Raw genomic sequence first — 143,824 nt, forward strand, 5'->3', positions numbered from 1 at the left:
AAGGAGTATCGTTTCCTTTTTTAAAATCTAAATGTATTTTCACATAATACACTGAGACACTGCTATGTACTTGTATAGTTATCCATAAGAGTATGTTTAAAGTGAACCAAAGTTTAGTGCAAATTGTGATGATAGGAATAGAAACTCATTAACAATAAATACAGGGTTATTGACAATTAATGTGCATGAGGTAGTTGGCCTTGCGCTAAAATGGACTCTCATAAAAAGCTTTTGCTTACAGGACAATGATTGTACCACCTAAACAGTTAAAATGTCATAAAGACTATCATTCCATTCTGACAAAAACAAACTCATTTTATGGTTAAGCTGAACCCAGTTTAAACACACCCTGCTGTGCAATGCAGAGGCCAAAAGAAAAAAAAGAAATTAAAGGAAATTTGCATTTTAGGTTGAAAGGCCTGTTCAGTTTAAGTAGTTGGTGCCTGACCAGAGCTTTAGAATTAAAAATGAAAACACACCCATCACATTTCCAACATTTGGATCTTACTTTTTATTTTTGATTCAAACGTTTACAGTACTGTAACAAAACCAAAAAAAAAGAAAAATGGGATGCAGAAAACATACTTTTAAATGATCTAATTACAAAAGATGACAGCAGATGTAAAGTAGTTGGGGGGGGGGGGGGGGGGGGCATTTGAAGCACTGATGTGGACTGAGCAGTAGTTATTCATTTACTGATGACTGAAAAACATACAGGAGGGTGGTGAACAGGTCCCACTTTTGAACTGGCCCCGGGTCAGTTGAACAGCTGGTTCAGTACATGTGGGAGAGTTGGATCAAAAGTAGAGCAGTGAGGAAACCATCTATGTGGAGAGGATGAGGTCCCAGCTTACCCTCCCTGTGTCATACCAGTCCAATTAACCAGACCCTATCCATCCATTTTTAATGACTGCTGGAGCTCGGCCACGGACGACATAAGAAGAAAGATAGGCCTGCCTCGCTCGTTTCAGCCATGCAATGAACAACTAATTATAACAACTGCTAAGAGCCATGGAGGGCTTCCCTTAAAAACACGAGGGAAGGCCAGTGAGAACGGGTGCAGTCTAGGTTTCATAGTTGGGGTTCTTGCGGAGGATAACAAAGCCCTCCAGGATGGGAGTGACAGGGAGGTACTCCTCTGTGGCCAGCTCTGCTCTCTCTCCATGAGCCAGCAGCACTGGCGTGGTGTGAGTCTGGAAACCTGTGATGGCTTTTGGCTTACCTGCCTGGCCAACAACATCCACAGCCTGTGAACAGATAATACAACCATTTCATTATATCCGAAGACCAGAATTTATTACTTTTGTTTATAAAATTCTATACATTCTTCTGTATGTAATACACTTGTATTCCTAGACAACACATTTATTTGTTTCTGAAAAGTCCCATGTTTTAAGGTTGTGTTTCCACAGACTGAAACTATTTATACACTATATGTAGCCTTTAAAATTAAAAGGCTTTACCTGTCCAACTCTAACGGACACTGGCAGTGGCCGAAGCTCCTCATCGAATGTGACCAACATGCGTGGCTGCATGGCCGCCACCAAGCCGTAGAGAATGTAGTGAGATTTACCCAGGATTACTGTAATGCACACAATGAAAGGCAGGGGGAGATGACAACATGTCCATTAATATAACTGTCAAATTCCAGACTGGTAATGGATTTGTGTAAGGGAGCATGAGCAAAATGCACTCACTGTTCTTGACGTCGAGGAAGGAAACGAGCACAGTGAGGAGTCCAGCCACGGCGACCTGACTCATCAGCTGCCTGTCGCTATGGTACGGACAGAGTGTGAGTGTGCCTTTGCCCAGGTGAGTCAGCCCCTGCGGAGGCACAAAGAGCAGAAAGTCAACAATCTCCCATGCACACACTTTTCCAAAAGTTAATTTGCGTCTAGTACAGGGTGTCTTTTGTTTTGCCACCCACCTGAGCCAGTCGGACCATGAAGAGATTGTTGGGATCTTTGGCGTGATACTGTGCCAGCTGCCGCAGCATGGCCGCCAGACGGGCGTTATTTGTGCCTGAGGAAATGGAAAAAATGAAGAGCCTGTTAAATGTGTCAAGGAAGTTGACTCTAGAGGCACTGTCAGGAGGCGGCAGTGTGCTTCATTGACAATGACAAATAAGCAACATGAACCTTCAGTGGCTTTCAAGTGGCAAAATTCAGTGGAAACCGTCTTTATATGTGAAATAAGTTAGTTTTTTCAGTATGATTGAGGCATGAGTCATCTAAAAAGTCTCAACTAAAGGGCTTTTAATTGTTCAACAGAGCAAACTTTACATAAAACAACCAAACTATTTACTGTCCATCCTACACACCTTGCATCTTATGTGTTCTCAGAATATAATATTTGAATTAGGGCTGGGACTTTAATGCATTAATTTTGATTTATTAATTACAGAAAAAATGCATTTAAAAAAATGACGCATTGAATTGCAACTTTCTCAGTTTCCCAATTTCTAGCTCACCAGTAGCCCTGATGCACACTCCAGTCCAGTAGGTGGCGCTAATGAAGCTAAAGTCTGTTTTCAGTCGGGAAGAAGATGCACAGGATGCACTGACTGAATCAGCAAGAAAGTTTGGTAAACAGTGAAGAAAGACCAGACTGAAATTAACTTGTTGGGCGGAAAGTTTTCTTTTAAAAAACTTCCCAATGGCAGCTTGGATAAAAGCGTGGTTGTGTGCAAATTGTGTAACAAACAGTTTTCTGATCCGATGGCATCACCTCAATGTAAAACATGTTGCTGTTAGCATCAGAGCTAAAGTTAGCTACGACAGTCTTGGTACCGACTAACGGTGTAGCCATCCCGTGCTTGAATTTACTAAAAGTCTTAAAATGTTGAATATAATCGCTATAATTGCACTTTGAATTTACAGTAATCTGTGAATATAGTAGACAGATGAAAAATGCAGAATAATATTAATGAAACCTGAATATTTTTGTTGCTTAAGTTCATGTATAATGTCTATTTATCCATTCAGTCTTCAACCAAAATTTATTTGAATTGAACAACTTTGCTTATCGTGTCAAATACTGCCATTTGACAAAATACAATGAATTAATTAGCCTCTAATTAATTAAATTAATTCATTTAATCACAGCCCAGCATTAGTTCAATACCCTGTATTTTAACAAAAGGGGTTCAAATATTAACTGAGACCACTAGCTTCAGGTTCACCTTCATTTTTGTCTTCATTTTCATGTGTTTTGCATTTTATCTTTTATAACACATTTTATGTTAAACTCATTTAAAACTGCACAAAATGTATTAGATTAATACTCTGAACTCCAGGCAATGTCTGGGCATGTTTTGCTCCTATATCATTTCTACTCACTGGGGGTTCATTTTTCACTGCATTATAAAGTCCTGTACCTCTACGGTAACGACACAACATCTGACATTTCTCCACTAGTGGGTTTTGGATTTTACATGATTAACAAGTGCATTGGTACAATGATTATATTAAGATGACTGTGTATCTTTAAAAGGAGGCTACTGGACATTACAGCCTTCACCAAAAACATGTATGATAATGACAGCCAATATTAGATTTCCCCTTTCAAATAATGCGTGAAATCAAACTTACCACTGCCCACCATGCCCATGGCAAAGATGGAGTTGTGGGAGACCTCTGGGTCAGCATCGTGGGAAAACTTGCTGAGGGTGTCCAAGATGTTCAGACGAGGGTTGGACACAGAAATGAGAGCCAGGGCGAGGGGCACTGCTCGCCTTAGGGTCGGCTCACCATAACGCAGCTGTGAAAAGGAAACAATGAAAATTAGAGCTTTTATGTGAGCATAAGTCTGAGATCAACAGCTGAACCAAAAGTGTCTGATTATTTTAATTGCCCACTTAAGTTGTTTGACACGGGACAGAAAGAAGATTTTTATGCTGTCAGTGTAACTGACAACAGAACAGACAGGAGTAAAGAGAAAAAAGGTTGACATCATCTAGACAGAAAGTCAGGTCTAATCAGACAAAGAGGGTGCTTCGTTTGAGAAGAGGTTAGATGAGATAAAGTATTAAGTAAGTAAACAAAAAATGAAACGGGAACAGATTAAAAGTCAATACAAAGTGCTACTAACCAGGTGTCCAAATGTCCGCAGTGCCATTTCAGAACCAATCTCCTCCCCCATGGCAATCAGGGCAATACCAAGAACAGCCACACCCTGAAAAGAGGACATAAATTAGATGTCTTTTCTTTTCCCCTCGATATAGAAAAGCATCCATAGTGTATGCAGTTTCAAAAAGAGATGTATGAGGATAACCGTGGTAATTCTACCTGGTGGGAACCCATGTCTGCAGCAGTCTCCTTCTTGTCTTTGTCCTTCTTATCCTTCTTGTCCTTGTCCTCCTCCTTTTCCTTCTCCTTGGCTTCGTAGTGCTCACTGCAGATATGGAGAAGCTGCTGCACCTTTAGCACGTTACCAGAACCTGAGAGGAGGCAGAGGCAAAGCATAGCACAGAGTTTTAGGTTATTTAAGTTTCTAAATAACAATTATACAGTGAAAGGCCTGTACATGGTTAGCTTTTCTGAGGGAGGGCTAAACAATATCCATATTGAAAAAATATAAATGTAATATCGCCAGATTATATTTGCGTGAAGTCACGTTTTCAGTAAAAATAAAAATTTCTCATCCCCTTTTCGTCAAAAAAACAACAAATCAACCAAAAAAAAAAAACATGAAATGAGATTTTTGCTACAGTCCATATCAAACAAACATACTTTCTTCCGTTTGGAGATTATGATTTATAGGCCGGGGCATCTGTGTAGCACCACAATATTTTACTTAAATACGGTTGTCGGGACACATTTTGTCTTTGTCAAAAAAATTGCTGCTCCAGTTTTGATAATATCTCGATTAACTGTTCGGCCCTAATGGAGGACATGAAGAGACAGTACAGTCAGACCGACCTGCATATGCACAGATATCCACTAGCGTGTTGGCAAAGCTGCGGAAAGGTTCAGGAACAACCTGTAGAGCTGCCAGGGTCGTCTCAATTGCTTCTCCTTTACCTAAGAACAGTGAAATGGCACACACGATAATTACAGCAGCTGTTTCAAAAAGAAAAAAAGCAGGATCCAGGGAAAACAGAATTGCCTACTATAACATTTTAACCAGAACAACAGTCAAATATTGTGCAGTGACGTATTTTGTTTCCCTCATTGTGTCCACGCCTACCCAGGTGGTTGAGTCCCAAGCCTAAAGGCAGCCAGCGAGCGTATGTGTCCTTCAACTCCTGTTCGTTCTTCTCCATGATGGTCTGGACGATGGTGGACGTCACGTCACCGTTACAAGACCCGACTGCGATCATACCGCATGCCAGCGCTGTCACTCCAACCACCTGCAGATTTAACACACACATGCTTAATTCCTTCATGTTCCAACTGACTCTTGTGCGACTGGTAAAGAAGTGATCTAGGCACAGCTGTACCTCCATGCTGGACTTTGAGTCTCCCATAACAGGGAGAAGCAGAGAAAGAACATCTTCTCTGTTGGAGCCAGCATAGGCAAGACCCAGTCTGAAACCAAGCAGACAATGATCAGGACAAACAGCTACTACGAGTCATCCTACGACATAAAACAAAATAACACTTTATGAATCTATACAAGAGAGATCTGGGTATTGCATTGACACAAGAAACAGCACAACAAATTACTACGGCCTTAAACCTTTAAGACCAGACATTCTCCTCACCCAAATATAGCTCCTATCCTCATGACGTTGCTGTTGTGGAGGACATAGTCGGACAGTAGAGCGAGGGCTGGGTCACACTCGTTCCTCACACCTGAGTTTACAATCCCACAGGCCAGGAGGGCACCAGACTGCACAGACAGCAAGGATGCAAGTGTGAGAAAAGAAAACAAGGACTTCATGTTCATGCCCTCTCCTCTCTCACCAATAACCTTTCAAACACTTGTGTTGTTCAGAATTCAAAAGTCAGTCAAGGCAGATTTAATTCAATCAACACAGTGAATTCTGTCCTATGGAGGATGACGCATTGTACTGATACAGGCTTCCTTCAGAAATCAGTCAAATTTCATGCTTTTAATGACATTTTAATGCTAGACTGTAAAATTGTAATGCCATGATCGTGAACTTAACAAATAACACGGGTTTGGTTTTTGTAAAAGATGATTTTATATGAAAACTGTCTCTACATTTCACTATTTCTGAATCCGGAAACCACCCCTGACCACCAACAGGCTGCAGTCATTCTCTGAATTCCACGTTTTCGAGCTATTTTTGCTGGAATTTGCATTTCCCCATTTCCTTCACCTTGTCCAGCCTGCCGGTACCCGACGGGCCGGAAAAATTATCGCAGTGGTTTGGCATGGTTATGCAGATGCACATATCTGACAAATCAGTCTATAATTATATATTATTATTATCAAATATTTTTCTTGAAAACTGTGGAAGGAATTTTTAGTGCCACTGAGAATTAAATTTAATGATTTTTTAATACCATTTAAAGCCGTAATTTTCGCAAAATCAATTTAATGACTATTATTGCTTTTTAATGCCCTGCAGAAACTCTGTGATATTCTGAAATGTATGGACCACAGGGTTATTTCATTAAGAAGCTACAATCATATAAACATAGGGCTGCTGAAGAAGAATTACAAATAGAGGCTCAGGTGTTTGTGATGCTGCCAGCATTCTAAAGTAAAATACCTTAATGTAGTCCTCAGAAGAGTAGAGATATTTGTCAATCTGGGTCAGACCACCATCCACGTCCCACAGCAGGATCATACCCAGGGAGGCTGCAGCACTCAACATGCCTGAGGACATACAGACATTACAGCTTAACAGCAGCAAATAAAACCTAATGGAAAACCAAGATGACCACATAAAACCAAAACAATTAAAGATATCTGGATGTCAATACATTAGCTGGGAAAACAGCCATTAAAGAAAAGGGTAAGTGAGCAGTCTGGCCACAAGAGCCCTCCATTTTCATATGTGGATGTGTTTTCTTGTACCGTGATCCTTGTTCTTGTACAGCCACTTGTTGCCGTCATCTGTGAGCAGCTTATCCTGCCCAAAGGCAGCGTTGACGAAGCCGTTCACAAAGGAGGAGGCCAAGTTCATACGGGCCGAATCCACCTGGGAGCCGCTGCCTCCAAACCCTGTCATATACAGCACAGAGATCAAGCAACAGCGCTAAACCGTGCATTTTTACAGCAGAAAAGAATAATTCATTTGTCCAGTAAATAAACAACATCTATCAGACTATCCTTATTCTACTTTCAGTGATGCTTTCATCTTGACTGATTTACAATCAGCGTATCCGTCATTAAACTACTGCTCAACCCTGAATGAACACATGAAATAGTCAGAGACTCACTGTTGTTTTCCAGGTGTGTTTTGTAGATGTCATCTGGAACTTTGGGCTCCATGATGTCCAACTGAGGAAGAAAAAGACGAGCGTGTTATTAATAAAGTGAAATGTGTTGAGTCACACTGAGAGTGACGTTCAGATTAAGAGACAATCCCCCATCTCCGTCTATGAATCATAGACCATTTTTCTTCAAGTGTCAGTGACGGAAATCATTTTAGGCCATTGCCATCCTCTTGTCGCCCCCTCCAAAGGTAATTTATTCTATTTTGGGTTCATATGCACATACACTGCCCTGACTCTCATGTAACCTCATTTTATTCCTCCTACTTTCTGTAGAGTTCCATACAGTGGAGGTATTTATTATTTATTTAATTAGGCACCATGCAATTATCATAGGACACACAGAACCGATGCATTCCATATAGAATCTATAGAATTGAGCTAATTATATTATATTGATTTTAAAATTGTGTAAAAGAACACTGACACTGCGTGGGTTTCAGACATCACACATCAGAGTCAGGGCACCAAATGTTGGAGAGTTACATCTTAGCTGACCATGGTAGCACTTACATTGCCATTTCTACAACATTTGATAAGTCTTTAATTAGTTTGTCAAATAAAATTCCCTCAGATTTCTAAGCAGGTCCTATATTTTTAACCCCATCAGCTTTAAGCTAGTTTCAGGGTAATTTCACAACTTTTAAAGCACTTATCTTCGTCATTACCAATACTAGCTATGTATGTGGGAGTTTTTGTATGTTTTTTGTCACAACAGCTTATGTTACCCATATCTTCCATTTTTTTTATCATATTTCATTAGCCTTTATCTCAATTAAATTTGTATTGTGTGATTTGAAACGAGGCCTTGGAAATGGCATCCCAACAACTAAAATTGATGAAATGCTGTCCAGCTTTTCAAGCGTGCATAAAAATATGATAGCTGATAAACAACTTTCAAATCAAGCATGCTTATTATTCACCATGATTTTGAAATTTACTGCTGGGCTCCTCTCTCTTACCTCTCTGGCCAGGGCTAGGAAGTTGCTGTTGAGCTGCACGTTGGACATGATCTCTGTCAAGTCCTCATAGTCCTCTACGTCCTCATTAAGTTCCAGGAACATGCCATGGCGACCCAGCATGAAGGCCATCTGCTTCTGAATGACTCTGCAAGAGGCAAAGATGAGGGGAGTTTGTTTTTAATGCACACCATTAAATATGACAGGGTGTTCAATTACAAAAACAGGCATTACAAAACAGATGGGCCTTTGCATTACTGGATTTAAATGTGTCTGTGTTCAACACTTTTATTTAAAAGTTCGACACCTGTTGTGAGCTATGTAAGTCATTCAGATACACTGCATTATGGTCCTTACATGTCTTTGCAGGATGTGAAGATGTTTTCTACAAGCTCAACATCATTGAGCATCAGGGCCAGGCGCAGGGCCTCTGGGTAACGGTTGAACTTCCTGAAGATGTTCAAGGCACATCTCAGCAGCGCTGAGTTTTCTGGTTCAGGAACGTAACTCACACAGCTAGAGAAGTGATGCAGAAAGTTATGAGATAATATGTTCATATTTCAGTGACCGATAAGTCAATGCATGCTATTTTAGAATGTCAACGACACGCTAAAAACAAAATTTGTGCGTTCTGAGTAAAATGTAAAACCTGAACTTACCTGTTGAGGTAGAGACAGACTTTGCCGTAGGCGTTCTCATCAATGTAGTCCTCCAGCATATCCAGCCTTTCAATCTCCATCAGCAGGTCACACGCCTCATGTTCGGCATTGTGGGCCATGTTGTAGGGCACAATCTCCTTCACCAGTTTCAGCAGCGTCTCTTGCTGGGTCTTATCATTCTCCTCTACCTCCTGCCACTCTTTAGCCACCTCACCGGCAAGGTGCCTGGAAGACAGGGACAGAAACGTATTTGACATCAAGGTATGAAGCAAACAGAAGATAAAGCAGTTCAAAGACATAATAACGTCCTGCTTTAATAACAGGAAAAATCACGTCATCATTTTGTATACGTTCTCCTTAACATCAGTGATGTAATTTGTGTGTGATGAGTCAAGACTGGTGTCTGAGTTAATATGACTTACCTGACATATTCATGTCCCCAGGAGGCCAGCTCTTCCTGGGAGCCCAGCAGACGGTACTTCAAACACTCCCTCTCACCACTCATGGTCATAGCCAGCACTGACACCACATCGGCACAGAAATGCTGCAAAAACAAAGAGTTTGAACTCAATGCCATTAATGAATCAGCGTTAATGTCGGTGTCCTGAAGTATGACAGGTTAGGGAACATCAGTCAGTAAATTCATAACATCATGAAGTCATTTCTGTGTTTCTACATCTGCAACTGAAGCCCTGTTTTAAACTAATTCTAATCTTGGATTTTAATCGAATGTCACACTAACATCCACATATACCAGCCTGTAAAACCTATATTGTTCGACACTGGCCTGGCATAAACATCACTAAGAATTCACTTGTGCTCCAAGGAAACCTTAAAAAGAAGATAATTTTCCTGCTCTCACATCATATCATATTTTTACAGGGTGACTGCAGAGAAAACTCTTTAAAAAGTGCACATGCCTGAATTTATTACTTTCTGACAGCACAGCAGAGGCTTACCTTGTTCTCTCCTGGGGCCATGCCCTCGTAGATTTCTTTCAGCTTGCCATAGTGTGGGCGCAAGAATTTCAGCGGCTTTGGTACTGATGTCATGGAAGTGGTTGAGGAGCGGATTTGTCTGCGCAGCTCTTCTAGTGCAGGGTGATACAGTGCTGTGTTCTTCTCCTGCAAGTGTGCAGAAAATATGTTTTCTTTCTTGTAAAGACTCTTACATCTCTACGCACACAAGTTTAAAAAGATAAAATACTTACACCCAGTCTCTCTACCATCATCTCCAGGTCTTCTTGTAACTGCTTGTCTTCCTCTGACTGAGAAGCAATGAGAAAATACATTACTACAAAATACGGAGCATTCAGCAACTGCCACTACCGTCAATGGTTTGGCTCAGAAAAGGGATGACCACTGTTGAAAATGATGCTGTTGTGATGCAAGCAACAATACTTATTTTTTGTTGCCTTTTTTGAAATTATGGATCAACATGCACTGCCAAATCTGACAAATGACTGTACAATATGGACTGAAGCTTTGAATAATCTCTGTTAAACTAGCTGCATTAAAGGACAAATGAAAACTAAATTTAACTTGGTGACCAGCTCATCTAATACTTGCAGGTTACCAAGTATTGTTCATTACCTGCTGTAACAATAAAGGTAAAAAAAAACAACAACGATCAGCCATCATTTAAGTATAAATAGGGGTATTACTGTACTGCTATCACAATTAATCAATTTCAAGTAAAATTTTGAAACAGTGCAATTAGCAAATCACAAAGTATCTAATTTATGTTATATGGATATTGAATGAGACCAACACTGACCCTAACAAGTTATACATCACAAATCAATTGCAATATATCAAAAAAATTGTTATTAGAATATTGCCTTCGATTCATTCAGTAACTCGTTTGACTGTGTAATTCACACCTGACCAAGGTGTGTTTTGTAGTTTATCATCATAACCATGTAAAAAAAAAAAAAAAAAAAAAAAAAAAAATCTCAACTAATGTCTGGTGAACCTGTCCAAGAGTGAATGCCTTGCTGGTGCATTTTGAGGTACTGCAACCTATTGTTTATTAACTCAGTATTACACAGAATACACACACACATGCATAAATGGCTTTAAAACTAATTTTTAAAAACAAATGTCAACATTTGGAGCCACGTTATTCAGCTATATTTAAACCCGTCAGTGTATTTTGTGCATCATAATATGTTCACCAATAACAAATGTTTAAATATTTCACATGGCATAAGAAAGATGGCAATAAATGCTCATATTTACACCACATATCCACTAACTACCCTAAACACAATAATCTGACCATTGACACCTATTGTTAGCTACATTATAAAGACAGCTACAAGCTTAACAATACGATTGTAAAAGCACACAGAGTAAACATCCTTGTGCTCTGTGAGTTTCTTTGACTTCATGTTAGCTGCTGTGTCATACACTACGTTGTGCAAAGCTATTACTGACTAGCTGAACATGCTAGCAAAGCTAACAGATATGACAGTAAAGGCAGCGGGCGTAACAACCAGTAAGCTAACGTTAGCCTACCGGTTGAAGCAGGCTAGGCTAATGTTAGCTATTTGTGGGGGTTTATTTGCAGATCTTTATGGGACCATAACACGGCATTATGTCAGAATCGTGATATATTATCTGGAAAATTACCACTGTCAAGTAAATGTAAGCTGATTATTTGTCTATCCTTAGTGTCACTGACTTCGGCCTGCACTACCATGTTGTCAAAGCGGCAGTGACTAAGGCAAAATAACACGTCTGGCTCCTGTAGCGTTAGTTAGCACATCTTTGAATGAGAAAACTGCGCAACTTTACCAATTCTTGCTCCTCTTTTTTCTCCTTATCCTTCCCTGAGGGCTGCTGGCCCTTTTCCTTGTCCTTGTCCTTCTCATCAGTCTTTTCGGGCTGCTTGTTCTCTTTGTTTTTTGCCTCCTCCATAGTTGCGGCTCTATGAGTTGTCGGTTAGCAAACGGAACTGAGGAGTGCTACTAATGGACCGCTGCTTCTTCTGTGCGGAGAAACCTGTGCGGATGTTTCTTTAGCGCCGCTGTAGGAGGGGCGCCGTAATGCAGGTTTGTGGCTCGTTCAAACGTTCAAGTACCATAAAATACATTTTACCATCTATGGTGTCTCCAGAGTGTTTAACACCCAGTCAACATTTTTGGCTAAGATATGCTAATTTTTAGCTAACCGTCACACGTTCGGGAAGCATTTAGCATCTGCTCAGAATCAAGCTTTGCATTTTACACTTTTACATCCAATTATTCGACATAAGTTGCGCTTTTACACAGTTTTCTGAACACGATGAATACACACGTGCTTATAAGAAAATTGGCTTCATTTAAGATATATTTACTTGCATTCTCAGTACATATACACTGTATTTTCAGTAGAAAAGTCATATTTCCTATGTTTTACGAGTCTTTTAACGCAGCACAAGACTTGTCATGTGACCACAGTCAACTAAATAGCAAGCAGCTGACTGTTTCCTCGTTTGTGTCAGTATGGCTTTTCAAACGTTGCTCCTGTGTAAAGTAAGCGTATTTTTGCTGTTGTGTCTCTTTGCCGTTGGACAGGGGCAGTCTAAGTTGTATAAGGGATTCACAAAGTTTAACCAGGTGCAGGATAACAAGCAGGGAGACCTGTTCGAGGAGCAATGGTTCATACAGAAGCTGGATCACTTCAATGGTGCAGACAGCAGAGTGTGGAAGCAAGTAAGTCTACATGCTATGTTGGTCCTTACGAGGATCAAATGTTTGTTTGAATTACAGAAGTGATCTCTTAACTAAAATAATCTAATCAAGTTATACTCCAATGAAGTACAGTGAACTTTTCTAAAACTTTTCTTTGCAAAGTTTCCAGACTTCCTGTCTATATGTTGTATCTCTGAGTATTCTTCCTGTTTTTCCTCTCCCAGAGATACTTTGTGAGTGATGCCTTCTACAAAGCTGGTGGTCCAGTGTTTCTGATGATAGGTGGAGAGGGCCCAGCAGCACCAGCATGGATGCAGTACGGCACCTGGATCACCTATGCTGAGAAACTGGGAGCACTCTGCCTGTTACTGGAGCATCGTTTCTATGGAAAGAGCCACCCGACAGCGTATGTTTGCCACTGATGAATTATATCTTGAATATATTTAATGTGTTTGGTCTCTTCAGATTTGGTTCCTGCAGGGTCAGTGTTACAGTAAAATAAGTACAACAGTTTAACATCAACTTTTCCACATAGGCCTGTACCACAGAAATCATGCTCCACTGAAAATGATATTAAAAATAGTGGTTGAGTGCCAAAAATGTATGCCTTTTAACAGAGAAGCCGATTTAAATTCTTGGACAGCAGTCATGTAACATGGCAAACTGCTCTGGAACAAGCGCAAGAGATAATGCTAAGTTAAAGACTCCCTCCTGTCGTTAATTTAACCTCTAAAAATCTCTATCAAAGTTCTGTATTTGGAGTTTTCTTTTTCCTGAAAATAACCCCTTCTTGCCTTAAGATGATTAAGATGTAACCCTACACTGTTGCTTGCTCTGAAATGTTCAGATCCATGAAGTCCCTGCCTTCGTCTCTACCTAAACATCCACACTCACTGCAGTTCAAGCACACCAGCTCACCTACAGCTCTGTTCAAGCACTTAAAACCACTGTACACTATGTTCATATCAAGTTGGAAGCTGCAGTAATTCAGCTATGCATGTTTGACCTGATACTTATTGTGAAGAAGCATAGTGATTCAGACAGAAACTGCAAGTCGTCAGCTTTTATTCCTTATGTTTGTTACATGTAAAATCCCTACAATCTAAATCTGTGTTTTTGAGACAGTCATCAGTCCACTGCAGTTTCAAGGTGAAAATGCTCAGCCATAAAACACTGACTACTTTTGTCACTCAGAATGTCTTTAGCCCATATATGACACTGCATAGACATGTTAAAAAGGCAATAAAATGTCTTTAAAAATTTTTCCAAAACCATTAGTCAGTACAAATTAGATGTTAATGAAGCCTGCTTGTGTATTCTCCTCATCCAGTCCTTGCAGAGTATGCAGCAGGCTGCAGTTTAGTGCAGGTCTCGTCTCCCATGGGGGTTAATTGCTTATACAGCATTGTCATCGAAAGTCAGATGAAGAAATATTACAGCTTCCCACTGGGAATTGGAGAAGTATCACTTTACAGTATGACTAGTATCAAAGGGCAGTTCTTTATATCACCCTCATCGTGTGTTTACAGCTGGTTAAGGAGTTCCAGTGGAGTCAGAAAAAGGGCATTCAAACCATCAGCTTCATTTTCACTTTGTATCCAGCAGCTGCACCACTAGATGGCAGCTCTGCACTAAGATGAGGTCAATCATGGTCCATGTAGTGTATTGCATGGTCTGAGTAATGGTGCTGTGTACTGCAAATACTACTAAAATACTCTTTTCTCCATGTAGGGACCTCAGCACAGCAAACCTGCATTTCCTCAGCAGTCGTCAGGCGTTGGCTGATCTGGCACATTTCCGCACCGTGATAGCAGAGGCCCGAGGACTGGCCAACAGGAAGTGGGTGGCGTTCGGAGGGTCGTACCCAGGCTCTCTAGCTGCTTGGTTCAGGCTGAAGTACCCTCACCTGGTTCACGCCGCTGTGGCCACCAGTGCCCCTGTTCATGCTAAAGTCAACTTTCCAGGTATGGAGAGACATTGCATGATGTACACAACTGTTCAAAAGTTTGGGGTCACTTGGAAATGTCCTTATTTTTGAAGGAAAGGAAGTTTTGTTCAATAAGGATAATATTAAAAGAATCAGAAATCCAGTCTAGACATAGTTAATGTGGTAAATGACTATTCTAGCTGGAAACAGCTGATTTTTAATGGAATATCTCCATAGGGGTACAGAGGAACATTTGCAGCAACCATCACTCCTGTGTTCTAATGCTACATTGTGTTAGCTAATGGTGTTGAAAGGCTCATTGATGATTAGAAAACCCTTGTGCAGCTATGTTAGCACATGAGTGTGGGTTTTCATGGAAAACATGAAATTGTGTGGATGACCCCAAACTTCTAAACAGTGGTGTATGCTGTCTAGTTATGTCAGGGCTCACAGCTCAGACTACACACAATAGAAAAAGAGACTATCTCTGTAGTAGAGAGTAGTTTTTTTTTTTTTGTTAAAACTGAACACAGTGTGTTCTCTGGATGTGGATTTTCCAGGACAAAAACAGTGCTGTTTCTGAAAAGACTTGTTGTAAATAATTGTTTTAATGTTATTGCTGACTAAATTCTCTTCACTTTCACTCCTTTGGTAGAGTTTCAGAATCAAATGTATTAAATTAGATCTTAAAATCTAAATAGCCAGATTGTAATTAGGAGAAGCACATTTTTTAAAAATCATTTTTGTGTGCTTTCTGTTCCTTTTGGCAGTTTGGGTGAAACAACATGTTAAAGATTTAGAAGGAATAAAGTTCACGGTATTACTGTGAAATAGCAAAGAACAACAATACAACACCCAAGTTATGAAGACTTGCAAAGAATACACAGCAGTAGCAGAACATTTTCATTGACATTTGCATTTACATTAAAAAGGACATATTTCTGTAGTGACCCAACTAAGCGATCAACAGCAACTTATTGGCCGAGTACAAAAAACTGTCTTTGAGAATCCACTTCATTCGCCCTGACAAAATAGTCTAGAAAACATTTGTAGCTGAAAATAAAAATGTAAGGACAATTCTGATATTGCTGGATTTGACCTGAGTTCGACCTGATGGTTTCACTGTACAAACTGTGAATCTTGTGGAAAACCATTTAGATTTTTAAGGGTGCATAAGATAAGAAAATGAAATAATTAAATAAGTCACCTTGTGTGCATAACTTGTCTGCACAGTCTCTTTTAGTTTGTGGACTGTGTTGATTCTGCTGATGTGTGATGCTTCAGCTGTTTAATAAAGTCAAAGAAAACACAAGCAAGCAGATTTCAGGAGTTATTTTAGTATGAGAGGTGGTGATGCTGTGGCACTGAAGGAGATGGAGCCATGACTTGCATATCAGGAGGTAAATCTGAGCTCTGGCCATCCAATTTACCCCTGGATATAACCACATACACATACAATTAATTTAGCATAGCACTTATCTATGCCATTTAATTTTGGGTCATCAGATTTACATTTTGTGTCAAACTCTATTAAAATAGATTTGCTATCAGGAAACAAAATGTAGATGGTATACAGAAGTAGCAACCTGCTCTGAAAAGTGAGACAAATGCGGATGTGCCTTGAAGTGCAATACCACCAAGCACCATCAGGTGCTAGTTCCAGAAAGTTCTGGCTCCCATAGACTCCCATTCAAAAGTCACAATAAAATGCTAAATCATTAAATGTTTTTCAAAAGTTATTATGATGGGTTTTTTAAATTAAATTTGCCCTTTTCCGATCAGTGTTCCAGGACACCAAAATAAATAAACATAAATGAATGAAATAAGGCTGTAAAATGTGTGATGCTTGGGGGTGTGGCTAACTTCATTGACATCATGAGATCAAATGGTTCACACAGCAGAGCAGGACTCAGGCCTGTTTAAGTGGGCAGACTAATAACGTAATTTCTTGCAACCTCCAAGCTTTGAAATGGTAGTCCATAAACCAGCGGGTGTTGACACAGTAGCTGTGTTTGTCTTTAAGGTAGAGTCTCTGTAAATACCTGACATCTAAATAATACGTATCAGCTTTACACAATGCATCAAGCAGCACTTATTTTGAAAAAACATCCTCTTTACTTTGACTGGAATCTTTACAGCGTGCTCCAATATCAACATCCTCATCGAACGCATCAAGCGTTAAATTGAACTCCATAACAGTTTTGCAGTTTTGCTCAGCGTCTTGGAAGAAAGAGTCCCAGACAGATCAAAGATGAGGGTTCATTCTCTATCTGTGTCTGTGTTGTGCTTGGCTGGGCCCGTTGTTTTCCTCAGGAAGACTGAAAGCTGGAATCAAGGTCAGAGGAGCTTTGAACCTTTGCTGTTCCACCCACACACTCGAGCTATCTTGAGGATACTATCGCACACATTCGGCCCACAGTCCCTTTGACTTTAGGAAAACACCAGAGACAAAACACCCAGAGAATAGGGTACACAGTGTACCGACATCAGGTGTCTTTTCCTCCTCCAGTAGCTACATAGTTGTTTTTTCCCTAACAACACTGAGGTTAGTCAGCATAATGACCAATAAGAGGCTGCCTTTCACTTAAGTGGGAAATATTCCAAGATTTTGTAATGTGGAGTTTCTCCTCCGAGGGCATGCTTTTAGAGTTTCATAAACTGTGAAATTCACTCTTCATTTCACTTTCAACCTCATTGAAACCCTTCTCCAAACAGAAACTCTCTCAAGCATTCACACGCTGTTTTGACGATGACTTGGTGCTTTTGCAGAGCCTCAAAAATAGTCCTGTGTGTTTAACTGGGCCGTTTTTGTGTATTATTGTGGTCTTTTTATAGCAGCCCAGGTTTAAGTGTCCACCCCTCCCTCTGTGTCTGTGTTTTGCCAGAGTACTTGGAGGTTGTGTGGCGTTCTCTGGCCTCAGAGAACGCAGAGTGCCCAGTGCTGGTGAAAAAGGCCTCAGACATCCTCGTGGAACGCCTGAAAGACCCCAGAACCTACGACAACATCACCAAAGACTTCAAGTACAGTTCATTTACTCTCTGGGTCCATTCCTTCTCTGTGCTGTTATTTACTGTAACATTTGAATTTAGCAAGGCCCTGGATGATTGATGTCAGACATGAGACTGTATTTAAGTCCAAAAATGGAATCTCACTCGTACTATTTATTTTTACTGCACTATGAAGAACTCTTAAATGTCTTATTCACTTTCAATTTTATATAAGCCTTCTGCACAGTCGCTTGCTGCTGCGGTTTTTAGCCTGAGGCTTTACTTCATTCCTTATTTGAATAAATTAGTTGCTCTTTTAATTTCTCATGTTCAGATCCATACTTTGCATACTAAGAACTTCCTCTTCCTTTGTGTGAACGTGTGCAGGCCGAGAGGGTTTTGTATTTCCATCTCTCTCCTGTTAGCTTTTGTTGCAGCTCTTCTCCTTCGGGGCAGGACAAATTAGACTTCTATTAATCTCATTAGTTAATGAAATTTGGTGACCGGAGAAAACTTCCAGCATGGCTTCATTCACTCTCAAACTGAGCTCAAGTCTAATCAGACAGAGCGGTGAAAACAAGCTGTGTGCGTGTGCTGGGCTTTTGTTCTGTTACTCAGTAGATAATTGGACTTTTCAAAGTGAAGAAACTGACATAATTGGTTGGGATTGGTTCATTCAATTAGAATATTGGATTAGATGATTAGTATACGTGTCCAAACACACTGTTCCAAATTGGTCTCTAGCTTGATTGAGGTTACAGGATTGATAAAAGGTGCTACTTTTAAAATGCCACGTTAATTTGCCTGAGGATGGTTATTGCAGTTTTGGGACAATCATGAGATTATTTGCCTCATTGGGTTATTGCAGCTGTTTGGGAAACTTGACACCCCCCTCATACCTGCTCATTAGAGAGCCCATATTTACTTTTTGGGTGTTTCCTTTTCCTTTAATGTGCTGTGTAGCTGCTTTTTGTGCATGTTAAAGGTGTGCAAAACTGCAAAGCCCGTTGAAAACAATACTTCTCACCTGTCTGAAATGACTCATTCAAAGTCCTTTTCTTCTGTTATTTGCTACTTCACCATGTAATACTTTTGCATAATGCCTGTCCAGCTGTTACGGTAGCCCTCAAACAAGAGTAGGCAGCTTTTTGTAGTCCAACATTGTATCCTCATCACAACTGCCTCTGCTGTCTTACTTTCTGGTCCACTTTCTATACATGTACTGCAGATTCAGTCTGCATATTCTGTGCTGCGTTACAATGCCGAGCAATGGACTGACTTCCCTTGTGGTGTCGTCGCTATTTTTGCAAAACATTTTGATGCTAAATTGATGTTGACTTTTTCTATGTAAAATGTCATCACTTCATCATAACTCTGCCTTAGTACAAGGCAGAGTTATGTGATGATCGGCGTATGTTTGTCTGTCTGTCTGTTAGCAACATTACTCTAAACCGACTAATGGATTTGGATGAAATTTTTCAGGGAAAGTCAGAAATGACACAAGGACCAACTGATTGGATTTTGGCAGTGATATGACTTATAGTCTGGATCGACAAATTTGTTAGACATTTCTGTATCATGATGAGATAGCGGCACAGCGGCACTGTAACTATGGCAACAAGTGAACACTACATCAGCTGCCTGCTGACGATCACATGATTGTGATCTGACTACAAATAAACCGCTGTGGACTTATCTGGACTTATCCGTCAGATATCCTACAAGAAACAGTTGATTAAATTGTCGGGGTGTTTCCGAGTCCCATCAATTCCCATAGCCCACTACATATTTAGGTCACATGATTAAATTTCCGTGCATAACGTACACATACATAACACATGCCTGTGCTCAGCACAAGGTCATTTTGTTTGTGGATCTGTCTATAGTAAATGGCCACATTCTATGGTGCTGTGGTTCCTGACCATCAAATAACTAATAAACAAATGCTGCATTTCTAAAAAGAGAAGTGCTGCATTTCTATGGGGGAATGAACAGCCTTGGTTGGAGTACTGCGCGCTGAGTGCATTTCTTGTTTTATCCTGTTGGACGTTTAATAGTGTTGACAGTGGACAGGGATCTTTAACCACCAAAATCCAAATGGACATCGGGGCCAAATTTGAAGAAATTACCTTCAGGCATTCAGGAGTTATCTGGTTCAAGAGTCTTTGATGGATGGATATCCTGAAAACACAATGCTTCCAGCCTCGTCTATGGAGTTATTCTTCTCTAAATGTGCTCTTTTTCGGACAGTGACTGTAAAGTGACACTGTTACACGCGAGCAGGTGATATCTAGAGGCATGTGAGAGGGTTGAAGAGCAGCTAGGGTTGTCTTGGTTTGAGTCAGGTCCCTTTACAGCTTCATGAGCATCGCCTCGAGCCTTTTTGGACTTAGCCTGGGCCTCTGGAATGTCAGACCTGCTCCAGAGAGGGTCTAATGTAGTCTTGTGTCTCTGTAATACAGTGGCCACGTAACAGTATGATCCCATGTTGTAGAGATGTTTGGTTCATTTACATCAGTTTTTCCATTAAAGTTTGAACTATTTCTGCAGTAGACAATTAGGTCAATGTATGGTTTTGGTGTTACATAATATAATGCTGTTTTAAAGTTGGGATATTGCTTAAGCTGTTATTTTATTGCTTCGTTTTCTCAGCCTCTGTTGCATGTTTTTTCTTTTCATTCTCTTCCATTGTTTTTAGTTACAAGCATGAAGTCATTCTTAACATGCTTGCATCATGTCTGCAGTCCTCCTGTCTTTCTCTGATGTTATTTTATATGTGCTTACTTTGTCATAGTGGCTTTAAGGTCAGTCACCATAATGAATAAGCAGACTTAAATGGCTACTATAATGGTGTGGTTTGTCTCACAGAGCTAATACTGTCACAGAGACATGAAAACTGCCACGACCTCACTGGGCATCTTTGATTTCAGCTTCTTGTAGACGGAGCAGACTGGAGATGCAGACATGTCCTCATGCAGGCACAAAGGTCACATAGGTGGTTTGGAGGTTTGTCCAGGCTCCAGACCACAGAGAACACAGCACATGCGTCACAATTTCATCATGAAGGAAGTGTCATTTACTGCACACACGGAAGAGTTATTTCCAAAAGGCAGTGTCACGTCATTTGCAACTTACCTAAATTTACCAGCATACAGGTCTTACAGAAACCCAAAGAAGCTCTAACTTTACTACCTGGAATGCTTTCACAGACATGCTTGCACATATATCTACATACATAGACACCCACACCTCAGGGAAGAATAACAAACCACTGTGGCTCATTAGTGTCAACTTGACAGATGACCCTAATCAGTGCAAGTATATTGACTTTGAACAAATGAGTCGCTATTTAATTAAAAAGTGAAATTAGCTATTCAAGCCTCATGCCAGTCAGACAGCCTAGCAACCTCTAAACGCATGTTGTGGCAAATTGTGGTGTTTTCACTAAAAACAGCTTGATTTTGTTTACTAAAAAGAGAAAATGTGGCACAGTTGATAACTGCCCTTTTCCCCTCCACCTCTTCCTTCTTCTTCTCTATTTTTTTACTTCCTCTCTTCCTCTTTTCTCCTCTCCTGCTCCAGCTTGTGTTCCAAACTGCAGAACCTGACAGAGATGGACTCGGCCTACTTCCTGGAAACGCTGGCTGGCAACTTCATGGAAGTGGTCCAGTACAATGAAGACAACAGGGGGTTTGAGGTAAGGGAGAGTGGGGGCAGGCCAAACAGCATTAGTCAAACACAAACGGCAATAAATGTTCAATTCAGAGGCTGGTGTTAATCTTTTCAGGATTGAGGAAATCAATAACTGACATTTTGGACTGAAATTTGTAATTTTTGGACCATTTGTCACAGTTTAGAGAATCACAAGTTGCTAAAAAAAACTGCAAGTCATACAGATGGAAATCATTTGCCTAAATTTGACATTTTTTGCAGGGTTTTCCACACTTATCCTGTTCCACTCCTTGACTATGAACTAATATTTTTCATTTTTCAGGCTGATCATTGTAGCTCCATAGATTTGGTTATGTTTTTTAAAAAAAAATAGATATATTTTTGGCTGCTTTTTTGGACAGTTATAATGAGAGGAAGACAGGAAACTGGGGAGAAGAATGGAGGAATGACCTGCAGCAAAGGGCCATGGGCACGAGTCAAACCCATGACTGCTGCATAGTGACTATAGCACCAGTTTATTGGTCGCCCACTCAACCTGTTGAGCTATCCAGGTGCCCAGATTTGGTCAATTTTGGACTCGTGTTCCCTGGGAAGAGCCACTGCATTTCCACTTGTGTATTTAACCCCTAAAAACTGATGTGTGTGCATTACAGTTAAATATTTAGAAGTTTTTTTTTCCAAGAAATTAAGCTCCTCCTGCCCCCACTCACTGTAGCTGGAGCACATCAGCTCACCTGTGAAACTTTTCAAACACTATAAAAAATACTCTACAGAATGAAAAAAGAGTTATGTATGAAAATTATCTTTGAATCTGAAAACACCATATGGACATGTAATCAAGATGAAAAGCTTAATTCCTACCAGAAAGAGTCTTCATGGATTAAAGTCAGGAAACAAAAGTCAGTCAGTATTTCTAAGGTGAGGATGCTTCCTTGGTAGGAAGGTCCTTTCAAGTCGCATCCTTCACAGACAAAGCAATATTCCTTCCTGTCATTTGCTGGAACAATCTCATGAATACAGACGTGCATCTTTGAAAAGGTCCTAACTTTAATTTCAAGCATAATATAGTGGTACTAACCTTGCCAGCAAGTTGATTTCTCGCGATATTTGTGAGTTCACAAATCTCTCAAGATATTGTGGAGTACTATCAAGTACTACTCAATTATTAATCTGGCTATTGCCAGGTTATAGTGGTACCTTTGAGAACACAGAGTACTATATGTACCGACATCCTTGAAAATTCACTGAACGAAGGACTCCTCGGACATCCCTTACTGGGATTCAGTCTAATGGTGTGCTAGGAATGCAGCTGTTCAGGATTTGTTCTTGGAGAAGCAGTCTCTGTGTGCAGCAAAGACCAGATATTACTTTAAATAGAGACTGACACTAACAGCCTCCATCTACAAGAAGTACTGATGCATATCTGCAGCTGCTGGGTTAGATATGTGGTAATACCCCTGTGCTGATGTAACAGTCAACTCTTATTGAAGCAATATATTAAATATGATGTGATTTATTCACGTTGATCCATGATGCAAGAAACTGTAAGTTTGTGGAGAGTTTTTGCAGGCCAGTGGTTGTCCTTACTATCTGAGAAGACAGCTATAAGGTGTATCAGGGTTACAGACAGCCCAAGCAGTATTCGGCAACATAATAGACCTTGTATTCTCTAACAGCAAGAGGCCCTGAGATATTGCCTTGTAAGAGCGTTTCCAGGGTTGTTTCTGAGGCCTGTTGCTTGCTTACTTTGTCTGCATGAGAAGTGGAGCGTGTTTTGTAACCTACCTTAACTATAGGTGGCTTGTGACTCCGCAAAAAGGGAGGCCAGCTCAGGAGATAAAGTTAGAAGATAGGAGGTAGGTTTCGAAAGAATGGCATCAATCGAGTTTGATTAAAACAGCCTGATGCTTAATACTTCTCTCCCTTTTTGGTTGAAAAGTTCTTGATGGTAAAATCTCCCATTAAAGCCCAACTAACTTCAGAGATGAGGAGCTGACTACAGAGATCCATTAAGATCGCCTCCTTATAATTCCTTTTAACTTTAAAATTATCTACTTGCTGCCTTCAGCCAATGCTGACTCAACTCCATCACTTGAGTTCATTTTCTGACTTTCCACAGCTCCTCCTGGGGTTGCATATCTCTACTCTGTCATATGGAGTAGTACTCCCCAGCATCTGTAAACAGACTTTTATGTGTAAAATCTGTGAATTTTTTATTTGAAGCTTACTTCTACTGGGCCACCTGTGGGATTGTTGATACTACTGTGCTTTTAGCTGTGTAATAGGTGTCTTTGTGACATATGTGGTGTCTGTGCAGCAGTTCCTTTAATATAAGAGTATTTTCTATTTCAGGAGACAAAAATGCTGCTTTGTATCATGATACGCATTGAAAAAAATGCTGTAAAATGGTAAATGGTCTGTATTTATATAGCGCTTTACTATACCTGCAAGGTACCCAAAGTGCTTTACATGATACGTCACATTCACCCATTCACACACACATTCACACACTGATGGCGGAAGCTGCCATGCAAGGCGCTAACCACGACCCATCAGGAGCAATTAGGCACCTCAGGGACACCTCGACATGAGCACAACGGGCCGAGGATCGAACCGGCAATCCTCCGATTGCAAGACGGCCACTCTACCCACTGAGCCATACCGCCTCTGTAATGCAATTATGTACATAGACAGTAAAATATAAGTATTGATTTATTGTCCTGCCATAGTCCCACACTTGTACAGCAGATTTAAACAAGCTTCCATTATGCTGAGATGAGCGCATGGTGTTTATCTCCAACATTATCTCTTACTGTACATCTGATTCCTTTTTCCCTTTTTGCTGTCCTTTTTTTTTTTTTTTTTTTTTACACCAGTTGCCCCTCTTCTTTCCTCCCTTTTTTTCATCCCATCCCCTCTCTGTCCCCCTGGTGCCTTGAGGAGACGTGAGTCAGGTTACCAATAAGCTGATGTGAAAAAGTAACAAAAGACTCTTTGGTCTCTCTGGTTTCCTGTCGCCCCAAGCTAAAGAGATGCTTATAAAAGAGCTGAGAGGAGCGGTGGGCCACAGAATCCACAGCACTAGCAGACAAGCAGAGCCAACAGCTGCCTCTCTGACACAAAGGGCTGGGTACAGAGCAAACTAGCAGGTTTTAGGTACCACGGAGGAATTTGGGTAAGAACTAGGAGTGAGGTGTAACTCAATCAGAAGAGTCAGAGCGGTGGCTTCTCAGTCGAAGGGTTATCAATGGGGTGCTTTATAAAATACGGAAGGACATTATGTAAGGCTACAGCTTGTAGAACAAGTACTAACAGTTCCTCTTTTTACACAGAGGATGCAGGAACATGCAGAGGAGATTGTGGTCATGGTCATTTATATTTAGCAAGATTTTAATTGTGCACGTAATCATGGCTATAATGACAGCCAACTGTTTACCACTTAAACCTTCGTTCCAGTAAGTAACGCACTTTGCTTTAGGCAAAGGGCATACATGGAATGGGAACCCTGCAGTGCCAATCAGTGTGTTTTTGACTGGTACTACAGGCATACAGAGAGCTCCCATTATCCAGATGTTGAGATGAATGAATTTCCCTGATTTGGATTTGTCTTCTCCTCTAAGTAATAATCAATTCATCTCAAGTCATTTTTTCACCAAGGAAAGTGGTTGAGTTATGTGATGATCGGTGTTGGTTTTTCTGTCCGTCCGTCTGTTAGCAACATTACTTAAAAGCGGTCTAACGGATTTGGATGAAATTTTCAGGGAAGGTCAGAAATGACACAAGGACCAAGTGATCAGATTTTGGCAGTGATGCAGCTTATAGTCTGGATCCACTGATTTGTTAAAGATTCAAGTATCATTGCAAGATGGCAGCACGATGTCACTGTAACCACGACAACAAGTGAACACTGCATCAGCTAGCTGCTGACGATCACATGATTGCGATCCTGCTACAAATCCACCACTGCGGGCCATGAATTTTTTAAAGGTTTCATCTGTCAGAAATGATATGACTGAACAGCCTTGGTGGAGTACTGCGCTTTCTGAATTGTTTTCTTGTTTTGATATGTAACGGTTGAACACCAAGGTTATCATACATTGTAAGCCACATGTGATGCATTCACATGTACAGTGAAACCTGTGGAAGATAGCCATTCTGGACATCGGTGGAAACAAACAAATTGTACACTTTCTCCAGCTAATAGCAAGCGAGACTTTCATTAAGCTTTTGTTTGTAATCTTGTGGGAAAAGCACTCAGAAATTAGGAATTACAGATAGTATAATAAAGATGTTCTCCTCCACAGACGGGTAAAAACTAATCTTTTTCAGTTTTTGTGCATATTACTGCAGAAACACCAGATGAATTTCACCCTCACTTTCAAAATATTAAATTTTATCTCATGATCGACCTGTCCCTTTTGTCGCACGACGAGTCAGTGTCCCATAACCTGGAATCTTAGAATGCCTTGTGAGGCTACTCTTGCATGTCCGGTAGGAAATGACTGATGCCAATCTTGTCATTGCTTCCCACCTCTTTCAAAAGGGTCAGCAACAATGATCTTGATATATTCTTGTTCATTCGGAGAGCTGATTCAGAGGATAGATTTCTTTCCAGTGTGCTTGGATTCAGTTCATCTTGGGGGCACCATCATTTCTTCTACACAGTGTTCAAAATAATTAAAACAAAATTGCCTACTCTGAAGTAAAAGCACTCTATCTCACATTAAAACTGCACTCACTTTTATGTGGCATTGTTAAAGAGTTAATTGCATAAAATCTCAAAAAACAATCTCATAACGAGGCTCATTCATTCAACAGCTGTTTTGGACTTTCTTCCCATACGAGAGTGCTGGAAGCACTAATAAATGGAGCTTTAGATCAGATTGTTTACCCAAAAGCTTGATCTCTGACTTTATTTCTTGTGACATCTAGCCATGCAGATAGTTTCACTTCACAATAGCACTTTGTATTGTGGCTACGGTATACTGCCAGCCTAGCAGCCAGGCCAACAATCACATCTGCTTCTCAAGCTGAGCTCTAGTAGTGTGCCATTGACATAACTCTATACAATGCATGGGCTGAGCTCCAGTACGTGGGTGATCAGTAGTTAAATATTTAAACGGAACATGGCTCCAGTGACAAAATTTTGGTAGGATGGCAACAGTTTATTAAGGGCTGTATCTAATGTACAATTGCTGCTTTTATTAAAATGATAAAAGCACTCAGAAAGCGCAGTACTCTGCCAAGGCTGCTCAGTCATTGTATGATTTCCAACAGATGAAATCTTGAAAAAATTTGTGGCAGAAACCACAGCACCATAGAATGTGGCCATTTAATATAAATGTACCCACAAACAAAATGACCTTGAGCTGAGCACAGGCATGTGTAAATTATGTACAGATACCGAATCACGTGACCTAAAGATGTAGCGGGAATTGATAGGACTCAGAAACACCCTCACAATTGAATCAATTGTTCCTTGTAACATTTTCAGTGGATAAGTCCTGATAAATCTGCAATGGTGGATTTGTAATAGGATCACAATCATGTGATCGTCAGCAGGCAGCTGATGTAGTGTTCACTTGTTGTCATGGTTACAGTGATGCCATGCTGCTATCTCACACGGAAGCCGAAATCTTTAACAAACCTGTGGATCCAGACTTTAAGCCACATCACTGTCAAAATGTATTGAGGTGGTCCTTGTGTCATTTCTGGCCTTCTCTGTAAATGTCATCCAAATCCATTGGTCCGTTTTTGAGTAATGTTGCTAACAGACAGACAAACGTACGCCGATCATCACATAACTCTGCTGTTCCTTGGCTGAGTAAAAAAGTTGTTTGTTTTAAGCAAATCATTGTCTACACTCAGCAGATCATAACATTTAGAAATCTCACTTATCACTCAGTCTATCTTTTAATTAGATTTTTATATTATGACTATCATTTCACCACAGTGCAGTGAATGTTGTGGACATATTTTCACCCATGACAACTATTCATAAAGAGCTGTTAAGAAAAGTCATCTTTACTAATCTGCTTCTTTCCTTCTCTTTTTTTCTGTCGGTGTCGATAAAGGGTGCGATTGGCAACAACATCACAATCAAGGTGCTGTGTAGCGTGATGAGTGACGTTTCACTGGGAGATCCTTATGCCCGATATGCCGCTGTGGCCCGCCTCATGATGGACACCTTCTCTATTAAATGCCTGAACATCAGCTTCAGTACCTATGTTAGAGAAATGACTAACACATCCTGGGATGGTCCAGCTGCAGGGGGAGGTAGGTGTGGACGGTTTGTACTGGGAAGTGGTATTTTGTTTGTGCAAATAAGGTTATTTTAGTTGGTTAGTACATGACTGCTGCAAAACAGCTATTTTTAGGTACCTTGTATTTTGGGGTGGCTTTTGTTGTTCGGTTGTCAGGTAGTGCGTTTGTCTTCAGATGATGGAGAAAATCTGTAATGTCTCATTGAAACTTTCCGCTGTCCCCCTAAGTATAACAGAGGAGCAATCAAGTGCAGCAGCCTCAGGACACACAATATAATGCGACCACAAGACAGGCTGTGTGTTTGGATGTGGTTACAATCATAAGCTCGCAAACCAATCTTTGGGTGTTGGTGAAAGGCTTTTTATGGAAAGGTAGGTTATAACTAACAAAAATAAAAGACGGTTAGACAGGGACACCAAAAGTGTAGTTATCCCAAATACAGTGACTATGAATAATATTCACCCCTTTAGAAATGTTCTGTATTTATTGTTTTTCAACATTGAATCATAGTCTTGTACAAGAATTTGCAAAAACAACTCTTTCATGTCAAAGTAAACACTGATTTTTATTAAGTAATATCAATTAATTTAAATAGACGAGGCCAGAATCGCAGCACTGAGCCTGTGTGGATGTGTCTCCACCTTGCACTTCTGGACACTGCAGTTTGACCACATTCTTCTTTGAAAAACTGCTCAAGCTCCGAGTAGAACTCCAGAGTATTCACCTTGTTGTCTTTAAACAATTTCCATGCGGCTTTGAACATATGATTCGGGTCACTGTCTTGCTGGAAAAAATCTCCTAAGTCCAGTTTTCTTGCAGAGTGCATCAGGTTGTCCTTCAGGATTTCCCTGTACTTTGCCGCATTCATTTTACGCTCTACGTATACAAGCCTTTCAGAGCCTGCTGTTGAAAAGCAATCCCACACAATGATGCTGCCACTGCCATGCATAACAGTGGGAATGGTGTGTTTGTGATGGTGCGTTGTTTGGTGTTGGCCAAACACAGCACCTAGTCTGATGACCAAAAAGCAAATTAACAGACAACAATTCATTATTAAAATAGGAGCTGAATACTTTTTCTATACTAGTGTATTATTAATATTTCATATATGCAGTATGTGCACGTATATACTGTATAATAATAACATTATTCTTGCAACAAGTTTGCATGGTTGTAATGGATTCTTTGTGTTCCATCTGGTATCATTGCTCTGGGTTGGTGGTTCTTGTTCCCAGCTCCAGCTTCATGAGTGGGAGGGCTGAGGGGATCACTGAAACAGGATGTGGTCTCTTGAAAAGCCACTGAGATGCCTGTATAAACTAATCCAGCCACCCCCTTGTGTTGTGGCTTCAGTTGCACTCTTTCCTCTGTTAATTAGGGCTGTATAACTGAATGTGAATACTTCTTTTGAGGCCATTTTTAACTAATTGTTAGCCCAGTGTTATTAGTGCCTTCATTTCAAACAACCAAACGAACACTGTGACCATGGGTGACTTTCTGTGCTTATTGTCAGGGAGACAGTGGGTCTACCAGACCTGCAGTGAATTTGGATTTTACCAGAGCACTGATTCGCCCAACCAACCATTCACCGGCTTCCCTCTTGCGTGAGTACACCGGATTAATAAACTCATAATCGTGTTGTTTTAAACACCCCTGCATCTGCTCCGGCTTCACCTGCACACACTTCCACATCATGTCGCAGTGTTAACCTGTTGTTATTTTCATCCAGGTATCAGGTGAAACAGTGTGCACTCTTCTACAATATCAGTGCAGAGCAGCTGGCAGAGGCTGTGGCACAGACTAATGAGTATTACGGCGGCTATGACATCCGCTCCAGCAGGATAGTTTTCCCCAACGGCTCCATTGACCCCTGGCACGCCTTGGGGATCACCCAGGACATCTCTCCTGACCTGCCTGCTGTTTTCATCAAAGGTGAGAACAAATAATGCATGATGGATGTTGCCACTGAAATTCACCCATTTGCTCCTAATGCATATTCATTTGGTGATTTGCTTTTTAAAATCCCTCCAGACATTAAGGTGAGAACTGGACTGAGTTTGAATGAATGTAAGGTTTTTAGAACTCAAGCTTACATTTAGCTACATAATTATCAAAGCAAATGTTGTAGCTGTGTGTTGAAATAGAATCAGATTTGACTTGACAAACTTAACACTTAATAAAGAGGTAATTTGACAAAGCTTTCTGTACATTTTTGAGTAAACTCCATATACAATGAGTCTTTTGTGTCATGTATGTTGTAGCCTAAGACTGGGAAGCCAAGCAACTGTTTCAGAGTAGAACAATGCCTTACTTGTTCAACTCTAATTTTAATAGGTGGATAATTGTTTTTGGAACTCTCTGTTTCCCTCAGTTTTTTGCTGCTGTATCCCTTATGTTTATATTTTTCTCTGATCCAGGAACAGCTCACTGTGCCAACATGTACCCAGCCAGGGGAGAAGATCTCCCACAGCTGTCTCTGGCCCGTGACCACATCTACGTACTCCTCCAGCAGTGGATGAAGCAGTAACTATTAAGGAAGTCAATCAGTGACTTTGCAAATCAAACGTATAATTCTGGATCACTGATGCTGGAACATGATTATTTTGCTGCCAAATTTATCGCTTCTTGAAATGACATTTTGCACAAGCATCTGTAGGTACAAAATTCAGGTATTTTAAAGGGAATGTATTGTGCTTTTCCTTATTTCCTGCCATGTATATAAGGTTAGAAAGTCAGATGTTGATATTAAATGTGGTCAAAGGTTTCTAACTTTTTTTTTTTTTTTTAACTTTTGTTTTCCAATTTGGCTGGCATTTGTGCGTCACAGAGGTCTTATACAGTGTTCTGTTCAAAGCACAGCACTGCCATGATGTCAAACTACTGTCTACTTTCTAAATGTATGTGAATGATCTAGCAAAAGAATATACAAATAACCAAAGTTGCAGGGAAATATTATACAGCTGTTTGCTGACAGCACAATAGCATTGTTGTTCTTGCTGCGTTACTGTTATTCATTTTGGCTTATTTTTGCAGCAGCAGATGCTTTTCATACCAGTTGGCATACCCATCTACAGGCCTATATATAGAAAATGTTTCTATATCACTGTCCATGAAAGACTGAATGTACCATTATGTCACACCATAAACCGCTAACAAGCACATATTTGCCAAACAGATGTTCTGCTATAATATTTGTTGCTGTAGGTGTTCGTATCGTGCACTCCTCATATTCTAGATCAAATTTATACTCTATAAATTAAGACGTTGTCATTTTCAATCAAGAATGAAAACTTACGCCACTTAGCAGGTTTACAGTTTGCTTTCAGAACTTGCACCATGGCAAGCACTGGGGTGCTGACTTTAGGCAGGCTTCCAGAGGCCGTCCAATCAGAAGAAAGTGGGCGTTTTGAGAGGGGGCCCTTACAGTAACACAAGACTCAAGTGCTACTAAAATAACAGGATTGAATTAAAGATTTTTTTTAAACTGTGAATTGTGCAAAGCTACTATATGAAGTCCCAGAATGTAAATACAGAATTGGAAATTGGCGTCTTATGTCTCCTTTAAATGAATGACACACTTTTGAGCTGATGAATAAAGATACGTTTATGATTTTCTGCATTTTCAGTTTCATTCTGAGTTCTGTCGCAAAGGTGAACAATAATTAGACTCATGGAGTGGTTACTAGGACAGGTGGAACATTAAATGTGAATTGGTCATTGGTTTATTTAGTCCTAACCTTATGAACTGCATGAATACTTTTTTGTGTTCTGGTTAGCATGGTGAAAGTTTTTAGTCATTGCTTGCCCACTGTTGATGTGTAGTAATTCAGGAAAGCCCACACAATCATTTCAATAACTTCTTCTGAGCAGATTTTTCAGAGGAAAGGGCAAGTATAACAGTATGCATCATCACTGTCTTTTGTTATGTGATATTGACCAATCCTTTCTGCAAACACAACACACAGTGAATCCACCTCTTGACAAAATGCGTTTCATATGGAGAAACTTCAGTGGTTTTCAAACTCAAGGTTATCAGTGAGTTTATCAAAATCAGAACTGCAGACTCACCCTTTCACTGAAGCATCTGAGCAACCCTGAGACTCCTGTTTAAACAGGCCGCAGTGATACAGAAGACAAAACTTTGCAGCTGAGAATTATCCCAGAAATGACTCCACTTCATGCACATGGGATATGCAAACATACAATACACCCATCTGTTCTTCTTCACCGCAAGTTTAGTCTTGTTTGATAAGAGTGTGACTAAAACTTTCTCTTGGTGGCTCAACAAGAACTTGATCTTATCTCCACCTGGACTCCGAGACGGTGTTTCAAAAACATCAAGAACTGGAAATTACATGATTGCGATGTTTTCATCTTTTGCTTTGACGAAGAAGGATTTAGTTTAAAAGCAGCATCCGCAATTGAGAAATGGAAGCGGCCTTGGATGGCATGATGATAGCACACAGCTGCACGTTGACTGCCTACCTTCTGAAAACTCTCCAAACACAGACACGATGACCCCGCTTCGCTTAACAGTGTTTATTTTCACAACAAGTCCCATCTCTGCGTCCCAGCTGGACAGGCAAGACCCCCACTCAAAGCACACAGGCACAACCACAATCCTGCCCTGAATCCAGACCCACTGTGGGTGTCCATCGCTGCAGCAGTGGATTCTTTAAAGCCTCCACCTAGGCGTTCTGTCAGGTCCTGTGGCTGTGAAACTAATCTGTTAAAGTGGAGGTTCAAGCCACAAAAATACACATGTGAACTATATATTATTATGACAGACCACAAGCCAGTCTTTGTTAAAGTAAGCATTTACGATGACTTTAGTCGTAATTGCCCATACACTCTCATTTAATCCCCTGTAATTCAAACCTCCAAGTACCTATTCGTAATCCTTTCTGGCAGCAGCAGCAGGATGTAACTGAGACTCCGGCTCTTTTCAGGTGTTTTTGTGTGTTTACCACCGGACTGCATCACCTCATCAGAAAAGCATGAGGTGGTCCTTTATCAGTGAGGATCAGCTGTGTGTTATTCCAAATTTTCCCTGTGTGCTTTTCTATCACTTAGAGGTTTCATAAATACAAAACCACATCAAAACTGAATGAGACCAAACACCTTTAAAACGGTATGAAAAGATGGTGGAAAATTATATTTCAGGAAAAGAGGAGAGCTCAGGCAAATCAGGGGAAAAGACAGCCTCCTTAGCAACATCTTTTGTTTTCTTTTAAAAATATATATATATATTCAAAATCAATACAATTTGTATGAACTTGTACACTATCAGTCAAAAGTTTGGACACACCTCATTCAGTGGTTTTTATTTAACTATTTTGTACATTGTAAATAATACTAAAGACATCAAAACTATAAAAGAATACATATGGAATTATGTTGTAAACAGTCTTCAGTATTAATCTACAATGTAGGAAAAAACACAAATAAATAGAAAGCACTGAATGAGAAGGTGTGTCCAAACTTTTGACTGGTAGTGTATGCATAAGTGCATAAATCCAGAGGGTATATAAATCATAACAGACTACATGGCATTGTTATTATAAAATTAAATCTTAGATCTTTAAAAGTGGGAATTTTATGGTTCACCTTGACCCATACTAACTTGCTAGCTATGCAAATACTTAACTATGCTTTTAGCTTTGGATGTTGTTCTTACTTTAACTTAAACTAAATGTTACACAACACATACAGAAATTATTTAACTTTTATATTTCACCAGTTTGATTGTTGAAAATGTATATATGTGCCTGGAACAAAAGTTATAACTTTATTATTCTTGATATTTCAATTTGTGATTACTGGGGATAATTACGCAACACTAGCAAAGACTTCAAACTAGCTGGCAAGTGCTACTGTAAGCTAACATAGCATAGTGCCATTAGCCTAACATAAAGTCAGCTAGTTAGCTAGTAAAGCTAGTTATCCTAAACAGATAATATATATTTTACTGCTGGTTAGTTATCTTGTGACTATGCTAACAGTAGCAATGCTAAGATACTAAAAATCATGAATTCCCTCTGAAGTCTTACTCTCACACTTTCATTGATTTTTTCCCTTTTTTTTCATTTAAATTACTGAATAACGCTCCTTTGGACTCTGTGTTAGAAAACCACGTCTTTTGATTTCTATAACCAAACAAAATTATTTCCGTGTTATATTATTAAAGATTAGAAAGGCTGCTATCATCCAAAACAATGACCTAAAATAAAAGTTGACAGTGTTTAATGATCAGGAAAGGGGATTATGGGATTCTTACTTTGGTTTACTCTGTACTTCACACAAACATTTAGTCGTGTTCAAAGTTATAAAGGTGAATTAAAGGCCCTGGGTAATTTTCCACTTCACATGACACAACATAATTGGGTTGAATGTTTTTGTGTTGTGTTGAAACATTTCCCAACATCCGGCCCTAAACAACGTGTAACTTCTCAGTTATGTCAAGTTAACCAGACTTAGCCCAGACACGACCGGAAGTAGTAGCATGAATCTCAACATCAAACTAATTTCTACTTTTTTGTTTGTTTGAAAACTTTAAGGGGTAGCTTAGCAAAATACATAAATAAAATAGCATCAGGAAATAATATTATATTATGGCCGTTGTAGTCATACAGTAAATGGTAGTATTTTTATTCTGCGAGTTTTGTGATTTGTGTTGATTTGTCTGTTATCAACATTACTCAAAAATGAACTAACAGATTTGGATGAAAATTTCAGGGAAGGTCAGAAATGACACAAGGACCAAGTGATTACATTTTGGCAGTGATGCAGCTTATAGTCTGGATCCACGGATTTGTTAAAGGTTTCAGTTTCACTACAAGACAGCAACACAGTGTCACTGTAACCATGACAACAAGTGAACACTACATCAGCTGCCTGCTGATGATCTCATGATTGTGATCCTACTCCAAATCCACCACTGAGGACTTATCAGGAATTATCCATCGGAAATGATACAAGGAATAATTGATGAAGTTGTGGGGGTGTTTCTGAGTCCCATCAAAGGTCATTTTGTTTGTGGCTACATCTATATTAAATGGCCACGTTCTATGTCGCTGTGATTTCTGATCATCAATAACTAATAAACAAATGCAGCATTTTTTCTTAAATGCTACATTTCTGACAATTCCATATGGGGGAATGGACAGCCTTGGTGGAGAACTGTGCTCTCAGTGCTTTTCTTGTTGAATCTGTGGACAACCGTGGTGATTTTTGGGCTTTTATTTTGAAAGTGAAGCGCATGCTCTGTTGTGTGCCGCTTGACGGCAAACATTTGATGAGACGCTCTCTTCGCTCTCGGTTGTTTGGTTGGAAGGCGGAGTTCAGGCCAATAAATTCCTCATTGAAGCAACGGTGAAGTCAGTAGTAGCTCTCACTTTGACTGGAATAAAGAGTGTTTTCATTAAGGTTTCGCTCCAACACTACCTTGTCGTTTGGACGGCGGTGAGCAGCGGACTGGTAAGGTTATAATTTCACCTGTGGGACCACTCGAAGTAACGTCACCTCGGGATAGGTAAGGACTGGCGTTTAAACCAAAATTTTTGTACAAATATGGCTTTTTAAAAAACGGATTCAGACGCTATTTTTAGCTTGGCAACACTAAGCGACACCTTGCTTTCTGCATTCAGGCGCAACAAGTTCCTCACGGCCATTTAAATAACATTTTTAAGCAACTAAAACTACCTAATGCGCAACATATGCGTCAGGCGGGTTTAGTCAGACACCTTAAATTAGTTCTCTATTGGTAATTAACGTCAGCTAACCACAGAAAAGACTGCATTTGTCTAAGTTTAAGTTACGTTAACGTGACTTGCATTACAACTGTTGAAACAAGAAGTGCGCCTCACACCCTGCTTGTTTGCTTGGACTCCTGCTGGTGGTCATTTTAATGTATGAGGAGCTCAGGAATGTCTGTGGCAAAGGCTGCAGGAATGGATATTTAACAGAAATCTTCTGCTTTTTGGCAACCTACTCAAGAGTCCTGAGTTTTAATGCATATGCATCCACTTTTTTTCATATATGTGTAAACAACAAATTTGCTCAGGTTTCCTGTTACGGTACTTTTACATCAAAGGAGGGCTTGTAAACTGTAGAATATTGCAGCTTAAATGTTAGATTTTTTGTAATGAATGCTGTGAGATCAGTCATAGTATGTTAAACTTGTTGGAGCACTGTCGGTATTCATACATAGAGGTCAAAATGCCACACATTTCTGTAGTTGTTCCCCATCTCTTCTAAAGTTTGTGAGAACAATATTCAGTATTTAACAGCAAATCTACCTACAGCAGCTCCAAGCTAAAGTTAAACAGTTCATACTATAACTGTGGACAAACATGCATGTTTACTGTTAAGCCTGTGTAAAATAAATCACCAGCCGGCATTCAGTTGCTCTTCTGGCTACATCTATTCTGCCTCAGGGAGTGGAGCAGGCTGAATCATATTCTTAAAATGGCTCGAAAGATTTAATTTGGTCTAAAATGAAAACAAAAGCAGAGAGCAGTTTCGGTGTTCTGGTTAAAGTTAGATTGTGATATTTATACTGTGTGAGTAAGCGTCAGACTGAGCAGCACAGGATGAAAGGGCTTCTTTGCTTTAAGGACAAGCAAAGGCAACTACAAGAATGTCCAGATTATTTTTTTGATAAATTTGTAGCTGCTCAGAAATCATGATTCTCAGCTGTACGGGCTCCTAGTAATCAGTGGGTCTAAACTGGGGGCAGATTAACAGATGAGATGGTCGTGTTTCATACAAACTGCCCCTGCTTTTCTGTTCTTTGTCTCTTACTAGGTGCCAAAGGGATCAAAATGAAGCACATCTCGTTACTTTGCTTGTGTGCACTGGTGGCCTTCTTTGGCCATAAGGGTGTGCTGTCCCAAGCCCCATCTTACGGTGAACGGGGCTCTGATCTCGGCATACAGGTGTTTCAGCAAGTCGTCCGCAACAAGCCTCTGGAAAATGTGGTGCTTTCACCCCATGGCGTGGCTTCCATCCTGGGCATGCTGCTACCTGGAGCACACGGGGAAACACGGAAGCAAATCCTGAACGCTCTCCGTTACAAGAAGAATGGTAAGGGCAGTCCTGGGGCGTGTTTTGCTATTTAACTTTATATATATATACTGGGCTTTGCAAAAGTTCTGTTACACTCGGTTTCATGATCTTTAGAGACGTTTACATGTCGGAGTGAAAAATTCCATTGAATAAACTGAAAGTTCTACCTTATAGGCAGGTGTCCTTAATACAATTTTTTTTTTTTCTCCGGTGAAGTTGTATCAAGATGGAAGTCAAAAGAGTTGAGATATCTGCTCTCCTTTGTGCTGAACATCAGCTGGATGACCGTCCACAGAGTTGCGGAGAGGCTAAAGAATGGTGAAGATCTTTCAGGTCTTCACCATTCTTGAAAGATCATCTGAAAGATCTTCACCATTCTTGAGCCTCTCCGCGACTCTGTGGACGGTCATCCGGCTGATGTTCAGCTGCTTGGCTCTGTCAGACTTGTTGTGGCCAGCATGAAGGAGAGCAGATATCTCAACTCTTTTGACTTCCATCTTGATACAACTTCACCAGAAAAAAAATTGTATTAAGGACACCTGCCTATAAGGTAGAACTTTCAGTTTATTTAATGGAATTTTTCACTCCGACATGTAAACGTCTCTAAAGATCATGAAACCGTGTAACAGAACTTTTGCAAAGCCCGGTATGAGCTCTGTTGCATTAGAATGTGGTAGATTAGCTCCACAGGATCTCAAGTAGCTGTCGCCAGAGAAGCATTATGTTTAAACTCTTTGCATTTTTTTGAGTAATAATTCAAAGTGTCGTTGGTATGCACAGGCCCTTACAGAATGTTGAAAAAGCTGCACAAGACCTTGACAGCCAAGTCCAACCAGGACGTTGTGCTAATCGCTAACGCCATGTTCAGCCAGTTGGGTTTCCCTATGGAGGAGACCTTTGTGGAAACCAACAAAGCTAATTTTCAGTGCGACAGAAGGAGCCTGGACTTCAGCAACCCCAATGCAGCAGCAGACGAAATCAACGCATGGGTCAACAATAAGACCAAAGGTAGGAATGATGGGTTGAATACAGCAACTGTATATTCAACAGGAAATATTGTTAAATGGCCGTTGAACAGGCAGGTGAGAGCATATTTTTAGAAACAGATGTGAATTCCATCATAAAAATCCTCCATTTTCATTTTTTAAAGTTCAGTTAAGTATCAAGGTATATACATTTGTTGTGTTTTGAGAAGAAAAGCCTGAATTTTAGTCACCTGTGGCTTGACACCGATGTAACAGTTCTCAGTTATCTTAGCCCTATTCAGGTTGGACGTCTGTATAATTGGATAAAAATGTAGTTTTCATTGTGTTCCAACCATAAAGAGAGAGACATTTAAACCACCACTGGTTTTGTGTGTTTTTCACAGATCACAGTATGAATCCTTGACTTCATAATGCGTACCATTTTGTGCTGTGTTGAATAGTGTGTCCTTGTACGGCGCTGCATTATTACTTCCTCATCTGTCCTGAAGTGAATGCCAAAGATAAGGTGGGTTTTTATTGAGCCTGGCTGACTGAGTAATGCTCCTGTGCTGCGTATTTATCCAGGTCACATCCCCAGCTTGATCACAGCAGACATGCTGGATCCGGCTATGACCCGTCTAGTGGCTGTCAACTCCATCTTCTTCAAAGGCTTGTGGAAGTCCCGCTTCCAGCCCGAGAACACCAAGATGAGACCCTTCAATGGAGGGGATGGAAACGTATACAAAGTCCCAATGATGTCCCAACTCTCTGTCTTCAATATAGGTGAGTGTTGTTGAGTGAGAGGTTGTCAGTGATGGTCCTCTGTGTGAGAGTAACCAGCAGTTATTTAATGTACTCATGCTAGATTAGTAAGTACATTATTGACATCTGTTTAGTGAAATGGTATTACAGCTTTGCAACATTTTAGATTAGTGGCATTTCCATATAATAGTCAGAGACGGAACAGATGGAAATAGTGATCATGACATCATCCATTGGTTTGTGGACTGCTGTTTTGAGGCCTTGAGGCTTTTTTTTAAGATTTTGGCATTTGTGTTGGGTGTTTTTAAAAACGACAAGTCAAACGAGGCATGGATTTGACTGAAAACTCAACAACATAGTGACTTGGTAGCTACCTGTCAATCATAGGTAGCCCTGCCCTAAAGCATACCCTGCTGTATAATCTATTTTACTGAAAATCACTCTATTATTGACAAAATGACCATCATGCTGCATTCAGAAAGTTTGAATACTAGCATTTGAGACCAACAACTCATTAGGAAAATGTAACAGATGAAGGGAGAAGTAGGGTCATTTTCTCGTAGACTTTTATACCGTCAAACTTCTTTTGCAACCAAAGGAGTCGCCCCCTGCTGTCTGCCAAAAAGAATGCAGTTGTAAGTGATAGCTTCACTTTTCAGAGGTGCAGGTTGTGTCCGTCTTTTATAAACGGCCTATGATGGTAGCGTAAAATGAGTGAAAGTGGCAACAGAAAAGTTCTAGGTGGAAAGTACATATAAAGAAAATGTTTACCGTTTTACACCAAAATGCGTTGTGTATATCTGTTAGGTCTCATGTGTTGAGTGTGTCCTCTTTCTTACTGAACCTGTGCAAAGTCAAGTCCTTAAACATGCCTCACCCTGTACTGCTTAAACCTGCAGTGTGTAACTTTCATTTCCCTCCTCTGGCAGCGACAGTAATTGCATAAATACTGTTGACACTTGTGGGTGTTTGCTCCGAGTTGCTGTCGACCCTTCCCAATATGTAACAGTCTACCCTGTCTTAGTCACTATGGTCATTCCACTTTCAGCTCTGGTAAACCAGTCAATGCTGAGTGACTCACACCACATTGCTACCGGCATGCTGGGGTGGAAATGTCACCACAGGAACAGATTTTAAAACCTCAGTATAAACAGTGAGATACAGAGATATTTCCCTGGCGTCAGTGGGCTTAATCAGCATGATGTGAACTGGTTTGGGAAGTGTTTGAATGTGACAAACATACTTAATATATATGTAAAAGTCCCACACATTTTAAAGCCATGTTTTTTGCTGCTTGTAGCTGATCAAAAACTCTACAGGGTGATTTTTATTTTTTTACTCTGTAATAGATTGGTAGACATTTGTTTGAGTAGCCAATGCATGTCTGAATGGTCTTAAATATTCAGGCCTTATAGTAGCTGCTATTCTACTCAGTTCTGACACATTGCTGTACTTCACATTTAATGATGGCATGGTTTTAATGTAGTTTGGCTTCTGTGGTGCAGTTTCAATCTTGCCAGTTTACGATGCAGAAACTAGCTTGGTTGAGCTCTAAAGAAATGCAGGCTTCGACACGGCACATATTATTTAGTTCTGTGTGAAATGAAATGATATACCAGTCAGTGGCCTATATTTAGATGAGTTGTCAGAGTTGTGCTAGTATGGTGAGTGCTGTGGATAGATTCTCATGCTGTCCTGGTGTTTGTCTGGGACTTGTTGCTTGGTTTATTCTCCCCAAATTACCACACTTTAGTGTTAAAGAAACCTAAGTTTGTCATGGTATTGAATCACTTGCTGCTCTCTCTTGATACAGTAATGTTTTATGACTATTGTGGGATTTACACATACATGGCTTTATAATATAATGTGGTGTAATTTAGTTTAACAGCCAAATAAAGCACTGCGAAGGGACTGTTGAATGGACACTTGTGGCATGAGGCTTTCTTTGGCCAAAAGTAACTTTCACATAACTAGGAATTTGTTCAACACTCAAAACAAGAAAGACAAATCTTTCTTGTTTGTTCAGTGTTGAATGTCTTGATGGAAAGGTGTTCTTTAACAGGGTAAAAGGTTGTCAGTACAACCTTCAAGCAATATTAACTTATTCAAACGAAGTAAAAAGCTCCCTGAAAGCTGAAAGTCTGATTTGTTAATATTAGTCTTTATCTACTCATCTTTACCACCTGGTATGACTGGCTGATCTGTTTTGCATTTTCTGTTCTAAATTTCTGCAGTGTGGTAGGTCTTTTCTGTGGGAGAATATGTTTGCCCTCAGGAAATGATGCATTTTCCGCTTCTAGTTTGTTTAGACTAAATAGAAATACTGAGCAGTGATAACCATCATGGCTAAACAGACAAAGAAATAGTTTCACCCACAGATGTGCAGAGTTCAAGAGAAAAGCCTGACAAGATGTGTAGGAGGGTAGAATTTAAAAACACTCAGTGATACAGTGCGTGAATTATGCAGGAAAAATAAGGATTAAAATATTTGTATTGGAAAACTAGTAATTTCATTCTACACTTAGACAAGAGGCAACTTTTTAATGCATTTTCCCTTGTTTTGAAATGGACAACTTTTAAAGAAAGAAGGAAAATTTCTAAAGAATTGCTTTTTCAGGTGTATCAAAATATGTTATTGCTACTATAACGACAGAAGTAAATGCAAATGGACTGCATGACAATGTATTTAACCTCTCCTAGCCCTCTGTGGTTTTGTTTGTATCTCATACTTTGGTAAATAGAGATCAGTTTCAGTCGTCACCGTGGTGGAACTCTGGCCCACCCTTTGTTTTTGTATGGCTGCTTTAGTGCAGCTGCACTGGAGTTACTGAGCATGAACTGCACTTTTCACTTCCCTCCACAGCATCTCAATAGGCTTCAGGTCCAGACCTGGACTGTGCCACTTTAATGTTATTTCTTTTGAGCCATTCAGAGATGGACTTGTGTCTGGGATCGTAGTGTTGCTGCATAACTCATCTCACAGACAGATGATGTCTCATTCTCCTTCAGGATTTTCTGTCAGAGAGCAGAAATAATGTTTCTGTCACTGATGCCTCCAGTTGGTTTAATATTCTTTTTGTGTAATTCTGTGTTTGGTTTATTAAATTCAAATTCACCTTTTGGCTCATCGGTCCATAGAACATTCTCCCACAAGGTTTCAGGCAATGGACTCACAAACACTGGTCTTTACTGAGGTGAAAAAGGCCTGCCGTTATTTGGAACTTTTTGTAACTTCCTCAGTAAGTTGTTGTTATGCTCCTGGAGGACTTTTGTCAGCCACCTCTGCATGGTCACTGCATGGTTCCTGGCTTTCTCAATTTGCACATAATGTCTCTCTGTGGAGTCTCAGAACCTTTGAAACCACTTTGTAACCCTTCCCATTTTATAGTTGCCCTTTTCCTCCTGTTTTCTGGAATTTCATGAGGTTTTGGCGGTGTTACTGGTGAAAATGGTCTACTTAACTAATGATCTGATTGAACAAGGCTGGTAGTAATCAGGCCTGAGTGTGTCTAGTCCAGCTGCAACCAGTTATAAATGCAGTTGGGTAGTTTTTAAGATTTAGTAAATGAAGGGACAAATACTTGTTTACACAGACTCAGTAGATATTAGATCATCTTGATGCAATAATTACAATATCATTTAAAATGTTTTTGTTGAAAGTAAAACTTAGTTTGAAAATCGGACTGAGTTTATATGAGACACTCAAAAGAATAAAAGAAATCAGCACGGGCTTGAAAACATGTTCAGAGCTGTAGCTTAGTTGCCAATCAGACATGCATGCCTTTCCAAAAGATTTAGAAGATACAGTAAATCTATAGGTGTAAAACTGATGAGTCATATCCATCACACTGCAGTTCAAAAGTTTGGGATCCTTATTTTTGAAAGAAAAGCAGTTTTTTTTAAAAAGAAGATAACATTAAATGGATCAGAAATCCAGTCTAGACATTGTTAATGTTGTAAATGACTATTGATTTTTAATGGAATATCTCCATAGGGGTACAGAGGAACATTTCCAGCAACCATCACTCCTGTGTTCTAATGCTACATTGTGTTAGCTAATGGTGTTGAAAGGCTCATTGATGATTAGAAAACCCTTGTGCAGTTATGTTAGCACATGGATAAAAGTGTGAGTTTTCATGGAAAACATGAACTTATCTGGATGACCCCAAACCTTTGAATGCTAGTGTATGCTTCATTCATCCAAACCACTAACTCATGACTCTCTTATTCTGTCAGGCATGGCCACCACGCCTCAGGACCTCAAATACAGGGTAATTGAGCTGCCTTATCACGGCAACACCATCAGCATGCTAATTGTCCTGCCCTCTGATGAGGACACACCGCTGTCCCGTGTGATCCCACACATCAGCACCGCCACAGTGCAGAGCTGGACCAAGCTGATGCACATGAGGAAAATCCGCCTGCTCATTCCCAAGTAAGACCCACACTAAGGCACACACACATACAGCAGTTTGGAATATGATAAGCATTGTGTCCATGCTTGTGTTTGTAGATTCACTGCTGATATGGAGGTAGATTTGGAGGCCCCACTCTCTGCACTGGGAATATCAGACATGTTCAGTGAGGACAAAGCTGACTTCAGACACATCAGTAAGTAAAAGTACAGTCCCTGCTAACCCGACGGTGACGCAAACCCTCAGGCACCATCCAAGTATTTACAATGGTTTATTTGGATGCAAGCAAAGCTTGAAACTATGAAAGGATTGTTGGCTGTTTACTGCTGAGAGTCAGTTATCAAGTATGAATCGTGTCTGGCTGGTCGGTGTGAAAAACTACATCACCAATGTTCTCTTGTTCTTCATCTTGCTGAGTGATGGAATGAAGAGGGCTGTGAATGAAGAGCTCTAGTGCCATCATGTGGTGAAATGAGCTAAAGAGTTTGTAGGATTACATCATGAAAAATCCCCTCAGGTCTGTCTGACAGATGGGGCTTTGCTTTAGTGCCATCATGTGGTGTGATGTGCATTTAACAGGGACAGACTTCCAGTTACTGTCAAATGTTATTGCACTAAAAATGTACACAAAGTTCCTTCGTCATGTTTGTTGTGTAAAACTTCAGTTAATTAATATGAGAAGGGCAAAGATGGTGTGGTATATGCATAAGAATTAACTGTTGTTGTTTTTTTTAGGTTCTGAGCCTGTGCATGTATCCAAGGCGCTCCAGAAAGCCAAAATTATTGTGAATGAAGACGGAACGAAAGCAGCAGCCGCCACGAGTGAGTATTCTTTAGTGAGACTTCACTTTGATTTTATGTTAAGTAGGACTGCGCCCTATAGTTTAAGGAATTATCCAAAAAAAATGTTTAATTTAAGTCAACATTAGTGATCACTTTCTGTTTTTAATAAGCAAAAAAAATTCTTTTATATATTTTTGCAATTAATTTTCAAGTCACAAAGATAATTTTAATGTTAATATTGCCTTGAAAACACACACAAATAAATTGTTGGTCCAATTTTGTGTCAAGCACAAAGTTGTATGTTCACAACTGTACAATAAAAATGTATATAAGGACACTGTAATTTCGCAGAAACTTTTCTGTTAACATTTATATTTTTGGTAGAAGGAGAAAGTGATTATATCTGTGCATTGTGTGCTGCTCTTTGTCTTGCACTTCTTCTTGTACTCGCTACTGTAAAATCATAAATTTCCCCGCTGCAGGATCAATAAAGTTGTCTGTCTGATCGAATTATTCATGCAGTTGTATTTAGGTATTAGTACACTGATAACTGAAATCCAGCTGGTGGTTTCTGCTACGTATTTACGATGTGCTGCTTCTTTGTTTAGCTGCTATTCTGCTGGCACGGTCCTCTCCACCTTGGGTTACCGTGGACAGACCTTTCCTCTTCCTCATCAGACATAACCCAACAGGTACAAAATATCTTCTGTCTTAAATGGACAGATGCTGAAAACGTTGTCTCACATTTAATCTGCCTTGCTCATTATAAAACATAACGAGAACCTCACCTTGATTCAAGACTTCTGTCTGCGTCTGTCCTCAGGTACCATCCTCTTTATGGGCCAGATCAACCAGCCCTGAGGCCTGCCTTCACTGATCAGCCCCCGGCAGCATCATTCGCCAGCACAGGAAATGCTTACACACTGCCACGCATGAAAACACACACAAACACACACACACTTTGCTGTAGACTTATGTACAATGTGGACATATGATGTTATTTGTTTTAAATGTTGCTTTTTATGTTCCCCATTTTCTGTAACGCATAACATGCTGTATAAAATGTTTTGCAGACTAAATTTTCCAGCCGTTTTAATTTTTTTGTATACTTTTTTGAATTTATTACGTTTTTAAAAGACTTTGAATGTCAAGTGTGTATTTTCTCAACTCTGGAGTAGGATAATCAGTTTATTTATCTTGTCACCGTTTCAGTTTAAAAGTTCTCCCTCTCAAATCATGTAACTCCAGTCTGTGTTAAGTTTCACTCCTAAGTTATGCCAATGTACATCCCATCTTGAAAATGTTTCATTCAGCTACTTTATAGTGATTGTTTCCCTGACTGAGGAGATCTTCTGTTATCATACTTGCTTCACCTTCGAAAAGAATAAATACACATATTTATAACATCAGTGATTTTGCCTCACTTATTTGTTGTAATGAGATTTCTGACAGGAGAAGCCTTCATGTGACATTTGTTGTATTTTTTTTCAGCTTTAACATGTTCAGCTCAATTTTTTTAAGTTATTGGATTCTCAATTATTGAATTGAAACCTGCAGATACATTCTAAATGTACACAGAAAGACACAAATGCATGTAGAGCAGAACTGTGCAGATACCTGCTGTTGATTGACATTCGAAAGAGAGCACTCATATATTTCAGTCACTGTAATCACTGCTCTCCAAACCCAAGAGCCGAGCCCAGGAAAGAGTTTCCTACGTCAGCTGGTTCTGATATAAAAAGCCTCCTCTCAGACACACTCTGAGCAGTCTCACGAACAGCACTGCTTTCCAAACAACCATCAGAGGAAACCAAATTATACTGCAGTGTAAAGAAACCTCATTAGAACACTGGGAAGAAGAAACTGAATGCCAAAGTAGATTAGGATGCGATCTGGGCCTGAAATGATGATATGAATTAGCAAAAAGTCTCTCTGCTGTTTGTGATGGAAAGCAGAGACGGATCTTAAATGAGTCAAGACGCAGTCACCACAAACATCATGGCAACCAAAAGACAAAAAAACAGAATATGTGGTTAGACAGGTGAAGTTTAGACAGTCTCCTGAAATGTAAAACATTCAAAGAAATAAGGAACATTTGAGGAGTTCCAGTGTGTAATTTCAGATTTTAAATGACTTATTGAGCTTTTGAAATGGAAATCTATCTTTTGAAATGAAGAAAGGACATATTCTGCTGCCCAGTATGTCTCAGTATGCCACATGACAGGCAGTGAAGGACCTTGACGAACATATGCATATAACATAATGAGGAAACATTATAGCTCAGCTTTAATGTATTTACTTTCCTACTACCTGATATAATTTTGTTCATCGTAAATTGTTACATTTCATGCAATTTCCGCATGATTCAATCAAGTTCAACATGGAAACGTGAAATTATCATGTACAAAACATATGTTTCACTTGAGTAAAATGAACAGCCACTCAGATTCACTTTTTTGTATATTTACATATATGTAAACAGACAAAGACACTTGTCCATTTTAGTCTTGTATAAGGCTGTTTATTGAATAGAATAGAAACATTTTATTAATCCCCAATGGGAAATGTGGTTGCTACAGAAGAAAGAGTGCAGTTCCCACCATAAAAAAGACAAGCAAACATTAGCAAAAACATGCAGCAAATAAAAATAAATGATAAAAATATATATAATGCAAAATGTCCAATGCATAGAAATACTTTTCCTTTGTCATGTATGGTTCTAAGTGTTGAACAAAAAAGGTAGCAATGTTGTGAAACTGTTAGTTAAATGTTGGCTTCTAGTTGGTAGAAAATGCATGAAATTTTACAAAAACAAAAATTTCTAGTACTATGAGATAGAATTTTAATTTGCCAAACTTGTCAGTTTTATTCCCTCTGTATTCTTAAGTTGTCCTTTTTTTTACTGAGGAGTTTCTTTATATATAAATAACAGCCTGATTTATGGAACATTGGAACGTTTTCATTCCTAAAGACGTGTTTGTGGAGTTTGGGGGAAAGATGTCATGATGTGACCACCAGAAGGCCGGCGGTTTTTCCCCTCCTGCTCCTCCTTGGTCCTCCAAGCCAAACAGGTGGGATCAACTCATCTTCCCTGATGTTCCTGTGTGCCTCTCTCCCGTCTGAAACAGTGGGACTCATATCATGCTGAGCCCAAGCACATCTGCATCTAAGTGTCTTCTAGTCTTCTCAGCAGGCCGTGGTTTTTAAAATACTACATTTCTGAGGATGAATGATGGTTAAAAATCAAAGAAATGAATGTTGACGCGGCGCCACATAGACGTTAATGAGAGATGAGATTCAATCAGTGCAAAATGTTGACACAAGTGATCCTTTAGCGACATCTACTGGTTTTATTATGCTTGTCCTCATGTGTGACATGTTCAGACTCATGACTTCAGTGTTTTCTCCTTTGCTGAACTTTAACTCTGATATGTTTTTCCATTTTATTTCCCAAAATGTACACGCAGTGATCATGCATTTACATTTAAAACACAAAAGCTGTCATACATGTAGCGTTTGAATGTGTCTTTTTTTGCAAAAATGTATGTAACAATAGCCCTTGGCTTTGCTTTATTGGGTATTTTACACTTTTTAGTTATGCTTTTGCCATAATGTTATATCTTTCATACCTATATATAGCTACACTGTAAAAGATAATGTTGGGGACAAAAATAAATTCCATGCAATAGTTTTTGATCAGTCATAGGTATATTTTCTTTGTAAAATTAACTAGATTTGAGCCCTGCTTGATCTTTCACAAAACAAACGGATTATTTAGTGCATAGTAATACGTTAATATTACGCTCAATAAAAAAAAGCTTACCTTAATTCAGGAACATTGACAGACTGCAAGGCAAGTATTCATAGGCTGTCTCCCTGAACACGTGTCTGCTGTGAATGTTAGTACTTTGTACAACCCCCTTTTGCTAACAAAACATCACCTAATCTTCTCCTATAATACATTTTTCTACAATTGTCAGTGCGAGAGTATGTTTCTACAATAAAAATTGAATTTATTTTAAGCCTTTCAATACATCTTAATCAGGGTGTGTGTTAATGCTACTAATTTTTCTCTAGATCCGCCCCTGGTTAACTTGCAGTTCAGTAGTGAGAGGTTGGAAATCTAGACATTTGTTTCTTTGTTATTTAAATTTTAATCCTGTCTTCATCAATGTAAGTTTTCAGATACACATGCTTTGAAAAAGATAAGTTTTACTCCTAATTTAAAGATGGCATTGTACAACCCATCTTAAAAACTTTACATAGAGCTACTTTAAAATCATTGTTTGCTTGACTGAGAAGGTGTTTTGTTATCAGACTTCAAAGTTTTATCTTATAGCTTTAGAATGCTAATCTACAGTTCTGGAAATGTCAGTACCAAACCTTACAAGCTGAACCATAAATTCTGATGCCTTTATTTTGAAATTTATGGTCTCAACTTGGAATTTTTGTTCTAGAATAATAAAATACATATGTACATTTTGTACATTGTACATTTGTGCATGTCAGTGTTCAGTTCTGCATGCTTTTAAAAAGACAATAAAAGCTAAAATTACCATTAGTGTCGTGCACTGTTAATCCGTCTGGTTTTATTTTATTTTATTATTCTTTTTTTTATCAAGGCCGAACAGCCTTTTGAGGATCTAGGACGACTGACCTCATCTCATAGGTAATACGGTATCTGCATTTGTCTTTGCGCACTGTAGCAGCCGTTACGGTAATCCTGACAGCGGCTCCGGGTGTCAGCTGATCCTCCTTCACTGGCGAGTGGGGAGGAAAATCAGCTGAAGGAAAACACTGCTGGCTACTTCCAACCATGGCTGCGGAGATTCATTCAAGGCCCCAGACGGCCAGACCGGTCCTTCTCAACAAGATCGAGGGCCACTCAGACGCGGTCAATGCGGCCGTTTTAATACCCAAAGAGGATGGAGTCATCACTGTTAGCGAGGACAGGTGAGTCTGCCAGACAGGCGAACGATAGCATAACAGTAGCTAGCGGGCTCGGTCTATTTGCTGGCCAGCTCCTGGATAATAGCTGGCGCACGGGCTTAAGGAGAACGAAACGAGAGAAAAGAAGCAACATGTTTGTTTGGAGGGCAGTTGATGGTTTTCTGTCCCATATGGAGTCCAGAGGAGCAGAGGAGGGTGTGAGGAGAGAAATTCGCTATAAAGAAACATGAGTCGTTTTCGTTAAATATTCGCGAGTAAACAACAAATCGTGGTAACAGACGAGATGATAGCATTTATTATTTCTCTGTGCCGTTAATTTTACGACACTTAGCGGCATTGTGTTGACTTAGCTAGTTCGCTACAGCTCACAGTAAACATCACTCTGGTAAACTAAACTCTTGCTGCCTTCAGGTGCAGTTCGGTTTTTATTTTAGTAAGCAAGCAAAGGCTCTTCATGAAACACTTTAGCTAGACTTTGGAGTAGAAGTATCATTTTCTGGTGACCGTTTGATTAGGTGAACAAACTAACTGTACGTTTAAGTCGGTTTAGTGTCATTTTTACGTGTTTCTTTCATTGTGTTGCTTCTAAATCACGCACTTGTTGCAGTGACTGGTCTCTGCGCCCTGAACATCACACCTACACACGCTGAGGATCATAGGAAATCCTTTTGTTGTGGCCTTCTGGAGTGATTAGCCACACAAAAATCCTGGAGGCAGCAGTAGCATTATTACTTAGCAGTCTCACTTTGGCATGAGTTAAATAACAGCAGCTGTGAACTGTTGTTACTGGGGTAGAAGTGTTGTAAGGACTGTCAGGCTCAGTACGTAGAAGGAACTTAGTCCCTGTGAAGAAATGTGATGCAGTTTCCATCACACGTCTAATCTACTTGATGTGTAAAAAAAAAAAAAAAAAAGGAGAAGTTGTGGGGTGATGGTGCAGCCGATTCTTTGATGAAACAGGGCTGGACAGCAGCTGCTTTCGATATTGTTGAGGCTGCTGTGAAGTACTTCACAGACCTTTTTATTGGAATAAAAATTAAACTAAAAGCTGAATTCCTTAAAGATGGTTCGGGAAATTTTATTTGAAATTAACTTAAGCTGAAAACACTACAAAACTAACAAAAGTCTGAGATCAACCAAACAGTTTTTCCATTAAAAGTCACACTTTTATTCATGTGCTAACATAACTGCACAAGGGTTTTCTAATCATCATTGAGCCTTTCAACACCATTAGCTAACACAATGTAGCATTAGAACACAGGAGTGATGGTTGGTGAAAATGTTCCTCTGTACCCCTATGGAGATGTTCCATTAAAAATCAGCTAGAATAGTCATTTACTACATTAACAATGTCTAGACTGGATTTATCATTCGTTTGTTATCTTCACTGATAAAAACAAATTTTCTTTAAATAACAAGGACATTTCTCAGTGACTCCAAACTTTTGAATGGTAGTGTATTTGATTTTTGCTCAATTTTCTTGTTTTCGGATGTCATTTTTAGGGTTTGGGAGTTAAAACGCGTACCATACAGTGTTACAGAGCATTAACTTGTTGTTATAACGATCAAATTAGTATCAGAAGTGTTGTGCTGTTCTGAGGAAGTGCCAGAAGTTTAGAGGTTCAAAGTACAGTTTCAGACGTGATGTAGCGTTGAATCACCACTTCTGAAATGTGTTTTTATCTGTGATGTGTACAAAGCTTGTGTACGGAGTCCAGTTTAATGAGTCAAGTAAGAACACAATTTTAGGGCTGGTCTTCCCAAGAGGATTTGGTTTTAGTCCAAGCTGAAGACTTTATTAAATGCATGTTTTCATTTACTGTTTCCATTATGCAAAATTGAATTAGTATTTCAATACAATAAAATAAATGGTCCACAGAATGGCCCTTGACTGTCTTTTGTGAGCGGACATTAATAAGTGATTTGAATGAGATGCTTGTGATGCTTTCCTTCAGAACCATCCGGGTGTGGCTGAAGAGAGACAGCGGTCAATACTGGCCGAGCATCTACCACACAGTGTCCTGTAAGTAAGACTGCATATTATTTCTGGGAAGAGGGATAATAAATATGAGGTGACTCATATTTTGCTTGTTTGTGGTAATAAAAAGCAGACAGTCTCTGTACATAGTGATCTCCCCACTCATATGTACCTCCTCTTCTCTCCTTCAGCTCCATGTTCTTGCATGTCGTACCACCACGACAGCAGACGCATCTTCATAGGACAGGACAATGGAGCTGTTGTGGTGAGTTCAGCTAATCAAAGAAAAGGTTTCATATTGTCGCTTCAGGCTCACTAGTTTGGTTGTTCAAACAGTTTAGTTGGGGGAAAAAAACAACCTACATAGCCAGTTTAAATTTCCATATTTGGTTTTCTTCAAACAGCTGTGGGGTTTGTGTAGTTATTTGATTTGAAACTATTTTTTTGTATGTCTGTCTGCTTACCTTGTAGGAGTTTCTCATCTCTGAAGATTTCAACAAGATGAACCACGTCAAAACATATCCAGGTGAGATTATGATATGAGGACAAATTCAAGACATCTAGTATGTTTGCAAAAATGTGTGTGAGACTCAGTAATGAGTAAAGAAAATGCCGTTTGCTTTCAGTGAATACGCACGCACTCTATGGACCTCCTTCATGGATCAGTTATTTAGTTGAATTCACAGGTCTTATACTGTAGTTTTGTTTGATCTGTGCATGTGTGTTTCCATGGAGGGTTTATAGTATCAGAGAGGTGGCTCCACCCAACCACAGGAGACTCTGTGAAAGTTGTAAATCTTGAACTGTAATGAGCAATCAGACCAAGCTGAATTGTTGGGGAAGTGGAAACATTACTAGTTTAATTTTCCTTGAAACAGTAAAGTGGAAACTCTTGATAACACAGTGTTATTCCCCTTTATAATGATTAATTGCAAGTTTTAGGAGCAGCAGGCAGCTGAAGTTTTTGCCTCTCATGTCGTGACATGCGTAAGTTAGTTGACTAGAAGTGTGTTGAAGCTTGTCAATAGACCATTAGATTTTATGTGCTCTCATGTTTATCTTTATTGTGGCTCTGGATATCTTTCTTCAAGGTGCTCTGTGGACCTTTCCTGTTAACAAGTTAAAGTTCCGTCACCTTTTCTGTCCATTTCTCACCAAACAGACAAATGCATTTCCTTCCCCATAAAATACATCATCTGAAAATAGATATCTAAATTTGTGCTTTAAAAAAAAAAAAAAAAACTTTTCTATTTGTCTGCTGACATGTTTCGTCTTTGTTGCTATTGCTGGCACATGGAGTTGTTTCTTTGCACCAGTTGTTTATCAGTGGAATAGATGGCGACAGGTGTCAGAGCTACACACGTGGACAAAATTGTTGGTACCCCTCAGTTAAAGAAGGAAAAACCCACAATTCTCACTGAAATCACTTGAAACTCACAAAAGTAACAATAAATAAAAATTTATTGAAAATTAAATAATCAAAAACAGCCATTACTTTTGAATTGTTGATTAACATAATTATTTAAAAAAACAAACTAATGAAACAGGCCTGGACAAAAATGATGGTACCTCTATAAAAGATTGAAAACTATTTGACCAGAGTGACATGATTAACTCAGGTGTGTCATTTAATTGACATCACAGGTGTTTCCAAACTCATAATCAGTCAGTCTGCCTATTTAAAGGGAGACAAGTAGTCACCCTGCTGTTTGGTGAAAAGGTGTGTACCACACTGAACATGGACAACAGAAAGCGAAGGAGAGAATTGTCCCAGGACATCCGAAAAAAATTATAGACAAACATCTTAAAGGTAAAGGCTATAAGACCATCTCTAAACAGCTTGAAGTTCCTGTGACAACAGTGGCTCATATTATTCAGAAGTTCAAGACCCACGGGACAGTAGCCAACCTCCCTGGACGTGGCCGCAAGAGGAAAATTGATGACAAATTGAAGAGACGGATCGTTCGAATTGTATCCAAAGAGCCCAGAGCAACCTCCAAAGAAATTAAAGGTGAACTCCAAGGCCAAGGTACATCAGTGTCAGATCGCCCCATTCGTCGTTGTTTGAGCCAAAGTGGACTTCATGGGAGACGACCAAGGAGGACACCACTGCTGAAAAAAACTCATAAAAAAGCCAGACTGGAATTTGCAAAAATGCATGTTGACAAGCCACAAAGCTTCTGGGAGAATGTCCTTTGGACAGATGAGACCAAACTGGAGCTTTTTGGTAAGGCACATCAACTCTATGTTCATAGACTCAAAAACCAAGCATACGAAGAAAAGAACACTGTCCCTACGGTGAAACATGGAGGAGGCTCAGTAATGTTTTGGGGCTGCTTTGCTGCATCTGGCACAGGGTGTCTTGAAAGTGTGCAAGGTACGATGAAATCTGAAGACTATCAAGGCATTCTGGAGAGAAATGTGCTGCCTAGTGTCAGAAAGCTTGGTCTCAGTCGCAGGTCATGGGTCTTCCAACAGGACAACGATCCAAAACACACAGCCAAAAACACCCAAGAATGGCTGAGAGAAAAGCGTTGGACTATTCTAAAGTGGCCTTCTATGAGCCCAGATCTGAATCCCATTGAACATATGTGGAAGGAGCTGAAACATGCCATTTGGAGAAGACACCCATCAAACCTGAGACAACTGGAGCTGTTTGCTCATGAGGAGTGGGCCAAAATACCTGTTGACAGCTGCAGAACGCTCATTGACAAATACAGAAATCGTTTAATTGCAGTGATTGCCTCAAAAGGTTGTGCAACAAAATATTAAGTTATGGGTACCATCATTTTTGTCCAGCCCTATTTCATTAGTTTGTTTTTTTAAATAATTATGTTAATCAACAATTCAAAAGTGATGGCTGATTTTGATTATTTAATTTTCAATAAATTTTTATTTATTGTTACTTTTGTGAGTTTCAAGTGATTTCAGTGAGAATTGTGGGTTTTTCCTTCTTTAACTGAGGGGTACCAACAATTTTGTCCACGTGTGTACATAGGTACACTACGTTCAAAAGTGTAGAGTCACCCACACAATTTCATGTTTCCATGAAAACTCACACTTTTATTCATGTGCCAACATAACTGCACAAGGGTTTTCTAATCATCAATGAGCCTTTCAACACCATTAGCTAACACAATGTAGCATTAGAACACAGGAGTGATGGTTGCTGGAAATGTTCCTCTCTACCCCTATGGAGATATTCTATTAAAAACCAGCTGTTTCCAGCTAGAATAGTCATTTATCACATTAACAATGTCTACACTGGATTTTTGATTTGTTTAATGTTATCTTCATTGAAAAAAAATTCTTTCTTTTTTTTTTTTTTTTTTTTTTTTAAATCAGGGCATTTCTAAGTGGCCCCAACAGTTGTGTACATGTAGATACATCATCTGGCCATGATGGGGAAATTAGAGACTTTGGTGCAGCTTTTTGCTGTTCTTATGTTCAAAATCCAAAATATGAAGCATTATTTCATATAGGTGAGAATTGATTTTAATGTTTTACTCTATTTAATCCCTCTCTTACGCTCACCTAAATAAACAACAGCAACTGTTGATACCATGTTAAATTATGCCGACTGTAAGCCGTTTTCTCTGCAGCAGCTTGCAGGCCATTTTAGGGCATCCCAAACCTCCCTTTTAAAACCTCTTTCAAGTCTGTTTGCAGTGTAGCTGCTTGTGAGTGGCTCTGAAAAGCCCCTGTGTGGTGCTTGACTTTGGTTAAAATCTAAAAAGACAATAAATGCCCGTTTCCTGTATTTTTGTGTCCTTTCAATTAAAGAGACCTTTATTTACTTCCAAAATTTAGAAACAAAACCATTTTACAGTGCAGTAAAAAGAGAATACACTTACAAATTACTTACACAGGGTACGCACCTCTCATGTATTTCAGTGTGAAAACCCACATTATCAGCTCGGCAATTGTCCTTTAGCACTGAACATATCGGCTATTTGTAACAAACCAAACAACCAGAAAATCGGTTGAAAATCCAGCCAGTTGCGATTGTTTTGGTTATGGATCAATAGCACTACCAGATGGTCAAATGCCACAGCACCTTTTAGACTGTGCTGATGGGTTAAAGCATAATACTTTCAGGAGATGTGAACCTTTTGCTCATTGATAAAAACACGGAGACCGAACTGGCATCTTCATACAGCCATTACATCTTGATTTCATCTCCTGCCAGATTGCTTGGTCATAAGCAGCAGACCTGTGTTCCTGTGACTGTATCAGCAGCTATTTAGCCTCCTCAGTGGAAAGTCAAGTTTCAGGGGCAAATAGCCAGCCTGCTGCTGGAGAGGACAAAACACCACATGTCACCACTGTAATACTCCCATCTGCTTTCTGCAACTTGTAGCAGAATCAAGCCCGCAGAGCAAAAGCATGGCTCGCAGTCAGATCAAATGGGCATTAAAGGGAGTCTGTGTACTTCAAAGACATACAGAGTTTAACATTCATTTGCGTTCTAGTATTTTTTTTTTCCCTCAGAATAACAGACAAGAGGTTGTTGGGGTTTTTTACATCTCATTTGCCAGTGATCAGAAACAGTTTGCTTATGTTGAGTTTGGTTATAAATTGTTACGGCAGAATGATGGGGACAATCCTAAAGCTCTCCTCTCTGGATTTCAGATGATTCCTATGCAAGATTTGTGCCGTGTTATTATGTGGGCATGTTCATTGTGATGTAATGAAGACTAGCAATGTTGTTTCTTCACTCTGAAAAAGTAACAGTCAGACATCAAAGACGGCAACAAGCTACTGCCTTAAGAAAGTCTAGAAGGATTTAGGGGACAAAAATGTTGCTTTTGTTCATGTGTTCACTACTTTTTTGATTTTAAAAGAAGTCTAGAAATATGATGCACTGCAGGGAGAAGGAGAGACGATATCAAAAGTGCCGGCCTCAGTGAACTGATCCATGACCAATGGTTTAGTCATGGTGGTAAAATACAAGAGTGCAGTCAGGAAATATTTTTTTACACTTGAGACAGAGATGACTTCCTCATGAGTTATGCTTATTAGTTGTGCTTTAAATTGCTCTTGGCCATAAGACTTCATTTATCAAATGGAGAGCTTCTCACTGAAGTGCAATACAGTCATAGGACCAGTGCACTTTGCTTGTAATGTTATTTGTTTCAGTGCAGCAATATTTTTTTGCTGATTTTGCCTTTAAATTCTCACTTTTAAATAGGTTAAGTTGGACACTGATGTTTTTGGTGTGTGTGAACAAAGCTGCAACAGCTCCTTTCATGGCATTGATTTGGACTTAAAAGGTTTTAATCCAAAGCAGCTATGATCAATATTTTTGTATTATTGATGACAGATGTAGTAAGGAAAGCACTCCGAGCGCATTACTCCACCAAGGCTGCTCAGACGTTATATGATTTCTGACGGATGAAGTCTGTTAAAAAATCGTGGTCCGCAGCAGTGGATTTGTAGTAGGATCGCAATCATGCGATCATCAGCAGGCAGCTGACGTAGTGTTCACTTGTTGTCATGGTTACAGTGACACTGTGCCATTATCTCGCAATGATACAGAAATCTGTAACAAATTCGTGGATCTAGACTATAAGCTGCATCACTGCCAAAATTTAATGAGCTGGCCCTTGTTACAGACAGATGCTAGTGGTCACATAACTACCGTATATGAAATGCAGAGGAATTTGCTCAGAATGATAAACCAACAGAGAATTATCCCTTAAGTCGTCACTTCCTCTATGCTTTGCATGACATTTTGGCAACTTTACCATTGTTGGTTCACTTCCTGCTCATCTTCAAGACGTTTCTGTTACCAGGAAGTTATTGACTACCTGCCTGGCACCGGGCATCAATCAGACAAAGTTCACGACAAGTTTGTGAACTTGGGGGAGCATGCACTGGAGAAAAACTTGGGCTGGTGGAGAACAAAATGTAGCTTAAATGTCAGACTTAATGAATGATAATGATTTTATATCAGTCCTCTACATGATAAGAAGCCACAGTTTGCAGATGGTGCTGTGTTGTTACACTTCCAGTATGGCCATAATATCAACCGATGCAGCTGTAAACATAGTGCATCAAAAATAACACAGCTGCTCGTATTGTGTGTTATTGTACTGTGTATTATTAGCAGTGGTTCACTCTTTGAATTTATTTGGCCAGACTTCAAAACAGTGCAGTGCTGTTAAAGGAGTTCAGCCTGTGCCCTGGCTTAAAACTACAGACACTGACTGTAGAAATTTGAAAACAAAAGCGTGCACTGAGAGGTGATCGGAAGATGGACCATTAAGACTGAGGGGAATACAAATCCTCTGAAGGGATCCGCCTGTCTCAGTCTGGATTACAAGGACACTAAGCAGAGCCTCTGATGGGATCAGCATACGGAAAGGGCAAATTCAACTTAGATGTCCATGACAGAATAGATGTGATCTTCTTTGATCTTTATCCAGTATGCCTTGTGCCTATTGAACACTTATTATGTCTGTGTTTTGCAGCACACCAGAACCGGGTGTCAGATATGGTGTTCTCCCTGGAGAGTGAGTGGGTGGTGAGTACTGGCCATGACAAGAGTGTGAGCTGGATGTGCACCCAGAGTGGCAGCATGCTGGGGAGACATTACTTCACTGCCTGGGCCTCCTGCCTGCAGTATCCTTCATTCACCATCTGTGTGCGGCGTATAGAAGGTAGTAACACGTAAAGCCCTTTCAAGCCTTGACTCTTCGCTCAGATACGATCACGAGACGCAGCATGCCTTTGTTGGCGATTACTCCGGACAGATCACCCTGCTGAAACTGGAGAAGCAGACGTACTCCACCATCACTACACTGAAGGGTCACGAAGGTAACGGCACACAAGCTGCAAGCATACACACCTGCATGTAGGTGAGTCACAGGGCAATAATTGCGCATTTCCACATGAAAACAGCCCTCTGATGCTTGAGCCTGACACTCAAAACAGCAGATGATATCAGATGACCCAGTTTCTTCCACATGACTTAATTATGTAGGAACATAAAAAACTATTGAATCTAATATGACGACAAACGCCCTGCCATTTCCCTGAAAGCCTTCAGATGTTTGTCGACTTTCAGAAATGCATTTTGCTTAATCAGAGAATTCCTGGTTGGTGTTACTGAGTCAGGGTTAAAGAATTATATCAGCCTGAGTGCTTTTAAGTTACATTACTGACCAGCTTTTCCAATTCATCATTGTTTTGTTGCAGTTGTTACATGCACATTTCTTTCTGCCTTGCACGGCCCCTTCGGGTTCAGTTCATATTAATTTGCATTCACGTGTTCAAATGAAAGTGCCACTAAAGCCATTCAGCTGCCACATCACGCTGCATTAATATAAACTAGAATGTTTGAAGACTCATCAAAGAACACCAATAGTTATTAAATATCAATTTCACGCTGAGTTCAGAGTCACATGGTTGTAAGTTGTTCCTCCTTTGTTCTCAGCAACCGTGTCCACATGAAAGCACAAAAACACAGTCAAAGCACTGTACGGAGCCAAAGCAACAGCTGGTGGCATAACCCTAAAGCCATGTTGGTTAATGAGAAGCCTGAAAAAAAGCTATTACTGGTTGCAGTAGACTACCAGCAGCAGTGCATCGAGAAAGGAGGGAATCCTGTAAGTTAAATTATTCTAAGGCGTCTGTTCCACAATATAGTGGAAAAGTAACTGTATATTTATTTACATAAGCATGGACACCATTCAATTCCAATTTTATTTACATAGCGCCAATTGCAGGTCAAATTGTGTCAAGATGCTTTACAGAACCCATATGCCTGAACCCCCAGAGCAGCCCTAAGGCGACAGTGGCAAGAAAAAACACCCTTTTAACAGGGAAGAAACCTTGAGCAGAACCCGGCTCTATATAGGGGGGACCCTTCTGCTGCTGGACAGCGAGTTGGAAGGGACAGAAGAGGGGGAGAGGGAGAGGGGGAGCAAGAGGGATGGGAGAAGAGGGGTGTGCGGAACAAGGAACATATAACACACAGTTGGAGATAATATAGATGATACATACAAAGTAGAAGCTAACATTGAAACTGATACATAGTTTACTGTTATGGTGTATGACTCTGGCATTAAATATACTAAAGATATAGCTGGTGGTAAAATTCAAACAGTGTGTAGATGAGCATATCAAGTATAATGAGGACGATGCAGAGTCGACTGGTGGAAATGAGTGGGTTGGAGGAAGGTCAGCAGCAGCATCCTGTCAGTAAGGTTTGCACCAGCTCTGTTTTGGTCATGTCTGCTATGACACAAATTCACCTCATGTAAACAAAGGAGATAGTGACTCACTCTCTAATATCAGAAGGTTGTCCATGTCTACACATCAACACTGGAGTTTTCCAAAAACTCCCTCTTCGGTGAGCTATGTCTGTGTGTGTGCGTGGATAAAATAATACCTATGTACACTAGCAGTCAAAGGTTTGGACACACCTTCTCATTTAATGTTTTTTTCTTTATTTTCATGGCTATGCACATTGTAAATTCTCAATGAAGGCATCAAAACTATGAATGAACACATGGAATTATGTAGTAAACAAAAAAGGGTGAAATAAGTCAAAATAGCCACTCTGTGCTTTGATTACTCCTTTGCACACTCTTGGCATTCCCTCATTGAAAAACCATTAAATGAGAAGGTGTGTCCAAACATTTGACTGGTAGTCTATGTGTGAACAGGGTGCCGGATTGAACACTAATTTTAGCTCAACAACAGCACATAACTGCACCCTCCTGGAACACTGACCTCCAATGTGCACTGTCATTTGGCTGATCAGAACTTGAGGCCTGACCCACTAGTTCATTAACAAAAAGTAGCTTGTAAAGAACGAACTTCACACAGTAGTCGTTTTTCCACAAGAAAATGACGAACGGCAGATGTAATGACGACGAGCTTGACGATTACACACTCTGCAGAACTTGTCGTTGTACTGCATCAGTGTTAGTCAGAGTTTACAGAGCAGGAAGTGGTGCTGAGGCAAGCAGAGACATTGGAACGGGACACTGCCAGCGCATCATCAGATCAGCCTGCTGCTTGTTTGTTCCAGACTCTTGAAGGAACATACAGCAGCTGGTGGTGGAGCTGCAGTGTTTTTGCTGTGTTGAGTTCTGATCTGCTGTTGGAGGGTTAATGAGACGGCAGTGCGGAAGATGTGCCACCTTTTGTGACGCAACATCCTGTCCAGTCGTATAGGTAGGGAATCCTTCAACAATCTAATAGGCATCTACACAGAAGGAAAGCCTAGCATGCTTTGAGAAATAACTGACATGAACGGGCAATATTAACAGACAGTAGGTAATTTGGCCTGACAACCGTGCAAAGCTGTTGGTGTTTTCCTAACGAGACAAAGAGTCTGCATACAGTATTTCAAATATGGGACTTTGCTGAAAAAGCCTAATGGGCCTGACATTTACTCTCTATCTGGGAAGCAGTTTTTTTCCAATTCCATTTTGGATGATGATAATGGAAAATGCCATCCCACTTGCTGCTCTAGAAATTCCCATCACTGCTTGTTTTGGATGAGATCTGGCAGCCGTGCTGTTTTCATGCTCGTCAAAGCATTCAGTGGCCATTTGAGCCCTTCAGTGGGGAATGTGGTCATTGTGGAAAACCCTCTCCCGTCATGATAGAAATGCATAATCAGAGGATAAATACATGAGTCAGAGGAGATTTATTCAGAGGTTCAGTGTCCTAGCAGCTGTGCCAAGAAAATGGATAGCAGAAAAAAAAAAACTGAGCCCCCAGGACACTTTAGTGTGTGAAACAAACACTTTGCTGTGTTCTTCTGTGGGCATTTATCACACATGAGCTCATGAGCTTGTTGAGAACAAGGCAGGGGATGACTCATCTGACCAGATGACAATCTCCGCTAGTCAAAAGGCCTGTTTTTACCACGGTCATGTTGCCTGCAGGTCAGCCAGATGGAACAGACGTGTTAGGGCACCCTTCCCAATTACAAAATTCTGGAAAATGTAAAAAAAAAATACAAACCCTTACATTGATGCAGTTTTTAACTTCCTGCCTCTCCCTTTGATCTGCAGATGTGCTGTGGTGCTTCTGTGAATGCATATTAATTGGACAGATGGTAATACATATTAATGGGTGTGATGCTGGGCTCAAGCTGTGCACAAGGAAACCACCAAATATTTAATGGAAATTATGATCAATCAAAATTGGAAAACGGAACAAAAAGGTCAGACTTCATGTCTGTATCACCTCAAAGGTTTTCTTTTTGTTGCAAGAATAGTTGGACAATTCAGGAAACATGAACATTCTCTTTCTTGGCTCGATGAGAAGATTGATATGATTGTGTCAGTACTGCGTGGAATATAAGACGCTGTAGCTAGCAGCCACTTTTCTTTCATAAAGAAGGAAAGCGCTAATCTGGCTGTATCCAAAAGTGACAGAGCTGTCCTGTCAGCACTTTAAAGCACTGTACTTTACATGTTATGTTTTGACTGTTTGTCTAAAGCCGACAGAGCCAGGCTAGCTTCCCCTGTTCCCCCTATATCCAGCACTTTTCACAATGCTAAGCTAAGTGGCCGCTAGCTGTAGCTTTATAGTTACAGATTTTGTAAAATATCCAAACCACTCCTTCAACCATGGCTCAAATTTGGACATAAACAACTAAACCCTTCACCGAAAGGTTAGACTGTAGTTGTTTTAGACATGATATATATACGCCAATTTTATTCACAATACATGTGAGGTGAAGTCCAGACATTTAAAAGCAGACTTGTTGGGTAGCACTCTGTACATGTGGCTGCTCTGTGACTCATGTAGCTACAGTTCCTGCCTGCCTGGTCATTCCACCACCTCCACCTTCAGCATGACTGCAGCTTGCCTTTAAGAGCCTTTAATATTCCTCATTTAAATCCTGAAGCTTTGAAAAGTTATGGCAAGTTATCTTTGTTGAAAATCTTTATATTAGACATGCAATTCAAGTCTTTTCAGCAGGTATTGTGACAAAACTACATGCTTATTTAAACAATGCAAGCGAGTAAAGTCAAGTGTTTGCATTTCTAAGTGTAGGTTTTAGGTTGTTGAAACCGAATGTACAAATACCCCAAAATTATATTGACTGAACTTTTTTTATTTGCTTGCTGCCTATAACCGAGGCAGATAGTATTTTAGGGGATTATCTAAAGAGACGTTACAATCAAGAGGCTCACCCTTTAAAGAATCCTCAATGGAAAACTATTTTTTCTCACACGTCCCAACCTTCTCCCCAAACAAATGCTCTTTAAATCACATGTGGGGACAAAGTCACCAAATCTCTTATTCAGATTTTTTTTTTTTTCCACTGACTATTGAAATTGCAGTTATGGACTCTGTGTTCATTTGGATAGCAGCTTATAGGAACTTAAATATCCTTTAACTTTACAGACAGTGTCAGAATAAGTAACTAATTCAAATAAGCGAGTACGCTAACTGGCAACAAGCTGAGAAACTGTTTTTTCAATCAGAACCAACTTCTTGCTTGTTTTGCAGGCTACCTTCTTGTAGCTACTATTAATTGACATTGTATAAAGAAATGTTTTCACCAATTTATGTGGAGTCAGTTTAAAAATACATGTTTTTATTGTATTTAGTTGGTAACACAGTGAAAAGTCTTTTCTCTTATTCTAAACCAAAAGGATCTGCTTAGTTAATGACATACTTTAAGCTCATAATGTTGTGACCTGGGCGAGCATGGCATTAAAGAAATTATGATTTTTGAAAAAGAGACGTCAGGGCTCATTCAAAACTGCTCAGATTTCTGCTTTAAGAAGAGAGGAAGAGATAGTATTCCAGCTGTAATTGCAGTCAGCTTCAGGTTTAAGGCGTTCGATTGGAGCTGCCTGCAGTTCTCCCAGCTGTCACTGGGTGGAGCCAACAGGTCATAACACTCAGCAAGCTCTCTCACATCATAACGTGTAATGGCTTAGGGTTTTTTTTTTCTATGCAGGTAGTATAGGAACCCTGTGGTGGGACCCTGTCCAGAGGCTGCTCTTCTCAGGGGCCTCTGACCACAGTGTCATCATGTGGGACATCGGGGGCCGCAAAGGACGAACGCTACTGTTGCAGGGACATCAGTAAGTGTTGCCTGCATACATGCACAGATGTAGAATTTTCTTTTATATTGTGTCAGTAAACCAGTAAGAGGATATGTAGTTGTACTGAAGTTTCCTTAGAAAAAAAATCCTTTCGCGTGCCTGTTTTTGTCATTTCCTTTCACAGCAGCGTCTATCTACTGTATTTGTCTGTGACGCTCCTCTCCACTCTCTCTTGTCAAAGCCAGGTCTCAGTGGTGTCAGTAACAGCTGTCCCCAGGCACTGACTGACACTGTTTTTATTTCCTCTCCTCTGTCTTCATACATATTTCAGTCCTCCTCCTCCCTCAGTTACAGGAGTTATCAGCAAAGCCCATGTATGCTGATGCGTGTCAGAGCATAGATCCTGTTGCACCTCAGCAGGATTTACAGACACGTGTCTCTCAGACAACCATAAAAAAACAAAACCACAAAAAACAGTTATAACGCTGCTGTAGTTCTGACATGTCCTAAATCTCTTCTGGTCTCTTTTTAAGCATTGCTCCTGCCTGCTCTTTTTCTTCTCCTCTCCTCCATTTGACTAATATGTTAAAATACAGACTCACTTTATGTAGTCAAATGTGTGGGGGAATCAGTGAAAATATTAAATGCTATAGAAAGCATTTCATACATCAACAATGTGGGCGTTAGCTTAATAATAATAAAAACTATACAAATGCTGGAATGTCCTTTTGATCCATTGGTATTTGACAATGTGTTTTGAAATTCAGTGAGTTTAATGGTGTCGTTGCACTGCTTATTTTAGCCTTTAGTGCTTTATATTCTGTATGAAGTCAGCATTAATTCAGTTTTGGTCGCTTGCACTTCATCAAAACAAGCTGACAGCCACAATAATCACTGTACAGCTTCTGTAGATAACATGTTTGTCTATGCATCAACAGACCCCTGGTTAGAAATGATCTGGAGTTGTGTTTCTGTCCTGATGGATGCAAGGCTAATAAGCATCACCTTTAAGCTCCGTTTTGATCTCTGCCATGCAACCAGAAAAATTCCAGCCTTTTTAGCCTCTTACCAGCTAGTTGCTATTTTGTACTCCTGCTATTTAGCGTTGGGCAGGTCTCATACTGTAGGATATTACAACTTTACCTGCTTGTCTTATTACAGCAATAAATGTACAAATCAATATCAAAAACTACTACTGACAGCATATTAAGTCATCTGGCTATTTTATACCTAAATTATAACAATCGACTTGTAGGAAACCAGTGTGCATTCATTTTGATGCTTGTGAAAATACAACTACATAGACTGGTGGTCTGAGTACAAGAACCATTGATTAATACAGCACAGATAAGTTAGCCTACTGTGATGACGTGCCATGTTCGATGTTGAGCTGCTGTTTGTAAAGTTTACGATCGACTTTTTGGCCATCAGTCTGAACCAAATACAGCCACGCCCCAGTTATTTTGGAGCGGATGGCAAGTAAATATTCAGTTAATGTCACCTAAATGGTAAATAAGTTAGACCCAGCAGTCTCTGTTTGGTTAGGTGGGTTCAAAGTTGTGAAAATGTGAGGGTGTTCACAGGAAGTCTTTTCTTTCCATCACCAAAAATAGCAGATTATTCCTGGAAGGTGGTTGATGTAATCCTTTTCACCTTGAGAATTTGGTTAGAAAAGAGCAAATCAACCAACCAGGAGACTTGGAGACTACAGTGCTACATTACACATACAGCACTGTTCAAAAGTTTGGGTCACTCAGACAATGGAAATCATCCTTGATGCTTTGGAAATATTGTTAAACTGATATTCATGCCAGTAAAGCATTCCATGAAAACTCCCACTTTTATTCATGTGCTAACATAACTGGACAATGGTTTTCTAATCATCAATGAGCCTTTCAACACCATTAGCTAACACAATGTAGCATTAGAACACAGAAGTGATGGTTGCTGGAAATGTTCTTCTGTACCCCTATGGAGACATTCCATTAAAAATCAGCCGTTTCCCGCTAGAATAGTCATTTACCACATGAGCAATGTCTAGACTGGATTTCTGATTAATATAACGTTAACTTCATTGAAAAAAAAATGCTTTTCTTTCAAAAATCAGGACATTTCTAAGTGACTCCAAACTTTTGAACGGTTGTGTATGTATGTCAGCCATTGCAAAAACAGAAGTATTGATTATAAGACCTTCTAAATGAACAATTCATATGCAAAAAAGCCTGTTCTGATCTTCACCAGTTTGTTTCCACAGCTCCACTCTGTGTATCAGATTGTTGCTAACTGTGTGTGCTGTGTGGTTCTGAACAGGCAGTGGACAGTCTGTGTGTATCAGGGTCTTGGTTTTTATTGCTGGAGATGGTTGTCTATGATCTTTGATTGAACCACACAAGAAATGAAACTCAAAAAGCCTAACAGACTGTCTCCTCCCTGCACTCTTTACTCCCTCAGTGAGCGTGTTCAGTCCATACGTTACCTCCAGCTGACGAGGCAGCTGGTTTCGTGCTCAGCCGATGGAGGCATCGCAGTATGGAACATGGACACACAGAGAGAAGAGGTTTGAATCATTATTACACAGCAGTAACATCCACATAAATTAAGTCAGGTTGTTTTTCAAACATTTTTTTTTCTATGTGGAGTGTTTTATTGTCAGAGGTTGCTGTAACTGTTGAAGAATTTCGTTTTTTTCCTCTGTATTTATCGCCTTCATGAAGACGATTTTGAACTGTTTGTGTCTCTACAGGCGCCTCAATGGTTAGACAGCGACTCTTGTCAGAAGTGTGAGCAGCCTTTCTTCTGGAATATCAAGCAGATGTGGGATACTAAGACTCTGGGGCTCAGACAGGTATGACCGGTGTGCTTTAGTAGTTGTGAGTTCCTTGTTATTCGTCATGGTCATACGGGTGTGTTTCCTGTGTGCAGCACCACTGCAGGAAGTGTGGCAAAGCCGTGTGTGGAAAATGTAGCTCTAAACGCTCCACGTTCCCAATCATGGGCTTCGAGTTCCCTGTGCGGGTGTGTGACGCCTGCTTCGACACCATCAAGGAAGAAGAGTGAGTAAAGAGCTTTGCTACGTTTTGCAATCCTTGGCTGTGTTATACCCTGTTTTTAGAGTACTGAGGGTAACTCTGATGAAATGCTCTCTTTGTGTTTGTGTGTGGTGCAGTCGAACACCGTTGGCCACTTTCCATGAGGGGAAACACAACATCGCCCACATGGACATGGACCCATCCAGAGGCCTCATGGTCACTTGTGGAAGCGACCGCATTGTTAAGGTCAACAACAACCGTTCTTTGATACCAGATAATTCATGCATGTGATCAGGCTACGTCAAACACAGAGCCTTTGAGGCAAAGCTCTAACCAAAACTAATTCAATTAGTGTTACTTATTTCAAGCTGCTTGCATTCATGTTTCTTCAGAGGAAATCAGAGTTTAGTACAAGCAGTCGTACAAAACGTTAAAGCTGTTGTTTAGCTGAGGGCAAAAGCTTCCTGCTCTAAAAACAGGAAGAGGTTTGCTGTAGTTGTTTGACTTGATAATTTGGCCCATTTTCTAATTTAGTTAACCGATGACATAGTACTTGTAGAAATTAATTTGTACTCTTTCTTAAAGTCTCATCTCAGTCAGTCTGACATAATGCCCTCTTCGATTTTCTCAGTATTTGTGTTGTGTAAAACAGAAAGGTTTGATGTTAAGTGTTTAGGCGCTGATGCCACTGTTCCAACTCCGTTCTCAGAAGATTGAATTGAAAGTCAGAATTTACACCAAATAATGCAATGAGTAACCAACTAACCGCAGTTTCTAGAGTAGGATTTCTACAGAAAGTAGTAGGGGAGTAAAAAAAAAAAATGACTTAAAGTTCACAAGTCTTAAAAAACAGGCCAAATTTGTTGTAAAATGAATCTTAAACATTACTAATCGTTACTAATTTGATAAATTAATAATTGTTTAACCATAACACCAAACAGTTTCAGGGTGTATTTTTGCTCCTGTTATAGTTTTAGTCACTGTGGACTCATTGTTTACTGCGAGATAAAGTCCTGCACTTTTAGGGAAATGGCACAACCATGACCAGAAGTAACAAGAACTCAAACATGTCTTTGTGCAGTGTGTAAAAAAGCGTTAATGCCGTAAATCATAAAGAAAATAATCCAGTAGAATTTCTTTGATTATTTATTTGACAAAATAAATAAAAAGTTTTGTCGACGTGTGCAAAAAATGGTGGCTCTACACTGGAGATATTTTACCACTTCGGTTTTTACAGCCTCTTCAAACTCGTCATTTTTCGTGCTGCTCTGCACATCAGCTGTAGTAAGATGTTTCACCTTGCTGAATGTGTCTTGCAGACAACTTGCTCTCTCCTTGTTTTTGCTTTCATGCTGCATTTCTTTAACTGATCAGTTGTCTTTCATTTTGTGCTCAGTCTCTCTCATTTGTTTCCATTCTTCTGTCCTATCTGCTCCATCCAAACACAGCCTGCAGTTTAGCCGAAAGTTCCTACAGTTACATGACTGTTAGGCGCAACTGATGATGTTAAATTTTTAGTTTTTTTTACCAAATCTGGTGCGATAATACTGCTTTTGAATTTTCAAATGAGGCGTACAGCAATTCTGATGAAATGTCCACTGTTTTAAGCTTAGATTTGGTTTATTTTCTGGACAGAAGCACATGTCAGACATGATTTGGATTGTTGAAATTGAAAACCCAAAGATTCTTTCTGCTTTTACAGTTTTTTGGCTGAAAACTACTTGCATGATCTTTCAAAGTAATTTTCAAGCAGAAACATCAAACACTGCCTTGTTCTGACTTCTAAATAGTGAGTTTTAATGTGTTTATTGTATAACAAGCCATGTGAATCCATGAAATGATGCTGAAGACATGTCAGACCTGGAGTAGAGATCTTAAAAATCATGTTGCTGCTCTAATAATACTCGTATTACTAATAATTCCCTTTTTTCATTCACATTTATTTCATAATTTGCTGTAAGTGATCGGTGTAATGTCTCAGAGACCTGTAAAGCATTGCAAAGACAACCAGAAACTGCTCCAACTAGCTGATGGCTTCTAACAATAGTGATGCAGAAGCTCTTTTGTCATTGTTATTGGCTGTTTGTCTCCACAGATCTGGGATATGACACAGGTGGTTGGCAGTAGCTTAGCAACAGGCTTCTCCCCGCGCTGATTGGCCCGGTGCCCCCTCTCGCCCCAAGCTCCGCCCACTCTTCCAGTGTCATGGAAACCCCTCTGTACAGTGCATCTCCCCACCACGCCTGGGATCTTCAGCTGCAACCAGGCCGCTCTCGGTGAATGTGTGTGTGTGTGTGTGTGTGTGAGAGAGTGTGTGTGTCAGTAGTACAACCCTCCACATTCCTTTTGCTTCTCATGACAAACTTCTCTTTGATTTCACTAATGGTCAGTCTTACATTGAAGTGTGTTGGACTGATTTTGACTCTTTGCTCTGATCTGAAACAGAACCCTAAGCACAATGGTGTGTGTGGTGTGTGTACACATGTGTGCATGTATTGTAATGGTTTCTCCTATAGGAGGAATGGTATTGATATTAGTGTTTATATTCCGTATAACTAATGCTTCTTTTGACAGTAGTCATTTTTTATTGCCCTTGCACTGTAAAGTTCGCCTTCACTATATCGCTGACCTGCCATTCCTGTAAAAACAAACTCTTCTCTTGCTCATTATTGTGGCCCACTAACTGCATACTACTCCATCACTGTAAACCCCCCCCATCATGTGTACATACCCCTGCATCATGTGTATAGTAGATGCTTGAAATGACTCACTGATCAAAGTGATCTTTTTCCTCTCTCTCTCTTTCTATCTTTCTGATTTCTTTGTCTCTTTCACTAGTTGGCCTTAAATCACTCTCAGGAGGTTTTACATCGGTAGGGTATCACTAGGTGGGGTTCCGATGATGTCAGTCGTACCCATTAGTAATGTGTAGTCACTGAAGCGTGGTGAGAGAATCAGTAAAACGGCCTCTTTGATAGACCGAGGAATTCTCTTGATGCACCCACAGTCTCTGCCGTAGAGATTGGACGCGGCTGTCAGATGTTTGCATGACAGCGGCGACCCAGCGTCCACCTCACGATCACAGGTGAGGCATGGGAAACTGAAATGTGTTGCCATGGGAACAAGCGCTGAGAGGGGCAACATCCTGTGGCAGCCGTTCAGGGGTGTACCTAGAGGAAACGCGATTATTGGGACTTGTGATCATTTTGGTGTTGTGGATTGGATTTTACGCTGGTAGAAGAAAGTTAAAAAAACTAAAATAAAATCCGCACAGCACCACCGCTTCCTAGAATTGTATGACTCTCTTCAGAAAATTCAGATAAGTATTACAAGTGTTTGTGGTGCAGAATTGGATTTCGTGCTCCTTGAAAGGCCCTCAGGTACTGGACCGGTACTCTGAACTAAATGTAGCAGTAAATGTTGGCGTGTTGAATCGTCTCCAGCTAAATGTGAGGTCAGATCAGGGCTGCCTGTGCTCCTTCAAAAGCCTTAAAGAGAGAAGACGCACTCAGAGCCTTCTTAGTGGTTTGTCAGCGCTTACGACTGTTCACTCATGTTCATTCACACTCAAGCACTCTGGATGTCTCGTTTTCCTTTCATCCTGTTTTTTTTCTTCATTTCTTTTCACTTTCTGTCCTCATTCGTCCTATCTAACCCACACACACACACACACACATCTGTGCATCAAGGATGTCTCATAACGCTCTCAGCACTGCACTGAATTGCACAACTTGGGATCTCTGTCTTTTGAATCGGAACGTTTTTGTACGTTCAGACGTGAGAGAGATAATAGCTGGATTCGATGTAGCGTCCTTGTAAATAGCGACTAATATCTAACATTACACTAACGCTTGCCTTATTGTAAGTGGGGGAAAATGAGCATTATAATGTTCCTGGTTTCAAAATGTAGTCACATTCCAGTTTTTTGATCATGTAGTGTATATTTATATTTGTAGTAAAGTATTTATCTATCACTGTAAATGGTGGTTTACTTTTCTTTGTGCCCATTCGGTAGTCCTCCCCCCCCCTTAAACAAACTGGAACATATTAAACACTCTTTTTATGAAGCACATGCAGACTCAGAAATGTTGAGGTGAGCTGCAGCGTCAGATCATCTGGTGTTCTATACGCTAATAATGGTGGAGACTGATTGGTTAGCAGAGTGACATATAGCTGCGATTGCTTTCATCATCAGGAACTTAATATGTAGATACTTGGGGTTAGACTGAAAGCTGACACTGAATAAGAATAGCTGTTTTTTTTTTTTTTTTTTACATCTGTCTCTAAAAATAGAGTTTTGTCAGGGTGTAAAAGCCTCTGAAATAGGGCTTTTTTCCATCATGGATACTAAGCTCTTGAATAAAATATGCCTTAAATTTATATACTCAATGATATTAAAAATAAATGGAAAAGTATGTTATGAAAGCTGCATTAACTGATTTTGTTTTGACAGCTCCGTGCAGCTAGTCTAGCTGAAAACATAACAGTGACATCACTTCATAGAGCTGCTGGGGTGAATGTGTAATCAAGAAGTTGCCTATTCATGTTACAGACAGTTATGGCATCTTTTGTTAAAGTAAAAAAAACACAAAAAAACAGATTGGTGCAGGTTTAATTATCTAAAATATCTACAAACGGTAAACTTGTTCAAGAAGTAAAGCTACATTGGCTCTTTTTGTTGCTGTTGTATTTTTTTACTTTTTGCCATTTGCTCACACCAGAATTAGACTAAACAGCACTGACACAAAATCATTGTGACAAATATGCACAAAAACAGTTAAAAACTCTGTGAAATATGTTATCTATCACGTTATGCAAGGCAGGTGGAGCGCAGTGGGTTTATCAGAGCTTTTTATTGAAGACAGCTGGCTGGAACTGTCATTTATAAAAGCAGGAAGACTGAACAGAAATAGTAAAATAGCGTAATGTAAAACTAAAACAATGATCTTTATGGCATAAATTATCTGACGGAGCTGAGAAACTTCAGCGTAAGATAATAATTCCTCCAGGGCTCGCCATTACAAGTGACCCCTTTCAAATTATACATGGTCACTTGATTAATTACTAATGTGATAAAACTTATTAGTGCAGCTTTAAAGTATATACTTCCAAGACTTAAATGGTATCTGAACTTCTGCCATATTAGATAAGCAGTCAACCCTGATATGTCAGTCTAACCCCAAGTATTCTAAACCCTCATGTCACGTGGTGTCATCAGGGATCTACAGGGTTTATGGCGATGCTACCGTACAATCAGGAGTCCCAGCTCTCCTTTCCTGTTTGAGTTAACTGGACATGGAAGCTTCTTCCAGTCATTTCTTCTTATCGTGTGTCTGAACCAGGCGCAGCAGATAGACGAGATGTTAAAGGTATGATAGATGGCAGGATTGGCTGTTTGCAGGAATAGCTCATGTATTAGATCTTCAGCTTGCCTGCCAGTCGCAGGAAGGAAGCGATGGATTTTGTCTTGTTGTAAATGGTTTATGTCCATTTCTTTCACCAGATGGTGCAGTTATAGGAGGCATTTAGTTTTTGTCATCTTTAGTTGGACACACTGGGATGGGTGGTGGCCACATCGACATTAAAACGTGACTCATTTTCCACGACACCATGGCCTGTAATCTCAAACTCTGCAAATTGATTTCTGTTTGAATTTTTCTCCTCAAAACTGCTTGTAAAAAAAAACACTTGCTGTTCCAACAGGATGTTGTTAATGTATATCTCCAAATAACTGTATTTTTAAAGACTTTTGTTGATGATACAGTACTGACTTTAGTCTCACTGTGGCCTCAAACCAGAGCACAGAGAGAAAAATGATGCTTAATAAAGATATTTGATATGTTTATTTGGCTCTTTGTGTGTGTTTCCTGTAGAATCGGAGCTGCAGAGAAAGACACAAAACAATCAGTAGTTTTCTTTTATTCAAGCGTGCATTTACATGATCAACTCAAGCCAAAGTCACAGTCAGTAAAAGGCCTTTTTAAAGGTGCTGGGCAGATATCACCATGTCATAAATGAATATGTTATATTGCACATGTCAAGTGATGCTGCCGTGTTGTGTTTAAGGCCCACGGCTCAGAGAGAGAACGTTGTGTCTCCAGTCTGGGTTCAACCTGTACACCACAGTCGCTACAACACAGTAAAGCAAACAGACAGGTTACCTACAGAGCTAGTAAATGCACGCCACTGGGCACATTTGTAAGTCATTAAAACACAAGCATGACATTGAACCCAGAGCTGGTCTGTGAGTGACTCTGGTCACATCAGATTCCCATCTGATTGACAACGGTAATGAAGTCACCGTAACAGACGTGGTTGTTTGTGGTTCATGAGCGTTCTCTCCATCAGCGATATATCTTTACGGCAGCATCGCTATCAAACACTCATACAATGTAGTGTTTAGTCTTTATAAAGTTAGGCTCATAAATAACAAATGTTATCATATATATTGCTACAAAGTATTACAAGCGTCATTAATCCCTCAGTTTAATCTGCCATCGTAAGGCTGGGTTTCAAAACATCTTAGCACTCACAGTTCTTATTTGTTCCACTTCAACCACTGATCACAGACTGTTACCACTCCAAATACTTGTCATTAAACAGACCCAGATCTGTTGCCCTCCCTGTGCTGGGGCAGATTTCCAGCAGGGTGAGGAAACGCTGAGCCCAGCCTCGGTCAGTAGGAACTGATGGCGTTAGTGTCGGTGGTGTACCTGTACCCAGTCTGCTGCAGACTCAGTGTGGCTGAAACGTCTTGGCCAAGTCCTCCAGCAGTGACATTAACTTCTGCTCCTCCAGAGAGGAGCTGTGGGTCCAGGCCAGCGGCAGGTGGGTGGACACCATCTTTCGATCTGCACACAAACACACACGCTGAGATTTAACGAAAATACACCACCGTTTAAAGGTTTGGGGGCATCCAGACAATTTCATGTTTCCATGAAAACTCACACTTTTATTAATTACAGCACAAGGGTTTTCTAATCATCAATGAGCCTTTCAACAGCATTAGCTAACACAATGTAGCATTAGAACACAGGAGTGATGGTTGCTGGAAATGTTCCTCTGTACCCCTATGGAGATATTCCATTAAAAATCAGCCGTTTCCATCTAGAATAGTCATTTACCACATTAACAATGTCTACACTGGATTTCTCGTCAATTTAATATTCATTGAAAAAAAAATGGCTTTCTTTCAAAATAAGAACATTTCTATGCGACCCCAAACTTTTGAACGGTGGTGTATGTAATTATAAGAATATTCTATTGAATGCTGTGTGTTGTCTGAACCCTGCCTGGCTTAAATACAGCGACCATAAAAAGCATTTTTATCTTTCTCTTTGCCACTCTCACATCAGGCTTTGACTGGTAAAGAAAAGACAACAGTTTCTGCACGCAAAGTCTCATCTAAATTTCTGAAGCTTGTAGAGGAATCACAGATGTAATTTTAAATTCCACCACCTGGACTTGGAGAAGCGACAGAATAAAAATGGATTGATTGACCAATGTAAAATAATTTGTTCATTCAATTATTTATATAATGATATAATAATAATAACATTTTTGCACTTTCTGACTTGATGAGCTTCTAAGTTGCTGTGGCGACAGCAGTGGCTTTGCTCTGTGTCTGAACAGAACTCCTGCAGCACAATGCATTATTCCAAAAATCCCTATTGAAGCAGGTGGAATGATGTGTGCAAATATCGTACCCATACCCAGTGTGTGAACTACTTCATGGCTTCAAGGCATGCTCACTTTTTTTCACTTTTTCATGGTTGGCAGAATGGCCCTTACATCATTTATAAAGGACTTGAAAGTGCTTTAACTGCTCATCATTCATATTAATTAAGGATAAAATAAGAACACCAAATTAAAGGAGCTGCTGCCGCCAGCTGTTGTTTGTTTTAGATAGATAGATACTTTATTAATCTCCAAAGAGAAATTCACACGTTACAAGAAAGAAAGAGAGGGAGAGAGGCATAGAGCTGTGTGTATATATTCAGTTTTACAAAGGCAAAGAGGAAATAAAATGATTCATCTGATGTTTCAAAGCTGAAAAATGAAAAAAATCCTTATGCATGAATCACACATCATTAATGTTTTATATGTGTGTTTTATTAGTGTGTTTTATATGCATTGTTTTAAATAAGGAATGTTTGTTTTTTTATGGACCAAGGACTACAGATGGAAATTAGCATGATGCTAAATCTGGTGCAGCCATATTTTTAATGTAACTGCACACTGTCCTTTTTCAAATAAACTTGAAAGAAAGAAAGAAATTTGAAAGAACACATCATTAATGTTCTAGTTGTACATTTGATTCATGATGATGGAGATGCAGAGAGGTGCACGGCAAAAATAAAATACTGTCAATATTTTAGAGACGCCACAAAATTTAAGCTTTCAGGGGAGTCCGTCCAACCTTCCTCCCTACAGTTTCCCATTCCATGACAGAGCCACTATTTCTTTACCTCTGACTGTAATCTCACAAATCTCAGTTTGCAAAAGCGAATATCTGTTCAGATTTTTCACCTCTTTTAGTTAAAGCTGTAGAGCTTTAACTAAAATCTGAGAAATAAGTGAATAAAATACAGAAACACTAAGTCGGTGCTCATCATGACTACTTGTCAACAATCTGTTACCTATGTGTCAATCAATCAATAAATAAATAGTTTGATCTATAAAATGTTGAAAAATGTTTACCAATGTTATTAGATATTCAGACTTTTATGACAAAAGAAACCAGAAAACATTTACATTTAGGAAGTTAGAATGAGAGTACATGGACTTTTTCTCTTTAAGAAAAACTCTAATTATTGTTGACAAATGTACCAGTGAAGTCATTTATCGCTGCAGCAGGTTGTGTTCATACCGTACGAACTCGAACCAAAGCAAAGAGCTAAAAGATTTTCTGGTTCCACAGTGCGGGAATGGACAAGCTGTTGAGCTGCACAGAAAAACTGTAATCAAAATCAGAGTGTGCGGCGCCGCACTGTTAGGAAATATTCCACCGCTGACAGCTGCTATGGTTCTGGCAACTCCAGCAGGTTTGGCCAAGTTGGTGTGGAGATGAGACAAAGCAGTGGAGAAAAGCCAAACAGACAGCTTGACTGGTCCTCTGCATGAGACCTCAAATATGCTACAATATGAGGGCTTTTCTCAAACAAAAAAACAACAACAACAAAAACAAAACAGCTCAGTAAGCTGACATGAATTCTGTTACATGAGAGAAACATGAAAAGCAGCATTTCTGTGTGTCTGTGATTCTGCTGCTAGAGTACAACCTCCCTCTCCAAGGCCACCGAGGACATTGTGTGTGTGTGTGTGTGTGTGTGTGTTTGCTCATAGAGGCACTGTACTCTCTGGCAGTATCTGGCACCAAAAGCAGCCCACTCCAGCTGCAATGGACGCAAGCCAAACCCTCACACACACACACACACACACACACACACACACCCATCCCACAACTGACAAACACTTAATTCAAGCATTCTTCGATTCAAGCACAGTTTTTTCCCCTCTTTTTGGGACTTAAATTTCCATAAAGCCTTTCCAATACACCAATCTCTAACTGATAAGCAGGTAGATGAGTGTTTCTTTCTAATCACGACGTACCCTGATAGAAGCGTCCGCTGGGGTTCGTGGTAGCAGCCTCAGAGACGGCCAGCCACACCACGGTGTCAGCCCCCTGCTCCGGGGTCCGCAGGCTCTCTTTCATAGACTGATGGAAGTCCGGCATGGCGTTGGCCACCGCTGGGACGGACAGACACATAACACACAGAGGAATCTCATCCTTTGAGCCCAAAATATTCTGGAAGTATTCTTGATGTGTGTATGCAGGGTTTCTGCAGAAATCAGCCAGTCAGATTTAATGCTTTTTAATGACATTTTAATGCTATACTGTAAAACCGTTGATGCCATGACTGTGAACTCAACAAATTACACAGGTTTGTTTTTTTTGTAAAAGATGATTTTTTTCACTATTTCTGAATCCGGAAACCACCCCTGACCACCCACGGGCTGTAGTCATTCTCTGAATTCCACGTATTCGAACCATTTTTGCTGGAATTTGCATTTCCCCATTTCCCATCTCTCCTCCACCTGGTCCAGCCTGCCAGTACCCGACCGGCCGGGGCAATTATCGCAGTGCTTCGGCATGTTTACACAGATGCACATATCTGATGAATCGCAGGCTATAACTATATATTATTATTGTCCAATATTTTTCTTGAAAACTGCAGAAAGAATTTTTGATGCCACTGAGAATCAAATTTGATGATTTTTTAATGCCATGTCAGGCCTTAGTTTTCATCAAATCAGTGTAATGACTATTAAAGCTTTTTAATGCCCTACAGAAACCCTGGTGTGTGTGTGTGCGTGGGTATTACCTGGAGTGTCCACCCAGCCTGGATGCATGACGGAGAAGTGGATGTTAGCGTGAGTCTTTGCCAGCTGCTCTGTCATCACCACCTGCTGCCTCTAGAACACACACACATGCGGGAACATGTTTTAGAAGAAGAGGAGGTAGTGCAGTTGAGATATCTGAGCACAACTCCAACATTGTCCTAACAGTGGTGGAAAAAGAATTCAGACCCTTATATGAAACGACCAATACAGCGATTTTAACACACACCATTACAAGGAAAGGTTCTGCATGAAAGTACTTACACAGAATTACATATTAGAGTGAAAATACTGGTTTGGTGCCTCTGACTGGTTAATTATTACTTCATCAAGGAATGCGAAGGAGTTATGTGACAATTAGCGATGTTTGTCTGTCTGTCTGTCTGTTTGCCTGTTAGCAACATTACTCTGAAACGGATTAACGGATTTGGATGAAATTTTCAGGGAAGGTGAGAAATGACACAAAGACCAAGTGATTAGATTTTGGCAGTGATGCAGCTTATAGTCTGGATCCACTGATTTGTTAAAGATTTCTGTATCATTGTGAGATAGTGGCATGGCGTCACTGTAACCATGACAACAAGTGAACAGTACATCAGCTGCTTACTGACGATCACACGATTGTGATGCTACTATAAATCCACCACTGAAACAAGGAGCAAATAATTAAATTGTGGGGGTGTTTCTCAGTCACATCAATTCCCGCCGCCTGTTACATATTTAGGTCACATGATTCATTATCCGTACATAACGTACACATGCATAACACACGCCTGTGCTCAGTGCAAGGTCATATTGTTTGTGGGTACGTCTATGATAAATGACCACATTCTATGTTGCCGTGATTTCTGATCATCAATAACTAATAAACAAATGCTGCATGTCTGGCAATGCCATGTGGGGGAATGAACAGCCTTGAAGGAGTACTGCGCTCTCTGAGTGTTTTTCTCATTATATCTGCCTTCATTAGATTATTAACAGTGTAGTATCAGTGTGTCAGCAGCGTGTTACTGTTGGAGCTGCTGCAGGTTTTAACCACTTTATATACAGTTTTAAAAGCAAGGGCAGAAGATAAATATGAAAGCTTCAAACATGATTTACAGGAGAGGACAGCTTCAGTTTTTGGACTTTTTTTGTTTCTGCTTCGTCACTGGATCATTTGAACATTTATTCAAATTTAACCATGTGAGAAGTTTAAAAGGAAACGTAAATATTTGGTGACCTAATGTGAGCTAAGTGCACATGGCTCAGAAATTACTGGGTTAATCTCAAACTGTGTGCTGCTTTTTAAAAGCTTGGTATACCATCTATTGTGTAAAATCTTCCAGTGAGTTTAAAGCCCTTTGTTTTTGTTCACAATGAGCTAATTAGTTGTAGTTTTTAAATCATTTGCTTCAATGTTTCCAATGTGCTGAGTCATTTCATTATCAATACATGTAAAGAAAATATAGTCTTTAATATTCTATTGATTATTCAGAGGAGAAAATGTCACAAAATAATATAAAAACAACATTAAAATATTCAAATTGTTGTTTTTGAAGATGGCCAACAATCATAAAGTAATTAATCCAGCCATGCCAATGAAAACATCCCAAGCACTGATATCTCTGCCCTGCCAGAGAGGTCAAACTACTATTTAAATTTAAATTCCTCCACAGACACACTTCTCATTATTGAGTATAATTATCATGTGAAATCCTATTATCAGAAAATAACAATAATATTCAAACTAATTGGACCATATCAGTCACATGTATACTGAGAATCCCTAAGAAAACTAATTACTTTGCTTCGTCATGTATTTAATTAATAATACAAGCTCACACTGTCAATTGAAGCATTCTAATACAAATATATACATCACATTTCTTTCCTTTTTCTTTCTTTTTGAGTAGGTTCCTGACAAAATGAAGGACTTTAAAGCCTGACAGTCCCTGACTTGTGATGATGTGTGATGAGGGGGTTGGAGGTCAGGTCTTACTTTGTGCTGGGCGTAGACCATGGTGCCGTCGTAGCGACCTCTCTCAGACTGCAGGTTTCCTGTCCTGAGCTTCTGCACCAGCATCCCCCCTGATGACACGGTGATCTGAACAGGAGGAGTGAAGGTATGGGAGGAAAAGCTGGGGTGATGCCACCACAATTCAGATCAGAGGTGTTGTTTTAATTCACGATTAATCTGTGGCTTATTTTACCAGTTATTCAGTGAATAATTTGGTTTGCAAAATGCAAGAAAATGCTGAAAATGCCCATCTACATTTCCTGAAGCCCAAGGCAACATTTTTAAGTGCTTTGGCCAACCAGAAGACACATATATTCAGTCTTTATCATAAAAGGTTAAATAAACCAGAAAAAATCACATTTGAGAAGCTAAAATAAAAAACAGTTCTTCTTTAAAAGAACTTAATCAACACAATTAACTGATGATCAAAATCATACAAATTTGAAATCTTCACTGGCTACTGCAATATTTACATGTGTGAAGACATCATTTGTTAACTTCTTTGATGCTATTTGAATTGGGAGTCTTTCTCTGGCCCTGTGCTTCTCTGCATAAATCCCCCATGTGCCCAAAATTGGCCTTCCTTTAACATTTAGTAGGTTTTCTGTGAGAATATGACCCACAATAAACCATCAAACAGTCTAAACCCTAACGCATTATCCGGGTGCTAAAATGATGGATTACGTTGGCAAATGCTACGAAGTCTACAGTCTATTTTTTGAGGGCAATAAAGGAGCATATAACTTCTGTGAGGCGAGTCAAACGTACGGCAGAGCAGCAGATTCTGACAGGCTGAATCTGTGAGACTCACCACTCTGGGATCTGGGCTCTTCTCCAGCAGTGGAATGAGGCTCTTGGTTAGAATGTAAACCCCTAAGCAACGCAAAAACAGTTCAAGTTTTCCGCCCTTCTCCATCTTTCTCTCATATCGACATTTTGTTCACACCTCAGTCTCGACCTCTGACTCACCCAGGACGTTGACGGCGAAGCTCTTCTCCAGGCCCTCGGCGTTCACATCCCTCTGACTCATGATGGAGCCTGCGTTATTGATCTGGACACATTCACAGACATCAGATCATCACTGTCTGCAGTCAACAGTGAGACTCGGAATTAAAAGGGGTTTTCTACTGGCTGTATGGCATATGTTGTTACCGAAACTGCATCAAAACATACCATAAAAGATGAGAGAAGAGACACAAAGCAGGTGCCAGCAGAAGGCAAAAAGTCAGACTACCTACCAGTACATTGAGGGTCTTGTACTTCCTCTTGAAGGACTCAGCAAACTCCCAGACCTTCTTGGTCTCAGACAGGTCCAGGATGTGGACGTAGACCTCCTGTAATGACACCAGCCATTTATAGCAATGAATAATGTCACTTCAATGGGGAACCAGACTCCATTTGAAGGCCGTCTGTGCTGCTTTTTCAGTTCAGTTAGTGATCGAGTGAGTCACACTTTACTTTGTTTCCCGTCTCCTTGACAATATCAGCCCTCGCCTCCTCGGCCTTGTCCTTGTTCCTGCACACCATGTGGATCGTTCCACCTGTGACACAGATCAAATGATTATAGCAGCTGTGAAAAATACTATCTGGGCACAACTGCAAGGAAAAGGAAGAGCTAAGGATTAACCCTCATGTTGTCCTACGGGTCAAAATTGACCCGTTTTGAAGTCTAAAAATGTGGGAAAAATATATGTTTTCACAGTGAAACTTCTGATGTCCACATTTTCAACATTTTTGGGAAATCTTTGAACATTTTTTGGTGGAATACAAGAAATGTTAAAAATGTTTCTTTAAGAACATTCACATAAAAATCAACCAAAATCCAGCGAATTTCGCGGGATTTTGGTTGATTTTTATGTGAATGTTCTTAGAGAAATTATTAGAAGTTTTACTGATATATATGTAATCACTTTAGATATTTTTAGGATTTTTGTGGAAGATTTTTGCTATTTTTTTGTAACTATTTACAAGATTTTCTTGGCAAATTTGGAGGATTTTTTAAAATAAAACTTTTAAGGGAAACTTTTACAGAATTATTGGAATTTTCTTCCTGAAGGTTTTGCAAATTTTCAGAAATTTGGGGATTTTTTTGCTGATTTTTTGAATTTTTTTCAGACAAGGAAACTATATTTTTTGGTGTCCATAAATGAGGACAACAGGAGGGTTAATGAGGAATAACTGGACTAATGCTGCCTAAAAGGTTTTTAAATGCAGCTACAGACTCTTTTTCAGAGCACCACCATGTCGAGTGAACATTTTCTCTACAACTGTTTGCTTTTTTTTTACAAACTACACGTAGAACATTACTGTAATAAACATGGAATATTTTGTAGCTTTGATTTACGCATCACTCCTACACAGTTGGGATTATTTTTACTATTATATTCATGAAGCCACCTGCTATCTGAGCAAGTGACAGTTTGTAAAACATGTTTAGGAATTTTTACATTTTGTAAAATTATTTAGATTTTTATTATTGATGTGTGCGGCTACAGTCGCCTTTACGCTGGTAGACAGATGAGGTGCAGCCGTGTGGAAATGAACGCACACAAGAATAACTACTGTTCATATTCCTGAGAGAATATCTCCCGTGCTGCTAGTAGTAGTTCAACAATATACCAAAGCATCAAGGACAGCGTCATTTGAAAAAAAATTACAAAGTTAAAAGTTAAAAAATAAAACATTTTTAAAAGTTAATTAGTTTAATAGAAACATGTGTGTATGTGCGTGTGTGTGTCACATGTATAATAGACTATGTCAAGATAATAGTCATACTCAGTGATGTTTTAATTATGCGTCCCTCAGCTTGTGACATGTCCTTACATATTGTTCAGCTCAGCGCTGTGTCTCTTCTAATAGAATCGGCTGCTTTTTGTGATCAGCTAGTTCTAAGAAGTTTGGGATTAATGAGTCAAACTTTTTGAATTATTCCTGTTTTCTATTATAGTATTTGTCACGTTTTAATAGAAATGTCACCTCCATCTCTACCTCGCCTCTCATGCAGTGACCGCAGATTCTTTCTCGTGTCGTCCTTCGTCTACGGCTCGACTGTGTTCACGGTGTTTGAATCTGTCTCTGCTTGGTAACTCTGACAGTGAGGAGATATTTTATTCCATATCTATTCAATTGTTCAGATCCAGATAGCAGTGAAGTTTGTTTAATTATTTAGTTGTTTTTGTGTCTGTGTAGGTATGTGTACATACATACATGTGCATATATGTATGCTAACATTTTTGTTCATCTGATGATGCATAATGGCAAGATAGCAGATCAGTTTGCATGTGTCTCAGTCCATGAATTATATGAATTATTAAGTCTATTCCACCTCTTCCAAGGTTTATTGTTCAGATTCTTTTTTTGTATATAATTATGGTAAAAATATATAGGTTTAGTAAGTCGTTTCTGCACAGTGTCTCGGTGGTTAGCACTGTTCCCTTGCAGCTAGAAGATCCCCAGTTTGTGTCCCAGTCTGGGATCTTTCTGCGTGGAGCTTACATGTTCGCCCTGTGCATGTGTGGGTTTTCTCCGGGTTCTCCAGCTTCCTCCCACAGTCCAAAAACATGCTGAGGTTAATTGGTGACTCTAAATTGTCTGTAGGTGTGAATGTGAGTGTGATTGTTTGTCTCTGTGTATGTAGTCCTGTGATAGACTGGTGACCTGTCCAGAGTGTCTCCTGTCTTCACTCTAAGCCAGCTGGGACACTCCAGGATTCAGCGGTGTATAGATAATGAATGGACAGATGTTGTTTCTTTTTCAATTTTTTCAGATTTTGTTTGCTTGTTTTGTTTGTTATTGTGGCTGCTAAATGAAATCAAACTGTGGTCTCTACCAACCCTTTGTAAAAATACTAGACTTTGAACACATCAATCTCATCACATGTTGCTGTGCTGTCTTCATATCTGTCCTGATTTGCTGACCTCTCTTAGCGATGGCCATGGCTGTGGCTTTCCCGATGCCACTGTTGGATCCTGTTATCATGAAGGAGCGTCCAGCCAGGGACACCTCCAGGTCCTTCTCCACAAACCGTTTGGAAGCTGCCAAGAAGGCCTTCCTGCAAGACACCACACTTTAGTGCATCGTATCTGTGACAGCTGACTGCTGAGCTGCACATCCGGCTCCATGCATGTCCATCTGCGCTCAGTTCACTGCTGTGTGTGCTGAGGTCAGTAAGGGTCAGTGTTTGAGGCCAGCCTGTTCACTGTACGTCTCCTCACAGCTTTACTGTACCGACACAATGAAGGAGAGAGTGTGCCTGGCATCGCGTCTGATGAGAAGACGTTTGGGGTGAGACTACCGGCGGTGACAACAGCACCGGTTTATGTGCGAGCACCACAGAGAGCATGTGTGGCACCGAGGACCTCAATTACCCCCATTGTCCTTGATGCCATTGTTGAGGGCGGCTGAAGGGGAGGGGGATTTAGGGGAAGGCAGGGGGGTTAAATGCCCGCTCTGTTCGATGGTGTCATGCAGAGAGCTATTAGTGCAGGGTCAGAGCGGGTTGCCGGGCAGCTCCCTGGGAGTAAAGATAACACAGAACAAAGGAGAGAAGGGAAACAATCACAAAAGCACCTCTTCAGAGCACTTGGCTTGCTGTATGCTGATGAGGAAAAGGCGCCTCAGGGCTGCAACAGATCAGATAGGACTGATAAAGTATTAACAGTCCTGTTGTGCTTCAACAAATGACTTATGGTCTTACAGGCCTCCTGCTGAGTCACTGTAAACTGTGCTTTGATTCATAAACCTGTGATTTTCAAGAGTTCCATTATGTTCAGCCAGTCAAAGGCTGGTAAACTAAAACCTCCAGTCTGATAATAAACCGCCAGAGAAACAAAAATCTGCATGAACACTCTCAATAGGCCAGAACAGATCTTATCACTTTCAAATATCCAGTCCTAATATGAACTCTAATCTAACTTAACCTCATACAAAATAACTGCATCTCATACAAACTCACTTCTTATTATCTTACAGCTACATTCTGCCAATTATTTTCTCAGCTTGTTTGCTCTTTTAAATGTCAGACAGGAATAAATGATGGCCATCTCAGTGCCATGGAACCCTTGTGACATCTTTAAATGTCTTGTTTTGTCTGATCAACCGTCCAAAAGTTTACAATTTATAATTATATAACAGAGACAAGCAGTAAATCCTCTTATTTTAGAAGCTGGAATCAGCAAATGTTTGTTGTTTCTTCTTGAAAATGTATTAAATGATTGATAAATTGTCAGAATAGTAAACATTTTTTGGGGGGATTGATTAGTCAGTCTCAGTTCGGCTCCACGTATCATGACAAAAAATATGTACATTTTTAAAAAAGAAAGTCTCACTTAAAATGCATTAGAACTGTTTAGTTGGGCGTCTGTATTTCCATTCTGTCATTCTATTCTTGACAACATTACATCTATTCTTAACATTAATTATTCTGTTACGCAAGAGTGTAAAGCCATTATAAATCTTCTATTTACACACAACCATGACATACATTTTAAAATTACAGCATTCAAAACTATTTTTAAAAATGACACACAGACATTCAATTTTAACAAGAACCAAATAGTGTTATGGTCTATAAAGTTAAGCAGTTAGAATATAAAGGTATGAAAGCTGTAATATAGGATTTGACGTCACCGGATTCTGTAAAGGGAAACATTTTAACACTTTACTTATAGTGTGATGTCTACTCCCAACACACTCAGAAATACAATTAAATTACAATAGAACCATGAAAATGACATTTAGTTTAACATTTGACCACATTATTAGCAGTCACAACAGAAGATCCTCACATTTCACATTTCTTCCATTGTTAGTTTCTTTAACTGTGTCTTAACTTCCCATCACCTCCAGTAAACTTGTGACTGTGTGCTGATGAGGAGCAGCTCTAACTAATGGATAAGGATCCTCCACAGCAGTGAGGATGCTCTGAGGACTGCGGCTCCTGAACAGCACACAGTGATGCCTCAGAGTCTCCCAGCAGGACGGAGGTCTTACCTGGTGAACTCGGTCACTCCCTTCAGGAACCAGGCGGAGTTGCGGTACAGAGACATGGTGCTGCTCTGGAAGCCTCTCACTGTTCGGGGCTCTCTGCTTCGGTTTTACTCCGGACCTCAACCACGTGGAGCCGCGTTCACTGACCGTCGGAGGGAGGCAGCAGCAGCAGCAGCAGCAGCGACCCCCGGCGGCAGCAGGAGGACATGCTGGAAATCAGAGGACAGCAGGGTCACAGACAGAGCCAGCAGTGGTGGTTAACTCAAGACTGAATTCACATTAAGCTTCATTTAAGTTTCCCTGCTTTTGCTTTTATCTATACATTTATTTTATTATTTTGTATACTATTTTATTATTTCACTATTTTAGTATTTATTTTACTATCTATTTTATCATTTATTTTACTATTTATTTACTATTTTACTATTCTTTATCTTTTAGTAGCTATTTTATTCTTCAATTTTTAGTTTTACATGCTATTTTTAACACATCTATTTTAGATCTCAGTGTTTCCTCGGTGGGGAGCCGTCTGTGTGTGTGTGTGCATGCCTGTGTGACTGTCTGTGTGTGTATGTCTGTGTGTTCTTAGGAGGGATGTGGGCCATTGTCTTTTTATTGTTTTTTATTGTTTGTTTTTAACTTGTTAAGCACTTTGTGCTACTTTTGTATGAAAAGTGCTATAGAAATAAACTCTGATTGATTGACTCTGAAGTTATATCACATTTTACCCTTTAATGCATGACATCTACTACAGTGTACAGTTATTAAAAACTATAAGGCGCTTTTGCAATAATTACTCCGATTCAGCAGGACATTTTTGTTACGCGGTGGAGTTATGTGATGATCTGTGTACGTGAATCTGACAACATAACATGACTCAAAAACAAGGACCACTTCATTAAATTTTGGCAGTGATGCGGCTTCGAGTCTGGATCCATGGAATTGTTAAATATTTTCCATTGTGAGATAGCGACTCCGCGTCACTGTAACCATGACAACAAGTGAACACTACATCAGCTGCCTGCTGACGATCACATGATTGTGATCCTACTACAAATCCACCACTGAGGACTTATCGGGACTTATCCAACAGAAATGATACAAGGAACAATTGATTAAATTGTGGGGGTGTTTCTGAGTCACATCAATTCGCCTGCTACATATTTAGGTCATGCGATTCGGTATCCGTACATAACGTACACGTGCATAACACACGTCTGTGCTCAGTGCAAGGTAATTTTGTATGAGGGTACATCTACACACGTGGACAAAATTGTTGGTACCCCTCAGTTAAAGAAGGAAAAACCCACAATTCTCACTGAAATCACTTGAAACTCACAAAAGTAACAATAAATAAAAATTTATTGAAAATTAAATAATCAAAATCAGCCATCACTTTTGAATTGTTGATTAACATAATTATTTAAAAAAACAAACTAATGAAATAGGGCTGGACAAAAATGATGGTACCCATAACTTAATATTTTGTTGCACAACCTTTTGAGGCAATCACTGCAATTAAACGATTTCTGTATTTGTCAGTGAGCGTTCTGCAGCTGTCAACAGGTATTTTGGCCCACTTCTCATGAGCAAACAGCTCCAGTTGTCTCAGGTTTGATGGGTGTCTTCTCCAAATGGCATGTTTCAGCTCCTTCCACATATGTTCAATGGGATTCAGATCTGGGCTCATAGAAGGCCACTTTAGAATAGTCCAACGCTTTTCTCTCAGCCATTCTTGGGTGTTTTTGGCTGTGTGTTTTGGATCGTTGTCCTGTTGGAAGACCCATGACCTGCGACTGAGACCAAGCTTTCTGACACGAGGCAGCACATTTCTCTCCAGAATGCCTTGATAGTCTTCAGATTTCATCGTACCTTGCACACTTTCAAGACACCCTGTGCCAGATGCAGCAAAGCAGCCCCAAAACATTACTGAGCCTCCTCCATGTTTCACCGTAGGGACAGTGTTCTTTTCTTTGTATGCTTGGTTTTTGAGTCTATGAACATAGAGTTGATGTGCCTTACCAAAAAGCTCCAGTTTGGTCTCATCTGTCCAAAGGACATTCTCCCAGAAGCTTTGTGGCTTGTCAACATGCATTTTTGCAAATTCCAGTCTGGCTTTTTTATGAGTTTTTTTCAGCAGTGGTGTCCTCCTTGGTCGTCTCCCATGAAGTCCACTTTGGCTCAAACAACGACGAATGGTGCGATCTGACACTGATGTACCTTGGCCTTGGAGTTCACCTTTAATTTCTTTGGAGGTTGCTCTGGGCTCTTTGGATACAATTCGAACGATCCGTCTCTTCAATTTGTCATCAATTTTCCTCTTGCGGCCACGTCCAGGGAGGTTGGCTACTGTCCCGTGGGTCTTGAACTTCTGAATAATATGAGCCACTGTTGTCACAGGAACTTCAAGCTGTTTAGAGATGGTCTTATAGCCTTTACCTTTAAGATGTTTGTCTATAATTTTTTTTCGGATGTCCTGGGACAATTCTCTCCTTCGCTTTCTGTTGTCCATGTTCAGTGTGGTACACACCTTTTCACCAAACAGCAGGGTGACTACTTGTCTCCCTTTAAATAGGCAGACTGACTGATTATGAGTTTGGAAACACCTGTGATGTCAATTAAATGACACACCTGAGTTAATCATGTCACTCTGGTCAAATAGTTTTCAATCTTTTGTAGAGGTACCATCATTTTTGTCCAGGCCTGTTTCATTAGTTTGTTTTTTTAAATAATTATGTTAACCAACAATTCAAAAGTAATGGCTGTTTTTGATTATTTAATTTTCAATAAATTTTTATTTATTGTTACTTTTGTGAGTTTCAAGTGATTTCAGTGAGAATTGTGGGTTTTTCCTTCTTTAACTGAGGGGTACCAACAATTTTGTCCACGTGTGTATATTAAATGGACACATTCTATGTTGCTGTGATTTCTGATCATCAATAACTAATAAAAAAATGGCGCCTTCCTACAAAAATATGCAGCATTTCTGACAATGTCATATGAAGGAATGAACAACCTTGATGGAGTACTGCACTTTTGTACTTAAGCTATACGGTCATTGTTCTTATTAGTAATATTTGTTGTCCTGAAAAACCATGACATAAATTAAAAACAGTGAATGCTAGCAAAAAAAATCTGCTGTTAAAACTTTCCAGTTTGTTTATATTTATAATCTGAAGTTTTTGTTTGTTTGTATATTTGTTTCTGGCAGAAGCCAAATTTATCAAACCCTTTTAAATTCTAAAACATAGTGATGTTTATTGCTTTTTGGCTGTTGACAGTATTTTCAGATTGTGATTAAAAAAAATATATATATAATCTCTCTTTTGATGGTAACATGCCAACAAAATTAAATAAAGATTTTGAACCTAACTTTATCCAATGTTCAGATTTCTGTTTTGTAAAATAATGCATATTTTCACGAAATTTAATGACATTATATTTAATTTGTTTATTAAAATATTTAAATGTCAATAAAAAACTTGTAATACAGTAAATTATTGTGTTATTGACAGTAATCAACTGGAGAAGTTACATAGCAAAATACTAAAGTGACACAAATTTGGCTAACTTTCATTTGGCTAATAACAAAATGGACAAGCTAACTAGCTAGCTAAGCTTACTTTACTGAAACTTTAAGCTAAAATGAACTTTAATAAGTACCAAAATATTAAAATGGATAAATGGATATATTAGACAGACTAAAATGTTGTAGAAAATATAAAATACTCAAAAATTATGTGATAAGACAGCCAAATGAATGATAGCATCATTAGCCTACAGTACAGAAACAGCTTAAAATGTTAGCTGCGTTAACTATAGTATGTTCAAAGTTGAATTGTGTTAGAATTTTAACTTTTATCTAAAAAATAATTGTCTCTAAAAATGTGTTTTTTACTTGGACTATTCACTTTAAAGTTTGCCAAAACAGATATTTTAATTTACAATGCTACTGAAGTCGATACATTACAAATTATGTTAGTGTATACAGTCAATGGGACTTAAATGCATCAGTAGTGGCACATAGAATAATGTGTGTGGGTGACTTCTGTCCTATTCTAACTTTCATCTTGTCATTTTGGTTCACTAACAAGAAAATCTGACTTTTTGCTTCTTCGATGTGATTTCAAAATTGGCAAGAATACAGGAAAGTGGACAATCCACATTATCAACAAAGTGTCTGACTTCAACATCAGTTTACCATTTTTATGCATTAGGCAGTATAACAGTATATATGTGAATGTTAAAACAGCTCCACCTCACTACAAACCCCCTCCGTTAGTCTGACTGAATCTTCTGTCTCACCTGTGCAGCGGTCAGAGCTCCTCAGCAGCCAATCAGAAGGCGGAGCGCAGCAGGGCGCGGCTCTGACTGGAGAAGGTGTGAGCGCAATGATTTCTGGGAAGATCGACAATGTCGCTGCATCTCAACATGCACAAGACACAGCGGGACAGGAGCTAAGGTACAGGGATTGGTTTCTTCTAAGGATTTCGGGTTCTTTCCTCTATTTGCCGCTACAGGATGGTGAGTATCAGAGCCGACTGGATGCGTCTCCTCACCTGTAGGAAATGAAACGGATCTTACTGAGTAACCAGCTCTTTATTCCTCTGCTGTAGCTGTTAAATTCAGAAAGTGAAATGTCTGCTAGTGAACGGAGGTTAATTGTAGTTTTTATGTTTTGACTGCAGATGAATTTCTGGGAAGTACTTCCTCGATCTAAGGTCATGTATTTGACTCTGGTGTATGATTCAGCTTTGTGATCTGTTTCCTTTTATTAAGATAACCAAGCTTTGGGTGAAAAACTGGCAGTGTAGCAACAATGATGTGTGTGAGAAGCAAATAGATGCCAGTCTGTTGTGATGGATTAGCTCCTTTGATATTTCTTTACACAAACACATATCAATGCAGTGGAATCCCAGAAAACCGCTGCATCTTGGTAAAATGAAGCGTATGATAGAGAGATATTGTTGCTCTCTTTACTGCACATGCCCTGTTTTATCTTGTTGCAGGGAGGCTCAGGGCTGCTTCCAGCTGCGCCTCAGGGCAAAGAGCTCTCATTAATTGCTGTTGCACAACACAAACATTGTATTTACTGCCTTATTGCACTCAAAGGTGGTTTAGATGTGTTGTATCTCCCTGGTGAGCCTCACTCACATTTGTGAAACCTAACTGCAGCTTGTTGCAACTCAGCCTGTAGAAGAGGCGAGGATTACCGTGTGTGTGTTTGGACATGCATGTGTCTCAGTGAGAATGCATGTGGTTGCTTAATTGTTGTTCATGTAACTCTGACAGGCTACACATTAACCAGCTGTGTGCGTCTAGCCGTCATAATGCAAGATGCGCCTCCTGTTTGCTTAGTGTACCCCCTGCAGTTATTATGCATCTGATGCAAGACAAAAAAGTCCTTAAGTGTTTTTTTTTCTGTCCTCTTCAGATCCGCTTCTTGCTGCTGTTCAGTCGGCAGGGGAAGGTACGTCTGCAGAAATGGTTCACACCGCTGACAGACCGGGAGAAGAAGAAGGTGATCCGGGACATGATTATGCTAGTTTTGCCTCGCCCGCCGCGTTCCAGCAACTTTCTGCAGTGGAGGGACCTCAAGATCGTTTACAAGAGGTGGCTGGAAAAGACACAGTTTAATGTTTAACTTGCGTGTTGTCTTTGGTCCTGCTTCAGAACACACAGAGGTCACAAACACACCCATTCTCTGCAGCGAGTTAATGAGACCTTGGGAGATTAAAGGTGTAGATAAACACAGAGCATGACCTAGATCAGTGACTGAGGCTTTATGGTGATGATGCAGCGCACATTTGTGCTCCTTCCATCTTCTTTTGTCGTAGTAACAAGCTTGTAATTAAGCTAGAGGTCCTGGATCTGAATGAAATGACCAGAGATATTTTAAAGCAACCCAACCCAGTCACAAACTGCAGTACAATAAATACAACAGATGGTACCTTTTATGCAGATTTTAGTATATTTCACACATGCTGGGAAGTCCACAGTGAATTTATTCAGTAATTGAAAAGATGAGTGCACTCAATGAGTTCTTATAATTATATATAAACTTGTATTTGCTTGATCCTCAGCGCAGCACTTTACCAACATGTTTATTCACTTTGAAATAAGTTTATCCCAAGATTTGGGGATTTTTAAAAAAGAACCAATCTCCTCTGAATGGTTGTAATGATTCCAGGTTTCTTGACAACATTATGGCATCCATTTCTGAAACGTGTCACCTTTCTCCTCTTCAACTGCAGGTATGCCAGCTTGTATTTCTGTGCTGGTCTGGAGCAACGCGATAACGAGCTGCTGGCCCTGGAAGTGCTGCACAGATACGTTGAATTGCTGGATAAATACTTCGGCAATGTAAGTAGAGCCGGATGTCATAATTCACAGCTTGTTAACAGATTGTTTTTAATCGCCATCTGGAGTTTTGAGCTGCGCCCACACACAGGTGTTCTCAGTTATTCTGGCTAATTGGACCTGTGCTCAGGTCCACGTCTGTTGTTGCAGCGATGATTGGAGTTTTGTAAGTCACCAAACTTTTTGTGCGCCATAACAATGTAAGTCATTTTATGAGCATCATTTTACAAATTCAGTAAAGTAGATCATTTGTAAATGCATCCCATTAACATTTAGACCAGTGTTAACTTAAGGGTTGTCTATGGTGTCGATCATGGGCTCATACCCTCTAGATGTAAGCTAAGGGTTAATGGAAATGGAATGAGTCTTCATGTTTTTTGACCTTTACAGTTAAGAAACAACAACTGAGAACAAATAAATAAATAAAATTACTGACAGATTTAGAAGCTGGAAGAGTTTACTGAGAAGAAACTCTGGAGTTGTAAACCGGCCTACAGGTCACATGGCAGTGTATAAACACTGGTTTGGGAATGATTTAATATAGTATGTGATAGTTGTAGGCAGATAGAGCGGACATTTTAAAAGAGTTTCTTGCCTACAGTATGAAGTTACAGCTGGGTTCTACTATGCTGTCATCATTTTACAGCCTCACAGGAGGAGTTATGTTACTTCACATTATACAGGATGCCCCTAAAGTCTGGACACATGGGAAATCTCATTAACTATATGTATTTTTCTAATATCTTTCCATATGTCCATCCTTCACGTCCACTGAGAAGAACCAGTTCAATTATTTTGTCTTTCAAAAACATTATAGTTAATAAGATTTCCTCCCTGTCCAGACTTTAGGGACACCCTGTAGTGTGTTATAAACCACTTAATGCTTATTTACTGCTTATTCTAAATAGGGTGTACACTTGGAGTGTATAAAGTGTACAGCAGCCTCAGGCAAACTTAATACTTTATTAGATTTAGCTTACTACTGCAAATGAACATATGTTTTGGCATTAACATTTGACAGTTGATACATGGTATAGATGCTGTTATTGATTAATGAATCTAAGGCAGTTGTAAAAGAGACCCTTCAGACAGAAGCAGTGATTAGAAATAGAAGTATTGCATACGGATGTGGAAACGTTACACCTGCACTGATTGTTTAACATCTCAGTCCAGAATCAGATGCAGCCTGAAAGCGTGTGTTCTGCAGTTCATCACAGTGGTGGTTGATGGGGTTGAAGCTCAGGACTCTGTGCAGCCACTTCAAGTTCAGTTCAGTTTGCTAAGACCTCAAGTACACAAAAGTATGTTTCATATCATTTGTGACAGCATACCTACAGTATTATAGTGTTAGCAAAACACTGTTCTACTGACTTTGTTACCTAATAGTTTTATAATCATTAAGAAAATACAGCTGCAGTGACTCCGACTTTACATTATCATTGAGGAAGTAAAAGTGTCCTGACTGTGCATAAACATGTGAGACTCCCTCTGGTGTCCATGAGGTGCCCCTGCTGAAAAAAAACAACAAAAAAACAAAAGCCTTAATACGCTCCTGGCTTCATTTACAAGACAGCCACACCTCCTTATTTACAAGAAGTCAAACGATTAGAATGAGAGAGTGTTGTTTGTTGTATATGTTGCAAAGCCTGTGGAGGCAAATCAGTCGTGTAGGGCTGTACAAATAGACTTGACAGCAACTGGGAGACTAAAAATGTAAGCGAAATAGAGCCTCCACTGAAGTGCTGTATGCTTCTAGCTTTATTTAAGAGCTCTCAAATGTTTTTTAATGTTTATTTCTTTCATCAACTGGCAATTTCAGGGTCTGATCATGAGTGGCAGGAGAGCAAAGATTCATGGGTGAATCCGTTACCTCTGTTCTAATAGATGGTATATCGCTGTGTTTCAGGTGTGTGAGCTGGACATCATTTTCAACTTTGAGAAGGCCTACTTCATCCTAGATGAGTTCCTGATGGGAGGAGAAGTCTTAGAAACTTCTAAATTTGCTGTGGGTGCGACTATGGAGGAGGCTGACACACTGCAAGAGGTATAGTAAGCTTCAACAATCCTCCAATAAGTGCAGGTTTTTTGTTCTGACTCATGTATGAAATGTGTTCACACACCTCTTCTGTCGCCACAGACGATGGAAGAATATATGAGCAAACCTGCCTACTGAACTGGGAGAAGACGAGGATGGTTCACATTTCAAGACTTGAAGCAAAAGGTTCATTACTCAGAAATATTTTTACAAACAAATGTGACTAATAATGACTCATTTGGCACAAAGATGTGGTCATACAGTAACCACAATCCTGGTTAAGTTTGAAGAATTGCAACTGTGTTTGCATCTGTGAGTGCCTTTTAAGTCTATTTATTAACCTCAGAGCTGCATGATGGTGGTGCGACTGTAAAGAGCCCTTTTCTAATGTTATCAAAGCGCATTTTTAGCATATTTTTGTAACCCCAGTGCATTGTGAGACTTGGCTTGTGCATTGTGTGATGATGAGTAAATTGAGAAACACTACACAGTAAGGAAAAAATAAAGTCAATGCTTTATTTATCTCAGGTATGTCACATATGGCCACATTTAAGAAAGAATTACCAAAAAACACAAGTGAATCTAAGGGATCCAACACTGATTTGGATTGTGTGTGTGTACGCGTTGAAATGTACAGCTGGTGAGACACTGGGTGTAAAGTGTTTTTGAGCAATCAACTCATATATAAAAAACACAAATAACATCAAATGAATGCCCCAACACTCTTTTCTGCTAATAAACTTTTGTAAACCTACAGAATAACTAAAGTTGACTGCATGTTTTTTTTTCTTCAAAATACTTTATTTCCACCCTCTTCCCTCCACCGGAACAATATATATATTTATGTATATGTATCTACAGCCTTATTTATATTCCTTGTGCAGCTTTGGCATCACTTTCCTCAGTTTCTGGGTTCAGGTAGCTCAGTAATTTCATCACTGCTTCATTCTCAAAGCCCTGCATTTGCGTGTCATCGCCCCTCTCATCATGCTCAGACTGTCTCTTTTCATTCGGGCTTTTATCTGAGTCCATTTGATCAAAATATTCCTCTATTGCCTTTTCAAAAGAGCCCGTCGTGTTCTGTCCGACTTCATCGCGTTTTTGGCTCGCCTTTTTGTTGCTGTATGCCGGTTTGGGATACTGTGAGAGCATCTGAGCTGCGAGATATGCTGCCAGTTCATCTTCGTTGACAGTGTCGTCATAGTCGTCTCTGAAAGTGCTGGGAAGGCGCCGTTGCGTGGGAGCGGATTCCCCCAAAAGCCCTGCAGGCAGAGCGTGAAGTCGTGACAGCGAGCTTCTGTGCAGCTTCTGCTTCCTGACAGGAGGTGAATCCTCTGCGCCTCCCAACCCCAGGATTTTGAGGATTTCTTCTGTCCTCTGCTCTTCTGCCGTCTTTTTTCCATAAGGCAGGCGTCTGTTGTAGTATTTAGCCTCGGGGAACTTGTGTGTCTTCTTTGAGGAAAGCTGAGAGAGCTGGCTTTCTGCTCTGGCTAATTCGTTGCTTTTTCGCAGCTTGTCTTGATACGTCTTTTCACCGGTTCTGAGCATGTCTATCAGGTCCTCAGGTGGGATCTGGTATTTCTGGGAGATCTGTATGAGCTGGTAGATGACTCTTGGATCTATGTTTTCTCTATACTGAGTCTGAGCCACTCTCCTCTCAGCCCTCTCTTTCTCCTCTTCCTCCTCGATCTCTCGTTTTTGTTCTTCCTCTTCTGTTTTCTCCAGCACTTTCAGGAGATAGTAGTCCACCAGATTAGCTACATCGTCTGGATCTTTTGACCTTTTTACTGGGTAGCTTTCACCATCTTCCTCCTCATCATCCTCATCAGGGTCTTCATCGTTGTCATCGATATAATCAAGCCCTCTGTCAGCTTCGTGTTTGTTGTCCATGTCCTCCTCCTCCTCCTCTTCCATTGGACCCCAGTCTGTGAGATCCCCTCCTATGTCATCATACGCTGCATTCCTCACATTAAACATATCGCCATCTTCTTCCCCGTCGTCCTCCTCCATGTCGTCCTCCTCGTCTTCCCGCTTGCGGAGGGTCTTTGTGCTGGTCAGCTTGTCCAGTTCGTCGAACACAGACTGCAGTGTTGCCAGGTTCTGAGGTGTGTACTTCTCCTCCACGTTCTCATTGGTGCGTTTGAAGGGGCTCTCATGCTCGGGCCTATCCTCATCCTCTTCCTCATCCCCCTCACCTTCTTCCTCATCCTCAAACATTAAGGGCAGCTTCTTGTGAGGCATGATGCGTTGTTGCTTCTGCTGCACCCTGGGATACATGCCGACCTTCACGCCTGTTCCCTCTGCACTGGGGCGAAGCAGAGCCGGCTTGTAGGCCTTCTCCGTCTGCTGGAGCGTGCTGAGCACAGCCTGCAGCAGCTCTTCACTCTTATCCTCCCTTCCCTCATCCTCCTCCTTTTCCTCCTCCTCATCTTTGCTCTGCGTAGGGTTAGCAGCCAGTCTCAGCATGGCACGCAGCTTCTCAGCATCATCTGTGTCACTGCCATCAGTCCCTGTGGTGACAGGGGCGTGCTGCTGGGAGTCCATGCCGGTTCTTTGATGAAGACTCTCAATGTACTCCAAGGCTTTCAGCATGTCGGAGTTAGGTGCCGGGCGGACATTTCCTCTCTGGAAGTCGGATTCACTTCCCCTCAGTCTGTGCTCTCTGAGCGACGCCCCGTGAACGCCAGAGGAGCTGACGAATAAAAGTATCAAGAGCAGGTTGGCAAAACAGATGAGGAAAGATCTTCCTGTTGTGTAGCTCTCAGGTAGTGACGGCATGGTGACGCCTGCCGAGGAAAGACAAAGCAGCACATGTCAGCTCTGACCTTTACACATTAAACTAACAGGTTCACAATGGTTTCTGCTCTGGCATTTCTGAAATGCCTTTTACTCTTGTTGTCACTTTAAATGTCTGGTCTGATTGGAAGACTGCAAACTGCTGAAACAGATTTAGTTTTTCATGCGAGACAAAGGTCTTGACAGATTACTTTTACTCTGATGGGAACTAGCTCAAACACCTCAGTTCTTTCTCACATTCATGATTCATGTAACATTCAGTTAAATGCACCTTTGTTAAAATGTTTTTTGTTGTACATTTGCTTTTATGTGATATTAATTCTTGCCTTTATATTACTGATGTGATATTTTCACTCATATCATTTTTGAAGATGCCCTAAAATTGTATGGAAAAGCAACAGACTATTTGCATAATAATAATAATGCTAATAATTTTAATAATCTGTAGTTGCTTTTCAGCTCTGACAGTAATTATAACAGACTGCATGCCCCAGATTGTTTCATTCCTTCTCCAATTCCCTGCCTGTTGCTGGTATTTGAGGATCATACAGGAATCGTGCCGCCTGTTTGCCAGCAGCAGTAATAGCAGCGGCATTCAGCTCCCGTGCAAATCTCATTAGTCGTCAAATTGCTGCTCTCCGTGAGTCACAGCCCCGTTGTCAAGGTAACCCGGTAAGGCTGATGTTCACGCAACCTCTGCTTTAATCTGAAAACACCAATTATCGCCGTTTTCCCAGCTTTAAGTCCAGTTTAACAGGGTTGCTCTGGGACAAATTGTTCTCCAGTGGGATAAAGTATTTGAAGTGCAAAATGCGCTGAAATTGTTTTTTTTTTTTTTTTTTTTTTAAATGTGAACGCTTACAAAATAAGATTGGTGGAAACAACAATGCAGAAGCGACGGCGCTGTGGCGTTTGCCGTGTTTACTTTTTTTCTTCTTGTTTTTTCAAGCTGAATTGAAATGACCAAACTTCGAGTGGGCTTGTTTAGCGTGCGACAGTAAACTAATGAGAAGCTACAAAACGTTACAAATTGAGAAATGAAGCGAAATTAGAACAAAAGGCTCACTGCGGGCGACAACCTCTTCGCCTCAACATCTGTGGCGGTGCATCAGGTTGGCAAAGCGAGTGAAACACGAGCGAACTGAAGCAATTAAGAAAATTAAACTCTGTATTCACATGAAAAGCGACAGAAACCATGTTTAAATGAGCGCATCCTGTGTTTTTGTGTTATTGGTGAGTCTTACCTCTGCAGTTAGTCTCTGTGGAGGGTCGTGGGGGAGCTGAGCATCTCTCTGCTTTCAGTGTGGATTCAGCACCGCGGACAGATCCTCGCGCTATTAGAGCGACCACCTGACTCGTGCGTCACAGCGCGAGGAGATACGCAACACACGCACGCGCATCACAACACACACATGCATATATACATGTGTGTACACGACGCGCACGCGAGCAGTTTATTCGAGTCAGCCAAACAAAAAAAGTGCGTGTGTGTGAATATGAACTAAAACTAGTCTGCACTCCGCAGACATATCAGCGGTGCTTTCATCGCTGCTCATATATTAATAAAGACACAGGCTATATTTAGTAGCACTGACTGACTTAAATAGTCCCACTTTATAAGTCTGTTTAACAGAAGACGCCTTGTTGTTGTAAAATCTTCAGATATGTGTGTTAGCTGCTTACTCTCACCTAATTATCTTCCCACCTTTTATTCTGTGCTAAAATGCTAAGAAAGTGTTTTGAAATTGCTAGTAAGGGTTCAATAAACGGTGTTTATGTGATGAATTCTGTTTCTTGCGTGCTCGGCGTCATAGTATTTGTAGCAGAGGCTGTTGTCATTGACTGCTGCTGTGTCTCTGCTGCAGCACTGAGGGACAGAGACGGTTAAAGTCCAACGATGACTCACATACGGACTCCGCCAAAGACGGGCGGGGTGACAGAGGGACTGCGGAGGTGTGTGTGTGTGTGTGTGTGTGTGCGCTGAGAGAGAGAGAGACAGCACTTTTGCCGTCAGCCAACGCGCACTGTGGTCTCTATTTTTGGCAGCCTGTCAAATCTTGTCTAGTATGGATCAGTGTGTGTGTGTGTACTTACACTTTCATTCATAAATCCTCTCCGTTGCTGCTTTTGATCCGCTCTCCTACACTGCCCTGTGTGTCTGATACTCAGTGGAGCATTTCTTGTTTCGGCTTTGTCACAGTTGCAGTGTATATATTCTGGATATATACACACATATATGTCCTTGTGTGCAGATAAAAGAGCTTTCATGTGCAGCATTGCAGTTCCTCCCAGGAGACTCACAAACATTTTCACTGTCAAAATACAATGTTATCAACTAAATCTGAATAAACAGGCAGGTGTTTTTGTAACATTTCTGTCAAAATTTCTGGTTTGGAGCTTTAAAAACAATATAGAACCTGAAGAATCACTTGCTGCTGCTTTAAAAGCCACTGGAGGGGAAAAAGGAGACTGATGAGTCATACGCTAACATCCTTTCAGACTCATTAAGGAACTTTAAAAGCTCACTCCTGCCACATTCACTGCTTCTATATATGAATTCATTGAGTCGTGTAACATATTTTGTATTGATCTTTTTTTAAGAACTTGTTTTTGAAGGAGTGCAGTGACAATAACCATCATTAGAATTAAGTCTACCTTCTCAATGTTGTCACACTGGATGATTCAGGACCAAGAGGCCAAAAGAAACGAGGACAAAAGAGCTGATTTTAATCTCATGTCTCCCTCAGCCTAATTACACCCTCCCTCATGACTAACACACGCACACGCACGCACGCACGCACACACACACACACACACACACACACACACACTGTGCCAGTTTTGCACTGATAAAGGATGAGCTGTCTGGCTAATTGCTTGTGGTTTTGTCAGTGGCAGGATTACTGGTAAACAGAAACCAATTACAGCTCAGTTCCACCTCCATTTCTGCCGCCTGTTCGCTAAAAAATATGAAGGGCTTTCTCAGGTCAAATGACAAGTTTCGTACAGGCAATTAACAGTTTCTCCCTTCTCATACAGCAGTGCTATGTGACTGTCCGCGGTCACACTTTTTTGTAAGATAGTGAATTTGAAACTTTTACCATCTTTGAAAGTGCTACATAGACCATTACTTCAGGTTGAAGTCTCATTATACAATATGTAAAAGGCTTGGTGTTGCTCTTTTCTTGGCTCCAGACCTCTTGTTAAGCTGAGTTTATCCTGCAACAGAAACCAGTACAAACTGAAGAAAACTTAGATGATACATACTTTTTGTAACCTTGAATAGCCATCTCTGGCAGATATAACAGCTGAACACATTTGTGGCATTCTTTCTACAATGGAAATCAAATATTCTTCAGGAAATTTTTCCTTATCTGTAGCAGAAGTTCCCATAAATGTGTGGTTCTTGTAGGTTCTTTGCTTTCATGCTTCTGTCCAGTTCATCCCAAACCAGCTCCATGGGGTTAAAGTCAGGAGACTGTGCTGCCACTCCGTGTTTTCAAGTTCACTACCTGGTTATTTTTTCTAAGGTAGTTCTGGCAGAGCTTGGACTGATGTTTTGAGTCATTATCTTTCTGTAGGATGAACCCCTGACCAACTATTCTCATACCAGAGGGTACTGCATGGTGCTGCAGAATGCTGGGGTAGATGTTTTGGTTCAGGGTTCTTCTCACGCTGTACAAGTTACCGACCCTGGATCCAGTAAAACAGCCCCAGACCATCACTTTCCTCCTCCATGTTTGACAGTTAATGTCACACACTGAGGAACCATCCTTTCTACAAAAATCCTGCATGATGTACCAAAGATTTCAAATTTTGATCCATCTGTGAGCTCCTATCACTGAGCTGTTGACTCTCAGAAACTTGTCTTCTGATTCTGTTGTGACTTTGGGTCTTCCAGATCTCTTCCTGTCAGAGTTTCCTCCAGTTTCTGAGCCTTTGGTGGTGAAGAAAACTGGATTCACTGACATCTTGATTTTCTTCAGAGTTTATCTGTAGGAAAGACCTACATTTTAAGTGTTATGATGGTCTGTCTCTCTTCTACAGTTAATTGCCTTTTCCTCTCCATTTTTATATCAACACACTACTTTCTGCAGTACAATATTGCTCAAATAATGCTCTGGAGGGTTTGGAGCCACAGTATGTTCCAACACTACTTTAATGAAGACAGCAGAGGTTGTAAGTAATGAAGAAAAGTTGGGACACCTGTAGGATTCGGTAGCACCAACTTTCAAGGCTTGATCAACCTCCATTGTTGCAGAACAGCTTTAAGATGTTAATCCATTTCTGTTCCACGAAAAAGGCCTTTTTGTATAATTAACCTCTGGCAGTTCTACACTTACCTTTGTATCATTTCAAATTATTCATTGGAATTGAATTGCTTGAATTTCAATATAAAACTGGAAGGATTGGAGCGTTCTAAAACTTTTGACTGGTGGCATGTATTAACAGTGTAGTTGAAAGGTTCAGGATAAGCCACTATGCATCATTTAATGCTTAGTTCTTAGGCCTACACAGATGACAAATTCCTAAAGTTACAAGCTTGCATTTGAATAGATTGAGCTGACATTATTATCTGCTGATGAAGACCTTTTGATATAGTTGAAATCTCTGGAAGACTGAACCATGAGTAGGGATTGTTGTTTTAAAAAAGTTTTTCTTTTAACTGTTCAGTTTGAGTATTTGTAATGATGTGCAGGTATAAATCCCTAATGAGTGCATGGGGTAGTGAACATCCTGTATTAAAAATAGCACACTGACCCAAAGCCATTATAATCAACAATATGGTTTAATAATACCATCAGCGATTATGATTTGTAGGCTGAAGCAATTTCCAAACATGTGGGCATGATTCTACCATAGCAGGTCAGGTATAAAAGTGCACTGTTTGTCTATTAAAGCAAAACCCTGGGGAACTTCAAATACACTCTCCAGTGAAAACTAAGGTTTCTACCTTCTTAACATATTCACATGGTGTGTTTTTGTATTTGGTGGAAGTAAGAAAAAAAAAAGCATTCAGTACCATGACTGAGCATTTTGAAGCTGTAATGCACCGACAGCAGTCTCAAAGTCAGTCGGGGTTTCTTGCATAACAAACCTATGAAAGGAACACATCCTGTTAACCTTCCAGCTTACCATATCTTTTTCTCTTTCAGAGTGCATTTGTGGTTGCTACACATGATGCTAAAATATCTATGTGTGACAATCTCGAGAGCTTTCTGAAATCTGACAAAAGCAAAACACCAGGTGGCACCAGCGTTAGTACATAAAAGATCAGCATTAATTAAATTTAGGGAAAAACACAGCAAATGCGGCTTTGCTTGAGTGGGAGTGGGTGTGATTAATTAGATTTAATAGACAGTAAACAAGCTACCAAACACCTCTCACCAGATTTAAACATTGCTAAATCCTGACTGGTGCACTGAAGTGGGTGACATCACCCTTTGTAAGCTGAACCACTCAGCAGAATGCCATTTCCCAGACTAAGCAGGCGATTAAGAAAACATGTTTTAAAGATACAAAAGGAAGGAGGTGTTTCATGTGATGTGAATTTATGTTTGTGGGATCTCAGGCTCATCATCAGAATCTGTAACTTCATACACAAATGCTCACCCCCCATGGCTGAGGGCAGCTCTGTTCTACTTTACCTTTTCTCTGTGTGTGTTTGTCCCCTGGCGACTTACCGACTGCTCCCATTCATTACGACTGGGCCTGACAGCCAATAATTCTGCTCCTTAACTCAGGTTGTCAGAAGCTTGGCAAGCACAATGTGGAGACAGAGTGACAGAGAGAGGTGGAGGGAGTGGTTGTGAATGGGAGGTTTGACGTCAGCCTCGTTTCTCCGGTCGATTAGATGTGTATGTATGTGTGTGTGTGTGTCTGGAAATAGGAGTGATGCATCCATTTTTGCTCTTTTGTGAAATGCGAGATGTGGCACCGGACTGTGCCAGAGTCTCTCAAAGGCATTCATAACCCACTCGGTCAGATATACAAAATGTTCAATTGCTCACCTTTCACTGAAACGATGAAAACAAAGAGTGCTCCACTTCTGAAAACAGCATGTTTTAAACCCTTACATGTCTCTTGTGGGCTCCCGCATGACTACAGGAGGCTGAGTGAATGCTACTGAGAGCAAGAAAAGGGATCAAAAGAGAAAAACACAAAGCCCCTGAATTATGAAATCTTGTTTTAAAGACTCAAGGTCCTAATTCTGGAGTGTTTCACCCAGAAATCACAATTTTCTTGACTGTGCTCAAATCCATACTTGTGTTACGTTTGTTGTTCGGACAAAAAAATGAGACCCACTGCAGATGAAAATGATTTGTGTGTCCACAGAAGCATGAGTCATTCGTTTACTGACGCTTTGTGAGCAGAATACAGAGGAAACAATCAAACCACTTTGGCTATTTTTGAAAATCTAAATGAAATTGGTAGGACCATCTGCACGTATGGAGAAGTAACAGCAGGAGGGGCATGAAACAGGAGGGGCTCTGAACAGTTGTTCAGAGGTAAAACTGAGATCAGTAGCATGACAAAGACGATACTAGTGTTTAAAGGTGCAATACATCAGCAAAATTCACATTAAATTAAATTTACTAATTACCAACAAGTTTCCCAAGTCTTGTATGGAATCCTAAAGTGGACAAAATTAAATAAATGAATCAAAAATAAATTGAATAATAATAATTTATCAAATCAATGAATCACCATCCCATTATTAATGAAAATCTATTTCAATATTCTTGTTTTCATATTCACATTTATCAATAATATAATATATAGAATAATTCTGCTCCTTTTTTCAGAAATACATTTTTTATTTCGCTGTGGGTTTTTTTTTCTCAATGACACTTTCATTTTCACTTTTCATTTATAATGTCACCTTTCATAATGTCACTTTTTACAACACTGGTGCTTTAAAGCTCGTGTCCGGAGTTTCCGTTTGTTTTCAATTTATGTATCATTGTTGAACAAAGCTTGAATGTGTTAGTCTAGTACGATACTATAATATAATGTTAGTATGAAGCGATATGAAAATTTATTCATGAGCTCCGCCTTCCTCTCATAGACCCCCATGTTATTCCAAAAAGCGCCGGTCACTGCCGACCAATCAAGTTCGAGCTTCAGCTTTGTCATGCTGTCAATCAACGGTTACGCGCACAGCAAGCAAGCCCATGCAGAGGTGGGCGAGCTACACACTACGCAACCGCGCGCACATTTGTTTTGCTTATGGAGGAGAGAGCATCAGGGCTCAGCAACTTCCAGAAAAGTTACCAATCCCACGGCTTGTCAGGCCAAGAGACTGAAGGACGTTTTTTGGCTCGGGGTGCTCGCGACGCTCCCCGACCACGGCCTCCATAGCCCGCCTTCGTTTAGATGCCCGACCTCTGGAGGAAGATGTTGGGGCGTCTGGGACATACTCTTCGTCAGAGGAGTCATGCAATTCTGAACTCTAGATAGAAATAAATAAACAATCTAACACATATACACGCGTAAATGCACTAAGTTTGATAAACAACGTCATCGAGAGGGATACACGAGTGTAATCACATATTGAAACTTTACTCGTTCGTCCTAGCAGATTCATGTTATTTTGGTATTAGGACAAGTTAGACTCAATACAGAATTCTAACGTAATTCCTTTATTATTGACTAAATGTACTAAATGTAGAGGAGTGGAAAACAGCAAAACAGGCAATTAGCTGCAGCACTCCGGGCATTCCTCTCAGGTACTGCGCGCGTGTACAAATAAAGGGGCGAAATCAGAGGGAGGGACCAACAGTGTTTTGGGAGACGCTATGATTCAAACTCCGGACACGAGCTTTAACCTGTCGTAACCCCTCACAGGCTCAGCGAGGTGCTGTCAGGTAAAACTTTCCTGCTTCCCAACCTTTTTCAGCTTGTCGCCTCTTCAAACAACATCTGCACACAAACCACTGCCATTGACTTCATTTATCAAGCGCTTGTGTAGAGTTCAACTGAATCCTGCAGACGTAGAAGTGTGTGGGTTTTTTTTTTTGCTTTCGTCTTCGGTGAATCATTTCATGATTGTGACTTCTTGCTGGGGTCATACACTCCAGGAATGATAGGAATTTCTGAACTTGAAAAACAACAACATCAAAGTAACTGTGAAATAACCACATTACTAAATTATTTTTCTGTATAACGAGGCAGCTAACGGCACCCACCAGATACCAAACTAGTGCAGTAAGCTTGGATTTTTACTCTACATCTGAGCCGGTGCTGCAGTTTTTGCTCGCCACCTGTTGGTTCCAGCAGCTACAGACAACGACGACGAACCTTTATTCCATACAGAGTAGACCAGGTTGGGGCTCACGTGGAAGTCCTGACGACAGGACAGTGCAGTATGATCAATTAGTAAATTACATAGACTGTAGACTGCACTGCCTCTGTTCATTTTCTTGTCTTCTGTTTATGTTGACTGATTTTATTGAAATGTGGTGTAATCTAACATCTGTACAAGTTCTCCAAACTTTGACCTGTTGTACTGTCAGATAAAGTCATGAACCTGAAAAATTAAAACAATTCGGAAATTCTCTTGCACATGGTTTCTACACATATAGGCCAGATTTTTTTTCTTTAATTTAACCTTTATTTATGGAAGTAATCTCATTCAGACATGATGTCTCATTCTCAAGAGAGACCTGTCCTCAGATAACATCACAAAACAGCACTGAGTCACTGACAGACGATCTAAGGGACCTGTATTAGACAATATAACAATATAACACTGAGTTACAGATAGACAGGGTCATGACAAAACACAACATAGACATCAAAATGAATGTGCAAAAGTGCCAAGCAATAAAGTTCAAATGTAAAAACACTACGAACAAGAACAAGCCCTAAGAGATGATATTTCCATAGTATTTAAAATACATAAGGACATTTAATTGTTTAAGCTCTAGTAGGCTCAGTAGGCACATTGGGATCAATTTGGATCATTGATGAGCATAAAGTGATAACAGAGGAAACCTCTTGTAGTTGTGTGAACAAGTTTCCGTAAAAAGTCTGGGGGAATCGTAACCCTGGAAATGTACAAAATAGAGCTTTCTGACAGCGAGTGGTAATGCAAGTATCAATGAGATTTAAGTAATAAAACAAAAAAACACATAATATTATATTATTGGTTCAAGACAGAACTTGAGCTCAAGCTTCCTGGCAGAGAGTCTGCTGACTTACGGCACCATCACTCCCTCAACCATCCTTTTGCTCCTCTTTGTAAGTGCAAAATGAAGGCTCCACCTTCATTAAATGGGATGAGAGCGGCCCACAGAGCCTTCTAAACGGTGGAGGAGCTCTCTGCTGGCCCTAATGTGTGGGAATGATGTGCAACGATAACATTTACTGAATAATAACAGCTGGGAGAGGAGCAGAGCCTGGTAGCAACAAACAAATATAATCTGCGAAACTAAAATTTGTCTTTAAAGTAACTATATCATATATCAAAAGGCTATGGCTATATCAATTTACTAATAATACACCATTTAACCATATTACCAAAGAATGATGATGGATGACTGGCCAGTGATGTGCAACAACATATCAAAGCGTAATGAAGTAATATAATACAGTCCTATAATAAAACAGCTTTGAGTCTGACTTAAACACTCAAACATTGTTCTTATTTAACGATAAAATGGAGGAAGAAAAAAAACTTCCAATAAATATTGACTGTAGTTGGGATCAGAAAAACTATTTCGCTGTGGTCATAATGTTCCATAAAAACACCGGTACAGACCATTCAGTGTTTTTCACCTTCACAAACTTGTGCGCTGACCTCTTAGAACATGTTTATTTTGGCAGCTGCTGATGATACAGTAGCTAGCTGTGACTGCTAACACTCTTTACCTGTTGTTGCTAATGCTATTTAATGTAAAGACAACTTCTCCAGTTAGCCCGGCATGATGGAAAAACATCATTCACATTACACTAGTTTTGAGTTCTTTTGTTTAAATAAAGATTAGATAGATGTTGAATACCTTGCTTGACAGTTTCGACGAGCACTCTCACATTCCTCTGAACAAAAGAACTCAAAACTAGTGTACTAACAAGAAAACATAATGAACATTTTTGAGATCGTTCACATTAGAACTGCGGTTCATATCTTCTGGATTCCCCCCAAAAATTAAACTTTATGTAATAAGGTTAAGCTACAGGGATTTTCATGAAAAAATCTCATCTAACCATGCCTTCTTACCATGTTCTTTTTAACCACACCTGACGTACGTCAGCAGGGTTACTGCATTCGCTTCGGTATGTGGCTGGCTGGCTGGGTAAGTATGTGTGTATGTGGGTGGGTATGTCCGGTCAGATATCTCTGCAAGTGCTGAAGTCAGTGCCAATTCAAACTTGGCACTGAAGATTAGTCTAAGGTCCCCTGCTCAGTTGTGGAGTTAGAGGTCAGCAGATCAAGTAGGAAGGGATATATGTAGGATGATCAAAATTGAAAGCTACATGTGTGACGGTAGGGGCTGCACAGTGGCAGCCAGTAGATGGCGTGGTTCTGCCATCTACTGAGGGCTTGTCTAGTTTTGTTTGTTTTTACTTTGTTTGTGACACTGGCCTCCTCAGCAGCCTGAGCAACCTAGAGACCCAACAGAGCATTAAACTGACACAGAATTTCTATTGGTAACACATTGACTTATTGAGACATTTTCATGTCGTAAGGCTTATTTTTCCTTAGCCCTTACTAGCATTTCCAGTTTTGAGTAACCTGACATCCATCCATCCATCCGTCCATCCATCCATCCTCTATACACCGCTTTATCCTCACTAGGGTCGCCGGGGGGGTGCTGGAGCCTATCCCAGCTGACTCAGGCAAAGGCAGGGGACACACTGGACAGGTCGCCAGTCTGTAGCAGGGCTACATATACAGACAGACAATCACACCTACGGACAATTTAGACTAACCAATTAACCTCAGCATGTTTTTGGACTTTGGGAGGAAGCCGGAGTACCCGGAGAAAACCCACGCATGCACAAAGAGAACATGCAAACTCCATGCAGAAAGATACCAGGCCCAGGCTGGGATTTGAACCGGGGATCTTCTTGCTGCAAGGCAAAAGTGCTAACCACTACGCCACTGTGCAGCCCCAGTAACCTGACAACAACACACAATTTTAAAGGAAAATGAATGTGCTAGCCGTTAAATCACATTTACAACGCAGCTACCATGCACTAAACACTGAAGTCCAGCCGAACTAAACCAAATCCCTGCGTCTTTCTTCACGTACACCTTCCCTCTCACGGCAGCTGGAGCACACCAGCTCACCTACAACTCTGCTCAAACACTGTAAAACAACTTTATGCTACACACAGTGGCAACTTGTAGTGTTGTGCTAAGTCAGTCATACACATTTGAACTGGAAAGTGATTCTAAAGAAGAATAACGATACAAAAAGCTCCACGAGGATTGGTTTGTCAACTAGCAGGATTGGCCCTACCTGCTCAGTTTACTCATGTAGTGTCTTCTAGCATACTGAAACACCACATAGACATGATGACTGGGTAGGTAATAATGTGAAATTGACAGCAGGAAAACAGGTACCGAGCAGCATCTGAATGACGCATACTAGCATTATCTGAGAGTTCAATTCAAAGAAAGAAACCACTGTTTTTATGTTTAATTTTGTCATTCTTAACTTAGTAAGAAAAATAATCAGTATTAAATGAAATTGTGAGTTCCCAAAGGTTCCCACAACAGTTTGTGTGCTTTACTTGGTTGATAGAGAACTAGTTTGACGGTGTTGTTGTTCTAGATAACAGGAGCTAACTGGCTAAATGTAGTAGCAGCTGTTGAGCATGCATATTGAAATGGGATGTAAATGGAAACAAATGAAATGTTTTAGAAAAGCCGTTGTAATATAAAAGAGTCGCTGAATATCGTATGTTGACATCAATGATGGCGCTACATTGGAGTAATTGGATAATATAATTACAATATGGTTGTATAAAATAACAACTTGAATAATTCCTTAAATGTTTTCACAATTTATTGAATAATTAAAATACTTTACTCGATTTATCTATGTGGTTTTCCAATGATTACATTTTGGTAGACATGATGTAGCGTTTCATTTTCAGATAAGATGTTTTTTTATATACGTGCTGTTAAAAGAGATCACTTACAATGAAGTAAAATTTTCTAAGCAACCAAATGTCTCGTGGTTCCTATAAGACAATGTTCTCTATTCTTCACCACCTACTCACTTGTGTCTATTCTTGGCCACACTTTATTAGTCTTGTCACAACACATCATACAGCTACATGGCTTTACCACAGTAATGGTACAATGGTGCATGAGCTTCCTTTTTTGATGTATTAAGCATCACTGTTTTCTCTCTGCTTTTCTTGCCTAAGGCAGCTGATGAAACAGAGGAAAAGAAGGAAGATTACAAAACAGATAAAGAGAAGTTGTCTGAAGGGATTATAAAGAAGGAAGCACATTTTCTTTCTTTGCTGAGTTTGTAGTCTGCTGCATCTTTAAGTATTAGCATCTTTCTCAAATTATTGCTGCCAAGTTACACTATTAGGTTGACTGGATTTTGTTTGAGGACCGTAAAAGGCATCCCGACTTTGCTTATGAAATACAGTACGGTGCAGTGGCGTGTTGCCTTTTCATGGTCGTGGGCTTTGATGTTGCTGCTTTAGAATAAGGCCTCTGCCCCATTCCTCCGTCTTAAAGCCGCAGAGCAGATGTTGTGTTGTCGGCATGTGAGGGAATATTTGTTGTTTACCTCCTGCTGAAAGACAAAAATAAACCCTCCCCTCCCTCCTCTGCTGCCCCAGTGGCATCTCTGAGAAACAGCCCTCTTTCTGTGGCGGCGACACATCAGAAGACAGCAGGGATTCTTGTAAAGGAGCAGGGGGCTAAATGGAGTTTTTGGAGGTAAACCTTATGGCATCATGTGACATTTATGGGGACAAAAGAAAATGCTGAGTCTTCCCTGTGTATCTGCAGGGATAATGCCAAAGCCTCAGTCTGAGCTGACAGGCTTCATAGTGTGCTTGCAGGGAATTCACCCTCTGCCCCAAAGCCAAAGAGAATAGACTCCAGGGAAAACTGGAATGTAAGCTGTGTAGTTAGGCGGATAAGTCAAATGATAGTTCAGTTTTTCAGGAAAGCACCAAATTTGGTACAGACATAGTATATGACCATACAATTAATTTAAGAGGAGTACCCCAAAAATCTAAGCCCCCTGGTGGCTGTTATATATAACACTGTTATAAATGGCTTTATTGAATCCGCAGACCCTTAAATAATGGGGGAAGATCTTGAAAGTAACTTTGTATCTGCCGTATTAAGGGAGATATTACATAAATAGGTTTAGCAAGGCGGCCATATTTGAATTCAAGATGACGGCCACCAGGGGGCTTAGATTTTTGGGTTACTCCTCTTAAATCAATTGTATGGTCTTATACTATGTCTGTACCAAATTTGGTGCTTTCCTGAAAAAGTGAACTATCGACCCCAAATTTCGGTCTTATCCGCCTAACTAGTACCACTGAAAAAAAAAACATCTATGAAACTGCGATATACAGCACCCTCCATAATTATTGGCACCTCTGGTTAAGATGTGTTCTTTAGCTTCTAATAAATTATTTTTTTTTCTAAATAATATATGACCACAATGAAAAACAAGAGGAAAATCCAACCTTTAATTCAAGTGCATTTATTCAGTGGGGGAAAAGTCATACATTAAGAAATAATTCTTTTACATCATTACAATTATTAGCACCCCTGATGTTAATATTTTGTACAACCCCCTTTTGACAACAAAACAGCACCTAATCTTCTCCTATAATACATTTTACAACAATTTTCAGTGTGGGAATATGAAATTGAATTTATTTAAGGCTTTCAACACATCTTAACCAGGGGTGCCAATAATTATGGAGGGCGCTGTAAATTGTAAAATGTAAAACAGATAGAATCTCTGCCTCAGAAGCTGCAAAGCATGTACAGATTGTAATGCTGCAGCTCCTTGTATTCCAGTCCAGGGTTAGCAATCATGAAGGACTACAATTCAGATTAATGTGTAACCAGTAGTGTTTCACCAACTGAGTGCCGGGAGCTTTTAAGGTTTATGAGAATTAAAGAAAGTGCATTTCTTCTTTTTACTAAATAGATTTATCTTCAAATAGAGTTTTTAACCGCTCTTCCCGTAAGTCTCAAGGGATGACATAAGTTCTGTCAGCTGGTCAGTCACTTTGGTCCAGATTATAGACTGTGTGTGTGAAGGATAGATGTAGCCACCATGATGTCACCCACTGGTTTGTGGACTACTGTTCTGAAGCATTAAGTTTGGAATTTCATGGTCGCCATATCATTTTTATAAAATCAGACGTCTTGAGTTGGCGGTGGATCTGAGTGAGAAGTCAAGGACACAATGCAATGGTAGGGACTGGTGGAACGCACCACAGTTTATGTTTTATTTAACTCTACGTGAGACTATAATTTGCAAAATGAACATCATGTTGTATTTGTTGGAGAAATGTCACTCTTAGTCCTTAAGTTTGCTGTAGTGGGGTGTTTATTGGTATTCTGACATGTGGTGGGCTTACTAACACAAAGCATGAGTCTGAGTAGGTTAGCCGACTCAGAGGACACAATTTCTTGGGATGGCCAGAGAGTAGGGAGGGAGCCATATCTAAATACAAGAGTGAAAAGTGGGTAATTTGAGTATGCGTGCTAATCAGTGACAGAGGGTAATACAACAAAGAACAAAAAGTAACTGAATCAAGAGGTCTGGCAGACAATAACAAATAACAAAGATGAAAGAATTGCAGATGACCGTGGGAAATGGAATGAAAGAGTGATACGCGACACTAGAAGGTATCTGTAGCAAAATGTGTGCTATTTTCTTCGTCATATTGAAAAAACTACAGATTGAAACCTTTATCTCATTGGATGAAGGCTTACTGAGGTAACAGATCAAGTGAGAAGTATGCATCAAAAGAATCTAAATGCAGAAATGTAATTTTGTATTCACAACTGTGATTTCACTAGTATATAATCACCTGAAAATAAGAGTTCCTAGTCAGAATCCTGGAAAGCAGGAAGGCTTTTGCAACACGTCATTCCTCTGGTTGCTTTCTTTCCCTTTCACCACTCTCCTGGGCAGAAAACAGCTCAATCCAGTAGCGCTGGTGGTCAAACAGTTGCAGGACAGACTGGTGGAAAATCTGCACAGTTATCCTCATATTTATATGATTACTGCGTCTCCCCTGCAATCAGCATTTTACCCCACCTTTGAGAGCCAGCAGAAATGGCAGAAAAAGGCCTTTCACATAATCATGTAATGCATGTATGCCTGTGTGCATGTGATTGTTCAACGCAGCACCTGATGACGCTGCCGTAAATTGTAGCATGCAGACATGGGCTAACGATGTCGTCAGCAGGCGTACCAACCCACACACTATAGCAGACATCACAACACTGTGATATTACAAGAAACGAAAGACAAAAAGGACCTCTTTTAATTTAAATGTCAGGGGTTGTGTCTGAGTGCTTTTATGTCAGTGAGGTGATCGTAGGGGGCCCATCCATTAAGCCGAGTGTTAGGCTCAGGTCATTCACAGACAATCATTCCTGTGTGTTCTCTCCCCACTGAAAAGAGTTTCCACCACAGTGCTGATCTCCTTCCATTTCACACCAGTAGAGCTGCCACAATGAGCTAGCAGGCTTCAAACATTATATCAGTATCGACAAATTTTACATTTCTTTTTCTAGATCATGTGTTTAAACATGATTTTTCCATTTTACTCTTTTTGTTCCACCTTACTTTTTGCTCTATATTTTACAGTAAACAATTTTATAAAGGAAATACCACTTTTCCATTTAGATTCTTCATATTTTCATTTTACTCCAGTATAGGGAACTGAGAGCAACATTTTCTGACTAGGCAAATGTTAAGTTTTACCAAGTCTGTGTCCAAAAAAAAGATGAACTTGAGAGTCTATGATGTGAATTTGAACACATCTTTTGTAATACCGACTTTAGCATAAACCAGCTAAACAGCAGCACTGACGGCAGAAAATGTACAAAAAAGTAGAAACGGAAGATACAAGCAAACCTCAGTGATATTTCAGCATTTTTAAAAAATTTGTAACCTTCACATTTCAGTCTATTTGCACCTCTTCTCCTATAGCCTTCCCTTTTCCCTCAATTCTAAATATTTCCTCTCGTCTGATCTCTGTTGCTTCCTGTTATTGATTCTCCTTCTGATCCCAGAGCTCCTCCTGCACTGATCTCTTGAATCATTTATTATCAGCTTTCTCCCCCTCAGATCTAAATAGTTACAGCCAGATCCCACTCTGTGGACTCTAAAGCCTGAAAATGTATGAAATTCATTATGTCTACTTTCTGGAGTCTTGGTTGTCCTAGCATACATTAGATGAAAAGTATGGGAACATCCATTATTTGACTATTCTCGAACAACGTGGAGCAGATTGACAACAAAATTTGACTGTAATTTTTGGAATAATGGACCTTTGATTGCAGGCTGAAATAGAAAAACACAGGCTGCTCATTTCTAGACAGTGACAGTTCATTTTACAGAGGAAATGAGAGTCACTGACTGTTTTTTTTTGTTTTTTAACCATTCCAGCTCCATAAATTAGTTTAAAATGTCATTCTGTCTGACTTTTTAATGTTTGTAGCTGACTTATTTTAAAAAGGAAAGCTTGGGGAGAATAACTTTACTATGCATTTTGATGGATACACAGTTTACATACATATCAAAGTAGAAAGATTTAGGCTAAAACTAGCCTAGCCGCCCTAGACCCAGGTCTGAAGACACAAGGGTCTAGGAACTCTCGACAGGGAGGGAGGTGGGCTAAAAGGTTGTCTATCAAATCACTCTGCAGCAATTGGGTAGGTATACAACCAATCAGCGCAACGAATAGGCTGACATAGCTCCTAGAGCGCCAGAAATCAGAGGATGCAGGAGTTCGGTGAAGCCTTATTTATACAGTCAATGGGTGAAGCTCAAGTATATTACAGACGTATTACCAGAAAGATTATTCAGAGTCGGTGCTAATGGAGCTCAACGACTGTTGTCGTTTTTGTTGTCGACCCTGGCAGAGAATTAAATTCGTTGCAGTGGGTTGTCTAGCACGGCTAGGCTAGTTGTTTCCGGTTGCTTCTGTCAGAATCGTCGCTCCTCTGTCGTCACTTAGTTACGCCCGCCTTCTGACTCTACACTTCATGGTGATTCGTCCGGCCAGTTTTAGGAGCATCCAACCTCGAGGCTTACCGAGGGTAACTAGACCCACCCTGGCAGAGAATTAAATTCGTTGCCATGGGTTGTCTAGCACGACTAGGCTAGGCTAAAAGTGCATGTTCCAGACAATGAATCTGCATTCTAGTTAAAAAGAAATAAAAATAAAGAAGCAGGGTTGCATGTTGCATGGGCTTTGAAATATAGGCTTCCAGGACTGATCTGTTTGTTAATGAATGTTCCTCAACCTTGTTTGTTAGCTGGACATGTTAACAAGCATTATTTTCCCAAAGTTACACTCTGAATTTTTTTTTTGTGTTTGGTTATGGTTCTTAGTTGTGTTTGCTCAGCTAGGATTGTACTTCAGTTAGCGCTGACTGTGACTATGTGCTCTCCTGTAAAATCCCATCTCCCTCTACTCCTTCACTGGCCTTAATTCAGAAGAAAAATAAAATCACAGCAGCAGCACTCGCCTCAAGAAGGTCAAATGCTACTTCCAGTAACACACCCACTGCTGTTTACCCCTCCAGCTGGCAGGTGTGTTATTCCATATTCAAGTGTCAACCAACTTTAGTGAAGATTTTCACCTCGTTCTTCAGCAGATAGTCAACAGATTGCAGTAATCTACAATGTGTCACTGCAGGATGAGAAAGTAACACTAACACTAAAGTAACACTAAAACTTGATATTATTTAAATCAAACACAGTATTCCAGAAATACACGTTCATTAACAACTTGCCGTTCATTTTTTCTGAGTTTAACTTTATCTGCTGTTTAGAACTGGAATCATGACAAAATGTCATTGATGTTACACATCGTTGTGACTAATCAAAATATATCTTCCTGTTTTCTCATACTCAAGGACAACATACCAAAAATACAAATGTATCAGCAATGAATCACACTCTGAAGTATGCAAGTGTTACTGAATTCCCTCTAGGCCTTCTGAGGACCAACAACCTGTCAAAACACGTTACATTCACACGCACCGCAACACTTCTTGGTTGACGGTCGAAACACTCGATAGGAGTTCACATTTTCCAGCTGATTAGAAACTGTTAAAATGCTGCAGTATGACTGAACTAAGGCTACCTGTTGGCAGCTTTTTCTTGCATGTGAATGTTGTTGCAGAGCCACGGGTGTCATCTACTATTAGGTCACAAAGTCCACTAGATTATGGCAAGTACATTTATTTCATGTAATGTATTTGTGCAAAAATCTAATATAATACAATATAGTACCATATAATATAATATCAATGACCCATAAACTGACCTTTTTAAAAATTATTCAGACTTGCAATTAATTGAATATTACTAATGCAATTTATTGTGTTTTCACTGTCACATAAAAAAGCTGTCTAGTTTCTCATGGGTGGCGTTTTTCACCATCAATATAAACAGCTGGCGGTCATGACAGAGAGACGTTTGCATTAAAATAATTTCCCGTTGACTGGCCCACCAAATGGACACTATTGCAGACACTTAGAGGGATGTTGTTGGCAACATTTTCAGTAAGTGTTTACGGCTCGTTAGCTAGCCTTAGCTTAGCATACACACTGACTGGTTTAATGGAAGAGTATAAGCTGTCGCTACTGGATCCTTGCAAGATTGACAGCTTTAACTGATTGAAAGACACTTCTGTTAAACTGCAGATTTAATAATTATAGCAATCCATAACATTATGTTGAGTAACTATGACCTTAAATGGTTTCATTTAAGTATGTAGGTTTATACAGTATACAATAGAAATGTGCAGTATAACTTGAATATCAAATGATTAAAAGTGGCATCGCCTTGCAGCAATTACATTACTTTAAAAGTGAACAGTGGAGCATTTGCTCTTGTAAAAAAAATAAACAATTTAGGACCAATCCTCAGCTGTGACAGACAGCTTTTTGCATTAAAATAATTTCCGTTTGATTTCCTATGGCATGGAAAAATGTCACATTTCTGTGAGGATGTTCTGCCAATCTTCAGAGACTATTTTTTTTCAGCTGGTCTTTTGTGGAGGGTTGTGTTGCTGTACTTTTGTCTTTAAGATACCCCCAAGGTATCACACAACAAACATACCAGACCAGATCATAGTTTTGATTTTTTTTCTTCTTCAGAAAATCTTGTGTGATTTTAGCGGTGTGATTTGGATCATTTTGATGCTGGAATATTCCTTTTCTGTCCAGCTGACTGGGATTCATCTTGTAAGGCAGCATTTGAATGTACTCACAAATTCATTTTGTGTCTATAAATGTCATTTTCCCAACACCTTTTGCGCTCATGCATCGCCTCATTACTACATTTCTATGTCTGTGCTTCATTGCTGGGACTATGCATTCACTGCGGTAGTTCTGGACAGGTTCACTCCAAGCATGCTGAGCCAAACAAAATTATCTTGGTCTCATCTAAACAAGTTTCATCTTGCGGTTCAGTGCTGGGGAGTAAGTAATACATTTTTCTTGGATGCTGTCCTTAGAGGTTCATGTTGTTCAATATCCTTCTTGCTCTCTGAGCTGTCACAAAAACTCTGATGTTCACTGAAAACAACTGTGTCAAATCTGAAGCAGCTGTCGTCTGTATCAGAGATACATTGTACAAATGGAGCACTGTCCATTGTGTCATTCTGGAAGCTAATTTTTAGAAACTAATACTTTAGCTTCTCTAAAGTATTAGTTTCTGATTGTTCATAAGGTAAAATACTCCACTGATCATCTTGAAAAACAAGGAAGTTATTGACAGTTATTTAGAATTATTGATGCAGTTTTTAATCATTTGTCCTTACTTCTGCTGTATGTGGTGAATTGGTAAATCCATCCATCCATCCATTCATCATCTATACACCACTTCATCCTTATTAGGCTTGTGGGGGGCTGGAATCTATCCCATCTGACTGAGGGTGAAGACACCTGGACAGGTCACCAGTCTATCACAGGACTACATATATTCATACCTACAGACAATTCAGAGTTACCAATCACAGTCCACAGGAAGCCGAAATACCCACAGAAATCCCCCCCCCACACACACACACACTTCATGCACACTCCATGCTGAAACATCCTGGAACCATGGACCTTCTAGCTGCAAGGCCAAAGTGCTAACCACCAAGCCAATGTTCAGCCCTAATGCATACATGAGAAGAAAATTCATGCAACAGTGTATATTGTATTCCACTGACACACAACCACTGTTTGGCCTAGAGGCATGTTTGCAGTTAGCAATAATCTAACCACAGAGCATCAGTTCAGGAAACAGACTGGTCAGCTTCAAATTCCCATAAAGCCTGACTCACTTGAAGCAAATGTTGATTTTAATTCCATCCCACAACACTTTTGCAGCTGATGTCTCTAATCATCCTTCATTCCACTTTGGAGGTATGATTGACTGAAGTCAACTGTCACATTTAGCGGTTCTGGGTGAATTTTTAAAGCTTTACTTCTGGTTTATCCAGTCCTGCTCCTTCTTCACAATGGTCAGCAATGACGAATTACTCCTTTAATTGCTGGTTAAACTCACCCCTCGCTGGGCGGTTGCTAAGTGCCCAGAGAGAGACAGGAAGCAGCATTAGGACTGCGGCTGTCTGCTGCATCCATCTGTGACATCCAGTGGGTTAGAGAGGGAGGGAGGGGAGTCTGGAAGAAGAGCCAGAATGACTCATAGGTCAGATTTGTGTGAGTGAATGAGAACGGCCTGTGTGTGTGTGTGTGTGTGTGTGTGTGTGTGTGTGTGTGTGTGTGTGTGTGTGTGTGTGTGTGTGTGTGTGTGTGTGTGTGTGTGTGTGTGTGTGTGTGTGTTTTCATGTGAAGTTACATCTCTGCATTTGCACATTGTACAAACTTCTGCCTCTTCATTTGTTTGTGAGGGGCAACAGAAAGCATTCAGGTCCCTCCACCCTCCTCTGTCTGTCTGAATCATTCACCAACTACGGTTTTCCAACACTGATTAAAAAACACATCAAAGAGATACTTCTTTTTTCAGTCATTACTAATACAACAATTCATTCAACAAGAATAAATGTATGTTTCCGGTATGTTCTAGTGTGGCTCTCCGCAGTAAACACTTGCAAACCACTGCTAGAACTAAGATGGAGGGCAGGTGGAAGAGCCGTTGTTCAAACATGCCAAGTTTGTTGATGTCAAAGGCTGGACTGGAGCTGGAGGATGATCTCTGCTTTGCTGAGAGGTTAGTGTTGAAGATTTGAAGGGAGAAAATATTATCAGAGTAGATCAACTCAGAGTTCAGGGTTAAACTCAGAGTTTGTTGAAGCTGCTTTGTGAAACGCGTCTGCAAAAAAAAACAAACAAAAAAAAACCCAAACAGAGCTGTCAGTGGAGGCGGCCCAGGAACAGCGGTAGCAGCAGAATGATCAACCCAGTGCCATGACTGAACACCGGCCCTCGTGGCCCAAACATCAGACCGACCCACCGGCAATTGTCCCGGTCCTCCCAATTAGCCACACCGGACCTGCTCCCAAGTCTCCCCACACTTCTGACACCACAGCTTTCAGCCATGGATAACACTGATCCCCATGTTTTAAGTTAGCTTTTCACCTCAACCCTGTGTGTTGATATTTGGAACAATGACAGCATAAATAGTATAAACTTCATAGAACTAGTTTGTCTTTCTAATCATTTAGATGCTTACATATCTTAGGGGTGACAATATTAGTTGGGGGGGATTTCCAGCTGATGAAGTAAAAATAAATTCTGTCAGTAACAGCTCCACATCTGTGAGGTCAAAAACAACATCCTGGGGCTCTATGGACGAGTGACATGTAGGAGAATTTCAAGGATCCCCTCAAGTGAAAATCAAGATATTTTTAAAGCATTGTTAACATGTCCATGTAGCATTTTTTTTAATCATATATGCTAGAAGACACAGTGTGCAGTGTGATGATGACATATTCAAAAACATGGATTAACAGTTTCAGGGTTTCATGCATAATGAAAAACAGGAACAAATTCTGTTCGATTGTCGTGTGGGGCTTTCTGTATAAATAGTCTTGTTCAGAACTGGTTTTAAAATTTTTACTCTGCAGTAAGTGGCAGAGGGAAATGTCGAGAGAAAGATGACTTCATAGATCTGCACATTCTAGAGGAAGCAATGATGTAGAGTTATATTTAAACCATTTATAGACAATAGGGGATTATTTTGATGGAAAACACTCTAAATGTATCTTTATGATATATGCAGATGCATTTAAAGAGGTTTAATCAATGGCCAGAGAGTGACTTTAAATAGGTGTCAGTATTACAAGATCAGAAAAAGTCGAGCACAATTTGTCATTTCTGCCCAATCAAAACTGTACATTACAACCTTTCAAAAATGTATGAGTTGCAATTTAATAACAGGTGCATCCTAGTCTCGGCACAAAACCTTCTGGGCTGGAAATTAAGAGTCAATAGTCATGCTGAGGTTGTACTGCAAGAATTTCACACTAAAGGCACAAGATTAACATCACACAGAAAATGACCATTATTTCCAGGGTAGAGAACAGCTGGACCTTCTGCTCCTGCCATGCAAAATATGGTGATGAGCATTATGCAGATTTAGTTTCTTCAAATTTTAGGAACCGAAACTTAACTTTGATCTGGGGGAAAATTTTCAAACATGGCGGAAAAAAATACAAGGGAGTAGGGCTAACATGTTAGCACATTATTAATTATATCATTTATATTTTTGTTTTCATACTGCTCAGTGACTTTAGTTCACAGGATACAGAAGACACCACATGGGCATACAGGCAGGTAGGCTGTGTGTGAAAATGTTTGCATAAAGTGAAACTATCTATGTTCCAATTTACAGAACGTACACTACGGTTCAAACATTTGGGGTCACTTACAAATGTCCTTATTGTTGAAAGAAAAGCATTTTTTAATGAAGATAACATTAAATGACTGATAGATCCAGTCTAGACATTGTTAATGTGGTAAATGACTATTCTAGCTGGAAACAGCTGATTTTTAATGGAATATCTCCATAGGGGTACAGAGGAACATTTCCAGCAACCATCACTCCTGTGTTCTAATGCTACATTGTGTTAGCTAATGGTGTTGAAAGGCTCATTGATGATTAGAAAATCCTTGTGTAGTTATGTTAGCACATGAATAAAAGTGAGTTTTCCTGGTTGACCCCAAACTTTTGAATCGTGGTGTAGGTAGAATTCAACAGCAGGTGTCCAAATGGGGAAGGAAAAAAATAGTGCAGAGGTTATCAAAAGCAAAAATAAAGAAGGAGTAGGAACAGATGGAGAGACAAGAACAACACATTATTCCATATCTTAAATACTTTTTCTTCTTACTTTCAGTGCAAACTGTTGATAGTTGTTTTCTGTCCAATAGTTGTTTTCACTCTGGACTCTGGACAGTATTGATATCGATAGAGCCCTCTGCGTGGTGTAGAAAGAGATTAAATGGATTAATTATGTGAAATTTTCAGCTCCACAGAGCTCAGAGAGAATCACACAAGATGTCTTAGCTCTCAGTCTGACCTACGTCACGACTGGTGGACTGCTTTGGCAGGTAAATGGGGGTAATTCCAGCTTGACAGAGCAGACACTACTTGTACTTTCACAAACACACACAACACACACTCCCTTTCTGCAGCTGAGCCATGCCACTAATCTGTGGAGGCAGCGAGGATTTCACCATTTCAGCCTGGCTTTCAATCCAAAAGACACACATAACTGGATCAGTGAGCTGTAAATAAAGGTTGGTCAAACGGAACAAAATGACTGAAACAGAAAGACAGACTCCAATTTGAAATGAACCCCATACCTCATGCTGTTTTCTAACCTGGCCATGACTTTTAAATGTCCCTTCTTTTTTTTAATTCTCTGATCTTTCTCTTCAGGATGTTTGGAGCAGTCAGGAAATCATTCAGCCAACTAACCACCTCTGACACACCAGCAAATGAGTTCTTTCATGGCTGTCAGAATCTGGATGCACATCCATTTCCTTTTTTTTTGTCACACATCAGATGACTGGCAGGCCTGAACAGTTAAAAGAGTCTGTTGATATCTTTCTTTATTGACTGCTCTGTCTTTTCATTTTTTTTGTCACCTCTACTCCAAACAAAACTGCTGCTAGAACACACACACACATACACACACCATCACACCATTATTTGGTGGAAGGACTTCATTGTGAAAACTGTCCAAACAAGTGGATTATCTGGGGTGTGTTGACAGACATTCATTGTGAATTCAATTAGCTTCCATTGCCCCAGCGAATGTGAAGCGAGACCCCGTACTTTTCATGTCATTTCATGTTGAAGCCCACACAAAACGTTCGATTACCGGGAAAGAAAAATGACTGCAATTATACTGAGTCACTGGTGAGAGAGAGGGAGAGGCGCAGAGGGGAGAAGTGCAAGAAAAGGGTGTGTGAGCATATTAGCCTCTGTTCTCGCCGTCACACAGTCGTGTTGAACTCCATTAAACAGCTACCAGAACACACACATGCACACACACTAACACACACACAGCTGCTGGTCTCATTTATTATCTGCCAGACACTGGTTCACTTCCATCCAACAATGAATTTTGCTTAGGTGCACAGCTGGTATCCATGGAGACCAAAGATGGTTCTTGTCTGGATGTATGTCCTCCTCGGAAGCAGTTAAACTTCAGAAAACATATTTATGTCTGTGATTTAAAATTCTATATAAAATCTCATAGTTCACTTGAAATGTTCCAGCATCTAAAATTGTATTTACCTACAGTATTTGAGTAAATGTATCACAAATAAAACAAGGAAATCACTCAGAGAATGCTGTACTCTGCCAAGGCTGTCCATTCCCCCATTTTTTTTTATTATTCTAGAAATGCAGCATTTGTCTATTAGTTACTGATGATCAGAAATCACAGCAACATAGAATGTGGTCATTTACTACAGATGTACCCACAAACAAAATGACCTTGAGCTGAGCACAGGTGTGTGTTCTGCATGTGTACGTTGTGTACGGATACCGGATCATGTGACCTAAATATGTAGCCGCGATAGGACTCAGAAACACCACCACAATTTAATCAATTGTTTCTCGTATCATTTCAGACGGATAAGTCCTGATAAGTCAGCAAAGGTTGATTTATAGTAGGATCACAATCATGTGATCATCAGCAGGCAGCTGATGTAGTGTTCACTTGTTGTCATGGTTACAGTGACGCCATGCCGCTATCTCACAATGATACCGAAATCTTTAACAAATCCGTGGATCCAGACTGTAAGTCACATCACTGCCAAAATCTAATGAGGGGGTCCTTCTGTCATTTCTGACCTTCCCTGGAAATTTCATCCAAATCCATTATTCGGTTTTTGAGTAATGTTGCACACAGATGGAATGACAGACAGACTGACAAATATACGCCGATTCTCACATAGCTCTGCTGTGTTCCTTGGCGGAGTAAAAACAGTGAGCAAACAAATGCCAACATGCTCTTCAGAGCTGAGAGAACTGCAGATTTGGGTCATCATTCTCCTTGAATCTGACTTTAAGAGTGGCCTCCTTCACAGTATATGGTCTTAAAGAACAGTAGGTAAAATGGAAAGCTTGTGTCAAGAAATATTAAATTGCACGTATAAAGTTCAGGTATAACAAGTTGAGTTATTCATTTCTGCAGAGAGGACAGCTGTGAAAACCCTTGTGGCTTATTAGATTCCTGTAGTAGTAGTAGTAACTTCCAGGGCTGCAACTGCTTCTGTATTCTACCCTATTATACTGACGCTTCACTTGAAATGTAGCAGTTGTATGAAAGGTGCCAAGCACAAGCCTTGACTGTTTGATTTATCAAAGGAAACCTTTTTTTCCTGTAAGTGTCGGTGGCAGTGATGTCTTTGTGAAACATCAAGGTCAGTAACAGTGGGCAAAAGACCTTAATAAGATGTTCCTGCTGAAGTGGACATCCATTGTTGTCCACTGTGTTTGCTTCTGTGTCAAGTATGTGCAAGGTCAGGACGAATTACATCACATGCTTAAAACTTTAGCTACGTTTGCATTTGCTGTAAAACGCCTGTGTGGGTGAGGAGAACAGAAAGTAGGACATTGCTGAGACTGTTCTCATTAAAGCTGGATAACTCTTGAATTCAGCTGGGGATACTGTTGCAAGGTAGACAGAGAAGTTTAGGTTTCTCCTAAACCGTTCAGGGAATGAAGCAGGAAGATTTGGATCCTCAGAGCCAGTCTGGTGGCCAGAGGTCACCCAGAAAGGTCTGAAATCATCAGACAGGAGGCAGAATAGATTGGCAGATAGAGGAAATTGTCAGGCTGCTGGGGTCATCACGGCTGGTTTGGGTTGTGTAGGTTTTCAAATGGGAGTTGTTTTTTAACACTGGAAAGGCTGTGAAGTGTTTTTCCTTGGAAGGTAAACCAGTCTTATATGGTGCTGTCACTGCTTTAATCCATTCATTACCTGCAGCCTCACAGCGTTACAGTGATCCTCCATCCAAAATCCCTCTTTTGAGGACTAAACACTCATCAACAGTAGACTTCATAACAGACTTTAAACAATCACTTCATCCATAAAAACAACATTTTCTCACCTTCTCCTGGTGTTTTCTTGTTATACTGATAGCGCCACTTCTGAGACTTCTTCTGCCCCACCAACATAATACATGTGAATGGAATTCTATTTGGTTTTCTTTCTTTTTTGAGTGTTTACAGAACTTTATGTGCTAGAAAGAAGAAGGATGCGCACAAAACAACTGCATCCGGCTTTTCATTTCTTAACTGGAGACGTCCATTGTGCTTAGTCACACTTCAATAGTAGTAATACTCTATCCACCACCTCAGCCAGGCATAAGCAACACTTCAAGGTTTCTCTTCAAACATTTGAGAGATTCTGAAAAAAGTAATGATGGATGGAACGATGGAAACCTTCTTATAGTCGCCACATGGCAGACACCCAATACCAGTGAAAGCATATTTGGTGTGATAAAGGCTCTCTTATTTCACAACTGGGCAAAGACATCATCCTGAACTGACAGTGATAAGTGTTTAACTTCTGAGAGAGAGAGCACAGGCTTTATAGATGTCTCTAAGACTGTTTTGCTTCATATTTTGCTGGTCTTAAGCCTGAATTCTATCCTGTTTTTGATAACACTACAATACCAACTAAAAAAGCACAATGCCATGATGTCTATAAAAATGTAATAAGATCTCGAAATCAAGCCATTAAATCATCCCAACTCCTAGAAAAATTATACCAATGGTTAACGTTCTTTAAAATTAAATCTGTGGGAGTGACTTTTTTGATTTTCTTGCCAGACCACAGGGTCTTTGTATTCATCAACAGTTTTGTCCCACAATCCAAGACTGTCTACTCACGACCAGAATCAGTCTAAACATTGTCCATTATTCAAAAGCGACAAAGTCCGTGTAGAGAGGAGGTCAAGGAGGATGGATGTATCAACAAACCATCAGCCTTTAACAGCAGAGTAAGCTAGTCAACCAAACACATTGACCAAATATTACATTTCTATACAATGAAACTATAGTAAATTAATGTTCAGGGAAATATCAGTTTGGTTGAGACTTTCACAATAATGCTTACTTGTTAGAAGCTAAGTTAAATTTAAGCACCGAACCTGCTTGATTAGGTTAAAAAAAAAAACAGCATTGTTTGACCTAAAGTAGGACCGTAACACTACATGTTTAAAGTGTCTCTGGTTTCTGGGTTACCAGTAAGATGATTCCTGCCTCATCTACTATTTTACTGAATGGATGAAAAACAACAAAATAAATGGAGAAAGATATGTTGGTTAGAAATGCATTTGTCATCCATCACAAACAAATGTTTTACTACAGGAAATACACTACCAGTCTAAAGTTTGGACAGACCTTCTCATTCAATGGTTTTTATTTATTTTAGCCATTTTCTACATTGCAGATTATTACTGAAGACATCAAAACCATGAAAGAACACATATGGAATTATGTAGTAAATGAAAAAGTGTTGAACAATTCAGAATATTTTTTATATTTTAGGCTCTTCAAAGTAGCTTCTTTTTGCTTTGATGGCAACTTTGCACACTCTTGGCATTCTCTCAATTCTCCCATTTACTGCATGTCATTCCTCCACTCTTCGACCCATGTTTTCTGTCTCTCTCTCTCTCCACTGTCCTCTATAATAAAGGCCAAAAACATAACTTTAAAAATAAAGCATTGAAAGAAAAGATTTGTTCAAATTTTTTGACTGGTACTCACTGCAAAAACTCCAAATCCTACCAAGTCTATTGGTTTTATTTTTAGTCAGAATGTCTCATCCCACTCGATTTAAGATAAATTCACTTAAAAAAGGCATTTCAGCAGATGGAGGGACTTGTTTTAAGACAATGCATCTTAAATATCTTAAGTCAAACAATCCGGAAATGATCTTGTTTTAACCCTCGTGTTGTCATGAAGGTCAAATTGACCCGTTTTAAAGTTTAAAGATGTGAAAACAAATATTTTCACAGTGAAAACTTGCACATTTTCAACATTTTTGGGAAATTTTTGAAGATTTTTTTTTGGTGGAAAAAAGAAATGTTAAAAAAGTTTCTTTATGAACATTCAGAAAAAAATCAACCAAAATCCAGTGAAATTCGCTGGATTTTTTTCTGAATGTTCTCGGAGAAAATATCAGAGCTTTAGATATTTTTAGGATTTTTTTGGAATATTTTTATTCATTTTTTGAAAATATTTACAATTTTTTAAGGTTTAAATAAAACCTTTCAGGGAAACTTTTAAGGAATTTTCTTCCTGAAGATTTTGCAAGTTTTTATAATTTTTTTTCAGAAAAGGAAACAATATTTTTTGGTGCCGTAAATGAGGACAGCAGGAGGGTTGAGACACCTAATCTTGACAGTCCTGATAAAATATAGATTAAAATAAGTTTTCCCAGCTAATTTTAAGATCTCAATGTTCTAAATATCACATCTTATTTCAAGTAATTTTTCACTTGTTCTATTGGCAGATTTTTTTCACTTATTTCAAGGTAAAAGTTCCTTGAAGTTATTACCTTTTTTCTTGTTTTGAGAGGGGCATTTGTGTACATTTGTTTCCTGCCTACAGTCAACATTTGCCTCTTTTCCGTTGCATAGTTGACGTAGGAACCAACAAGGGTCCACTAACTTAAACATAGTAGTCATTTTAACATTAATTGTTGTTTAAGGCTGTCAAAACTGATTCATAATTACCACTTGATAAAACATATATTTTCAACAGTGACCTGTCATGATTTCGGAAAGCACATAGAATCGACCTCGTCTTCATGATTGGGTTGTTTGATGAGAAGATGCTGTCATGTTTCGTTCTCGAGGGGCTTCGCAAATTATGTCCACATGTTGTTTAATTTGGAATACCTGACCTCAATCGAGAGGAGAGGGGAGCAGATTTCCCAGGTGGCAGAGGTCTCACTGCTGACCAGCTGCACTGCAGTGTTGTGAAGAAGAAAGAGCTAAGCTGCAAAGCAAAGTCCTCAGGTCGCCTCTTTTTCCTCAAAAGTGTTTACAAGCTCTGAGCAGACATTGAATGGATGTCGTCACAGGCCAAGAAGAGATTCCCCTGCAGCAAGAATGGATTAACGATTACTGTCACAGACTAAATCCCTTCAGTTTTCCATCGTCTACCAAAAATACACGCTGGGTTCCTTTAACAATGGCCGCAGACTCTCCCTAATCTTACCTATAGCAGCACCAGAAGAGAAAAAAAAACGCTAAACTGGGTCACATTGGAAAGCAAAGAGCTGTTTTGCTGTAGATTGCAGGGCTTGTTGCTGTTTCTTTGACTTTCTTTTGCCTTCCTCAGTAGTTTAATTAATCTCCACTCTGGAGGCAGGAAGATACAGACTAAAACTGTGTCTCCATGCAAGTTATCATTTTATGACGTCTGCCCCTCACTGTTATTGTTGTTTTGTCCCTCAGTCTATAAATACCTTGAGAGGATGACTCATTCACTTCACTCCATGCATTGCATACTGGATCTCTCTCTCTCTCTCTTCCAAATAATGTTATAACCAACTTTCAAACAAATACAAGTGTTCAGAATAAAAACAGAATGACCACTCGATAACTTGTGACTTGCTCTGACTTCTCTAATCTCTGCGACCAGCACTTTTCCTCTCAGACTCAGAGTTGCCACTCGGGTTATTTTTGTTTGCCTCCAAAGCCCCACAGAGAGTAACACCGGAGAGGCTGATCAATTTTCTGTCCAGACAGATGGAGGCAGAATCTGGGCTCTTTGGAGGGATCAGCTGATAAGGCTTTTTGATTACCAACAGTGAAGGTGACATTAAATCCATCATATTCAATCTTTAATGAATAATATTTGAATCCATGCTGATATGATGACCTAAAAATAAATGATAGGAGTCGCAGTACAGATGCAGTGAAATCAGGTCCCAGGTAATCTTAGTGGCATCCTGGACGTGCTGCTAATATCTGCTGTCTTTAAAGCTGCATTTATTTCTCTTTATTTGTTTGTTCTGTTTTTGTTTTTTTTTGCCACTACCAGGTGGTGCAACAAGTCCAAGTTTTATACTGCTAGTAAGGTACAAAAAGTGCCCGTTTAGCAGCATTTGTGAACTGAACAACCAAAATAATGACCTAGATAAGGTAACGCTGCTATGTAGAGTATGAAGGAAACTGCACAACAACAAACAAGAGACATCTGTCACACTCTTAGAAACATGATCCGTTATAAATACATTCATTCACTTTATTAGGAACACTTATGAGTCTGTTTATTCATGCAATTATCCAATCCAGTTATCCTGTGGCAGCAGTGAAATGTATAAAATCATGGGGATGCAGGCCAGGTAGTCAGGTCTGATCAAGCTCTATTACCCCTGAAGCTGCAGATTCGACAGCAGGACACAACCTATCTTGTGTCAACCGTCCAGGCTACTGCTGCTGCTGGTGTGTCTGTGTGGTTTTGAATGCCTCAGCCTGTCTGAGCAGTGTTTTTGTTTTTTTTTCTGTCTGAGCAGTGTTGCTGACCATGTGCATCCTTCTATGGCCACACTTTACCATCTCCTAATGGCTACTTCCAGGATAATGACTCATGTCACAAAGTAAAAGTCCTCTCAGTATGCTTTCAGGAACACTATTCTAGTATCTGTTCTGCTTGCATCTTTCTCAGTATTATTAACCAACTGCAACATTCAGACTACTCCACACTTGACCCTGACTGCTTAGGATTATTTTAATGTTGTAGCTGATGTATATCTTGACTGGCTGGGGACAAAAGGTAGAAAGGGCAGTGCTATCTGTTGCTACAGTCCTGACAAAACACTCCAGGATGTTTTCTCTTAAAGAGCTAGTGCACCAGTTGTTCTGGTGTCTTCAATCATTTCCAGTTTACAGTGTTTACAGAGCACCACTAACCTGGCAATAGCCAGATTAATAATTGTGTAGTACTTGATAGTACTCCACAATATCAATCTGGGACCGCTCGATGTAAATCCGTTCGGAGGAAAGAGGCATGGATTGGACAATGCAACAGTACGTCCCGCCTCTGATAGGTTTGTTTTTAGCCAATCGCAGGATCTTCACAACGAGCGGAGCCAATTGGTAGATTAAACTCTTACCAAAACCCGTAGGTAAAAAAGCACAAACATCTTTACCATCCAGAAATGTGCAAAGCGCCTCTCGTTGTTCTTCCTTCAAAGAAGCGATAGGAGATTCAGCTGAAACTGACTTAATAGCAGCATCTACACAATTGTTCTCCTCCGTTGCTATGTTTGTTTTGATCTACTGGTGCTTGGTGTCCTCGTCACACCCGGATATCCCACCCATTATCCCGCCCCACACACCAATACTGCTGCGTGATTGGCTGCGAACCAACTTGATGCTGTATGAAAAGTGAAGGCGGGAGCGGAGCAAGATGGTTTCTTGAGAGATTTGTGAACTCACAAATATCGCGAGAAATCAACTTGCTGGCAAGGTTAGAGCACCACGATATCTGAAGTAACCCCTATATTAGATGATAGTGGACGAGGTATTTCTGGGCAAGTCATGCTTTGACAGATACCAGTCACCTTTGCGTACCGTCGTCATACTCAGTGGTGTTGTTTACAGCGATGAGTCACCTCAGCCCTACTTACTAACTACCATTTAATCGTTCTCTTTTCATGTTTCTCGAGAACTACTCATCTGGAGGACTTCAGACTTGACACAGCACCTCCTCAGGTCCCCAGCATTTCATCCACAAAGCGTAAAGTAGATTAAATGAATATATATCGAGAAAAATCAAAGGACACATACACAGACACTCACGCATACAGGTAGAGGTTCCTTCTTTTATTATAAAATACTTCACTTTTAGTTGCTGCCTCAGTCACAAGATCTGAATGCAAAGACCTTTTCAGTGTAGTGTAATATTTTCTGGGTGCAATATACTAAAAGTAAAAGGTGATATAATTATGGCAAATGCTATTAAATTGAGTAATGGAGTTAAGACGTGTATAAAATACATAATAACGAAGGTTCTAGTAATGACTGATGTTTTGATGGTATTGTGTGTGTGTTTGTGGAGGACACAGCTGGAGACAAATAACATGCTTTGTAGAAAATTATGTATAAATATCTCAAAACATAATGGTATATACTTAAGGCAATATAACTTTTTAAAGAGGTATATAAGAAACCCGACAATACATAAAGGTATAACATGCATGAAATCAGTCACAAAATAAGAGGGATAAGTGTAGAGGAGACTGAAGCAAAAGTCTGAACATGTCTGGCATGTTCTCTGTAAAACATGACCTAATGGTAACCTAATGTGTGACCCAATGGTGAAATATGATAACCTGACATCATGATCTGACTAATACATTTAGAGAAGCATAATGGTGTTAAAACTATCACACCTATCATCCGCCCAATAGGAGTGGAAAAATGACCAACGATGCACAGCTCTGTATCACTGGTTTTTCTTGGGGGTGTTATCGATGCTAAGAACTACTCCTGGATTTTTGATGACAATAAATTCTGCTGCCTCTGAATGCTGACTTTTCTTGGTGATTTTTTGAAGATCTTTAGCATTTGAACACAGTCAAGTGTTAGGCTCATGATTTGTGACTTAGTTTCCACTTCATCACGTATGAGATATTGTACATAGCATTATTGATTAATAATATGTTAAAATGACAGCGTTTTGTCATTCAAACAGTACAAACAGCTTTTAAATGATGATTTATTGAAGAATTGCTCTAAACCTATATTGCCCCTGTGAAAAAAGAATTGCCTCCCTAAACCCAATAACTGGCAGCAACAACTGCAGTCTAATGTTTGTTACAGCTTATGATCAGCCTTGTAAATGGCCATGGAGGAATGTTGACACTCTTCTCTGCAGAATAGTTTTAATTCGTTTATGATCAAAAACCATTAGATGGTTTTCGATCATGAACTGCCCTTTTAAGGTCTTAACACAGCATCTCAACTGGATTCATGTCCAGACTTTGACTCAGCCACTCCAAAACTTTCATTTTGCTATTTTTGTGCCACTCGGATGTGGACCTGCTTGTGTATTCTGGGTCATTGTCTTGCTGCATGAACCATTTGTACTTGAGCTGTACAACATGAACTGATGTAAAGATATTCTCCGGGATTATTTTCTGATCGACAGTTCATGGCTCCGTCAATCATGACAAGTTGTCCAGGTCCTGTGAAAGCAAAGTAGCCCCAAACCATCACACTCCCACCACCAGGTTTCACTGCTGGTATCATGTTCTTCTTGTGGAATGTAGTTTACACCAGATGTAATGGACCCATGTCTTCTAAAAAGTTCCACCTTTGACTCATCAGTCCACATGATGTTATCCCAAAAGTCTTGGAGCTCATCCAGATTTTTTTTGGTAAATGTCAGATGAACCTAAATGTTCTTTTAGTGGTCAGTGGTAGTTTGCACCTTGCAACTCTCCCATAGATTCATGTATTTCCAGAGTCTTCCTTATTGTGCAATCATGCAGTCGGACCTTAACTGAGGCCAGTGAATCTGCAGTTCTTTTGATGTTTGTCTGGTTTCTTCTGTGACCTCCAAGATGAGATATTGATGCTCTGTTGGAGAAATGTTGGTATGCCAGCCACTCCTAGGGAGGTTCTCCACTGTTCCATGCTTCTCCATTTGTGGATAAAGTCTCTCACTGTGGTTCTCTGGAGTCCCAAAGCCTCAGCAATGGCTTTGTAACCATTTACAGATTGAAAAATGTGAAAAACTTTGTTTCACATCTGTTCTTGAATCTCTTCAGAACATGGCATCATGTGCTGCTTTTTGAGACCCTTCAGCGACTTCACAATACCAGACAGGTTCTATTTAGTGATGTTTAGGTTCAACAAGCCTGGCAGTAATCATAGGTGGCTGTGGATGGTGAAAATGAACCCAACTACCAAATAAGTTTGGTCATTTGGTAGATTGGTACCTAAGGGGGAAATTACTTTTTTTAGAGCATTTTTACTTCAAAAAATATACTTCTTTATTCAAAATCATAGATCAAAATTAGTTTGACGATACATTTAAGTGTGACAAAGATGCAAAAACAGAAGACATCTGTCAGGAAGCAAATACTTTTTCCCAATGCTGTACAGTATAAAGATTACCTTTGTGACTTTATTGAAAAATGAGCAAGGTGTGCATTCAGAAATGAAGCAGACTCATTCTGATTCTGCTAATGGAAAGGAGTGCATGTCTTAAAGTGGCTCAAAAGTGCACCTTTGGGAACTGGTAGAATGGCAGAAACTATGTGATGCAATCATGTCAGCGTAATGCAAAATCTCAAAGGAACATTTGTGACATCTTGTTGAATCTATAGCACCAATAACAGAGGTTAAATAGTTCAGCAGTACTGACGATGGACAAGAACAGAGAGAACAGTACATAGAGGAAGAAAACAGCGTGTAACTGTGGGATGGTGACGTGACTGTCCTTCACTGTCTGATCTTCTTCACCGGGGAGGAGAGCGCTGACGTATTTCTGGGTCGATTTATTCTCAGCACTCATTTCAGCTGAATGAATCTGTGTGTGGTACAGGTTCAATAAGCAGACTGGCTAGTACGCTTCTTCCTAATGTGCCGTGTCTTCTGATTTGTACACTCATTACTTCTTCCTTCACTCTCTCGATCGATATAAATCAGCGCTCTGCAGATCCACCAAGGTGTGTGCCGTTCCTCAGCCCATTCACACCGTTGTTATGCAGTTCGTCCTCATACGAGCAACAACTTCAGCTCACTGTTGACGGCTGCTACCTGTTTGATGCTAAATATGAAGAGTTCATTTGCAAAAACAGGTAACTCCGTTTTTAGAAAACTCATTTTTTTATTGTTTACTTGAGATAATAACAATAACACTAATAATTTACTTTTCTCTATTTTGTCATGTATTTTTCTACTGAGTCAAATCCACTCAACTTCAGTTTGATTGATATTATCTCAAGTAAACGATAAAAAGAAGTTTTCTGAAAATTTATCAAGACGGAGTTACCTGTTTTTGCAAACGAACTCTTCATAGACACATGAGATTGGTGTTAATGAGAAACTGACAGAAATAGTAAGAAAACAAAGAGTGGGTTCAGATACAAGTAGAAATCCATGTCAATAACTGAAAGACTTTGTGAATTTAGGAAAAACAAAATACGATTAAATAAACTGTTGACCTGGCAGGAACACACAGTCCATTTCAGCTTGTTAGTTTCTTTTTCTCCACCTAGTAAAATGCTTAAATTCAGCAGGTCATCTCATCTGATCTGAGGTCGTTTTTTTTTAAAGTAAACAAAAACTGTTGATATCAAATGCTCCAAGAATTACACTTTAATAAGATTGAATAATAAGTCACATTAGTGACTTACTCCTACTGACTGCAACGTGTAGGAGGAACCTTTAAACAGAGCTCTCAAGCAATCCTGTGATTAATCACTTATATGCTTGGAGCAGGAGCCAAAAACAGGACTTTACGCTGAAGATGTCATCAGGGATGTGTTGGCAAATGTTTATATTTTTGCAAAAATGTGACTCTTTTACTTTATAGAAACAACTCTTGCAGTTGTGCTTACCTCATAGGATTAGTTTGGAATTAAACCTCCAACTGAACAGGCATACAAAACTGGAAAAGCAAAGGAAACTTAACTGCAGCAGAGAGTGCTGTTGCTATGGGAGGTACAGAAATAGGAACATATGAGAACGTCGCACAGAGCAACACTAACCAGACAAATGCAGACAAAAACAGATACATGGGAAGAAATTGAAATAATCAGTGTTAAACTTTCAAAAGGGTTGATTTAAATTTTTTTAGAACTGATTATCTTTCAACGTAAAGTGGTGGCAGCTACTGAGCACACATGTCAACAGATCTATAAAGATTATTTTTTACAGTATGAAAATAGCATACATGGTCACTGTGACTGGTTTGTTTGGGTTAGAGTTTTATTTTTACTCTTGGAGCTGTGGGACTACAGAATTAGATAAATAACCTTTCATAAAGTTTGAAAGTAGATGATTTTGTCTCATTTATTTCATTTTTAGTCATATTTTAGCAAGTTGCTATAAAAGGCCTGGAATCGTGGATATAATGTCCATAAATAGCATCCAAATGTGTTTATATGAGCTTTAATTGTTTAGTGGAACACGTCCACTCTTTTTGTGATGAATCATGGGCAGCTGAGTTTACATATCTGCTATAAATTACTTGGTTAGTTAAAAACTATTGCAAAAATAACAAAGGCAAAAAAAAAATCGCCCTCCATCTTCCACCCTCCACAGCTAAAAAATGGAGGATTTGTGACTGAGAACAGAAGGAAAGCAGACGAGCAACAGACTGGAGTGCATAATTGTGAGCAACAACAATAACAACAGGAGATTAACAGCTTCAGAAATCACAGAGAACAACTCAGTTCTCAGACCAGCGGAAACAGGAACCATTCATAGAATATGACTGCTCGGAATAAATCTGAAAAAGAACACGCGCAGATGGACGGCATGTTTTGGAGATATGTGCTATTTTCAGATGAGTCACATTCAGACTGCATGGCCCTGCTGGTAGAAAGTTTGTGTGGAGAAAGTCAGGGGGAAGAACTCCAGGTGGACGGCACTAAGAGTTCTTATAATGGTCAACTTGAATTTATTGGTGGACTCGTGAACTTTGGTGCAGATTCTAAGGAATGAGCCAAAAGATATTGAAGCAACAGAAGCGAGTCTTTCAGCAGGATAATGGTCTGAAACCAATCAGCTGTCTACTGACTGAATATTTTGTCAAATACAACTCTTAAATGATACTTGAACCCCACCAAGCCCTGAACTGAATTCTTAAAAGCACTTGAGAGAAGCCAAGGAGAAAAATATCAGCTCACCGATGCTCCGGTGTGGATCAGCTGAAAACTTTGCTGGCTTAAAATACAAAGTAAGCCCAAAATAATTCTAAATCATTATCACCGTGATTTTTAGTAAAACCTGTCCAATTGAGCTGTATATCTGCGGTTTCATTATTTACAGCCTTTGTGTGCTTGTGTCATATTTCTTCACAAAAAAAGACATTTTCATGGACATGTTGTTACACTGCAAGTGTGGCTTCAGCATACACATAGTTTTGGATCCACTATAAGTAAGCATGACAGCAATTCTTGATTTTATATTTTACATTTTTACACTTAAACGAACACTAGCATAGTGGATAAGAAAAAACAGACAAGGGATTAATATCCAGAACTCCCATGTAACAGTCCAAAGTTATCAGGCAAACTAGTGAACTGCCCCTTCCGTGCAGATGATAAAGGATATTAAACAAAAAGAGGGGAAAAAAAGGAAGCAGGGCATTAGCAAAATATTAAGCAGTATACAGTATTAGACATAGAGTAGATTTACATAGAATAAATACACGACATACCAGCAAAGCTGAGTAGTTCTAATTACATGGCTGAGTCTGAAGCAATGCTAAAAATCTTTTTCACACCTAGTTTTGTGATTCCGTTTGCTGAAATAATATGTTCTCTAACTGCATGTTGGGCTTGGTAGTTAGCATTTTCACCTTGTAGCTTGAAGATCCCTGGTTTGGGTCCTCACCCTCCTGGGATCTTTCTGCATAGAGTTTACATGTTCTTTCTGTGCATGCGTGGGTTTTCTCCAGGTTCTCCAGCTTCCTCCCACAGTCCAAAAACACGCTGAGGCTAATTGGTGACTCTAAATTGTCCGTGGGTGTGAATGTGAATGTGATTGCCTCTATGTGTAACCCTGTTATAGACTGGTGACCTGTTCAGGGTGTGTCCTGTCTTCCCCCCCACAGGTCACCTGGGATAGACTCCAGCCCCCTGCGACCCTTATTAATTCTTTATTTTACCAGGTAAGATCAGTTGAGAACAATTTCTCATTTACAGTGATGACCAATCAAGAGGATCCAGCAGGAAGAAAGGCAACAAATAAGAAATATATATATATATATATACAAAAGGGACACACAAGTGTTTAAATAGAGGTTAAAAACACCCTAAATTAATGCTAGCAATTCAATGAAAACAGTCAGCATGTGCAGTGGTCAGCTAGGGTCTGCTGCAGCTTCTGCTTAAGGTGATGGAAGTGATGACAGTTTCAGAGATTTTTGCAGGGAATTCCAATTGATTGCTGCAGCAAAGCGAAAGGAATTCCAGCCAAAGACAGTGTGAACCTCGGGGACAGAAAGTGTGATGAAATCTCAGGACCCCAGGTGGTGGTTGTTATGGGAGTGGTGTAGGAGGTTAGAGTGGTATTGATTGATAGGGTCTTGCAGATGAGTAACAGCCAGAGTTGGAGTCACCTGGTGTAAAGGGAGGACCAACCCACCAGTTTGTAAAAGTCACAATGGTGGGTGGACAAAGGAGCACCGGTAGCAAGACGGATGGCGGAGGGATGGAGGACATCTGTTAAGGGCACACTTTGGGGCCAATTTGTAGATGACAATAATGATGACCCTAATGATGATTAAGCAGTGTATGGATGATGGATGGATGAAGCTATGTGTCCATCAGGCAACAGAAAGCATCTCACTGAGACACCTCCTCAAATATGGAGACGATGGAGATTTCCATTTTGTTTTAGCTCCAACCGCACCTTCTTTTACAGCATGCTTTAGATTTCCTGTTAGAGCAGCCAAATATTCTCAATGACAATCTGGCTGAATGTTAGTTACACATCGTTTAGAACACCAATCGAGTGTGTCACACCAGAAACAACTTGGCCTATGCTGGGATAAGTGTGATTCTTAAGCACATCTATCAGACAAGCAAAAACTGATTCAAATATTTTACCAGGTTTAGTTTTGGAGTAACGAAATCTGTGTAAGAATTATTTAAATTAATCTATATCTAGAATTGATAGAGCAGCTTATTTAAGAGATCAAATGTTTAGGGTTTGGCTGTGAGCGGAGTAAATCAGTGGCCTTTTGGTTCAAATTGAGAATTCAGGTATACATTTAAAATACCTGAATCGAAGTTGGAGATGAAATGTGGGTCTCAGATGATTTTATTCTGTTTAATTCAGTCAAAAAGCATTTATTTAAGGATGTAATACCTGACTCTTAAAACCTACTACACATTTAATTTTAGGCAATTAAACCACACAGAAAGTTCCTTTGCAAAACTAATGATGTAATAGCCTGGTGGATAATTTAACATCTTTTCAAAATCATATAAAGCTCCTTTGCTAAACTGGTTGGCAGCGGTGTAATATTTTCAGCTAATAAAATGCAAATCACCCGCTGATGAAATAATACTGTGTTATTATGTGCATCGCTCAAGATGTTCCCACATTAGTGGACTTTATTAGATTTTCAGCCCATGCAGAATGAAATTGTAGCTCATAATTACTTATACCATATGGCCGTTAATGCACAATTATCCTCGCTGTACTCCAGATTAAACACAGACAAGGTGTGATGTGGATTGACAGAGCTTTTGAAACTCTGTAGAGGTAACAGAAAGACCTCTGCTCGCGCCACAGAGGAAACTGTTCCTGCATGTATCAGCTATCAGCACACGATGTACCAGTTTGCAGCACAGAAATGTACTCACAGGTGTGACTCAGACTCTTGACTTTAATGGATGGAGACGCAACACACCAGACAGCCACAAAATCTGACTTCAGTTCGGTTCACGAACACAAACTGCAGGCTGCAAGACAACAGAACTGTTTCTTCTGACTTGCAGCAGATGTGTTTACAGGGAGTGTGCAGCTTTCATGCAGATAATGATGGAGAATCTTGCATTGGTGTATAGTTGTCATGGCAACAAGCCTATAGGGGACAGCTCTTTGAGTGCGTAATTGACCAGCCAGGCTCAATTTGCCTTTCATTAGACAGGTGTGTTTAAACAGCCAGTAGGCAAGCAGCTACGTCTTCTGCTTTGTTTGCCATCAAAGAGTAAGACTGCAGCGACTTTGGACCAGCGAAAGAGGAATTTGCTTTTTCTACACCTTGACAGTGAACCATGACTTGGCTCATTAGTAGCAATCCAGGCAAAACTGGCAGGATGGCGCAACACCTCCCACTGCTTTAATGAAGCTTCACACGCTAGCAAAGCCGTGACCAAGTATTTTCAGACCTGGATGAGACCCGCTACGCCCGGCTCGATGTCTCATGTTTGACCACACAGCCTCAGTGCTTCACATTAGTCAGACTGTTATAAAAGGAACAGCTCATGCAGTGGGTGACTTGATATTTCAAGGGAGACATCACGTCTTTGTCGCACTTTGTGAGTTGAGTGTTGTGTTTTGGAACAATCACAAATTATGCAAAGCACTTTGTTGTGTTAATAGGAGTCTTTGTTATAAATGTGATATGATATTTTTAGGCCTCTGCAGTTCTAGCCATCTAAAGAGTAGCTAAGCATTTTAGGTCGTAACCTTAATAGTGTTTTAAGTCACAGCCACCGGACAGTTAGCTTAGCTTAGCATAATGTTCAGTATTATGGTGCTGGCTGCAGACATACATTTATCAATCAGATATTAATGAGTATTATTCCTCTTGTTTAACTGTTGACAGGAGGTGTGTTTTGGAAAATGCAGAACTTTATCCACAACAGGATCATTATTCTGCCATCAGATTTGAAACAAGGTTTTCCTGGCTAAAGTACCACTGCCTAAACATGCAATAATTAACACATTTGTTCTTCATCAACCTCTGTTAATTTTGTCACCTAATTTTTGTTTAGTCTTAGGCATTTTCAAATCTATAAATTAGCTTTACTAAATTTTTGATTTTTGTACATTTTGGTCAAGGTTTAGTGGAGAAAATCTACGGGAAAGTTCGAAACTAATTTTCATTAAGCCCTAACCTCCAGGGTTGAAAAATGAGGCCACAGTGTGAAACAAAATGCAGTTTCTCAAGTGGCCACTTGAGGCTGGCTGTAAAAGTAACTAAATTCTGATAGTCTCCCATGTTAAGATGTTCAGCTTTACAGCAGAAACAAGAAAAGCACTCAGAGTGCAGTACTCCACCAAGGCTGTTCATTTCCTCATATGGCATTGTCAGAAATGCTTTTTTTTTTTTTTTTTTTTTTTAGAAATACTGCATTTGTTGCTAAGTTATTGATGATCAGAAATCACGACAGCATAGAATGTGTCCATTTAATATATATGTAACCACAAACAAAATGACCTTGCACTGAACACAGGTGTGTGTTATTCATGTGTACGTTTTGTACGGATACCAAATCGGGTCACCTAAATATGTAGCAGGCAGCGGGAATTGATGGGACTCAGAAACACTCCCGCAATTTAAGCAATTGTTCCTAGTATCATTTCTGATGGATAAGTCCTGATAAGTCCACAGAGGTAGATTTGTAGTAGGATCACAGTCATGTGATCATCAGGAGACAGCTGATGTAGTGTTCTCTTGTTGTCATGGTTACGGTGACGCCATGCCGCTATCTATCAATGATACAGAAATCTTTAACAAATCTGTGAATCCAGACTACAAGCTGCATCATTGCCAAAGTCTCATCACTTGGTCTTTATGTCATTTCTGACCTTCCCTGAAAAATCCATCCAAATCCGTTTTTGAGTAATGTTGCTAAGAGACAAACAAACGGACAAACAGACCAATGCGATCGTCAACTCCTCTGCGTTTTTTGGCTGAGAAATCAGCATGTTTACAGCCTGGTACTAAATGTGGTTTTGGTCTCTATAGCTAATTTCCCCATTTATAGTAAATGTACTGGGGTTGTACCTTAATATGTATCAGTCATTCAAATTGTATGTATGTATATATAACTTTAACTATCTGCTGTTTGTTGCTGGGCAGGTGATGTACTTTGGGTTTAAGATAACTATTCTGTGATTAAAATAACTACTGAACAGAATAGAAATGAGGGAACCAAACAGCAAAGCCGCAGGCCATAAAACTGAAACAGCTGACCAAAAAATGAAAAAAAAGAAAAATCCTCTGAGGAGCTGAGAGGACCTGCAGAATCATGCCTTAAATTTCTACATGTATGTCACTGTAGGCAGAGGACTTAACATTGCACATTGTATAGTGCCTTGGTCTTTTTTTGTTTTGATTAGAGCAGCTTTAAGAACCAATTTTGACAAAAAGGATTCTCATAAGCAGTAAGTATTTTCACTTGTGACTATAAAATGAAAAGAACAAAGAGCTCAAACCAGGAAATGCTGTTTTAAATCTACAGTAGTGAACACTGATTCTCCTCCAGCTCAAACTAGCAATGCTAAAATGAAATGAGCCACGCATGTGTCACTCTGTGAATTCATTTACATTACCTAGAAGATAAATAGTTCTATCCATTTATTCTGTGTTTTAGCTGCTCTCCTCTTTCTTCCCTAGTAGCGGTGATCCCTCCAGACCAGCAGCACAGATGCAAATTAGCCTTTGGCTTACGTTTCCATAGTAACACTCATTAGGTAAAAGGTTGACTCCTGACTGCTGTTTGTGTACAGGAAAACAAGGCTATCCGCACTCTGAAAGAAACACATTTAATTTGTGAGCAAGCACTGGAGCCAGTTTGCTTTTCCCTTTGTTGGTGCTGACAGATGTGTATGTGTGTGTGTGTGTGTTTTCTGGATAAGGGAATGCTGACAAAAACTGACAGAGGGACAGTTTGTTGAAAGACGAGGACATAAACCAATAATAAGCGGGCTGCAGAGAAAAAGGGCACCTCTCTCTTTGAGTCAAATTCTCATTAATTCAGTGATTATGAGAAAGTTATTATGATCCGCTGAGGAGAATGGCACTTTACACAAACGCAATTTAATGAGAAGCTTTCAGAGATGAGACGCTAATGGTCTCTGAGATAAAGATCAAAAGGTCAGAGTCCATATGAGAGCTCAGAGAAAGTTGTGGTTTTCATAATAAGCTCACCAGCACAGCCTCAGAGTACCACACTGCAAGAAGCTGTGAGCTACAGTATATATACAGAAGGATTAGCGGGACAAACAGAGCACTGATGGAGCTTAAGAGATGAGTGTTAGATGATCATCTCAGGGCTCAGCATCTCAGTCAGGTGAGAGAAGAAGGTGAGATAGTATAGATTTGTTTAAATGTACACATAAAATATTGTACTGTTAGCAATCTGTCAGACGGACTCGACCAAGTAAAGTCACATCTTACAAACATTGTAATGTTCCCTAACAAGAGATGTAAGTGGCAGTAAGACTCTGAGTGACGCAGGCCTGTTACATTGCTGTAATTGCTTTGGCTTCGAATTATAATTTGCTCCGTCTGTCTCCATGACCCAGAAAAGGTCTGGTAATTTATCACAAGGGATGCAGGCTTGTACATCATCTGGAAATGTACTGAAACCTCAGGGGCTTTATCTGATTCAATCTTTATTAAGTGTTCTACCAAACAATACCAAAATACCAGCAGATACACCAAATTTTCATGAAATAGGTCTGAAGCATACATTTGAACATCAATTTCAAAGTGAATTTGCTTATGTATTTGCCACTAGGGGGCAGCACAATCAGCTGTAAGTACTATATTAACACCTACATCCAGCAGACGTCACATTCTGACCACTGACAGGTGAAGTGAACAAAACTGATTATCTTGGGTTGGATATACTAGTCAGCAAATGAACATTTTGTCCTCAAAGTTGATGAGAAGCAGAAGAAATGGGCAAACCAAAGGATTTGAGCGAGTTTGACAAGTTGTGATGACTGGACAACTGGGTCAGAACATCTTCAAAACTGCAGCTCTTGTGGGGTGTTCCTGGTCTGCAGTGGTCAGTATCTATCAAAAGTGGTCCAAGGAAGGAACAGTGGTGAACTGGTGACAGGGTCATGGATGGCCAAGGCTCAGTGATGTACGTTGGGGAGTGAATGCTGGTCCATGTGATCTGATCCAACAGACCAGCTGATGTTGCTCAAATTGCTGAAGAAGTTAATGCTGGTTCTGATAGAAAGGTGTCAGAATACACAGAGCATCAGTTTGTTGTGTATGGAGCTGTATAGCTGCAGACCAGTCAGACTGTCCATGCTGATTCCTGTGCACCACTGAAAGCACCAACAATGAACATCAAACTGGACCATGGAGCAATGGAAGAAGGTGGTCTGGTCTGATGAATCACGTTTTCTTTTACCTCACATGGATGGTAGGATGCATCACATACCTGGGGAACACACGGCACCAAGATGCACTAAGGGAAGAAGGCAAGCCAGCGGAGGCAGTGTGATGCTTTGGACAATGTTCTGCTGGGAAACCTTGGGTCCTCCATCCATGTGGATGTTACTCTGACACGTACCACCTAAGCATTGTTTCAGACCATCTACACCCTTTCATGGAAACAGTAATCCCTGATGGCTGTGGTCTCTTTCAGCAGGATAGTGCACCGTGCCACAAAGAAAAATTGATTCAGGAATGGTTTGAGGAGCAGAACAACCAGTTAAAGATGTTGACTTGACCTCCAAATTCTCCAGGTCTCAATCTAATCCAGCATCTGTGGGATGTGCTGGATGTTTTCTGCATCCTCTTCTCTCACACCAACTACCTTCATGTCCTCTTTAACCACATCCATAAACCTCCTCTTTGGTCTTCCTCTAGGCCTCCTGCCTGGCAGTGGGAAACTCAGCATCCTTCTACCAATATATTCACTCTCTCTCCTCTGGACGTGTCCAAACCATCTCAGTCTGGCCTCTCTGACTTTATCTCCAAAGGCTCTAACATGTGCTGTCCCTCTGATGTACTCATTCCTGATCCTATCCATCCTGGTCACTCCCAAAGAGAACCTCAGCATCTTCAGTTCTGCTCCCTCCAGCTCTGCCTCCTGTCTTTTCCTCAGGGACACTGTCTCCAGACCAAACAACATGGCTGGTCTCACCACAGTTTTGTAAACGTTTCCTTTCATTTTAGCTGAAACTCTTCTATCACACATCACACCTGACACTTTTCTCTAGCCGTTCCAGCCTGCCTCTACACGCTTCTTCACCTCTTTTCCACACTCTCCATTGCTCTGGACTGTTGACCCTAAGTACCTAAAATCCTCCACCTTCTTGATCTCTTCTCCCTGTAACCTCACTCTTCCACTTGGGTCCCTCTCATTCACACACAGATACTCCGTCTTGCTGTGGCTAACCTTCATACCTCCAAGCCTCTAGCTTCTCCTCCACCTGCTCCCTGCTCTCACTACAGATCACAATGTCATCTGCAAACACCATAGTCCATGGAGACTCCTGTCTAACCTCGTCTGTCATCCTGTCCATCACCATAGCAAACAAGAACTGGCTCAGAGCTGATAAAAATAACTCTTGAAAATGGTAAAATTATGAGGTTAAACTGTGGAGACTGTTGGACTGGATTGGCCTTCCAGAGTGTAAAGACCTCAATGATGCATCTGGCTTTGTGCTAGGTGTTTCATTGTCTTCAACAACTAGTTGGTAATTTTAACTGTTTGTTGGTGAGCAGGTAGCTTACAGTGTCTTTTTAGAGCTGTTTGAATGAAAACAGTCTCTCTTGCTGGTACAAACAGGCTTGAAGGAGTGCTGTAGTTGAACCAAACTGTAATTTTGCAAGCCAGAAAATTCAAACAATGAACGAAAACAGCCGGTGTACATCCTAATGCTTAATACCTCCCTGTGTCTTCATTACTACATGTGACCTCTATCACGCAGTCACTTCACATGCTGTTCATGTAAAAACAGGAGCATTATATCAGCTTTAAATTTGATCACATTTGTGCCAAGACATGGACAATTACTCAAAATGCAATGTAAAAATGTTCTGTAAAAATATCTATGCTAATACTTCCACTCATGCAAATGATACTTTTTGGTGGACTTTTTATGAGATTCTCGCTGACAACCAGTCCGGTGTCTATAGATCAATCAATTATATGTACTCACCCTACAAACCTCCTTCCTGATGAAATCTACACTTAATGAAAAGAAGTTTAATGAGTCGACAGAAGTGAACAAGGAAGGGGCGGGGTGAAGATAGAAACAGGGAGAGAGATGACGGCTTTGGAAGTGACTCACATCCACTCTCATTAATGGTGTGTATGTGTGAGGCCTGAGGCAGGACGCAGACCCCACCATCGACTCCCACAGGAGGACACTAATGACAAACATCCTGCTTCATCACATCTGCTTCTTATTCTCACCCTGCTCACTCTCACTCTGCCTCTTGCTTTCCGTCCCACCGTCTCTCTCATGCACTCTCACAGCTGTTGTTACAGCATAAAGGACGGCAGGGCAGTTAGCAGATATTTTTTCTTCTTGTTGACAGAGACGCATCAGTGCATCCTCCTTCACTTCCTTGTTGATAATAAATGAAGAGGTCGCTGTGTGTTTGTGTGTGTTTGTTGCACATGAATTATTCAGTGGGCTGTTTATGTTGCGTAGGAAATAAGATTTAGAATGCTTCAACAAGGTTCTATCTGTGTCAAGCTGCCTGGAAGATAGAAAGACAAGGAAAGATGCAAGACGGATTCTGTCTCACACCCTTCTCTTCTTGTCTTATCAATTCCTATTTATCTGATCTTTCTCAGTGCAGCAACTCTGAAAGGATTACCTCCTCCTGAGACCTGCCCCATTCATTTATGTCCTTAGTACTGGGCATTTGTTTTTGATTTATATATTTTAACTCAGTTGAGTTACCCTACTAAATCCTGACGAGCTTCAACAGAGGACATCCTGGCCTTTCCAGTGATATCTCAGTAGTGATTGGGTGGGATTTGTTTTCACGCTCTGACAAAATGGAGACAGCAGCAAAATGCGCCTGCTAGGAAAACAGAAAAGTTCAGTCAAAAATTGTTAAGATATTGTTGTTTTAACCGTGGTAATCATGTATTTTCTTCTTTATGAATATGTTGGGAATTATAAATTGGTGTCAGAGTTCTGTTAAACTTTTTGTTTGGAAAAATGCACAAAAAAATGAGAATGATTTAATGGAGTTTGCTAATCGCTAATTAGCTTGCTAGTTCTTTATTTAAATTCAAATTTCTGCCCAAAAGCACATTTCTTTGACTAAAATGAATAAAGAACTGTCAAAAGGTAACTGGAAGTCAGGGTTGGAAGTTCTTTGGAGTCCAGGTAAATCAGTGTTTAAGGTGTAATGAACATGCTGACCTCAAGATGAATTGTCCACAACAGTGTTTTGAGCTAAAGCAATATTATCATGCCATTGTGCTGATTAAGCATCTGTTAGTTATTTTTGCTTAGCATGCTAACATGCTAACAGATAGGGACGTCCATCCTCTGTCAACCATGGAAGCATCAACAGTTTGAGGCTGTGTAGAGATATTCCAAAGGATAAATTCATAGCTTACCTGTTCACTGTAAGAGGAAAAGTCAGAAGATTTGCAAACTAGTCAGCTTACATCCTCTGTACACTGTGAGAGCCTGTATAAAACTTTGAGAACCCAGTGGCTCAATGCTGAAACCACTTTTATCAGACAAAAATACCCAAAATGGTGAAACAACCAGCTGAGTAAACCGAACAGCAAAACTGTCTGTGGAACATGTATGTCCTACTCTGTCGACAAATGATAACAAAATCAGTGCAGTCATATCACAACCGAATGAAACAACACGTGACTCTGAGGTCACCGGTGAATAAACCTTCTGACTGCTTCATCCAAACAGCTTGTCAGTCACTCCTATCCAGACATGTTCATGAAGCCAGTCAGATCCACACACGCACATCTTTGAGGAGTAAAATCTACTTTTTGTTTTTGTTTAGGAGTAAAATGTATTTTTGCTCAAAGTGACCACTAGTACGCTGATCAGAAAGAGGGAATTAAACTAATGTCATCATAACGACTTTTGGGGGAAAAAAAGATGTATTGACTTAGTGTTTCAAAAAAGATTACTTTCTGAACGGAAATCTACTAAAGACAGAGTTTTTCTGGAGCCAGTCAGTTTATTTTACTGATACTTCTGCACTGACTTCAATGTCAAGCCATGACTGCTGCCGTTTTGACTAAAAACCATGTTTCAAGCATAAAGTGAAAGCTACTCAGAATTGGCTTCAAAACAACAGTGCTAATGTCCTTGGGTGACTGAGTCAGAGACCGGGACTGTTGAGAAAAACCTGC

The 143,824-nt window shown here is 40.0% G+C and overlaps 7 protein-coding genes across 9 annotated transcripts; 4 read left to right on the top strand and 3 right to left on the bottom strand.

Annotated features, from left to right (window-relative positions):
* Positions 1-482: 482 nt before the first annotated feature.
* psmd2 (proteasome 26S subunit ubiquitin receptor, non-ATPase 2) lies at positions 483-12,021 on the bottom strand. Its single transcript, XM_022222374.2, has 21 exons — positions 11,826-12,021; positions 10,238-10,294; positions 9,987-10,151; positions 9,450-9,571; positions 9,028-9,252; positions 8,726-8,884; positions 8,372-8,516; positions 7,356-7,416; positions 6,991-7,137; positions 6,683-6,789; positions 5,705-5,832; positions 5,441-5,528; positions 5,188-5,350; positions 4,920-5,021; positions 4,287-4,438; positions 4,090-4,173; positions 3,591-3,759; positions 1,928-2,022; positions 1,698-1,824; positions 1,464-1,582; positions 483-1,247 (listed from the first exon to the last, which is right to left on the bottom strand). Exons 1-21 carry the CDS (start codon positions 11,946-11,948, stop codon positions 1,065-1,067), a joined length of 2,721 nt encoding a protein of 906 aa, XP_022078066.1. The 5' UTR covers positions 11,949-12,021; the 3' UTR covers positions 483-1,064.
* A 444-nt stretch (positions 12,022-12,465) lies between these two features.
* prss16 (serine protease 16) lies at positions 12,466-31,173 on the top strand. The gene is made up of 9 exons (XM_022222382.2): positions 12,466-12,724; positions 12,928-13,109; positions 14,435-14,667; positions 17,516-17,651; positions 21,201-21,315; positions 27,365-27,566; positions 29,068-29,158; positions 29,284-29,486; positions 29,972-31,173. The coding sequence occupies exons 1-9, from the start codon at positions 12,515-12,517 to the stop codon at positions 30,079-30,081; spliced, it is 1,482 nt and encodes a 493-aa protein (XP_022078074.1). The 5' UTR covers positions 12,466-12,514; the 3' UTR covers positions 30,082-31,173.
* Positions 31,174-34,837: 3,664 nt separating this feature from the next.
* serpine2 (serpin peptidase inhibitor, clade E (nexin, plasminogen activator inhibitor type 1), member 2) lies at positions 34,838-44,954 on the top strand. Its single transcript, XM_022222389.2, has 9 exons — positions 34,838-35,085; positions 36,360-36,638; positions 37,401-37,628; positions 38,171-38,368; positions 42,584-42,782; positions 42,861-42,958; positions 43,498-43,584; positions 44,154-44,237; positions 44,369-44,954. The coding sequence occupies exons 2-9, from the start codon at positions 36,377-36,379 to the stop codon at positions 44,404-44,406; spliced, it is 1,194 nt and encodes a 397-aa protein (XP_022078081.2). The 5' UTR covers positions 34,838-35,085; positions 36,360-36,376; the 3' UTR covers positions 44,407-44,954.
* A 3,327-nt stretch (positions 44,955-48,281) lies between these two features.
* Positions 48,282-71,376, top strand: wdfy1 (WD repeat and FYVE domain containing 1). Its single transcript, XM_022222399.2, has 12 exons — positions 48,282-48,498; positions 50,451-50,518; positions 50,665-50,738; positions 50,945-50,999; positions 56,947-57,097; positions 57,180-57,292; positions 62,415-62,541; positions 64,954-65,059; positions 65,246-65,347; positions 65,425-65,555; positions 65,669-65,777; positions 67,627-71,376. The coding sequence occupies exons 1-12, from the start codon at positions 48,362-48,364 to the stop codon at positions 67,684-67,686; spliced, it is 1,233 nt and encodes a 410-aa protein (XP_022078091.2). The 5' UTR covers positions 48,282-48,361; the 3' UTR covers positions 67,687-71,376.
* A 58-nt stretch (positions 71,377-71,434) lies between these two features.
* Positions 71,435-84,066, bottom strand: dhrs12la (dehydrogenase/reductase 12-like a). Its single transcript, XM_051958049.1, has 10 exons — positions 83,923-84,066; positions 81,849-81,982; positions 79,390-79,472; positions 79,170-79,265; positions 78,901-78,982; positions 78,743-78,804; positions 77,914-78,018; positions 75,917-76,007; positions 75,144-75,281; positions 71,435-72,382 (listed from the first exon to the last, which is right to left on the bottom strand). Exons 1-10 carry the CDS (start codon positions 83,976-83,978, stop codon positions 72,267-72,269), a joined length of 963 nt encoding a protein of 320 aa, XP_051814009.1. The 5' UTR covers positions 83,979-84,066; the 3' UTR covers positions 71,435-72,266.
* A 4,062-nt stretch (positions 84,067-88,128) lies between these two features.
* On the top strand, positions 88,129-93,064 carry ap1s3a (adaptor related protein complex 1 subunit sigma 3a). 3 transcript variants are annotated; one of them, XM_051958051.1, is made up of 5 exons: positions 88,129-88,443; positions 88,608-89,532; positions 90,174-90,282; positions 92,186-92,323; positions 92,417-93,064. In XM_051958051.1, the coding sequence occupies exons 2-5, from the start codon at positions 89,174-89,176 to the stop codon at positions 92,450-92,452; spliced, it is 642 nt and encodes a 213-aa protein (XP_051814011.1). In that variant the 5' UTR covers positions 88,129-88,443; positions 88,608-89,173; the 3' UTR covers positions 92,453-93,064. The 3 variants fall into 3 exon arrangements, with proteins under 3 accessions (XP_051814011.1, XP_051814012.1, XP_022078122.1); XM_051958052.1 differs by having other exon boundaries at positions 88,129-88,381; XM_022222430.2 differs by having other exon boundaries at positions 88,132-88,443; positions 89,354-89,532.
* scg2a (secretogranin II a) lies at positions 92,806-96,493 on the bottom strand. The gene is made up of 2 exons (XM_022222421.2): positions 96,355-96,493; positions 92,806-95,100 (listed from the first exon to the last, which is right to left on the bottom strand). The coding sequence occupies exon 2, from the start codon at positions 95,090-95,092 to the stop codon at positions 93,182-93,184; it is 1,911 nt and encodes a 636-aa protein (XP_022078113.1). The 5' UTR covers positions 95,093-95,100; positions 96,355-96,493; the 3' UTR covers positions 92,806-93,181.
* Between the last annotated feature and the right edge of the window lie 47,331 nt (positions 96,494-143,824).

The sequence above is a fragment of the Acanthochromis polyacanthus genome, chromosome 13, assembly GCF_021347895.1.
Source record: "Acanthochromis polyacanthus isolate Apoly-LR-REF ecotype Palm Island chromosome 13, KAUST_Apoly_ChrSc, whole genome shotgun sequence".
Taxonomy (NCBI): domain Eukaryota; kingdom Metazoa; phylum Chordata; class Actinopteri; family Pomacentridae; genus Acanthochromis; species Acanthochromis polyacanthus.

What these genes read in the sequence shown, in the direction of transcription:
- psmd2 (XM_022222374.2), bottom strand. Translation starts at nt 11,948, where the DNA reads ATGGAGGAGGCAAAAAACAAAGAGAACAAGCAGCCCGAAAAGACTGAT. An exon ending in TGGGGACATGAATATGTCAG is followed by an intron (nt 9,253 to 9,449) that starts GTAAGTCATATT and finishes CCTGTCTTCCAG; the next exon opens with GCACCTTGCCGGTGAGGTGG. An exon ending in CTTCCTCGACGTCAAGAACA is followed by an intron (nt 1,583 to 1,697) that starts GTGAGTGCATTT and finishes TGTGCATTACAG; the next exon opens with TAATCCTGGGTAAATCTCAC.
- prss16 (XM_022222382.2), top strand. Translation starts at nt 12,515, where the DNA reads ATGGCTTTTCAAACGTTGCTCCTGTGTAAAGTAAGCGTATTTTTGCTG. An exon ending in TGCTAAAGTCAACTTTCCAG is followed by an intron (nt 14,668 to 17,515) that starts GTATGGAGAGAC and finishes GTGTTTTGCCAG; the next exon opens with AGTACTTGGAGGTTGTGTGG. An exon ending in AAGACAACAGGGGGTTTGAG is followed by an intron (nt 21,316 to 27,364) that starts GTAAGGGAGAGT and finishes GTGTCGATAAAG; the next exon opens with GGTGCGATTGGCAACAACAT.
- serpine2 (XM_022222389.2), top strand. Translation starts at nt 36,377, where the DNA reads ATGAAGCACATCTCGTTACTTTGCTTGTGTGCACTGGTGGCCTTCTTT. An exon ending in TCTCCGTTACAAGAAGAATG is followed by an intron (nt 36,639 to 37,400) that starts GTAAGGGCAGTC and finishes TGGTATGCACAG; the next exon opens with GCCCTTACAGAATGTTGAAA. An exon ending in ATCCGCCTGCTCATTCCCAA is followed by an intron (nt 42,783 to 42,860) that starts GTAAGACCCACA and finishes TTGTGTTTGTAG; the next exon opens with ATTCACTGCTGATATGGAGG.
- wdfy1 (XM_022222399.2), top strand. Translation starts at nt 48,362, where the DNA reads ATGGCTGCGGAGATTCATTCAAGGCCCCAGACGGCCAGACCGGTCCTT. An exon ending in GCCTGGGCCTCCTGCCTGCA is followed by an intron (nt 57,098 to 57,179) that starts GTATCCTTCATT and finishes CTCTTCGCTCAG; the next exon opens with ATACGATCACGAGACGCAGC. An exon ending in GACACCATCAAGGAAGAAGA is followed by an intron (nt 65,556 to 65,668) that starts GTGAGTAAAGAG and finishes TGTGTGGTGCAG; the next exon opens with TCGAACACCGTTGGCCACTT.
- dhrs12la (XM_051958049.1), bottom strand. Translation starts at nt 83,978, where the DNA reads ATGTCTCTGTACCGCAACTCCGCCTGGTTCCTGAAGGGAGTGACCGAG. An exon ending in TCAAGGAGACGGGAAACAAA is followed by an intron (nt 79,266 to 79,389) that starts GTAAAGTGTGAC and finishes GTGTCATTACAG; the next exon opens with GAGGTCTACGTCCACATCCT. An exon ending in AGAGCCCAGATCCCAGAGTG is followed by an intron (nt 78,019 to 78,742) that starts GTGAGTCTCACA and finishes CCTCCTGTTCAG; the next exon opens with ATCACCGTGTCATCAGGGGG.
- ap1s3a (XM_051958051.1), top strand. Translation starts at nt 89,174, where the DNA reads ATGTGGTTGCTTAATTGTTGTTCATGTAACTCTGACAGGCTACACATT. An exon ending in CTCAAGATCGTTTACAAGAG is followed by an intron (nt 89,533 to 90,173) that starts GTGGCTGGAAAA and finishes CTTCAACTGCAG; the next exon opens with GTATGCCAGCTTGTATTTCT. An exon ending in TGGATAAATACTTCGGCAAT is followed by an intron (nt 90,283 to 92,185) that starts GTAAGTAGAGCC and finishes GCTGTGTTTCAG; the next exon opens with GTGTGTGAGCTGGACATCAT.
- scg2a (XM_022222421.2), bottom strand. Translation starts at nt 95,092, where the DNA reads ATGCCGTCACTACCTGAGAGCTACACAACAGGAAGATCTTTCCTCATC.